Below are 119,102 nucleotides of genomic sequence, written 5' to 3'. Positions count from 1 at the left end.
CAATGGTTTCGGGGACGAAACCTCTTAGGTGGGGATGGTATCATATGAATAATGGGCCCAAGGCCAATGGACAACACTTATGATAGTGTAAAAGGGACAGTCATGTATATATGCCATATTGGGGTACCTTTTGATAACCATCATAATACAAGTCAATTACTCTTTTTTCTCACAAAAACTAGGCTAATCTAGAAAACCCCATATTGGGGAATATGGGAATTTCCCACAAGTTTGGGACACGTGGTCAAAAGTTTGGATTAACCATAACTTGAACACCACTAATCCAAAATGAGCGCTTTATAGCTCTTTAGATTCCATTTTTGAAGCGCTTTCCACTGATAGGTCATATGATAGGGTTTTGAGAAACTTACAAACATGTTATCCATGTCCCCTTTTTTAAGTATTCAAAAATGGGAATTGGAAAATTCCCAAATTCACTAATATGGTGTTAGAAGAGTGTTTCGCACTAGCTTAATAATATTTCTATTTTATTAATTTGGTATCTTTAATCAAATAGAGATTAATTAGCTTTCTCTACATAAACTTATGATTAGAGCATAGATCTACATTATGTGTTGTAGCTAGGAGAAAAATACCTATTTTTGCTTATATCTCACAAACCGCCTTGCTTGGATTTAAATAAAAAATTTCTGAGAATCGATGGCTTCATATCACCAATTTCTAATGTGTTTCTAGTGAATTTTGTATCTTACAAACAAGCAAATTCTCGATGCTTTAATTTCTTTTTCTACACCTTTGCCTTGATTTTTGGGTGGTAGCGAGTGGATTAGAGTGGGCGAAGAAAATTTAAAGTTTCTGAAGAAGTTTGCCATACATAGGTTAAGGGTCCTAATTATACTCCTAATCTCTATAATGAAAAGATTTAATTATATTCTAGTTGTTTCTATCAATCATTTGCCAATTCATACATCAAATGGAGCTCTTAATATCTCTGCGTTGCTTCTTGCTTATATCTCTTGAGCCAAGAGGGCTTTTCTGAAATTGGAGCACATAAACAAGTTCCTCTCGAGAATGCTAAGCTACTGTGTGCAACACATTGGAACTCACAACAGTTGAGATTCATGCAAAATTGCATATTGGCTAAAAATTTAGCTAAGTATAAGTTCTCCTACCCTTGTGTGAGAAGTTTTTGGATGGTTGAGTCTCGTGAAGGAAACCAAGGGTAAGTATTGGTAAGCATCTTGACCTTAAAGCTCTTGGTGTTGGAAGGCTTGGAGATTCTTTGGTCTCTCCAAGAATTTCACCTCCAACACTTGGGTGTGTGAGCTCCAACTGGGGTATGTGAGTTGTTTGTTTGTGAACCTAGCCTTTGAGCTAGTTTTTTCCAACCGGTGTCAAATGTTATAATTGACAACCTTTTTTAGCAGCTCATTGGTAAGTATTGGTAAGTTTCTTCTACCTTTAAACTTATTTTTTAATTTTTCGAGTTGGGGTCATTTTGAGACTTGAACAAAGAAACACTTTTGTCATTAGCTTTGTCGTCCCCAGCCACAGAGATGGTTTCGCTACTTAAGGCATTTCCTCAAAAGGCCCCTTAAACTCATTGTGTTGGGGAATCTTTTGTCTCTTTGAGCCCCCTGATTGCAAAATCCCAAACTCTCGTGTACGTGTGTGAGAGGTTACTTGTAACAATTGAGTTTACAAGTGTTCTCTTTGGGAAATTAAGGCCTACTACATTGAAACTCTAAAACTTGACACTAGTCTAAGCACTTACATCATTTAGCAGCATACTCTTTGGGGTCCATGTTGCAAATCATTAAGTTTTGTTTTACAAGCCCGAGTTTACATGACACAAAATATTTTTGTCACTAGTTTCATCTTTTTGCTCTTTTTTTGTCACTAGTTTTATCTCTCTACTCATTGAGTGAGTTGTGCACCCATGGAGTCGAGAGAAGTCAACTTTATTATCATTTGCATACTCTTAGCTTTTCCTTGATCTTGTAGCATTCTAATTGCATCATACCCACAGGCGGAGAGGATTTGAAGCAACAACAAGGAGGCAGACTAAAAGGTTGAACCCACTTTTGGAGGAGAGATATGAATCCCGAATGGACAACAAACTTTCTAAGAAGTTTAGTCCCTCTAAAGTGTATACTTGAGATTGCCAAAGGGGTCAAAATAGGCTAGGAGAGAATCCATTTTCTATACCTAGGATTATCTCCCTTTTAGATTTGAGATACCCAAAATTTAGCATATATACTTGCATACATTGCTTTGAGGTATACTCCTGCTAGGTTTGAATCCGGTAACTTTGGTCCCGGACATGTTGTGTAAGATTCCTCCCCAGCCCCTCAAGATGTCCAATTTCTCCCCCTGTAATCAATCCCCTTTTCAGAATAATAATAAATCTTGTTTCTATCTGTTTTGGCCTAGAGAGAGAAAATATTCATAGAGAGGTAATTTAGTTTTTAGATATCTTGGATGGAAGTATATCCCTTCTTATTATAGATAGAGAGAGAAAATGTTCATAGAGAGGTAATTTAGTTTTTAGATATCTTGGATGGAAGTATATCCCTTCTTATTATTAAAATAATTTTTCCTGAAAGTGAAATTCAAAAAGAACTTTCCAATGTGCAATTGGAATTAATTGAAAATAGGTAAAAAGGACCTTAGCCTAAGGGTCCAGATTTTCTGAAAATAAGTAAAAAGGACCTTAGCCTCAGGGTCCAGATTTTTTAAAAATTTTGGATTAAGGTTCCGATGGACCAATCACATTAATCCAAATGTAGGGAGGAGGAGACAAATTGAAGAATAAAAGGAAAACCCCCTAAAAATGAATAAATGCTCACATAAGGTGTGAAGAGTGGAGTGAGGGGACCAAAGAAATGAATTAAAAAACTGAGTTTTGACACAGTGTGGGGATCTCCCCTCATGAAGTAGGCACCTTTTTCTCATCATTATCCCCTAATTTTAAATCAATAAAATGAGATATTTCATCTCTCCTCTCTCCTATTTCAAACTAGATCCAAAAAGTAAGCTGAACTGACCCAAAAATAGTCAAAAATTGACCAAACTGATCTGGAAAATTCTAGACCAGTTTGCTTGGTTAGAGGCTCACTTTTTCCTATAAATAGAAGCCTCTCCCTTTTGTAAAAGCTTAATGGTGTTTATGCATTGTTACCCTGCTTCTGTCCTGAGCCATCTACATTATCACCCTGCTTCTGTCCTGAGCCATCTACATTGAATTTTTTAATAATTAAATTATTTTTGGCCTAATCCTCTCCCTTTTGTAAAAGCTTAATGGTGTTTATGCATTGTTACCCTGCTTCTGTCCTGAGCCATCTACGTTGAATTTTTTAATAATTAAATTATTTTTAGCCTAATCCTCTCCAAAGTGAATTGGTGGCCAGTCTTGCTTCAAACAAGAGTAGAACCCTCAACCCTCAAGCCAAAGGAGAGCTTACAAGCTTCATGTAAGCTCATTTTTCTTAATTGTTTAATGAAGAATCTATGGTTTTCTTAATTTTTATGTTTTGAAGTTAATTGAATTAAATTCAAATGCTATGCCTTGATGAAAAGGCCACCCCCTTCTCTTCTTTACATTCTTGCCTTTCTTAATCCTAGAAAGATTAATCAAAAGACTAATTAAACTCTTTTTATTGTTTACTCTCTTGATTTCAAAAAATGGTGTAGATTAGAGTTCTTGGAATCTAATTTGGGTTAATTTAAGTTAAAAATAGAATATTAAAAATGAGAAATGGTCAGCCATTCAAAGGAGGTTATGGCAAAATTTTTTAAAATTTTATGGAAAAGAAAGTTTATTTTTATGTTATTCCAAAAGAGTAATTTCCACCATTTTTGCATCTAAAAGAAATATTCTAATTACTCCATGTACATATTCACCGATGAATATGCATGGATATCACTGATATTAATTATTAAATTTAATTTTATGCATAAAGAAATTATTTTTATTTCAAAAGTGTTTCTCATTAAATTTGATTTTATGCATAGAAAGATGCATAAAGGAATTATTTTTATTCAAAAGTGTTATTCTCATTAAATTTGATATTATGCATAAAGAAATTATTTTTATTTCAAAAGTGTTATTCTCATTAAATTTGATTTCATGCATAGAAAGATGCATAAAGGAATTATTTTTATTTCAAAAGTGTTATTCTCATTAAATTTGATTTTATGCATAAAGGATTTATTTTTATTTCAAAAGTGTTATTCTCATTAAATTTGATTTTATGCGCATAGAAAGATACATAAAGAAATTATTTTTATTTCAAAAGTGTTATTCTCATTAAATTTGATTTTATGCATAGAAAGATGCATAAAGGAATTATTTTTTCAAAAGTGTTATTCTGATTAAATTTGATTTTATACTAGAAAGATGCATAAAGGAGTTATTTTTATTTCAAAAGTGTTATTCTCGTTAAATTTGATTTTATGCATAGAAAGATACATAAAGGATTTATTTTTATTTCAAAAGTGTTATTCTCATTAAATTTGATTTTACGCATAAAAATATGCATAAAGGAATTATTTTTATTTCAAAAGTGTTATTCTCATTAAATTTGATTTTATGCATAGAAAGATGCATAAAGGAATTATTTTTATTTCAAAAGTGTTATTCTCATGAAATTTGATTTTATGCATAGAAAAGATACATAAAGGAATTACTATATTAAAATTAGAATTCTCTTAAATTCTATGAGTATATGATAAATGAATAATTAAATATGCTAAGAGAGAAATTTCTATCGTTTTATATTCACCCGGATTGTAAAAAGAAAATTCAGATCTATCGAGATCAAAATATTCAGATAAATGATTAATTTATTCCTCATTAAAATTCATAATTAATTTAGAAATCAGTTAAGTGAATATTCAAAGAAAGAAATTCAGTAAAATAGTAACTAAATTATCAAACCTTTTTGAGAAAGATAGTTAAGGAAAAATCTTATCCGACTCGAACCTTGAATCAAACTATGACCAAGACCAAACTCTTTTGTCAGTTTCGAGGAAACGAATGGATGTGGATGTGGATGTGTATGTGTATGTGAAGAATGGATGTGGTTGTGTATGTGAAAGAATGGATGTGGATGTGTATGTGAAGAATGGATGTGGATGTGTCTGTGAAGGATGGATGTAGATGTGTGTGTGAAAGAATATATGTGGATGTGAATGTGATGGATATGAATGAATGTGATGTGATGGATGTGAATGGATGAAGGTGATGTGGTGAATTGGGATAGATGTAAGTGAATGAGATGTGATGTAATGTGATGTGAATCGGGATGTGAATGAATGAGATGTGATGTCACGAGAATCGAGATGTGAATGAATGATATGTGATGTGAAATGGATGTGATCAGATATGATGTGAAATAGGATAGATGTGAATGAATGAGATGTGATGTGAATGGATGAGATGTGATGGGAGATTGCAAAAAGGGAGTATTAAAGCTTATCTTTAGTTATGGCCTAAATTTAAATTAAGTTCCTTTTAGTTCCATTGTGTGTATTTGATACAAATGTGCAAGAAATTACTCGAAGGTGCTGAGTTATTTCTAGCATAAATTTATATTTCTAATATGATTTCCTAAAAAATTAAGTGTTTTTAGTTCCATTGTGTGTATTTGATGCAAATGTGCAAGAAAATACTTGGAAGGTGCTTTTTTGTGTACACCATTTTATTTCTTTCTGTAGCACCCCTTTAGCACTAGTAGGCAAGACTAGATAACCTTTCTTGATCCAAGGTGGTAGAATGGGGACCATAAATTCCTTTACCTTCAATAATGACATGTTTCCAAGTGACACCTGTACATATGGAAAGTCTAGAAAGATTCGCACTAAGCTAAGCTAAACAAACTTTTAGCTATTTTAACTCAACACTTAGTTAGAACTAAAATAGCAGTAGTGCTCTTAACTAAATAAGAAATGAGCTTAATTAGCTAGCTAATGAGACCAAGCATCGAGTAGCTTATTTTAAGCACATAATTTTTCTTATCTTAATGAGATGCTAAACCTTAATAATAGCAAAGAACTAATGAATTCTAAGCACTCAAAAGATACACACAACAAGAGCGCATATTCCGCAATCCCATAAAGGATCAATCAAAAATATATCTCATAAAGGAGTAGAAGGCTCAAGATACAAAATTTGTTGCCCTTAAATAGCTAGATGGAGACTAAGGCAGTACCTAGAGCCACTTACGAGGGCCACTTTCCATGTGCTACCTTTGCACTCTTCACTCACCCAAAAGGTGCCCGAGTCTCCCTACATGAACTATGGTTAGATAGAGCATAGTCCACAGCATAAACACAACAAAATTACCACCACCATGTGACCTCTACAACTCATATATGTAGATCACATTATTCAACACCCTCTCTTAAATCTAATATATACCAACATGGTGGGTAGATCAAACAACTCACACAAAAATGAAAAACATAAAGTTTGCACATTGGCTATCACAAAGATTATAATGTAGCCACGAAGGCTTTATTAGCAACAAAAAGTTACTATAACAACTTCTCTAAGAAATCGGCTTCATGCCTTGAAGAGCCCTCCTTAGGCCTCTCCTTATCTTTGCTCGCCCCTCTTCTTCTTTTAACAATCCTTGATAAAGTAGAGAAACAAGACCTTTGAAATTCTTCTTCTTCTTCTCGTCCATGGGAAGTGAAAGAAGTTAGGATGTTGGCACCATTAGAGATGAGGGTTTCATTACCTCCATCCTCGTCTCCTCTAGAATGATGGATGAGGCTATAGATACAAGTGGTTAAATTCGGCTAGTTTGCAATTACACACACACGTTTCTTAAAAAATGGAGAAATGCCTACAAGTCATGTTGGGTATTTCGAAGCTTCACATGTATGTCCATCATGTGCATGTATACATGTGTTTGTGTACTATGTGTGTGTGTGTGTGTAGTACAGCCTCTAAAATGCCTACAAGTAATGTTGGGTATGTCCATCGTGTGCATGTATACATGTGTTTGTGTGTCTGTGTGTACAGCCTCTAAAAGGGCTAAGTATATGTGTGTCCACCATATGTGTGTGTGTGTGTGTGTGTGTGTGTGTGACCTTATTCATATGTATGAGTGTGTGAACACCTGCTTGGTGTAAACACCCTCTTATGTCTAGATAAGATAAGTGTGTGCCATGTGTCAGTTTTATATATGTTTGTGTGATGTGATTGAGTCAAAAGATAAGGTTTAAAACCTATAAAAGCATGTACTTGATGTAGCTTTAAACAACAGTAATCAAGATTTATTGAGTCATTGAATTATATCTCTCTAGAGCCTTGATTTTATCTCTCTAACTCTCTCTCTCTCTCTCTCTCTCTCTCTCTCTCTCTCTCTCATCTTGTATGCACACACCATGGAAGAGTTCCATCCACCATAGCTGCTGCTGTCAAACCTTAACCCTAGCTAGATATTTTCTACAATTGGTATCAGAGTTGGTTGTCCATGCTTCCCACTTGCTTCCTCTACTCACATTCTCATGCCCATAGTCATCGTTTTTTTCTCATGCCCACAATCGTTTTTTTTCTCTTGATAGCTACTCTTTGCCATTTTTTTGCCTTCACTTTCTCTACTTACTACATTTTTTAAGGCTAATAGTAAGCCTTCTAAGGCTTAATTAATCCTTAGTAAAGGCTACAAGGCCTCTACACTATGCTGCTCTCCCGCCTACTTCACGACCACCATCTCCATGTATGTGCGGCCCTATTCTCTAACCACATCCTCTTGCACTCCTCCCGACTGGAGCCCCATGGCATCAACATCTTGTCATCAACGTGACCTGTACCAGTAAAGCCAAACATAACAAAATTAGGTCTTTCTAGAAAATAGGTAATAATTGGCTATTTGATGCTCCTGCATAAACTAGAAAAAAAGGAATATTGGGTAGAATTGATGAAATTGACCCTCTGCAACATTAAAGATATGGGTCTTTCTATGAAATTGGTGAGAAATCGCTAAAATTAAAGCTCTTACACCTATAGAAATTTGGAGCTTTTGTAAAACTAGTCAAAATCAACCAAAATGAAGCCTATAACTACCCGAAAAATTGGAGGTTTTGCCAAAATCGACCTCTGCATCAACAATTGAACGCCCTAGCATGTTTACTTTTTGGGGCTTTCCTAAAAATTGGCATCCCATGGTGACATTAATGCCTCCCGCATCAACAAAAGTCGCCTCCATGGGGTTTAGAGGTGGCAACACACTCAGTGTCACCTTCCGCCCCATTTAGCTTCACCAACGCAATATCTACATCGTCTTCATACTCCATTGACTATCTACATGCTAACGCTTTAGGTAACAGTGTCGTGGTGGAAACGATGTCGCAAAAAGCGTAACATCACTTGCACATCGAGGAGGGAATCTACCTCGAAATTTTATGTGTTTAATTACTATGTGTAAGTGTTAAGGGTCCTCTACCCCAGGATGTCCCCCAAAAAAAGATTTGTAATAAATTTTCATGTGTGTCAATGTTTTCCCATCTATGTTTGTACCGCCTTGTGCTATAAAAGGCTTCGTAATTTACTCGATTACCATGTTTTGAGTCAGGGGGTAATCTAGAAGGTTGAGGAATTTTATGTGTGGTCAAGATCTGTTTGCATGCTTGACTATGACCTATTGTATCACGTCAAGTATGGCCACTGTGCTTGTTTACATCATGTGGTGCCAGTAATCCCAAATCACCATAAGTATGAAGGCCACTTTGTAAGATATGGGCTTCACTCAGAAGGGGAGTTTGCTATGTATTTCGGAGCTTCACGTGTATGTCTCTAGTGTGCATGTATATCTGTGTTTCTATACCGTGTGTCTGCGTGTATAGCCTCTAAAAGGGCTTAGTATATGTGTGTGTGTGTGACCTTATTCATATGTATGAGTGTGTGAACACTTGCTTAGGTCTAAACACCCTCTTATGTTTGGATAAAATAAGTGTGTGCCATGTGTCAATTTTCTATATGTTTGTGTGATGTGATTGAGTCAAAAGATAAGGTTCAAAACCTATAAAAGCATGTACTTATTGTAGCTTTAAACAACATTAATCAAGATTTATTGAGTCAGGCAATCATATCTCTCTAGAGCCTTGAGTTTCTCTCTCTGACTCTTTCTCTCTCTCATCTTATGTGCACACACCATGGAAGAGTTCCATCCACCATAGTTGCTACTGTCAAACCCTAACCCTAACTAGCTATTTTCTACAAGGAAGACAAACACTAATTCCTCTTTTTATAACAATATCAACCCATGAGAGCTGATCAATTAAGCACCATATGTCGTTCACATGAGAAGCCATACTGGTCTTCTCATCTTTTTCCATGTTGTAAAACTTCTTCGTTAAAAAGAGCCTAGTTGTAGTCTACCCAAATATAGCTTTAAGCTTGAGCCAAGCCTTATTGGAGCGAAAAGCTGAACAAACTTGGTGTATCTCATTGTCACACAACCCATCGATGATATAAGAGAGAGCCTTAGCATCACGGCTTTCCCACTTCCCAGCCAACTCTAAACTCTTAGGAGATGGATTTCTCTCTATGCACTATACCCCAAAGTTTCCTATCCACTAATGCCATTTGCATTTTGATGGCCTAACTGTGGTACTTGGCAGCACCCCAACCTATCATTTTTATCACAATACCCATCCATACGCCTAGGTTTTCTTGCAACTACCCTCTTTGGACAAGGAAACCCTTTATAATGTGAGGGTTGTATAAAATAGCTTGAAATAACTACCCATTTTTATCACAATACCCATCCATACACCTAGGTTTTCTTGCAACTACCCTCTTTGGACAAGGAAACCCTTTGTAATGTGAGGGTTGTATAAAATAGCTTGAAATCACACATAGTGATTACCTCTCACCAAATCAAGTGTACCCACCCATACACCTAGGTTTTCTTACAACTACCCTCTCTTGATAAGGAAACCCTTTATAATGCGAGGGTTGTACAAAAGAGCTTGAAATCACATAGTGATTACCTCTCACCAAATCAAGTGTCAAAAATTACCCTCCATATAAAAATGTCAAAATTTACTTAGAAAATCTAAAAACCCCAAGCTTTTGACTGTGAGATAATAATAAGGTTGTTGGAATTAGGGTTGCAGGAAAGCACACAAAGCTTGGAGAAGAAGAAGCAAGAATGCACACAACACACAATGTATTAGATTGTGTCAATGTACAAAAGATAAGTTAGCCCTAAAAGGATGGACGTATATACAAGCCGGGGGAAAAAACCTCCTAAAGAGGGAAAAAGTGCCCCGTCGGTCCTAAGTGTGTTCACACACATCACTGCCTATATATATATGGCAACAAATCCCCCCTAGGAGTGATGGTGTGAACGAGAGCTGGCACTCATGTATAGGGGAGTGCCATGCCCGAAGTAGATCAGTCCACAAAGGGGAGCAAGCCCAAAGCTTTACGGAAAGCTTCGAACTTCTCACGAGGAAGCGCCTTTGTGAAAAGATCGGCGAGGTTGTCCTGTGTTGGCACATAGGCCAAGCTGATCTCTCCTGCTGAGAGTCTCTCCCTGATAATGCACCTCAATGTGCTTTGTGCGAGCATGAAAAACCGGGTTTCTCGCAACTGCCAATGCACTGTGAATGTCAGTGAAGATAGAGGTGGCAGACTCCTGTCCAACACCCAAGTCAGCCATAAGCCGTCTGAGCCACACACACTCAACCGTAGCTGTGAAAGCTGCCCTGTACTCAGCTTCACAACTAGAAGTGGCCACAGTAGGTTGCTTCTTGCTCAACCAAGATATGCATGAGCTACCGAGCATGAAACAAAAACCACTTGTGGACTCTCTTGTGTCATAGCAACCAGCCCAATCTGAGTCCGAAAAAGCATGTAAATCTGGCGGCAACGATCCCCCCTTGGGATAAAACAACCCAAGATGTATGATGCCACTCAAGTAGCGAAAGATGCGTTTAACTGCCTTCCAATGCTGAGACCCTGGGCTATGCATAAACCTGCTCACCTGTTGTGAGACTACAAACTGAATGTCCGGCCTCGTAATGCATACATAGATGAGGCAACCAACAGCTGTCTAATAGAGTGTGACATCAAAGTGATCTCCAGCATCATGAAGACTCAACTTCAAACCTATCTCCATTGGAGTAGCAATAGGCTTGCACTCTTCAAGGCCAAATCTCCGCAACAATGTCTCAATATACTTTGTCTGACACAAAGCAATACCTCCATCACACTGCTTAAATTGTATCCCCAAATAATGATGCAAATGCCCCAAATCTGACATCTCAAAAGAGGCATTCAAATCAGCCTTAAAATCAGCAATATGACTTTCATTTGGTCCTGTGAGCAGCATGTCATCGACATAGAGAGCAATGATTAGATGTACATCATCCACACATTTAACATATAAAGTGCTTTCTGTTGGACTATTCTGAAAACCATGTGCAGTCAAATATGCATGTATCTTTTCATACCAAGCTCGTGGAGCTTGCTTTAAACCATATAAAGCCTTTTTCAACCTGCACACTTTGTTTTCCTGCCCTTTTTGAACAAAACCATGAGGCTGCGATACATACACCTCCTCATGCAAATCTCCATTCAAGAACGCAGTCTTTATGTCCAACTGATGTACATTCCAACCATTATGAGCTGCCAATGCACAAATGCTACGAATGGTAGTCATACGACAAGTGGGAGCAAAGGTCTGATGTCGTTTGAAATCTGCATAAGCTGAATATTTGCCTCATTAGGACTTACATTTGAATTTCCACCTGTAAACAGAGGCAACAATGTATCAAACACATCCCTTGAGCTCACACCTGTCTCTTTGGTACATGATAACAAAGGCTGCACAGCATCTTCCACAAAAACAACATCTCGACTAATCAAGATACGCTTTGACTGCGGATGATACAATCTGTAATCCTTGCTCTCAGCACTGTAACCAACAAAAATGCATTTGACAGCCTTATCATCCAATTTTCTACGTTGTTGCACAAGCACTAAAGCATAGGCCAAGCAACCAAAGACACGCAAGTGACCAATAGAAGGCTTCCTGCCATGCCAAGCTTCGTATGGAGTAACAGACTGCAAGGCCTTAGTGGGACACCTATTGAGTACATATGCAGCACACATGACAGCCTCAAGCCAAAACGCATGTGGCAAAGCTTGGCTCTTGACCATACATCGTGCCATCTCCATAAGTGACCTGTTTTTCCTCTCAGCAACACCATTTTGCTGAGGGGTATACGGCACTGTACATTGGTGTTTTATCCCACGACCAGCCAGAAATGCATCAAACTCTTTAGACAAGTACTCCCTCCCTCGATCAGAACGGAGGGTGCCCACAATACAATTGGATACATTTTCAACCATAAGAAAAAACTGTTTGAAGCACAAAAACACTTCGGACTTTGCCTTCAGTGGATATACCCATGCATGCCTTGAGTAATCATCAATGAAAGTCATGAAGTACAAGTGTTTACCAAATGACGGAGTTTGCATAGGCCCACATACATCACTATGTACAAGTTGCAATTTGCGAGTGGCCCGCACAGAACCATCCTTTGGAAACGCAGAACGCTGCATTTTGCCCAAAATACAGCCTTCACAAACATGTTTCAATGGTGCCTCAAGAGGGGGCAATGAAGCAACCATATCAAATTTCTGCAAACGCAGCAAACTAGCAAAGTTCAGATGACCAAAACGAGCGTGCCATAGTTTTGCATCTGAAACTGCCTTTTCATCAGAAACTGCATTTGCTGAATCTTCCACACACTTGTCATAAGAATTGAGCCTATACAGCCCATGAAACAAGGTGCCAAATGCAATAATCGTATCACCAGAAGTCAAATCATGAACAGTACATCTGTCATCCACAAATTTGACTACAAATCCAAGTCTAGCAAGCGCAGAGACAGACAATAGATTCTTCTTTATCCCTGGCACATACAAAGCATCTGAAAGTGTGAAAGCACTGCCATTTGCAGCAGTAAGCATAATTTTACCAATTCCCTTCATTGGGTAAGAAGCATTATTGGCACATGTGCCAGTATTCCCATTAGAGACAGCCTCAAGACAAGTGAACATATCACGATGTGAGGTAATGTGCTTTATAGCACCACTGTCAAAATACCATACATTAAAGTCAACAGAAACTGCCAAACATGCATCATGTACAGATGGGTCATACTGGCAATACACGCTAAACGCCCATTCTGTATCCTGCACAACATTTGCAGAATCTGCATTTGTAGAAGCATCCGCTATTGTGGCTGCATTTGACTCTTTCTTCTTTGCCTCTTTAGCCTTTAGTTTAGGGTAATTCTTAATGACATGATCATTTGCCTTATAATAGTTGCACCTGGTCTTTTTCTTGCCTTTATCAAGAGCCTTTTCAGACTTATTATTGCTACCTGTGGAAGGAGAAGAAGTTGCAGACCTACTAATAGGAGAAGAAACAGTGGAAGGGACTGCCTTACCACTTCTTCTCTGCTACTGGGCAGCAATAAATGCTTGATCAACTGCACGCTGTGCCTGGCCCTGTTTTGCCTGGACTGCGCTTCTTGCAAGAGCTTGTTGACTAAAGTATCATACTTGACAGCATCAGGTCTGTCCTCAGTAAGAAGTCTCCACGTGGAAGCAAAAGTCTGATATGTCTCAGGTAAAGCATCAAGAACAGTCTGCACAAGAGAATGATCAGGAATAATCTCACTTGCAGAAATCATCTGTTCTTTGAGATCTTTAATCTCAGCAAGAAAAACATTCATGTCATCATCTTCCTGCATAATCTTCAATTCTAGCTCTTTACGCAGGTAAGAGATTTTTGCCTCGTTACGACCTGCATACAAACCAGCTAGAATATCCCACGCCTGTTTTGCTGTTTTAGCTGAACGAATATGTGGGGTGATGTTACGTTTGACAGAAAGTGCAATCAAGGCATGAGCCTGCGCATCTTTACCATCCCAACGAGCTTGTTCAGTAGTGGGTAAAACAGCAGCAACAGTAGAGCTGCTAGAACCTGCAACATCCTCAACAGATCCTACATCCACAGAACCTGGACGTACATCCATACCCTGCACAATGTTCCACACTCCTTTTGCAACCAAAACATGCTGCATCATGTATGCCCAAAGTGGGTAGTTGCTGTCTCCATCCAGTTTGTCTTCAGCAGACAACATGCGAAATACATCATTGCTGTTATCAACCATGGCCACTGACTGAAACTGATGCAAAAGCTGCCTGTAATGAAGCAAAGACTGAACAAAAAACAACTCGTGCTATGTAGCACGGTCCACAATAGAATACGTATGCCTGTTTTGCAAAAAACTGCACTGTCAAAATTTCTGCAAAAAATGACGAACACTTGTGCAGAACTTGCAATGCAAAAACGGAGCCCGAAACGACCTCAGATGCGATTTCTGAGAACGCATAGCCCTACGGGTTGATTTGCAAATTATAGGGACCTGCAAGCGATCGTGAAAGCTCACCTCAATTGGAGAACGTGAGTCGGAGGGTGCTGGCGGCGTAGCCCTGGGAGCCGATGCCTGCTCTGATACCAATTGTTGGAATTAGGGTTGCAGCAAAGCACACAAAGCTTGGAGAAGAAGAAGCAAGAATGCACACAACACACAATGTATTAGATTGTGTCAATGTACAAAAGATAAGTTAGCCCTAGAAGGATGGGCGTATATACAAGCCGGGGGAATAAAACCTCCTAAAGAGGGAAAAAGTGCCCCGACAGTCCTAAGTGTGTTCACACACATCACTGCCTATATATATATGGCAACAAAGGTAGCTTAGATTTCTTAACATTAGTTTTTTATTTGGATTTTAGTATGCCTAGGCCTCTTAGTACTTGACTCACAAGTTGATGTTGACGTAGCCATTCATATTTATTATTACCACTGCTTCACACTAAGTGAGTTGCTTCATACACCAAGTGAACTATTTCCACTTCTGCTTCAACTATATTAAAAGATAACCCTCTATTTTGGTAATTGCTAAGTGTTAATAGCATCGCTAACTCAATCCTTGACCATTTGAGGCAACCTAGGGATCATTAGAAAGCTCACTCATCACGGGCACATCCATCTATAGCAAAAAACAAAGCGAGAAATGGAATTGTCCACCAAGTTTGATTTGATTACAGAGCTATAACAGTTTCTGTACATTATCACTTAGTATGATTAAGTCTTAATTAAGAAAAATAATTAGAATTAGGAATATTCATGGGACAATCAAGTGGCACAATAGATTTCTAGTAGATATAGCATATGTACTATACATTCTCACACCAACGAGGATGCATTATTTGTATGGTCTACAACATGTGAGATAGCTTTTTATAACTTTAAAAAGATGCTAACCTCAACACCAATTTTAATTTCACCTGATTGGAATGAGATTTTCCATGTGTTTGTGGATGTAACATCCAATGTGGCCATGGGAAGTGTGCTAATGGAGGAAGAAAAAGGGGGATGGTTCCAACCTATCTACTATGCTAGCAAAAGGTCATCCAAAGTAGAAAGAAACTATTCAACAATAGAAAGAGAAGCATTTAGAATGGAACATAACGCTAGAGTTGTATTGCATTGGAAGAAAATTAGATGAATCTTAGCAAGATTTTATCACATGCATACAGTACCTCAACTATAAGTGCAAGGAGAGGACAAACTTGAGCATTTAAGCAAATGAAAAATTACTTCCTCTCAAGTCTAAAGAATATTCCTTTACATGACTTAGGTCAGCATTGTAAATCCTAAGTCCTTTGATTAATGTTTTAACTTGGCCATTTGTTTAGATGGTAAGATGATGGAAAAGAACCTTGATCCAATTATACAAACATTCTGGTGGAGGTCTTACAACCCTTTATGCATAAACAATTGAATGTCAAGAAAAAGGTGTGCCACCAATGGATGAAGAAGGAAGGGTTGAATATGTACTCAAGATAATAATGAGAATGAGTGCTTCGCCACCGTACTTCAGTTGAGTATTTAATCAAATGGCATGGATTACCACTTGAAGAAGCTTCATGATAGCCCGCTTCTATGTTGGAAGGATTTTAAGGGCTTTTAAGTGAATATCATGAGTGATATTGATGCCAAATGGAAGCTATTTGCTTGCTAGAAATTACTATCATGACAGTTTTGGAGGCCCCATAAGTGGAAGATTTTAGTTTTCATGTAAGAAATATTTTGTGGGACTTCCATATGGATATAGGGAATCATTTGGGATTTGACTTCAGAGCATATTATGCAGTTTTTGGTGTGTGGAAGACATTATGCCCTCATGGATAGATTTGGAGACATACACATTGAAGCCACTACATGATATATATGGCTTACATGGTTATTAGAGTTGCATTCCATCTCGTGAGTTGAATATTCATGATGAAACCAATGGGCAGAGATAGTTTGTAATGTGGTTACTCTTAATTTGTATATGCTTATATGGGCCAAAGGCCATGGGACATGCATAATGGGTGTGGACATAGGGCTAAGGGCCAAGGCCACAAGGGTGGACATTAATAATGTAGCGTGTAATGGGGCTCAAACTATAAAAGACAACTATAAGCTTAATGATGTAACTAATCACTTTACTAATCAAAGATTAACCATCTTCTCGCTTCATGCAAGCTTCTTCTTTGATATGAGATTGTACATGCGATACTCCATGTAGTGAGTGCATCCCCTGTCTCTTACAGGAGTGCACAAACTTAGAAAGGATAGTCCAAGCTTGGCAACTAGGTGTAATTCAAGGCACACCATCTTCATTAACAACCATCTTTTCATGTAATCCCAACTTGACATTGAATTTAGTATATTTGGTAACACTAAGTTATAATGGTTGAATATCCATAAAGTCAATAGTCTTAGGTGAAATTAGAGTCATTTGATAAATATGTGTGACTGTAGGTAGATAAAATATAGGAGATTTAAGGGAGTTGAGAAATTCAAGGGATTAAATCTAGGAGAAGAAATATGATATAGCTAACTCTTCCCTATAAATTGTAAGTTTTCTTACAAAAAAACAAGCAAGGGATTAAATCTATGAGAAGATATAGATAACATTATCCTATAAACTGTAAGTTTTCTTATGAAAGAAGCATGCAAGCATATTTGAGTCACTTTAAGCTTCTAGCCTATTTTAAACTCTACCAATTTGCAAATTTATGAGATGACTCATAATCCTTGCTCACACCTTCATCCACCATGATATTTTACAAGTTGCATGCTTGTTTGAATGGTTCGCAAGCTTCTTACCCCCTTGTGTAACCCCTTTGGCAATGGTTGATTCGTTGGTTAGCTATAATAGCAGTGCTTGGACAAACCAAGTGTTTCAAGACCTTGCTAGGCTGAACATGGGGCGGATGCCTAGGAATGTTAGGTTAAATTAGGAATCGACCTTAGCTTAGTGGATTGGGACCCAACCACCTTGCACTAGGATAACACCACATTCCTTTCATTGGCATCATTTTGGCCTACCTTAGGTAAGACAAATCATGTGGCTCATTTTCTTTAATTAAGGACACTTTGCCTCCCACACCTGTGAGTGAATGGGAAGTCTTTTATTTAAGGAGCTATAATCTTGTGGAGAATTGTAGGACCTGTAAGAATGGAAAGTCTTTTACTTAAGGAGCTATAATCTTGTGGAGATCATAAAAGCCGAAAAAGTCTTTCACTTAAGGAGCGGCAAGAATGCGAAGTCTTTTTACTTAAGGAGCTATAATCTTGTGTTGATCATAAAAGCTGGAAAAGTCTTACAAAGCATGAGCTTAAGCACCCGTCTGACACATGGTGCCACGAATTCACAAGTTCATTTGTTTAAACTTCTATTTTTAAATTCATAAGTAGGATTATTGTTTATTTTGTTATATATACATTTGCAATAAGCAAAATGTATATTTTTAAATTCATAAGTAAGATTATTGTTTATTTTGTTATATATACATTTGCAGTAAGCAAAATGAATATTTTTAAATTCATAAGTAAGATTATTGTTTATTTTGTTATGTAAACATTTGCAAAATTGTATATTTTTAAATTCATAAGTAAGATTATTGTTTATTTTGTTATGTAAACATTTGCAAAATTGTATATAAGAAAAATGTATATTTTTAAATTCATAAGTAAGATTATGGTTTATTTTATTATATATATACATTTACAACAAGCAAAAACACTTGTTGAAAATTGGTCCGGTTGCTTGTGAAACCAGCCAGCCTATGCTAGAAATAAATAAATTGTGATTTAGTTTCATTCTGCTGTAGTACCTCTCTCTCTCTCTCTCCCCCCCTGCTCTTCTCCTCCTCCGCGCATTTTGCAGCAAAACAGGCCTTTCCATCATCATCATCATCGCCATAGTCACACACAGGCAGAAACAGCAGATGAATGGAAGATTCCGAGGAAGCCCATTTTCATAGCCAAACCCTAGAAAAACCAGAAGACATAGCTCATTGTTGCGCACAGGCAGACAGCGAAACAAAAACGAGGCCTCCTACTTCATCGGCATCACCACAGCCATAGCCTCACACGCCACAGCCATAGCCTCCACCACAACGAAGACGAGACAGGCCTGCTCATCTTCATCCTGGCGCCATCTCCCAACCGTGTCGATTGCCACCAGCGCCCCTCCATGACGATAATTGCCCCCCCTCTTAATGTAAGTGCAGAAAAAATCGGCATCAGACCATTCACTTTTCTTCATTCCTTTGCCCGATCTCACTCGCAGGTGTCTTCTCCAGGACGACGATGACATGCTGGTGCCCCCAGCGGACATAAATGACGCGGAGCCCATGGAAGGTAATCCATTGGTTTCAGTTCGAGGTTAAATTCTTCCATTTTTCTACGGAACACCACTCTTCATTATCGGCGGATAGGTCAAATTCTGCCAGTTTAGGCTACTTTTTGGCGGATTAGATGATCTTCTGCAGATTAATTCTGGTTCCGGATTGGTGTACTGCTGGACTAGGCTTACTCCTGCACGATTAGGTTAAGTTGCAGTGGAGTAGGTTAACTTCTATGGAGTTTTATTCCTATTATCATCAAAATCGATGTTTTCTTCAGTTGTAGGGCAGGTCGATGGTGTGCCGACTGTGGAGAATCAACCAGCCGATGATCCACTCTTTGGCAAGTACACTTGGAGTGTCGAGAATTTCTCCAAAATTAACCTGAGGAAGCACTACTCTGACGCATTCACAGTTGGCGGTTACAAATGGTAACTTTCTCGATGTCTTCTAAATGGTGACATTCTTTCTAGCCCATGATTTATGCACACACACATCGAATATGAGGGCTGTCATGTTGCTCATTGGCCTCACCGTTACCACCCTAGCAGTTTTATTGAAAGGTATAGCATAAAGAGCTTCCTAAAATGCATTGCGTGAAGACCTTATCTGCTGGTTTGCCTTGTGCCCTTCAATGCCAATTAACTACTTCCGCATTTCCTGTAAGATTCCTCCTTAGCCTGAATAACAATTAAGCCTTTACTTCCATCCCTTGTTTCCAAGCTTCCATACGGGGGGTGATCACCCACAGTGGGTAGGTTCTCATGAAAAGTGCATTTTTAGCATAGGCTTTGATTTGTGCTTTACAGTGACATGCCACTTTTTTTGTTTGCAATGGCAATAGTTTGCATTTCTTTGCCTATCTACCTTGATGTATAAGGTAATCTTTGACACTCTGATGCAATGACGCAGGCGAGTACTCTTGTTCCCCAAGGGCAATAATGTGGACTATTTGTCAATTTACCTTGATGTAGCAGATGCACCTACCCTTCCGTATGGCTGGACAAGATATGCCCATTTCAGTTTGGCCATTGTCAATCAGTACGATCCAAAGTTGACTGTGCGAAAAGGTGCCTATTACACATTCGTCTTAAATATTCACTCTCACCATGTGACAATTATTATTTTATAAAATAATAATTCTCACTGTGAGAATTATTATTTTATAAAAATAATAATTTCTTTTTGGAGGTTCTGTATACTTTGATTCTGGCATTGGTTTTCAAGTGGTAGTGTTTTGAGTCATGTGTTTCAACCTATGCAGATACACAGCATCAATTCAATGCTAGAGAAAATGATTGGGGTTTTACCTCATTCATGCCCCTTCAAGATGTCTATGATTCTAGTAAGGGTTACTTAGTAAATGACACGCTGGTTTTGGAGGCGGATGTGAATGTGCGAAAGTTGGTAGATTATTGGGCGTATGATTCGAAGAAAGAGACTGGGTTTGTTGGTCTAAAGAACCAAGGTGCCACGTGCTATATGAATTCACTCCTTCAGACACTGTATCACATTCCATATTTTCGAAAGGTACTTAATTTTTTGCTTGATCAGGTGTGAGTTTCTACACCTAGAAGGTGGAGGGCCATAACATTTGTCTTTGTGCGGTGCAGGCTGTATATCACATGCCTACTACAGTGAATGATGTTCCTTCTAACAGCATTCCCCTCGCCCTTCAGAGCCTTTTCTACAAAATCCAATACAGTGATACCAGTGCCTCCACCAAAGATTTAACCAAGTCTTTTGGTTGGGACACTTATGATTCATTCATGCAGCACGATGTGCAAGAGCTGAACCGTGTACTGTGTGAGAAGCTCGAAGATAAGATGAAAGTGAGCATTGTATTGTTCCCTTTGCCTTCTGCTGTGCATGCATGCACTATGTCCTTTAAGCTCTTCTGGGTTTATGCCTGCTGATCATGATTCTTTCTGATGTGCAGGGCACAGCTGTGGAGGGAACAATTCAGCAGCTTTTTGAAGGACACCACATGAACTACATCGAATGTATCAATGTAGATTACAAGTCCACCCGAAAAGAATCATTTTATGGTAACCTGTTTGTCAAATGGCTTTGAGGTTTATGCTTCCGTTATACAGATGTAGAGTAGCTGGAACCCCTTGTTTTTTGTATAAGAGTAAAAAACAAAAAACCTATGTATTGTGCTGCAAAATTGGGCAGATTTGCAGCTTGATGTCAAAGGTTGCAAGGATGTCTATGAGTCGTTCAACAAATATGTGGAGGTTGAGAAATTAGAGGGTGATAACAAGTATCACGCTGAGCAATACGGCTTGCAGGTTATTATTACCAGCCATCTTTCTATATTATGACTTAGTTTTGAGCCAAGTACATGGGCTGCTTTCTTTCTTTTGTTGAGGATTGATTTGCGGTGTTTACTTGTAATGGGGAGTGTAGATTTCAGAGCACTTAATAATTAACAAGATTAAATCACACAATTAACCATCATTGAAGCCGGCGCCTGGGCCCCGGCCAAAAGGTATTTTATTACCAAAAGTAGTAATGAAATTGTACAAAATTGGGGTTAAATACGTCTTGTATTGAACGCAAGATGTCACCATTTGGCCGCCCAAGTGGTCTTCACCTATTTAGTGCCAAGGTATGGGAGGCTAGGGAGCTTCGTGTTGCCGGTATTAAGGCCAAGGCTCATGTCACCTACGGGAGGCCACGTCTTATGTCACCCATAGCGCGGCAGGACATGGAACCCATTGTTAGTGATCCCAATTTGGGCTTTCCATTGAGCCAGTTTCGTGCTCTGGAAGACCTACTATTTACAGGTTCCAAGAATGGGAGATATATCCATTGCGTAATGCATGTGCACGCATCTTTGCTTACTTGAAATTGATTTTGCATGAATTGTTTTCGTGACTGCCGACTATGACGTCTAGTTCACGAGCAGGGGACGTCCACCGTGAACCGTGCGAATGCCCTATATTTTGACATGTTTTGTGGCATGTGAACATGCGGTAAGTATTAATCTAAACCTTTGTTTATTATTATAAAGGTTCTATAACCTCAGCTTTTCCCACTCATTAAAATTGGGCACCGGCCAATTTTAATGCGTGCCGGGGGCCAAGGGACCCATGTATGGGTAGCCCACCCTTCGGGCACCCTTTTGACCATGTAAACACAAGTTGGGCACCGAGGCCAATGCCTGGGGCCCAAGGGACCCACCAACCTTTGGGCACCCTTTTGACCATGTAAACACATATTAGTGTGTGGGCATTAAAAGGAGGTGCCCACCATTAAAGTTGGTGGGCTATGCCACACGGCACAAGGTGAATGGACCCCCTTTCCACCTCTTCCTCCAACCTCTCCCATGATTGCTACTCTCTCTCACATCATCTGTCTCAAAAATTTGCAAGTCAACCATCACCCACGAGCTCCCATTGTTGTTGTCGTACAACTATGCTGTATTGTCGTACCCGATAGCACCTTCTGTACCGGTTGTTGTACTTGCTGTAGTATTATTGTACTCAATTGTTGAACAGTATTGTACTTGCAGTACTTACTGAAACCCTACCACACTTGCGAGTACACCAATGGGAAGTCCTATTATACTCATTGTACTTACAGTAGTGCCTGCTGCACCAGATGTACGTGTTGTGAACCGTCACCAAGTGATCTATTCGTGGACTTGTAGTTGTTTGTGTACTTGTACCAATGGGGACTTGAGGCAAGGTCTTTGCGAGAGTGTGAGCCAGGTTGTAGTACAGTGTGCTTGTTTTTGTGTGGTCTCGGAATGACCGTTTTGCGTTCACTTCCCTCCAGGTGTGTATGAGATTGGTGGCCAGGCTACTTTGACTCATTCGATGAGTTTGGCATTGACAATCTACTACAACACATTTTTGATTTGGTAACTAGTCTTCATATTTGCATTGCATTGGAATATTTGGCTAGAATTTGCTAGAGATGAGCCCCCTCATGGGTTGAAAGTTGTGCAGAATGTTGCGACAACCAAAGTTGAATCTGTTTTGCTATTTTGTTTTTTTTGGTTTTTTGGTTTTGGTTTTTTTGTTTGTTTGTTTTTTTTTGTTTTTTTTTGGTTAATGTCTTAATTAAATGTCTTCGTTTGATATTATCTTTTGATTTCCTCTCCTTAGTAGCTAGGTTTGTTAGTTTATTTATTTTTGATCTTTCAAATGCTTTGTTTTTGTCTTTGTTCTTCTTCACTATTATTTCTTTCTCAAATCTCTCAATTCGTAAGTTCAGATTTTTCTGACCTTATGAAGGTATATATATATATATCACCTGCCACTCATGCCAACGAGTATACCCATGGTGAATGAGTCTCATGCAAGGATCCTTATGTGAATACAAGTATTGGGAGGCCGCCTTTGCATAGGTCACCGTTGCATAGGGCACATGCCTACTTGCCGCATGTTTCTCGCCAGGGTCATGTGTATGCACCTACTACTGCCCCATTGGACAAGGGAAAGAGAAAGCTGGAAGATGAGGGTCACCATGCCAAGAGGCTTAAAGAATTCAAAGTAGGTGATAAATTTGTAAAATTTGAAGCTCATCATGGTGAATACGATGCAAGGAAGCAATGGCTTTCATAGCCAAGTTTGATATTGCCTTCAGTGACGGGTTCTCTGAGAAATCAAAGATTTGCCATAGGTTTTATGCACAGTTCTTGCCTCCCAATGCTGTGGAGAAGATTATGAGCAAGTGGGATAAGATAGAGTAGAAGGACAATGAGTCTGTGTGCAGACATATGTAAACAAGTTTTGGAAGGTCTACTTGGAGGTCTCACCATTCTTGTTTGTGGGTGAACCCGAGAAGAAAAGTCTGGACTTCAATCGGTCTATAGGTCCGGTTGTGACACTCATCACAATGCTACCTTGCAGGACTACATAGGAGTTACTCCTGCCACTGAGCAATTGGAGCATAAATTATAGCGTTCTGGCAAGGGAGACCATGCCTTCAAGGGCAAAGAGAGGGCTGGTCATAATATGCACAAGGGTGGACAACATTCTAAACCCTTTGTGAAAGACGTAAAGGGTGGCGGGAATGCTGAAAGTACGCAGCCCAAGGATGCCTCTTAGAGAAAGCACAAATTCAGCCTGATGCCTGAGCAAAGGGAGCAATATGCTAAACAAGGGAAATGCTTCTCATGTGGCAGCCAAGATCACATATTTCGTGAGCGTCCTAAATGCAAAAACAAGGACAATGAGAAGTAGCAAAAAGCAAATGTGCATGCCATTTCCGATGTACAAGGGAATACAGGAAATAATGAGAGAGGATGGTTTGCAAAGCTTGGGGACAACTCAAGGATGAACCCGCACTCTTTATGTTTGATGATTGTGCCATAGATAATTTCATTTTTGTGGAGATGGCATCCTCATTGAACGTAGATATAACGGACATGGGGCCCCGGAGGTGGAGGTCGCTTTTGTGGGAAAGCAAGTGCAAGGGATCTCTATCATTGGGAAGTTGCACATACATATCCAAGGGTACCTTGATCATGAGAATTTCTTAGTTGCACTACTATTGCAGGGATGTGATGTATTGTTGGGAAAGCTGTGGCATCACCGCATTGAGCCATGCAAGGAGTCCAGTACAAATAGGATTGCTTTTATGCATAAGGGTCGCATGCATGTTATTGAAAGAGGGAACTCCATCCCAGTTGTATCTCATGTCCAGATTAATAAAGCAATGAAAAAGAGTGTTTTTGCGTACTTGATTTTTGTACATGATATTGTTAAATGTGGTGATGTAAATGTAGAAACTCTTATGAGGGATAGTCGGACATTTTTAGATGCATACAAGGATTGTTTTGGAGATGCATTGCCAGGAGAGTTACCTCCTAAGAGAACGGAGGATCACCGCATTGATTTGGTGTTGGGTAGTTTCCCGCCAACAATAGACCCGCATATAGGGTAAGCAAAGCACAGCAAAAGAGATCATGAAACACGTAACTAAATTATTGGACGGAGGTTTGGTTCAGTCAAGCTCCTCGCCATAGTGTTCACCTGAATTGCTAGTCCAGAAGAAGGATGGTTTCTTCCGGATGTATGTGGATTACCGGGCTTTAAACAAGCTTACTATCAAGAACCGGCTTCCAATCCCATGCATAAATGACATCCTCGATAAACTTGATGGGTTTTCATGTTTCAGCCGCATTGATTTGAATCTTGGTCACATGGAGTATAGGTGCTTCAAAAAGTTAGCCAACGATCAAGCACAAATACATACAAATTTGGCAAAAGGAGGTGAAAATGAAGACGAAGTAGAAAAATCTATGGCAACGTAAGACAAAGCGCTCATAATGATGACAAATGTATCTCTTATAGAGGAAGATTAAGAGTGGGTATCACCAAGTATGTGTAGCACCACAAGATGTACACAAAACGACATTTGGGACATCGTTTGGTTTGTATGATTTTTTGGTTATGCTGTTTGGACTCACGAATGCTTTGCCCACGTTTAATAGAATGATGGATCACATTTGTCGTGAGCATCAAAAATTCATTGGTGTGTTTTTCGATGATGACATCTTGGTATTCTCCAAGAACTAAGCTATCTTGGCATTATCCAAGAACTAAGCTATCTTCTGTACATGAAGTACGAAGCTTTCTGGGTTTATACTCCTATTATAGGCATTTTATTAGCACTTTGCATGGATTGCTTTGTAGCCATATTTGGTATTGATGGGTGTGAACACACTAGGACTAGTGTTACCATTTGGTCCCTACACCAGTTTTTATCAGTGTTTTGGGGCAAGCCCACACATTGAACGGAGCCAAGGTGAGAACGGGGATTTCCACAGAAGAAAGCTGAAGCATTCACTAGCAAAGTTTGGCTTGAAAGATGGCTACAGAGCATGAGCAACATGGGATTTTATTCATTAAAGTGACTTATAATGTTTATAAGTCAGTGTGTTCACACATCATTAATGATGGACTGGACATTATTTTTGGACATGAATAGGTGGACAGAAGGAGGCACCTAGAGAAAACTTGGGCTACAAGCTGGAAAAAGCATAAAAGTTGATATTTTGGGCCAACTCAGTTACTTTTGGTAGAAAGGAATAGCACAAGCCAAAAAGGGCAGCTGGTTGACTTTATAAAAAGCTGGAAAGGGCTTTTCTTTTGGATCATTAGAGCAGGCGCTCACATTGTCACTATTTGGTTCCTTCACCAGTCTTGACCAGTGTTTCACACATTGAGCAGAGCCGAGGTGTGAACGGGGATTTTCCACAAAAGAAAGCTGAAGCATTCACTGGCATGGATTGGCCTGAAAGATGGCCACACAACATGAGCACCATGGGACTTTATTCATAAAAGTGACTTATAATGTTCATAAGTTGGTGTGTTCACACATCATTAATGACGGGCTGGACGTATTATTATTTTGGGCATGGACAAGTGGATACTGGACAGAAGGAGGCGCCTAGAGAAAGCTTGGGCTACAAGCTGGGAAAAAGCACAAAAGTTGATATTTTGGGCAAGTTCAGCCACTTTTAGCAAAAAGGGGAAAAGCGCATGAAATATAGAGTTGGTCGACTTTATAAAAGCAGGGAGGGGCCTGTGTTCTGATGATCTGGCGCTCACACCTTTTGGCCGGTAGCAGCTCTCTTCCTCTCCTTTTAGCGCTGGCCGTACGGCAGTACCTCTCCCTTTCTATTGTGCGCTAGTCGTACAAGGGGGGGCTGCAGGCTGCTGGCTGTACATTGGCCTGTTGATCTCTCTCCTCGGAGTTCTCTGTACAAGAGTTTTCCTCTCCCTCTTGCTGCTGTCCACCTGCAAAGAGATTGCCTGCTGCTGGCTGTTCAGCATCTGCTCAGTAGCCGTACAGCTGTACAATACTCACACGTGTGGATTCAGCCGGGGAATCTTCTCTCTCATAGTACTGGCCATGTAATGAGCAGTGTGTTTGGGGCTGTTTTGAGATTGTTTTGGATAGGTTCAGTTTTGAGATCACAAGGGCAAGTTTGTTGAGCTAAGCAAGATAGAAATGATTCAATTGGTGGTACCCATTCTTGGCTACATTTCATGTTTGAATGGGGAAGGAATTCTTCAGCTCATGTTGAAAGATTGGTATATCAAGATTGATAAAAGAGGTTACCCGCTCACTCAATCTTTTGGTCATTGCATAGAGTATGACTATTCAGGTCTTTATGCACACATTGTGGGTGTTGAAGTGGATGAGACGCTTGCTGTAATTTCTGGACAACAAGTACACGAGGAGATCTCGATGCCGATTCTCTCTCGACAAGACCTCACCATTTGTTCGTGGCCAATAGGAATACACAAGTTGAAAATGGGATTGTTGGATTACTTCCATAAGTACTTTGATGGATACATTTTCAGCTTATGATTTGATGCTACAAGATCATAAAGACTTGATCATTGAGGATATTTTGGATAATGCAATTGGGTTTGACACAAGGGATGATGATTCATGTGATATTGCACATGCCTATTAGTACCCTCTACATTAAGAGAACTAAAGATGAATTTTTGGTCATCATGCTATATGTTGATGACACGTTGCCCACATGCTTTGATGATGATCATATTTTAGCTTTTACAATTGAGTTCTTTTGAAATGTTAGATCTTGGTCTGTTGCACTATTATTTGGGCATTGGGTTTCGACATCATAATGATGGCATTGTTATGCTGCAAACACAATACATAGAGACATTACTGAAGAGGTTCAATCTGAGATTGCAAGCCTGTTGCTATACCTATGGAACCTAGTTTGCGATTTAGTCTTGAAGATGTAAGTGCCCTTTTGATGCTCGCTTGTATCAAGAAGCTATTGGATTCCTTATCTCCTATGTAACATTAGGCTTGACATTCAGTATGGAATCTCAGTATTGAGTAGATTTATGCATAGCCTAGGCGCAAAGCATTGGTAGTCTGTCGAACGGGTGTTTTGTTATCTAAAGGGCATCAAGCACTCGGGTTGTTTTATCCCAAGGGCGTAAATCACAGCTGCATGTATTTACAGACTTAGACTGGACTGGATGATATGACACACGAGTGTTTACGAGTGATTTTTGCTTTCGCCTTGGTGATTCATGTATATCATGGCTTAGCAAGAAGCAACCCATTGTGGCCACTTCTAGTTGTGAAGCTGAGTACAAGGCAATGTTTACAGCTACAGTTGAGTGTGCTTGGCTCAGACGCCTTACTGTTGATTTGGATATTGGCGAGTGTTTACGAGTGGTTTTGGCTTTTGCCTTGGTGATTCATGTATATCATGGCTTAGCAAGAAGCAACCCATTGTGGCCACTTCTAGTTGTGAAGCTGAGTACAAGGCAATGTTTACAGTTACAATTAAGTGTGCTTGGCTCAGACGCCTTATTGTTGTTTTGGATATTGGTGAGTCCTTAGTCATTACCATCTTTACTGACAGTCAGAGCGCTATGGTAGTTGTGAGGAATCTAGTTTTTCATGCTCGCACAAAGCACATTGAAGTGCATTATCATTATGTCAGGGAGAGATGCGTCGCAGGAAAAATCATCTTGGCTTATGTGCCAACATAGGACAACATGGCATATTTATTCACAAAGGCTCTCTCACGAGAGAAGTTTGAAGCTTTTCGCAAAGCTTTGAACTTACTTCCCTTTGGAGATTAGTTTGGGCTCCCTCTCATATTCCAAAGAACCTGGCACATCGCCATACTTTTAGTGCCAGCTCACCCCTTGTTCACATCATCACTCCCAAGGTAGATTTGTAGCCATATTTGGTAGTGATGTATGTGAACACACTAGGATCAGCTTTAGGAGGTTTTTTCCCTGTGCTAGTATACACCCATCTTGGAGTATACTCATCATCTTTGTACAACACACATTCATTATCTATACTTATCATCTCATTGTGTATACATTCATCTTGGGGTATACTTATCATCTCATTGTGTATACATTCATCTTGGGGTATACTTATCATCTCATTGTATGCTCTCTTGAGCTTCTCCACTGTGTGTGTGCACGTGTATTCCTGCAACCCTATGCTTCGCCATTGCATAATCTCACTAAGAAGAACGCAGTCTTTAAACGGACAGTTGATGAGAAAGAAGCTTTCTTTTGTCTCAAGGATGCCATTTTGTGTGTGCATGTGTAAGTCATCCTAAACTTGCAGAAACCTTTTTGTGTGGAGTGTGATGCATTTGGAAGTTGCATTGGGGTTGCCTTAAATCAAGGAGAACATGTCGTAGCTTTTGAAAGCCGTCGTTTGCATGATGCCGAGCTGTCTCTGGGCATCTATGAGGAGTTGTTGTTGGCTATAATTCATGCATGCCACCAGAGGTTGATGAGCTAGAGGAAGTTCTTTAACCTGAGCAGATTGTGTTTCACAAGGAGAGAGCTACCTGCTGGTAAGTATTCGAGGCGATACCTTGTGAAGTTCAAGAACTATTTGCCTATCGACGCAAAATGGGTTGATAAAGACTACTTCAAAGATTACCCACACTTCAGGCATATTTGGAGGCTTTTCAGTTGAGGTCAACTGTATAGAAGCTAGGGGGGGGGGACATCATCGTTTGGCCACCCAAGTGGTCTTCCCCTATTCCGTGCCAAGGGTGGGAGGCTAGGGAGCTTCGTGTTGCCCGTATTGGGGCCGGGCCTCGTGTAACTGGTCATTGTTAGGTATCCCAGTTTAGGCTTCCCATTGAGCCAGTTCCATTCTCGAGAAGACTTGCTATTTACCCGTTCTTGGAACGGGAGATATATCAATTGCATAAAGCATGTGCACGCATCTTTGCTCGCTTTTGAAACTGATTTTACGTGACTTGTTTTCGTGTGACTGCCTGCCATGATGTTTCTAGTTCATGGGCAGGGGGCACCCACTTGTGAATTATGCGATTGCCCTGTATTCTGACATGGTTTGTGCCATGTGAATAGGTGGTGAGTATTAATCCAAACCTTGTTTATTATTATAAAGTTTTTATAACCTAAGTGGACTGTTGTTTGGCCAAACTCCTATCTTACAATTTTGTACACCAAATGTCATGGATTCAGGCATTGGTGTAAACCTCTTATGTGCCTCTCCACAGGTAAACCACTCCGTGAGAATCCAATCAAGTCCTCACAATGTTTGCACCATGGAATTTGTGTCCAATGATACCCATGGGTCCGAATTATAATATCCATGGGTGATGGGTTTGGAACACAATCCATAAGCTTTTTATGAACAAATCACTGCCATGGCTAGGGGATTGATGTCCAACTGCCCATTGTTAGATTTTCAGACAAAAAAGTGATGGTGGAGATATGTGTTAATGCCCTTAAAAGTTATTTTTATTTGTGCACCAATTAGTGATTATGTATTGCCACACATGCAGGATGCACAAGAGGCCCATTGTCAGATTCTTTGACAAAAAAGTGATGGGCCGGAGATACGTGTTAGCTCTTGAAAGTTATTTATTTTGAAGGTTTTATTTGTGCACCAATTAGTGATTTTGTAGTGGCACACATGCAGGATGCACGAAAGGGTGTTCTGTTTATCGATTTTCCACCAGTACTCCAGCTTCAACTGAAGCGCTTTGAGTACGACTTTACACGGGATATTATGGTGAAGGTGGGTCCTGGTAGAATGTACTCAGAAACTGCTTTATTTTTGCAGGTTTTTGACAGTCCTAGAAATTCAGTTTCAAACAAGTTGGATGTTTGTCTGTCATCAGATCAATGACAGGTATGAATTTCCTCTTCAACTTGATCTGGACAGAGAAAATGGGCGATATCTTTCACCTGATGCTGATAAAAGTGTACGGAATCTGTATACTCTTCATAGGTGAGAAATGAGTGGATGTAGCCCTTTTGTCTGGTTTTGTGCATACATTTTATCAAGCAAGTGGGTTGGATCTGACTGTTTTCGTAACGTTGTTTCAGTGTGTTGGTTCATAGCGGGGGAGTACATGGTGGCCATTACTATGCTTTTATCAGGCCAACACTTTCAGATCAATGGTATCACCCTCTTCCATATGCACAATGAAGTGAAGTTGGAGAGATTACTACTCTAGTTCTTGCTTAATTTTTAGCTACATCCGAACTAAAAAGCCAAGATCCGAGGGATTGGAAGCCTTCATTTAAAAGTCAATCTGCAGTCTTTTATCTCTTTTTGGCAAAAGGCAATGTTTAGCTTTACTGGTTAACTAACTTAATTTTCATGTTGTGAAGTTTTGCCAAGGTTTTCTCGTTCACGTGTTATTGTTTTTAGAAGAGCATTTTGCCCCAAGTAAGTGGGGGTTCTTTACCTTTCCCACATTCCCCATTCCTTGTCTGAACGGGGACTTGGTTCCGCAGTGAAGAAATGTCCAAGGTGGGCTCCGTTGAGAGGTGGTTCTCTTGCTTGCACTTGGTGTGCTTGTGGAAAGGTTTGGGTATTGTCCCGTGGGTTGCCTGTCCTTGATGGTACTGCAAAAGAGACATTAGCCGATTTTTGCAAGGAAGGTAATGGGGCTGCATGGCCGAGGCCAGCTGAGGGCATTCCTAACTCAAGGTTGACGCCAATAATTTGGAAAAGTGTGGCATTTGACATGGTTTGAGTACACTTCCAGTTCGGGAGAACCTTGATGGTTGTGGTTCTGGTCCTGCTCCCTCACTGGAGTGCGCCCAAGGATAGGACGGTTGAATGTCCTTTTCATGAAGTTCATGGTGCTACTCACTGAGCATGTCGGAGAATTTGGGGCTTGGAGGGGCTGTCCGGTTCTTTCTCCTGAGTCTGCATTCATTTGGCTCATTTCTTCACAAAGCTCCTCGCTTGACTTAAATCCAATCATCAGGAAAGCACTATGTTGAGTGCTGATCGTTTGATGGGTTTGAAGGCTGGGTGGGTTTGAGGAAGTATAGTTTGATGCACTACATTCGACCGGATTGTCAGCTCACTCAATTTTGGATGAAATAGGCTCATGTGGGTTTGGTGAGCTCATGTCACGTTTGGCTGGGCTCACGTGGTTCTGATGAGCTTGGTTCATGAGGGTCTGGTTTCCAAGAGGCAAGTGGGGTCTCGTGCCTATGAGAGGGTTGGTGAGCAATAATTGGGTCTTAATGCTTAATGCTTATAATTGGAAAGGACAAGAATTGGTGCTTGTACAGATTTTCTGACAGAAAAACCTTTTTAGAACATGGGTAGGTGGGTCCTTACAAGTCTTTAAGGTGGGTTTAACTGCCCGGGACAATATTAGGTGCAACTATCACTAGGCCCACTTCACGTGCTAGACCAGTCCAGCTAGACTCACGTTATCTCTAGCTAGGCGCACGTCACGTCCCTGTAGGCTTATGTCATGTTTGATATTTGTCGGACTGTGGTGCTCACGTGATCGTTTCGAGAGCTGGTCGGGCGTGGTTTTTTCTGGTTTTCTTGGTCTCTTGGCCTTGTTTGGGGGTGTTTAATGTTTCTAACCCTAATGAAAGGGTTTATGCTTGTAATGGAATGTTGAATGGTTGTTTTTTTTGTTAATTTTGTGTGTTCTTTGCTACCAAATGTATGCAATATATGAACAAGAACAACACTCTAATCCACAAGATTGGAGCTTCTAGCTAATGTTTTCGGAGCAATGGAGTGACTAATCTCACTCCTAATCATGAAGGCTAAGCAATGGAGTGACTAATCTCACTCCTAATCATGAAGCCTAAGCAACTTCTTGGCTTAATGCAACACAATCCAAGCCTTTCGGGCTTACCCTATGTCACGTGCATCCCGCACTTGGATGCCACGTAGACATTTCTGTACAGAAGGTGCAGGACCTGGGATGGTGAACTGGTCCCATGTGAGCCCAGTCCGGGACGAGTCAGCCAGGGATCCATCTTAGTCGTCCGAGGTTAGGTGTGCATCGTCCTGCACATGAGTCCAAGGTCAGGTGTGCATTGTCCTGCACATGAAGCAGTGCCAGTCCGCGCTGTGAGTCTCCCTCTGGAATGATGTCAGATGTTCTGAGTATCTGGTTTGCAACTGGATGCCAGGCCTCTGTAGGCATGTAGGTTTGCATGTAGAGATGGGGCCAGCCCATAGGGCTACACCAAGTGAGAAGATCTTGCATTTGCACTCTTAGTGTGGGCATGGGGGAGGTATAGAACCACCCCCAAGGGGCCAGGAGGGCCCACATTGTGCCCACCAGCCATGGCTTGGGCTGGAGGGGCTGTCGGCCAGCTGTACTACTGCTGGACAGGTAGCCGACCAGGTCTAGTACCCTACCCACCTAGTCGGCCAGGTGTAGGGAGCTGTCCCACACCTCTGCGCAGCATGCCCAGCAGCCAGGGTGCTGCCCAGAAGCATGCGCAGGCTGGACAGCATAGTATAGAGTGTGAAAACACTTTATTGAATATATCTCAGTCGTGGAGCTCCCTGAAGCCAGCCGACTGGAGACAAGAGGTGGTATAAATACCCCAGCCCATAATCCATGAATCCATCTCATAATTCACCAAGTGCTCCAAGCAACCAAGGGCCAGGACAGCCAAGAACATTGCTAAAGCAAAGGGGTGAAGGACTGAAGGTCAAGGGCAGGTTTTCCAGCCAAGAAAAGGTCAAGTACTTTGTATTTGTTTTCAGATTTACATCATTCTAATAAAGCAAATACACCATCCGTGGTGGGGGCCCTACAGAGGGTAATTGGGACCCAATACTGTGTCCTTCTCCATCTCCCCCTTCTCTCTCTATTTTCTGCACATCGTCTTTCAGTTTGTGCGTTAATTCCGTCGCGAAAAGAGTGCTGATTTCTGAGTTTTGAAGTACCGATCCTTCTCCGAAGCTTCCGCATATTACAGTGGTATCAGAGCTCACTTCAAGGACAAAGATTCAGCAAAGAAAACCAGAAAATTTTTTCGCTCGTGTGGTTGGTTTTTGGACGCCGGTGGACTACCCCTTTCGGAGTGACTCCTGTCCCTCGAAGGACGGTTGGTTTTTAGCCTCCGGAAGCCTCCGGAAGTCTCCCACACAGATAGTGGATGGTCAGATTGCGTTCTGGAAAGGAATTGCATATTCCCGCTATGGCGAACTTTGGCGACGAGAGAGAACCAGAACCATGGGACCAGAGTGCACCAGGCAGCCCAGCGAGAGCACCCGGCTTGAGTGTACAAGACATGTTCCAGCAGATGATGCGAGCAATCGCAGACCAGACAACCAAGTTGGATGAGCAGAAGGCGCGGATTTTGGCTCTGGAGGAGCGTTCTCGCTCTCTAGCGTCGCGTTTTCCATCTCCTCCTCCCTCTCCTTCCGTACCCCAGATACCAGATCCTCGTCACAGGGACCCTCTCGAGGGGTCATAGCCGCAGCCAAGCTCCTTGCTTGAGATGCAGATGCGTGCATTGGAGATTCGACAACGAGAAGACGAAGCCATGTGACGAGTGGAACACGAGCGTTACCTCCGAGCTTTGGACGCCAGATTGACACCGGCGGCGCCCTCGAATCATTTTCCCGAGAAAATGAACTTCAGTAAGTATAATGGTAAACTCGATCCCACTACTCTGTATTCATGGTTACATCAATTTGAAGCTTACTTTGCCGCAGTTAGGAAAACAGATATTGACAAAGTGATCTTAGCTAGTTGGTACTTGGAAGGTGAGGCCATTCCTTGGTGGACTCAGTGGGCTCATGCCCACACCAGAGCAGGTATGGCAGCTTATGTGTGGGACGAGTTCGTCCGTGACCTTAAGCAGCGGTTTCTACCGCCCCACTACCTTGAGCGACTCGAAGACGAGTTCAGGGGAGCGCGTCAGAACGCGCAACCAGTCCTTCAGTTTGCCAATAGAATTTCGACCTTGTGTCTGCAATTAGGCTTATCTGATACGGACAAGAAAGGGCAGTTTTTGTATGGCCTGGACACGCAAATCCAATGGGAGGTGCGTATGTTTAAGCCAGCCACCTTTGAGGACGCACTCTCGCTTGCGCAGAGTGCAGAAATGAAACACAATGGTGGCAAGCCCAAGACTTCCCAGCTGGCTTCTCCCAAGGCTAACGCCTCGGGGGGCAAAAGCCAGAACCAGACGGGGTCTTCCCCAGGACAGAGCCTGGGAGCCTCTGGCTCCAAGAACTCGAACAATGCGTCTAAGCTTACTCCAGACCAGAAAGCAGAGGCAGGCAAGACAGGTGGCAAGTTGAGTGCTGAGGAGCTTGCTCAGTACAGGAAGGAGGGTAGATGTTACTTTTGTCACACAAAAGGACATACTTCTCGGGATTGTCCTAAGAAGCCTCCAAAGGCCGCCGCCGCCTCCACAGCTTCCGTGGTGAGCACAGCTCCCACACAGACCCCAGCGGCTACCCCTAGTTCATCAACCCCCGGTGCTTCAGTTGGAGCAATTATTAGCCGGGAGCTCGAAGATAAGCAGAAGGGCGCCCATGACCAGGAGTATGAGCGCAACGAATTGCTCAAGTCCTTTGGCTACATAGGTGGCCAGAGAGTCGTTGTCTTGTTTGACAGCGGCAGCACGGAGGATGTGATCACGGAAGAGGCCGCTAGGCGTGCCCGTTTCGAGCTGACTCCGGTGGACAAACAAGTTGAGGGTTTTAGCACAGGTATGACAACGAGCGTCAAGTATGAAGCTCTAGGTGCTAAGTTAGTCATTCAGGGCATAGAGTTTGTGCGTGACTTTATGGTTGCCCCTCTTGTAGGAGCAGACATAATTTTGGGTATCCAGTGGTTTCACAAGTTTCTTCCTGATGTCAAGTGGGACAAGCACACGTTCCAGATTGATCGGAATGTGTCCAACACCCCGGTGACCATTAAGTGTGAGCCAGGTATTCCAAACTTTCCGCTCATAAGCCACTTGCAGGCTAAGCGAGCAGTCAGGAAAGGCGCACAGTGTGCGATGATTTACATCCAGACAGCCCAGACGGTGGCCAGTGCTTCCGAGAAGTACTCGGTCCTCCATGAAAAGTTCCAGAAGATTTTTCTTCGGGACAGTCTCCCTCCCCAGCTTCCCCCGTCCAGAACGGAGGATCACAAGATTGACCTCCTCCCAGGCTCGGAACCCCCGAGCAAGTTTCCGTATCGCCTTTCTAAGGCAATGGAATCGGAGTTGGACCGCCAACTCCAAGAATTGTTGCAAGCTGGCTTCATCCGCCCCAGCGTGTCGCCATTTGCAGCACCGATCTTGTTTGTCAAGAAGAAAGATGGGTCTTCTCGGTTGTGTGTCGATTATCGTGTACTCAACAAGCTGACTATCAAGACCAGATTCCCGATGCCTCGAATTGACTATATCCTCGAGAGGCTGAATGGAGCTAAGGTGTTCTCTAAATTGGATTTAAAGAGTGGGTACCACCAGGTTCGGATTGTTGAGGGGGACATCCCCAAGACAGCTTTCCGTACAGAACGGGCCCACTATGAATTTGTGGTCATGCCATTTGGTTTGACGAACGCCCCAGCTACATTTAACCGCATGATGATGCGTATTTTCGGGAGTTGATTGGAGTGTGTGTGTTCATATTTCTGGACGACATACTCATATTTTCAGCTACAGTTGAGCAGCATGACATTGATGTGGAGAAAGTCCTTAAGTTGCTGGAAAGCAACGAGCTCTATGTCAATGAAAAGAAGTCAGAATTTTATCTGTTCCAGGTACATTACTTGGGATATATAATCAGTGCCGAAGGCATTCGACTTGATCCGGCTAAAGTAGCCGAGATTGTTAATTGGGAAGTACCTCAGATTGCTTATGACATTAGATCATTTGTGGGTATATGCCAGGCATATTCCACCCACATTGACAAGTTTTCTGATCTCTCGGCAGACCTCACCGATCTGCTAAAGGGAGTGAAAACAAGGAGGCAAAAGATTCGAATGACTCCACGAGCGTTGGAGGCATTCCAGAACCTCAAGGTGGCTTTATCAGAAGCGCCTTGTTTAGCCCTTGCCTCGTGGGATGAACCATTTCAGGTGATCACCGATGCGAGTAACATCGCAATTGGAGGTGTATTGCAACAGAATGGTCATCCAGTAGCTTACATGTCTCGTAAGTTACTGCCCGTCGAAAAGAACTACTCAGTCTATGATCGTGAACTCCTAGCAGTTATCCAGGCCTTGAAACATTGGAAACATTTCTTGTATGGCCGTGACTTCGAGGTTCGCACTGACCATCAGGCATTGCGCTGGATTCAGACGATGCCAAGTGCACAGTGGAGTGATCTACAACACCGCTGGAGTCAGATATTCCAGCAGTTCGGTGGAATGATTGAGTACCTTCCAGGAAAGGCCAATCCGGTGGCCGATGCTCTGAGCAGGAAGGGACAAGTATCTGCGATTCAGACCACTAGACTTGACCTTGTTGGTACAGGACTAGAAGACATGAAGCACATGTACGCGGATTCGGAGGAATTCGGTACACAGTGGGAACAGGCATTGGATGCCACAGGACCATGCCATTTTCTGATACGCGATGGTTGGCTTTACTACAAAGGCCGACTGTGTGTCATGAAATCATTCCGGGCAGCTCTTCTCCATGATGCCCATGACGCCATTACAGGTGGTCATAGGGGCATGAATTCGACGCTGGAGAAATTAGAACGGCAATACTATTGGCCAAAGATGAGGCGTGATGTGTTTACATATGTACAACGTTGTGACATTTGTCAAAAGGTGAAAGCTCCTCGTGGAAAGAAGATAGGGTTGTTACAGCCTTTGCCAATTCCTGAGGGTCCTTTCCAGGACATTTTGATGGACTTTGTCACAAATCTGCCTCCCAGTCCGAGTAAGCGTAATACACAGTGTTTGACTATTGTTGACAGGTTCAGCAAATTTGTGATGCTTATTCCTTGCAGGGCCAATGTGACCGCCGAGGATGTTGCCCAGCTATTCATTCGGCATTGGTACCCGATTGGTGGGATTCCTAGGACCATAGTGTCAGACCATAGTTGCCAGGCGTTTCAGAAACGGCAGGTATGAAACGGGTTTCATACGTTTTGAAACGTTTCATAAAAGGTAAGAAACGGGTACAAAAAGGTTTCATACAAAATAGAAAAAACATGTATATTTTTAACTTGAAATATAGAAAAGAAAAAACTGTTGACATAACTTATAAGAGACCACATTGAATTCATTTCAATAAAAACAAAATACATGTAAGATATGATGATATCACAAATCACGTGGGTGATCACTGATGACTAAGCAGAAATCAAAAGGATCACCACGTGGGTGATGAGTCATGACTCAAAATCCAAGATCAAAATAAATAGCATGTCCAAAGTTCAAACTAAATAACATGTCCAAATAAAATGATACTGGCAGCAGCTGCTAGCTACTATCTGCATCCTCATCTGCATCCTCATCTGCATCTTTTGCCTTTGTAGCCTCACTCTCAAGGTCACTGCCGGTAGCCGAGTCCTCAAATGCCTCATCCTCTAGAGGTGCAGGTGCACCACTAGTACTAGCCTCTCGAGAAGATCGTGTAGTGCGAGCCGGAGCCATGATCTCCTCATAGAGCATAGAATAGATGTCTCTCTCCTCCTGAGGAATGTCGGGAATCTCCTTGCACTTCATGATATCAATCTTATCTGGATTCACTTGGCGAGGCTCAATGGGATGACCCTTTTGTTCTAGCAATCAGAGATTGCAATGACAAAAGACAAGCCTCTCCAATCGTGCTGAGGAGAGTCTATTTCTCTTTTTCGTGTGAAAAAGAGCCCATGTACTCCAGTTTCTCTCACAAGGCCCTGAACTGCAATCCTGGGAGAGAACTCTCAATGCAATCCGTCTCTACATTGTACACAAAAAAAAAATAAAAAAAATAAAAAAAAAATAAAAAAAAAATAAAAAATTAGATGATGAAAAAAACGCGTTTCATACAGGGCGAAACGTTTCGAAACGTTTCGTACGTTTCGAACCTGTATGAAACGCGTTTCTATGCAACTGTGTGTCAGACCGAGATGCCAAGTTTACCAGTCATTTTTGGAGGGCATTGTTTGATAATTTTGGTACTAAGTTGAATTTTTCCAGTGCATTCCATCCACAGACAGATGGCCAGACAGAGATATACAACCAGTTGGCCTTTGATGTGCTGAAGTGTTATGTCCACGATCAGCAAGGTAAGTGGGAATCGTTTTTGCCTTTAGTTCAAGCTGTTTTGAATGACTCTTTTTCTTCAGCTATTGGCAGGACTCCATATGAGGCAGCGTTTGTTGGAAGGCCTTTCCAGTCGTTGTTAACCAGGACTTCGTCTTCCGTACCGGAGGCGAACAGAGTGACGGAGTCTTACCAGGAGATCCTAGAGTCCGTTCAAGACAGATTGGCTAAAGCGCAAGAGGCCTACACTCGACAAGCCAATAAAGACCGAAGGGACATGAAGTTTTCGGAAGGGGATTGGGTGTATCTTCGGATTATGAAGCAAAGATTGAAGCAGGTGGGCAAGCGATGGCCAGAGTTGTCTTTCAGGAGCTTCGAACCATTTCCCATCCGGAAAAAGATTAATGAGGTGTCTATGCAGTTAAAGCTACCTCCGAGTTGGACTATGCACGATGTATTTCATGTCAGTTGGTTGAAGCCATATGCAGGTCCATCCCCTTCAGAGGTCAAAGACGAAGCGGAACCAGACATCATTGATGAAGCAGAAGTAATGGTTCCAGAACAGATCCTTCTGCACCGTTTCAAGCATGGCTCAGGCCGAAGACTACGACAGTTTCTCACGAAGTTTCAGGACTGAGGAACTCATGAAACGGTATGGCTCGACAAAGAATTTTTCGAAGACTATCCGGCTTTATTGACGGATTATTTGGAGGCTATGCAGCTTCCGTCAAGTTAAGCAGAAGGGGATGTCACGTGCATCCCGCACTTGGATGCCACGTAGACATTTCTGTACAGAAGGTGCAGGACCTGGGATGGTGAACTGGTCCCATGTGAGCCCAGTCCGGGGGGATCCATCTCAGTTGTCCAAGGTCAGGTGTGCATCGTCCTGCACATGAGTCCAAGGTCAGGTGTGCATTGTCCTGCACATGAAGCAGTGCCAGTCCGCGCTGTGAGCCTCCCTCTGGAATGATGTCAGATGTTCTGAGTATCTGGTTTGCAACTGGATGCCAGGCCTCTGTAGGCATGTAGGTTTGCATGTAGAGATGGGGCCAGCCCATAGGGCTACCCCAAGTGAGAAGATCTTGCATTTGCACTCTTAGTGTGGGCATGGGGGAGGTATAGAACCACCCCCAAGGGGCCAGGAGGGCCCACATTGTGCCCACCAGCCATGGCTTGGGCTGGAGGGGCTGTCGGCCAGCTGTACTACTGCTGGACAGGTAGCCGACCAGGTCTAGTACCCTACCCACCTAGTCGGCCAGGTGTAGGGAGCTGTCCCACACCTCTGCGCAGCATGCCCAGCAGCCAGGGTGCTGCCCAGAAGCATGCGCTGGCTGGACAGCATAGTATAGAGTGTGAAAACACTTTATTGAATATATCTCAGTCGTGGAGCTCCCTGAAGCCAGCCGACTGGAGACAAGAGGTGGTATAAATACCCCAGCCCATAATCCATGAATCCATCTCATAATTCACCAAGTGCTCCAAGCAACCAAGGGCCAGGACAGCCAAGAACATTGCTAAAGCAAAGGGGTGAAGGACTGAAGGTCAAGGGCAGGTTTTCCAGCCAAGAAAAGGTCAAGTACTTTGTATTTGTTTTCAGATTTACATCATTCTAATAAAGCAAATACACCATCCGTGGTGGGGGCCCTACAGAGGGTAATTGGGACCCAATACTGTGTCCTTCTCCATCTCCCCCGTCTCTCTCTATTTTTTGCACATCGTCTTTCAGTTTGTGCGTTAATTCCGTCGCGAAAAGAGTGCTGATTTCTGAGTTTTGAAGTACCGATCCTTCTCCGAAGCTTCCGCATATTACACCCTAATGCTAACAAGATTCAAAACATCAAAACCAACATGTCTGAGACATCCTAATCAACACCGGCTACTGTTGGGTGATCCCAAGAGCTTGGAATGGATCGGAATTGGAGCTAAACTCTTAGGCTACTCATTGGGGGCGCACAAATATGTTCAAGTCAAGAGCTTACCTTGCCGCAAAGTGCAACTCCCTAGTTGTGGGTATGCTAGTCTGTTTTGGACATCCTCACTCCGTTCACACCGGAGAGCTTCCATAGCCATGGGGTGCGGAGGAAGAGCTTCAACGGCCTTGATGGAGGCAAGAAGAGGGTTTTCTTCATGTTTATTCTCTCTCACAAGAGGTGGATAGGAGAGGGAAAGCTCATGGGAGAGAGAAACCTACAATCAAACCTATCCAAGTAAGCATCCATCTAGCAAGCATGAATCCAATAAAACGCAAGCAAGCAAGAGAGTAGGGAGAAAGGGGAGAGCTCATAAGTTCTATTGCAAGGGAAATGATTGTGTATTGCTTAATGCCGAAATTACCCTAGGGCCTATATACAAACGGCTAGTGTTTACATTTGGCCAGCCATAACTTAAAAATGGTCTATGGCCACTGTTTCTAGCCTTGAGCAACTATATACACGAAGTCTATGACATACCTATTTTAAGCACAACATTAAGGGTGCTTCATATCTTCCAGCTCCGTCTTACAAAAGCACCTATGGAGGGCGAGCGGGCAAAACCATGTTAATCAGAGTGGTTAACATGATTGTAATCATGCATTAAACGTTGTACTTGGAACGTGGATAAATTTGGCCCTTCTCTATTCTAGGAGAAGAGATGAGGCCAGCATCATTGATATCTTTCATGTCCAGTTTTGTGGGTTTTTAATTGGTTATAGCTGTGTTTAGTATTATTACACAATGATGGTGTATAAAGAGTGTGTCAAAGGCCCTAGTCCCCCGGGTACCCACAGTTACTGAAAAGCTCATTTTGGTATTCAAGAGGAAGATCGAAAAGGTATAACATATGCACCAACACTTGTGGGTCCTCATAGGCTTCTCACGGAGATCTTTCAACCAAGTGAATGCTTGTTATGCAACATGATTTGGATCTGACTGATACACTACTCCGTGTATTTATATAGATCGAAGAAACCATTCAACTTTCCAAGCCAGCTATCAATGTAAAGCTCCTCACACTCTTTCTCCCCCCCCATAAAAAGGACTTGGATGGAAAAATACTTGGATGGAGAGTTTGCTAGCTGCAACAATGGACCTTGGGATTGCATGTCTGTTGGGAATATTCATTTGTATGGGTAGTAGAAATGTACATTAAATAAACCAATGCTAGGTGGTTGTGTAAAGCTAGCATTGTGTGTGTAATTAGGTTTAAATAAGAGTGGTTTTAGTGTGTGTGAACCACCCCTATGTAAGAGTTCTTTTGTGTGTGGGAACCACCTCTGAGGATTATTGAGTAAGGAGTGAGGGGTGGCAAAGTGACACCTATAGGGGCACTTGGCATCCTGATGGACATGTGGCATATGTGGTGGCAACATATGCACAAGCTATGTGAAAGGGATCTCATCTGTAAACGAGACATTTCAATAATGATTAATTCATGCTTTGCTTCACGACTCATGTCCCATCAATCTTGTGTGCTTCTTTTATCTCCCTCGTGCCATCTTGCTTGCACACATTTGGTATCAGAGCTTCTGTTCTCCGTTCTTACACCCTGTTGTGCTTGTTACCCTTTGGAGTCTTCACGCTTGTGTCTAGTGCCGCCCAGCCTTCTATTCGCGCCGCCATTCTAGAGCTCAATGCCGTGAGTTTTCGTCGTTCCAGAGCCGGTGGCCACCTCTGTGGTGCGTTCTTGCCACCATCTGAGAGCCCGATGCCACCTGTTCGGGCCACCGTTGGCGGCGGTGCTAGTGGACCAAGTACCACTGTCGCCTAGCTCTGCGTGGTTGCTCCTCGTGTTTTTACGGTGGCAATATCGGGGAGGGAACCACCTCGGCCTGCCCGGCTCAGCCCCGCCATCCTTTTCCTCCTCGTAAGCAGGCTAGTGAGAGGTTGCCAACGGAGGGCGGCCTGCAGAGGATGGCCACGATTCGGTGTAGCAGACTGCGCTTACTTGGTGTGTTCCTCTGTGAACCAGTCTCTTGTGGCGCTCTTGCACGCACCGAAGGTGCTCATGCGTGCTCGTGCATACTGCTCATTGGCTAACTGCTCCCTTCATGTTGGTTCGAGGTCCTGCACATAGAATGCTTGAACTGCTGGCAGAGAGTTGATAAAAACAGAAGCACACAACAAAGGTACAAATTCGTCTGAGATTTTTTTTTTTGAGGAAGTTCTTCTTTTCGAGTTTTGGGTTCCTATTAAGTGTAAGTGAAAGCATCCATAGGCATCCCTGCCTATGCACAACATTATGTCCCGGAACATCCTGTGTTCATTTCTTGGAGTTTAGCTCATTCAAATACACACTAAGTTTTTGGTGTATTTCGGCAACTGCATCTAACTTCAGTCTATATCCCAGTGTTTTTACACATTCCCGTTCTCCTTTTCGTACTCTCTTACCATCATTTTGGGGCGCTTGAGTTCCATATTTAGGGGGGCTCTTTGATTTTGCATCAGTCCCAGCTATAAGGAATCCAGGTGTGAGGTGGATGGCACAAAGGGGGGAAGATGTGCTGGGTTTTCTTACCACAGAAGATCGGCTAGACGGGACTAACTGTTCTTTGTGGAGCTTTATGCTTAAAAGCATTTGGTAGCCAAAGGGTTATGGGAGATCATCTCGGTGATGAGGCTCGTTCTCCTTCGGCAGAACCATCCACAAATACAAGAACAACCGCTATATTATCACATTATCACTATAGGGGGGATTTTTCATTTGTATGGGTAGTGGAAATGTATATTAAATAAACCAATGCTAGGTGGTTGTGTAAGCTAGCATTGTGTGTGTAATTCGGTTTAAATAAGAGTGGTTCTAGTGTGTGTGAACCACCCAGATGTAAGAGTTCTCTTGTGTGTGGGAACAACCTCTTAGGATTATTGAGTAAGCATTGATGTGTGGCAAAGTGACACCTATAGGGGCACTTGGCATCCTGATGGACATGTGGCATATGTGGTGGCAACATATGCACAAGCTATGTAAAAGGGATCTCACCTATAAAAGAGACATTTCAATAACGATTAATTCATACTTTGCGTCACAACTCATTCCCCATCAATCTTGTGTGCTTCTTTTATCTCCCCGCCTGTGGCCAACAATATCTTGTAATAGCTTTTGTAAATCAATCACGGTGGAATACAGCTTATGATCGAGAGATGGAGGAGTTTCAGGAGGATTTGGGATTGGTGATGGCTGTCCGGAAGCTATTACAATATCTTGTAATAGCTTTTGTAAATCAAGCACGGTGGAATACTGCTTATGATTGAGAGATGGCGGAGTTTCAGGAGGATTTGGGATTGGTGATGGCTGTCTGGAAGGTTTAGGTGTGGCACCGTGGCTGTCCAAAACCAATATATTACTGATATGATTGTGTAAACTGTTAAAAAAACAGAGTTAAATTTATTACCTGGCATCAACATTTGAGTTGTCTGCCCCATGGGTTGATTCAAAACCTGAGTTTGTAATAGAGGTTGAACTTGCAATTGAATTACAAGACACCAGTTCGGAATTGATTTAGATATCACTTGATTGTGGCTGGTAAGCCATTGGTTGAGGTAGTTGGGATTCACCTGACTCCTCTTGCTGAAGGGGCTGCACATGCTGACTTCCTTGAGGATCCGTGACAAATATTACCCGGCATCAACATACGAGTGGGCTGCCCCACGGGTTGATTCAAAACGTGAGGTTGAACTTGTGGTTGAATTTGAGATTGGACGCCAGTTTGGAATCGATTTAGATGATCACTTGCTTTTGGCTGGTAAGCCATCAGTTGAGGTAATTGGGATTCACCGAACTCCTGTTGCTGAAGGGGCTGCACATGCTCACTTCCTTGAGGATCCATGAGAAATATTACCCAGCATTGACATATGAGTTGGCTGTCCCATGGGCTGATTCAAAACCTGAGGTGGAACTTGTGGTTGAATTTGAGACGAGACACCAGTTTGGAATCGATTTAGATAATTACTTGCTTTTGGCTGGTAAGCCATGTTGGGATTCACCCAACTCCTGTTGCTGAAGGGGTTGCTGAAGGGGCTGCACATGCTGACTTCCTTGAGGATCCATGACCAAGTAGAACTACTCGAAATCAGTCTAAAACAGTGCCAACAGCTCCAACAGCTTCCAACTTGATGCAAGGCCCGAGGTAGTATCAAGGGTGCAGGAAGGAGAAGTCGAGAGATAGAAGCTGAGATATAGGCATGAATTCAAACCCATGAGTTTCCCATACTAGTTTGTTTTAAAAAAGCACCTATTAATGGTCGAGCAGTAGCCCCTCTTATCCCCAAGAATAGAGGGTTCCCTTCTTGTTCAAAACGTGAAAGTGCAAATAATAGGAAAAGCTTGCATCAACATTTACTCTATGAGTAGCCTTTGCACTTTCTGCCCATGTTAAGATAGTAAAGTAATACAGATACTCAATGTATTTGGCAGGATATAATTACATGAAAGAACAATCCTTCTTGGGAGAAGCTTGCACGGTTACTCTATGAGTAGCCTTAGTACTTTCTGCTCATATAAGTTAGTAATATAGGTACTCAATGTATCTGGCAGGATATAATAACATGAAGAGATGATTAAAAGCTATTATTTCACAACATGCAGGTACAAATTTGATGATGAAAGAGTAACAAAAGAGAAGTCAAAGACTGCTTTGGAAGAACAATATGGAGGAGAGGAGGAGGTATGGAGACTGTATTGATATACTTTTGTTTATCCATATATGTTCTCTGTAATATTTTGCAATATTATTCCATTAAGGTCAAGTTAGGCTTGAACAGCATCTGGCATCTCTTGCAGTTGCCGCAGACAAATCCAGGCTTCAACAATACACCATTCAAGTTCACAAAGTACTCCAATGCATACATGCTTGTTTACATCAGAGAGAGTGATAAGGACAAGATTGTTTGTAATGTGGATGAGAAAGACATTGCAGAGCACCTGCAGGTAGTCTTTTGTCTTTGGCATGAAGATGAGTTTTGAAAGCTCTTGTTTGAGGGATTTCTTTTTTAATGCCCATTTGTCATTATGTTTGTTTTGTTTCTTTACTTTAAAAGATGAGGCTAAAAAAGGAGCAGGAAGAAAAGGAGCGTAAAAGGAAGGAGAAAGCCGAAGCCCATCTTTACACAATCATTAAGGTCGGTGACTGAGAAGACAGAATACACTCTCAGCTGGTCTTTTAATGTCTGGATGTGCATGCTCATAGGCAGACCTGCCTGCCTTGCTAATCTGGTTCCACTTTGGGATACTTGGGATGGACTTTGTGGGCCTGGACAGGTAGCTCGAGATCACGATCTTGAAAGCCAAATCGGGAAAGAGATATTTTTTGACCTTGTTGATCATGATAAAGTAAATAGCTTTCGGATACAGAAGCAAACACCTTTTAGTCAGTTTAAGGTAAGTTGAAATTTTCCATTTTAGCTAGCCCACCCTGGATGCTTGCTATTTTGCAATTTAATTATTTGATTAATGTCCGATCGCAGGAGGAGGTTGCCAAGGAGCTGGGAATACCTGTCCGATTTCAAAGGTTTTGGTTGTGGGCCAAACGTCAGAACCAAACTTACCGTCCAAATAGGCCCTTGACAGAACAAGAAGAACATCAAACGGTATACTGCCTTATGCTTTCTGGCAGTATTGGGATACATGCTTAATCTATATAGCTAAAATTTCAGCATTTTTTTCGTGATTCTCTCTGTTGCAGGTGGGCCTCTTGAAAGAAGTAGCAAACAAAGCCCATAATGCAGAGCTGAAACTTTTTCTGGAAGTCCTTCCTGATCTAGTATGTCCTTTCCATTGGCTTGGGTATTCTAAGTTCTATTTCGATCTGTTTTGCTGTTATTTGGGTGGAGGATTTAGTGCTCTACTTTCTACCTGCTGCAGCAGCTATAATTTAAGTGGGATTTGAGAACTTTCTGTTTCCTTTACAATGTAGGATCTGCGAACGCACTCCTCTCTCTATGACAAGACAAAGGACGACATATTACTTTTCTTCAAGCTTTACAATCCAGAGAAAGAAGAGCTACGGTAAACTTTACACTTTCTTTGAGGGTTATAAATGCACATGCATGCACACACATATACTCACTCACACAGGCATATATATATATATTCTTTTTCTATATGTGTGTGCGTGTGTGGGTGGTTGTGTGTATATATATTTGAGAGAGAGAGAGAGAAAGAGAGAGAGTGAGTTATATTAATGTCTTCAAAAGACCCAAAGGGTCTATGAGAACAAAATGATGTGTACATAGTGTTCATGAAATCTCATCATGGATGAGGAGAGAGAGAGGTGGATATTTATATTAAACGTCAATGAAAGACCCAAAGGGTCACTGAGACCAAAATGAGTTACAATAGTTTTATGAGGTAATTGGATCATGTATAAAGAAAAAGAACAGCTGCATACAAATAGTGATCATGTGAAGAGACAAGATAACTATATGATTTCGAAAAGTAGCCATTGGCTCATGCTATGAATTTAAGGTACACCTATGGTATGATCACTATATGGGGCCATCATCTAAGCACCTCATATAGGCTCTCTATGTCCACCTCCTGTGGTGGGTCCTTGTGTCTCCAAAGGATATCATGGAGATCTATGTTTACAAAAGATCGAAAGGGTCTCTGAGACCTGAATTTTTTCATGTAACCCATGAGAGACTTTGGAAAGAAAAAGCTTTTAACTAAATAAGACACTCTCAAGCAGACCAGCACACTACATCGGATTTAGCCAGGCTTAGGGGCTGATAGGACTTGCCCAAGAGGCTATGGCTAACAAGGATGAGGTGTGGATTGGCCTTGGGTCATTTTCAATTCAGAGTAGCGGCTAAAAAAGGAAAAAAAGCCGCGAAGTATATGGGTGAGCACTAATCATAGGGAGGGTTGGTCTATATAAGAGTATCTAGGTCTCAGTTATGATTTTTATTGAGGAATCCATGAGCAGAGACGTTTTCTTGGTGCATGGGACCGCAGGGCCACGAATAGCTCTAGGTGGGCGTACATGGGATCCCAAGGCTCACTACCGACTTCCAAGGCAGGGCTGGCTTACAAAGTCTGGACCTCAGGCTGGAGGGTCGTTCTAGACGGGGGAATCTATGGCTAGGAGGTGAGTGTCTAGCCAGAATCTACTGTGCTCATTGATGTGAGATTGGATACAGGTTATCTTTAACCTAGGAGGGTTCTGGGTATGTGATCTTTACATTTTTATCAGAGCCTGACCTGTTTGGTTGAGTGCTTGCAACACATGACTGCTATGGTAAGAAGTGTTTTCGTTGGTGGAAGGGAGGAGATTATGGCGTGGGGAAAAGGGGGCCTTTTCATGCTTTTTCACACGAAATCTAGTGCTCCCGGGCTGGCTGCATGCTGAACATGGTTGTACAGCCTCTGTTCATACAGGTCGTACAATTGTATGGACATCCATGCAATGTTCACATGAAACAATGTAGGTACATGCGTAGGTGCTAGTTTTAGAGTTGATATGGGCATTAGGGCATGAATGGAGCATGAGGGGCTGTTAAAGTGGTTGGCATGGGTGCCCTATTTTGCAAGTGAAAGCTGCCTTTTTTGGCAATTTATGCACACTCGTACATTGTTATCAGAGCCTGATATGTGCAGTTGAGTGCTTGCAATGCGCAACTGCTATGTTGGGAAGTGTTTTTCTTATGCGCCTTCTACCTGACATTGGAGGATCACCAGTAGCTGAATGTACATGTGGGTAGATTCAGGTGGAAGGGAGGAGATTATGATGCGGGGAAAAACAGCCCTTTTCATGTGGGTAGATTCAGGTGGAAGGGAGGAGATTATGATGCAGGGAAAAACAGCCCTTTTCATGCTTTTTACATGAAATATAGTGCTGTCGGTCTGGCCATATGCTGAACAAGGTTGTGCCACCTCTGTCCATACAGGTCGTACAATTGTATGGATCCGTATAATGTTTCACATGAAACAATGTACAGGTGGAGGTACATGCGTAGGTGGTATTTTTAGGGCTGAGATGTGTATTGGGGCCTGAATGGAGCATGGGGGGCTGTTTTTTGCTGAAGAAAAAGTGATTGGAGAAGGGCTGGTCATGGGCACCCAATTTTGCAACTGAGCTGCCTTTTTTGGTAATTTATGCACAAACGAGTGTGCATGCTTTTCTTTGCTCGAATAAAGTCCGTGCGCTCTTTTTGGCTAAGTGTACAGTCTTTTCTTCTTGAAACATGGGGCATGAGTTGACCGGCTGTGTGTACACGTGTAGCCAAGCAAAAAAGCAAGAGGCAACTTGCTTAACTTGCAAACTCCAGGATTGCATACACTCCATCAACTGTGGGCTTATTCTTGAATTGATCCTAGGGCTGTTCGCCATGAACCTGAGGAAAAGGCTAAAGCAGCAATTTCAGCCACAGGAACAGGAGATTCGTCATTACTCTCAATAACCGCAGGCCATGGCTTGTCAGATGCAAGAGTGTGAGCTGATAAATTAACGTCAAGTTCTTCTCTAGGTAATTGGACATCTAACATGTGCATCAGTTAATCCCATGGACATATTTATCCTTGCTAGCAGGTATATGGGCAGATTTGGACGTAATTTTGCAGCTCTTGAGGTGCCCATGAGTGCTTGGAACATGTGCCCATGGATGGACACCTTTGGGGCATGCTTTGGACACGAAATATGGTTTTTTGGACATTTTTTGTGGGCTCCCGGCTGAAAAGGGAAAACCGACTTGAACACAAATTTCCCACTTCAAGCCTATTAAAGGAGGCATTAGGCTTCAATAATCATCATTAAACAAAGGTCAAGGAGGATCCATATGCCATAGCCTGCAAGGCAGCAAGGGCAACATTGGTGGATCAGCGAGAGCTTCTCTTGTGCATTAACAAGGAGGGGATGACATGGATCTTTGGTATGCATCATAGGATGACATGCATGATCAGGATTTAGGCTAAGATCTAGGATACTCAGTGTATATAGTCATGTTTTGCAATATATAGTAGATGAGGTCTCTATATCCTGTTTTCTGTGTGTTTGCATGATGAATCTTTTGTGCTTAATGTTAATCACGTGTTTAAGCTTCCGCGTGTGACAACATCACACATATGCACATGTGATAGTGGTGAGGCTAGTATGTTCATCACCTATGTGCTGGAGCCAATTGCGACACGAAAAAACAGTTGGTATGAAAAAAGCAAGTTGATTTTTTGTTGTTTGTGTGGTGCATGGTGGTTGTTACATGTCTCATATTGATCGGATTTTCCTAGGAACGGATGCATAAATAGGGAGTATAGAGGGCTAAACCAGCAATTGAGGTGACCAATATGAAAAGAAAAGGCCTTGGGGCAAGGTAGGATCAAAACGTACGCACGGATCCAATCCGTACCGTACATCCGTACGTACGGATCGTTCCGTACGTTTTTTTGGGGCGGTGTGCCTGCGTCTTGCGTCTGGACTCTGGAGGCCGTACAACCTCAATCTTCCGGTAAGGGCCAACCGCCATGCTCTCTCTCCTCTACAGTCGCACTCTCTCTCTCTCTCTCCGCTACTGTCGCCGCCGCCTTCTCCCTGGGCCGCCCCCTGCTCACCGCCACCTCAGTTTGCCTCTGCCCTCACCGCCCCTGTTTGCTTCGCGCCTCTGTGCGTAGCCGCCCTCTCTGTTCGCCACTGGCGCCCCAGTACGCTTGGCAATATAACTCACCCACCCTTGCTCAGGCCCCCAAGGCAGCAACATAACTCTCTCTCTCTCTCTCTCTCTCTCTCTCTCTCTCTCTCAGAGCCTTACTCACTTGTGACAATGTGACTTGTTAAGTATGATTGACGACTAGTGATTCTAATTTCTCACTTTTGAATTAGTAGGTTTGTGACCTTGTTGTGTCTCTATTTTGAAAGTTTTATATGTCAATGTGGACATGGACTGAAATTTTATGTAGGTGGCTGAAATTTCTGAGATTTTATGTATTTTTACCAATGGTACGTATTTTTACGTACCTTAAATTTTTTTCCCCGTACCAAACAACGTACAGTACGTACGGATCCGTACAGTACATAACGTTTGGTACCACCTTGCCTAGGGGACGCCCAAAGGCATTAATCAAAGTGTTAAGGTGAAAGTTCCAAAAGGGATTTACTTTAGAGGATTTATTGGCCACATGGCAAGTGCCACGGACTTTGGAGAATGCTCTAGCACGTTTAGACGCGAAAAATTATGGAAATATCTATTTTGGGGGTTTTGAAGAAAGAGTCGTGTGGAGGAGATCATTTTATGGTTGGGTGGTGAATTGGAGAGAAAATCCTTGTGCTAATTTTAGACTTACTGTTGATTAAGATAGTCTCTACTAATTAGGTGGTGCACAGCTGATTTAAGGTCTAATTGGTTGCATATGTGTGCTGAGATGATGCTCAATTTTCCAGCTTGTTGTACAAGTTGACGGCTGTACTGATTAACGCAGCACAGAGCCAACGCTCGTGGCTAGCAGGTACAGGTTGAACAATCTGTATAGCGCGGGAATAGATGCCTAGGTGATTGAATGGTTGATGGTTGAACGACGAGGTTAGGCTTGATTTGGGGTCGCTAAATTTGACAGAGGTGCCTATTATTATTATGTGATTTGCTTTTTTAGTGACGTGGGTAGATATAGGGTGCTCATGCTTTATAGGATTGAGTTCACAATGTTTGGGCTTTGCTATGGTGGAGCAGCTAGTTAAAAGCAAAGGGAGTCCCTCTTATGCTTGTAGATTTTGGGGCAGTTTATGCTTTTTATCCACCATCACCCTAACTGCTTTTTTTAACAAATTTTTCAATGCCTTCCAAGAGTTTGACTTCCACTTGCTAGGGGGCAGAGAACAGTCACTAGACACGCAATAGTCTGGGTGTTAATTTGATTACTTTTCACCAAGGTCTGAGTGATATCTCAACTAAATTGGTAGTTAACTAAATTCATGAACTTCTTGGACTTATGATCCATCTGAAAAAATCCTGTGTGGATGGGAATGTTTTATGTGGTTCCAAAATCAGATTCAGAGTTATAATTAGTTGTTATGTCCTTTAGGAAGCTATGGTGAGAATTGGTTGATAGGATCTCTTTAATTTGAATTGCTTGTGTTTTAGGAAGCTGTTTTGTTTAGGGGAAATCTCAATGTGTTTTTGAGATATGAAAAACAAGGTGACATACAAAGAGCAAAATTTCACTTCAGTTATATAGTGTTCTTCTCTATCTCTATTATTGTGCAGTATTTTTTTTTTTTCCGAGAAAAGATCCTTTCATTAGTTATGTAAAAAACGCCCGTAGGGCTACAAAAGAGATCTCTCCTGCTCCTAACAAAGAGAAGAGCAGTGAATACATCATGGCAGCCCGGGAGACTCTCCCTAGGTGCTGCAAAATACAAGCATCAGTCTAAAGGACTGAGCGGCTAAATCATACAATGGGGGGGGGGGGAAGAGCCAAACAGGTGGCCTGTAGTGCCAACGGGGGGATCCCGTGTGTAGGGTGTAGAACGGGCCGCAGCGCCAAGTGGTATGAAAGGCCTGGCGCCGTAAAATCGCCTCATCCGAGTCTCCCCGGATGCGGTCGTACTGTCCTCGCAGGGTGTGGATCAACTCCTGCCAAATCCCCCGAACAGTCTCTGCTGGTGGCTCTAATCTCCCCTCAAAGGCCGTGAAGCACCGGGCCCTCCAGGTGAACCAGATGGTGAGGCTGCTGAGGAGCTCCCATCGTAAATCCCTCTCCTGTGTCCAGCTGGCGGACGAGAAATCCGGTGCCGGAACCAGGCGAGGCTGGCCCCTAATAAATCTGATGGCCTGACTGCCCTGCTCCATCTCATAGCCCATAGCAGGCCCTGACGAAGTCGACCAAGCAGCGGCACCCCACGTAAACATACCCTCTGGAGAGAGGGGGGCTAGAATACGCAGCATCCGCAGCCAAATCTGCTGTGCCTGAGGGCAGTCCCAAAGGCAATGTCTCTGTGTCTCCATAGGGTGGCCGCATCGGACGCAGGCCGCCGGAAGACCGCTATAAACAAGCCAAGTGCCAACTGCTGAGCCCCTGTGGGCGACCAGCCACTGAAAAGCCGAGATCCTGCGGGCCTGTCGACTAGCCCAGAGTCGAGCCCAGAAATCCTCCAGGAACTCCTGTGATAGTCCCTGCAATCGCCAATGCCCCGCTGCCGCTGGAGAAACCGTCCTCCTCGCCGTCAAAATATGCCGTCCCAGCCGAACCGTATACTGGAAAAATGTGATCTCTGTGGCCTCAAGGGATGCATAAGGATCATGCCACTCGTACTCTCCGGGGTCCCACTGTAGCCGGGCCAAGGGGCGCGCTGCATATGCCCATATACGCCAATCCGGGAGCACGTCAGCAGGGTCGGGGTCAATATGCCACTTCCGAGAAGCGGCAGCCACTACCCGAATCCTCTGAAAGGTGCACTCTGCAACCAAAGGCGACTCCACCTCCACTCTCTGGAGTCGGCCCTCATCCTGAATCTCATAATAGAGGCATCTGCCATCCTCAGTGCTAGCTCTGACAGCAATCAGGATCTCCAACTGTGTGAAGGCACCCATCCACCGTGGGGCCACTGGCTCGAGAGGTGTGAACCACTCCTCTGTAAGTGCCTCCTGAATATCATCCCTCATAATCAACCCCCCTCTGAAGTGGCTCAGCCTCTCCACCTGGGTCTCCTCTGGTAGACTGCAGAAAGCCTGCCAGTCTCCAAAACTACGAGCTGGGCCTGCCGCTAAAGGTCCCCAGGCTAGACGAGGCCGAGAACCCAGCATATGACCCTGCTCTGTACGAACCGCTGGGCTCCAGATGAGCGGCTGCCTGGCCCGCTCCTCAACACAAGACGGAGGCCGCTGAGAGAGCCCCGGTCTCAGCAGCTCCCAAGCTCTCAGGATACTCAAAGCAAATCTGTCCTCCCATCCTCTACTGAGGCCTGTCCTCCTCATCTCTATGAATATCCAGCGAATCTCTGGTGCCCAAGTACCCCCTGCAGGAGGCGCCCGGGCCTGCAATCGCTGCAAGAGGAGCTCTTTCCAAGGCTCAGCGCCTGGAAGCAACCCCCGAACAATAAGCTTCCCCAATAAGGCTCTACTCTGATCGCCTGGATCTATAATGCCCAAACCGCCCTGAGCCAGCGGAAGTGTAATAACTGCCCATGCAACCTTTGCCCGAGCTGGCTGACCGTCCCGCCCAGACCACAAAAAGTTCCTGATCAGCCTCTGTACCTGGCTGATGCAAGAGCTCGAGAAAATCCAGCAAGACGTAATGTACCACATAGTCGCTAACAGCACCTGATTTGCCACCACCACCCTCCCAGCCAAGGATAGTCGAGCTGTACTCCAATACAATAGCTTCTTCCGAATGCTCAGAAGAAGCGGGGCAATCTGCTGCTCAGGTGACAAATCGAGGCCAATCTGGCATCCCAAATACCGCACTGCTGTGCCGGGAGGAATCCATCTAAAACCGGGGTCCGGACTCCATGCCGGAGTGGGAGCACTACTGATCCAAAAGGCCACTGTCTTGCGCCAATTGATCAATGCTCCCGAAGCTGCACTAAAAACCTGGAGCGACTGCTCTGCCCGAATAAGATTGGCCTCTTGGCCATGCAAAAATAAGCCCGTGTCGTCTGCAAACTCAGCATCAAGCAAATCCTCCCCTCGGACTGGGAGCTGAAGTCCTCTCAAACCAACCTCCTCTGCCGTCAAATACATACTCATAGCCTCCGCAAAGAAGAGAAAAAGGAAAGGGGCGAGAGGACACCCCTGACGGACTGATCTGGTCAGCTCAAAACTCGGCCCCCGACCTCCTGCAATCAGCACCTGGCTGCGAGCTGTGGAATACAAAGCTGCCACCCCTCTGATCCATCCTGGCTCAAAGCCCAGGCGTAGCATAGTGCCCTCTAAGAATCCCCAATCAACTCTATCGTATGCCTTCTCAAAATCGAGAAGCATCACGACCAAGTCCTCGCCAAGAAACCTAGCTCGGGCCGTCGCCTCCCAGAAAGTAAAGATGTTGTCAAGGATATTGCGCTCCTTGACAAATCCTGTCTGAGTAGCATGAATCAACTCCCCCAGGAAGGGCTGGATCCTCAAACTCAAGGCCTTTGCCAAGACCTTGTATACAGTATTGAGGATCGTAATAGGCCTCCAATGCCGAATGTCATCCGATACTCCCTCCCCCTTGGGGATAAGATAGATCAAGCCCTCTGAAAAGCTCTGCGGCATCACCCCAGTGTCCAAAACATGTTGAAAGCCCCTGCGGAGGCCTGGCCCCAAAAGGTCCCAATAACGCATAAAAAAGGCCGGCGTCAGTCCGTCCTCCCCTGGGCAACTATGTCGCGGCAGGACCCTCAAGGCCTCGGCAAGCTCAATCTCTGACAGAGGCGCACCTAGAACTGTGCGCATATGGTCTGTGACCCTCCTCTGCACATGGGCCCACACAGTCTGTCTGCATACATCTCGATCCTCAGTGGCTGGCTCCGCTGAAAGCAAGTCACGATAAAAAGCAGTGGCAATGGCTCTGATCTCCCCGAGCTCAGTAGCTATCGATCCATCCGGTCTAGCAAGCTGGCGAACCCCTGCTCGCGCATGACGGGGTCCAGTGATCTCAAAAAACTCCCCAGTCACTCTATCACCAAGCTGCGTCCACTGAGAGGCCTGACGACGATAGTAAAACTCATGTCTCTGCTCCTCTGCCTCTCTAACCTCCTGGCGTGCCTGGCTCAGCTGGGACGCCACCCACTCACATGCAGGCTGCTGCTCCTGAAGGCGCTGTAGCGAAGCAAGGCTGCGTCTCAGCCGTTGCTCCCGCTCGCGAATCTCTCCCAGTCGTGTCAAAGCTGCAGCGTGTAGAAAAGAGCTAAGATCAATGAGTCCCTGGGCACACTGGCCCGCTGAATCCTGGTCAGAGCACTGACTATCATGCCAGATCCTCTCAATGTCCTCAGCGAGACTGGGGTCTGCAAGTACCCTCTCTGGGATCCTCAACTGCAAGCTGGGCTCCCGTGTCCCCTCCTCCAAAGTCAGTATAACTGGCGCATGATCTGAAAATGAGGTGCCAGCAAGAATGCCGACGGAGCCCCCTCGCTCCCCCAACCAATCGCCCACATAAAAGCGATCAATCCGAGATAGATTAGTCCCTCCCTGCCGGCGATCCGACCGAGAGAAACTAAGACTGTCCTGAGACCGGGAGAAAGCCCCATGCTGCCATGCGTCAGTGATCCTCAGTGTCATACAAAACCGGTCCCAAGCTGCAAGCTCCGTGCCGTGCACTGTAACATGACTGCCTCCCACCCTATCTGCCGGGTCCTCAAGCATGTTGAAGTCTCCCCCAACACACCAATGTGCGGCCTCTGGCAATGCATCTGTAACCTGAGTCCAGAACTCTGCTCTGGCACTAGCATGATTGGGCGCATAGATGTTGAGCACACCCAATAGCTCATCATGCATCCTCAGAATGACATACTGTGCTCTACCAGGCACAATGATCCCTCGGTCCACAATGGCCTGCCGCCATGCATCTGCAATAACCATGCATACTCCTCCCTGTCCACCCAACGGACCAAACCCTGCAGACCAGAAAGTGTCCCATCTACCAGGCATCACCGAACCATATCTCCGGATCCTGCTCTCACCCAAGTGGTGCTCCTGCATCATCAGAATGTCAATGCTGCCACCAACCAGACATCTCTGTAGCTCCTGCCTCAAGCAGCCTCGATAGCGTATAAAGTGTGCTCCGCCAAGGCCCTGTACATTCCATGAGATGATCCTCATGGATGTCCTACTGAGGTGGATGCTGTCTCAGCCGTACGGCGGGCCTTCGCAAGCGGCTTGGATGGAGAGTAGTCCCCATCCGAACGGCTGCGAGTCTGCCCACCCGGTGTACTGCAAGAATCCCGGATCAGGCGCCAGTGGCTGTGACCCATGGCGACTGCCTCCTGCTCTGACATAGTAACCTCGTGAATGCTCACATATCCTGGGTCGCGCGCCAAATCTGCAACTATGCGCACGACCAAATGCCGAATCCCGGATGTATCCACACCCCCGGGATCCAAGACAAAATGAGCCAACTCCCAAAGTCGGCCTAGCACATCTGTAACCTCCAAATCGCTCATGTGATGAGAAAACTCAACTGCCTGAGTTTTCAACGTGCTGAGAGCGAGCTCTAGAGTCCACTCCCGGTCACAAGGTCCACATAGAGGGAACGAGAAGGCCACTGCTGAGTCTAGTGCCTCCTCCCCGCGGGCCGGAGGTATCACTACATGCACTCGGATGGGTGCTGGCTCATGGGGGCCCTCTGCTCCAAAAAGTTGTGTGAAGGTATAATCAAACGCCGCCGAGCGCTGTCGAATGCCGAGGCGACTCAGCCGACTACGAATAGATGAAATCCGTGAGGCCCTAATCGGCATAGGTCTCCTCTGTGATGCTCGAGCGAGGTCAGTGCTCAGCGCCCTCCGGACTGCAGGTGAGCGCCAGGGAGCTGCCAGGACCTCCCGGGAAGGCGAGGCGGGCGGAGGGGGAGGAGGGGGAGGCGAGGGAGGAGGAGAGGGAGCCGTTGCCGAGACCGGAGCGGGGGCGGGAGGAGGCGATGGTGGAAGCGAGGCGGTGGGAGGGGATGGGTGTGGGGGAGGTGAAGGAGGGGGAGCTGGCATCTCCTGGTCCTCGGTCGTTGCAGGGGTCTCCTCCTGAAGGGGAGCAAATCTGTTCCTCACGGGAACCCAGTGAGGCTGAGACTGTGGCTGCTGCTGCAGCGGTACCTGGGCGTGCTGCTGTGGCTGTCTCCCTCGACGGCGCCCCTGTCCAGGCTGCCACTCCGAGGTCTCTGTGGCCTGAGCAGGTGTCCCTGAGGCAGCCTGCCGAGCCGAATCTGTGGGCGGGCCATCCGTGGCCTGCTGCTGTGGTGAGGGCCGAGGTCTCCTGCGAGGGCAGGCCTTGGCCAAATGACCGACCTGCCTGCAAATGAAGCACTGGTTCGGGAGCCCCGAGAACTCCACTCTCTGATCTATCCACCCCCCCCCTATCCTAGGTAGCTGAATGACCTTAGGAAGGGAGGAGATGTCAGATACCAACACTCTGACCGAAGGTAGCCCAGCTGCTCTGGCCACCACTGAAGCTGCTGAGGGGCCCGTCTCAAGAACCGAGCCCACCAGTGCTCCGAGCCTGGAGAGGAGCGGAAGATACTCCCGGCGGAGACCAGGGAAACAAACTGTAATATGGAAGAGGCGCTCTCCCTGCTCCGCCGCCGCTGGGTCAAATCCATGCTGCCAAGGCCTGAAGAAAGCCCGAGCACCCCTGATATCCAGAGGACTCATGGCAAGGACCTTGGCAACGCTCTGGGCGGCCTCGAACTCGATCTGATAATGTCCCCGGCCCAAGAGCTGTACATCAAGGATCTTGCCCACATCTGCAAGAAGGCGAGCCTGAAGTAGATCCCTGATCTCCCCTCTGCTGGGGCGAGTGCCGACTATACGGCAGATGGTGGAGTGAGCCTGAAGGCGTTCCACCTCTGCGGTGAGGCTCACTTCCTCTTCCGGCGAAAGAGAAAGCCTGATGGGGATGACCTCGGTGGCGGGCGAGGGGGCTGCGGAAGAGTCCCTCTGAGACGAGGCGGGAGGAGTCTCCATCAGAGTCTGAAGCTCAAGCGAAGGCGAGGCGAAAGCGGAAAACCTGCAAGAAGCGGGCTGCACACCAAGAGGCGGAAGGACGGAAGACGAAGAGGGGAAAAAAAACAAAAACCCCCAAGGGGTGAAAAGCAGCACGACAGAGGAGGGAAGGGGGGGGCGGCGAAAAAAAGGGGAGGAGAGGCCCAGAGGGGGGGGGGCGGCGACAACGCGAGGAGGAGGGAGGCGGGGCGCTGCTGAGTGGAGGCGGCGAGAGGAGGCGAAGAGGCGGGGGGGCGACCAGGCGGCAGCAGGGGGGGGATGACGAAAAGGCGGCAGCGGGGGGGAAGGCGAACAGGCGGCAGCGGGGGGGAACAGGCGGCAGCGGGGGGGGGATGGCGAACAGGCGGCAGCGGGGGGGGTGGCGAAATGGCGAAGAGGGGGGCGCAGCGGCGAGGAAGGAAGGGGGGGCGGCGCAGCAGCGAGGAAGGAGAGGGGGGGCGCAGCGGCGAGCAGAGGGAAGCAAGCGGGGGGCGGAAGGAAAACAGGCGCGAGGAGGAGGGGGGGGGAGCGAGGGTGCGCAGAGCAGGGTGGAGGCGGGAGCTTCAGCGAGCGGGTTCTCGTCCTGGATTCTATTATTGTGCAGTATTAGTTTTGAAGTTTTGTGTTTGCTAATTCTTGTGAGTGTTCTCTTGTATACACCGCACGTTGCATTCTCTTAACATATTCTTTCAATAGTAATTGTGAGGATTGCCATCTCTGAATAAGCAATGTTTAGTCCACATGGTTTAATCTGCATGTTGGGTGAAGTACATGTATTGTTTGATGATGAGAGTACTCACAATTTTATTGATGCTTCTCTTGTCTAGAGATTGCATATCCTAGTGGCGTCGAGTGACCATCGATATGCGGCCAACCTTGCTCAAGGCATTACCTAATGTTGGCAAAGTCACTTAGAAAGGAGATTTCAAGTCTCCTAGAAAGAGCTTTCTTTTCTAGATATGTGGCTTGATAGCATAGATGTTAGGGTAGAGAAAGGCAAGTACAATAAGTACAAGCTTATGGAATGGAGTGAGGAGCTGAACAAATGTTTCAATGAGTTGAAACATAAGGCTATGACAGCTCCTATGCTCCAAATTGTGGATCGTAGGCTAGTTGCTTTTGAGAGTAAAAACCTGACTGATCCACATATTAAGTGGCCAACATGTGAAAAGAGCTTTATGCTGTGATTTATGCTTTTAAAAAGTGGAGACATTGCATGGCTCTACTTTTGTTGTCTATGTGGATAACTCATCACTGAAATACTTTTAAAGGGACTCATATGGACGAGCTCTTCGCCATGGTACTCGCCGATTCTTGTGGTTTGGAAATGAAACTCGCTGAGGTTGCGTAACAAGCTTATCACTGCTAAATCACATTAATCCACTTTTAACCATGGCTGAAAATTGAAGTAAAACTCGTGGACTTTAAGCCAACAATACTTGAGCTAAATAGATGAAAGAATAAATGAGAGAGAGAGAGACGACACAGCATAGACCCGGAACGGTCGGGCCCCTTCACATGAATATGAGTTATTCCTCCAGAATCTTACAAGTGTATGGGTTGATTTAAATCAGCATGGTACCGCCATCAAACAAGATAGAAAACAAAGCCTTTGGAATCTCCTAGTTTGTATGTGGTGGCCTACCACACACACACACACACACACGTGTTGGAGAAACTCACCCGTCTGTGTGCCACCCCAATGGCCTACCAATGGGTCACACAACCGGTTGTCTTCTCTTGTGGCAAGGATGCCCACAAGAGTGAAGTCCTTTGATGAAGAAAATCAGCAAGCTCTTCTTCAACTCTTCAAAGCCTCTTCTTGAGTAGCATCTCCGTCTTCACATGATAGCCTTCTCTCTTGAAAAAAAGAAAAATGGTTCTCTACACTTGGTAGAGAAGAAGCTAGTCTTCAAAAATGCACAAGTTTACATGAACTCTCCTCTTCCAAAATGAAGGGAATCACCTCCTTTTATAGGTGAATTTCTTTCTAAAAAGCTTTCTTAGTTCAAAATAGAAAAAGATTACACATGTTAGGTTGCATGGGAAACTTTTACACATGTTTTAGTTTGCATGGGAAACTTTTACACATGTTTAGTTTTGCATGGTAAACTTTCCTTTGTCAACAAATAGAAAGAGTTAGTTCTCTTTCCCTCTTTGGAAAATAGAAAGAGATGCTTATAACTCAAGTTTTAAAACGAATTTGCATGTGCAATTGAAGAGACAGTTGTTGAGATGGCCTGGGCGCCACCTCAAAAAAAAAGTTATTTTTTAAAAAAATTATTTTTTAATAAAAAAAATCAAATAAAAATTACCCGGGAGAGTTTTCGATTGCTCCGATTCCGATTCCGATTCCGATTCCAGCCTCTGTTTTTCCAAAAGATGATGGGAAAGGTCTCAAAATCGACCTCCAACTTAAAAGGTACATATCTTGTAAAACTATCAAAATTGAAAGTAGCTTAAGTAAGAAACATGCTTAACCTCCTGCAAAATACAAGTCACTAGATCAGCAACTAGTATTATGCACAAGTTTGATGTTTGAAGATGAATGCCTAAATGTTCAAGTATTCTCAAAATAAGCATCCAATGCAAGATCTTCAAACAGCTTATTGTGCATGTGCCTAAGGTGAGTACCATCCTTTCCATACACTTGTATCCATCTATACGCTCTCCCATAATGGTAAGAGTGCATAGTCCATCATGCTTATGAAGCATGTCCAATCATACTTTCCTACGTCGGGATGGAAGCACTTCCATTCACGCATGCAATATTATGCTCTCCTATTTCAGAATAGTAGCATGTCCAATCATGGTTCCTTGGAAAAGAACACATGTACAATCATGAAGTCTGCCATGCTAGGTCAGACAACATGTCCAAGTTTTATTAACTTCAAAATTCTTGATACAAAATTCCCTGTAAGCTGATTAGGGTTTTGGATTGGGGATTTCTCACAAATACAGGCGGGTGACATACCTGCTCCCTATATTGCAGTTGTCCTCAATTGAAAGGCATCGTGATAAGGATTTAATACATCTGGATAATCTTCAAGGTCTTCTTGATCCATCCACTGAGCATCAAGGGGTGGATAGTTCTTGAACTTTACCAGGAATTTCTTGATAATCTTTCCTTTAGGTGCTTTAATGTCTTTATGATATACAACCTGTTCAGGCTGTAATACCTATATAGTCTCTTCATGTACTGTAGGTGAATCTTCCATCAGTGGAGTAGAAGGTACCTCTCCATGATATGGCTTTAACAAGCTTACATGAAAAGTGTCACCAGGAGGTGAAACTTTTTGCAGTTGTTTTCCTTATTTACATTTTTTTAATAAATATATATATTTTTCTTTTCTTTCTCTTTGGTTGCTGTTGCTTTCCCCCGGTATCTCTTGGAAGGGCTTGGGCCATTGCAATGTCAGAATGGGTCAGCCAGTGGGACTTTGGACCAGTGGTTGGCTAAGCCTGAGAACTGCACTGAAAGATGACAGTGCCCAGGACATGGGCACTGAAAGATGAAGGACAGTGTCCAGGACATGGCCACTGAATGAGGGTATAGGCCAGTTTACATTAGTAAGTGGCCGCCACCGAAATGTGAATGTATCTTAAATTCTAAGCAAATTCTGAAGTGACCATAGTGGTCAAAGATGGTTAGGAGACCAAAAGGAATGCAGATGACATCATCCCTAAAATTTAGGGAACTGCTATTTTTGGCAGTGTCGGAATTGAAAAGTGTTCGCGTCAGTTTGTGCGGAATGTCAAGGGGACCAAAAGCTGACTAAGGACTGTTGTGAGAATGTGAACCAGTCAGGAGATTTTTAGCCTGGAAGATTGCATGTGGAAAAGGCTTAAAAATGTGCCAAGTGTCAAATTTTGGTGCATTTTCCTCATAGAGAAGAGGGAAGCGTGGGAATTTGGGAAGAGGAGGCTCATTTGCAACCATCGTGTGGTTTTGTTGCAAGAAAAACAGCTATGGTGGTGCACTCCCTTGCCCTACAACTCATGAATTGAGGGTTGAGCTTGCTCCCCACAGCCTCTCTCTCTCTTTCTCTCTCTTGCAGACTATGGAAATGCTTTCATAAGATAAAATCAGGTACAATTGTGTGAATTTCATGCTTATATGCAAAGGCCAGTTGCCTCTTTGAACAGGAACCGGTGTAGTTGGTTCCTACACCAAAGCAGGGACGGAAGAGGGTAGTAACCTCTTCAATACAATGCTGTTTCAGCACTGTTTAGGTGTTGTTTTTGGGCTGTTATGTTGCCCGGTTGATGCCAAAATGCAGTAGGACTTTGCTAAAGTCCTCCAGGACAATACAAGGGTTATTTTGGGTTGAAAACAGAGCTGAAAACAGGTTTGTGCAGAAAATTACAGCAAGCTGGGACTCCATTGGATAGTCTAATGCCTATGGAAGTGAGCCTGTCAGTTGGGACTCATTCTGAGATGTTATGGAACAGTTTTAGTGCAGTTATGCTGGCAAATTTCTCTCAGAATTTGTAAAACTCAGCTGATGCAAGTAGAGTGCTATGTTGCACTTGTGCTTTGTAATTTCCAACCTTTTAACAATAAAGAAATACCGCAAGGGGCGCCGGACTTCGGGGCCAATGTGCTGTTGAGCGAGGGAGCGAGGATTCTGTGATTGTGTGTCTGAGTTAGTCCAGGTTATTTGTGAATGAATTACCGCTTTATGTGTCCATAGACCGGTTTTATGGTTCCGTTGCCGGGATAGGGTCCTCTTTTCTGTAAGAGCCCGGACACGGATTGGATTGGGTGAACAGGAGACACACATAGTGAGGTACAACTGATTACAGGTGAGAAAGAGTACGGTCTCTTTCTTTGGATACAGGTTCCCTTAAACTTTCAGTTGACAGTATGACAGACAAAGGAAAAGGAAAGCTCCCTGCCGAAGAGAGTTCCTCTTCTACTCGCAGACAGCATATAGAGGTGACAGGTGCCCAGGCGTCAGCCTCTGCTCGGATGGAGCCAATAGTACAGCCAGCCTTGTTAGAGGAAGAACAGGAACAAGAGGATTTATTTCATGGTTGGTACCTTTGAACAGTTGGTGAAGAATCCCAAGATGAAGAGGTATTTGCAGTCAAGGACAGGGGATTCCCAGGCTAAATCATCTCAGCATGCAGTTGACAGGGCACAGGAACAAATGCCAAGGATGCCACAGCATGTAGAGCAGACACCAGCAGTGGCAGCTGATCCAGTGCAGCATGTTACACAGGCACAGGTACATGCATTTAATGGCCAGGAAAGTAATGTGCAAAGGGTCATGCCGACCATTCCTCCATTCCTTGCTTCCCAGCCTGGCTATTTTGGTGGTGGATCTGTTTTCCAGGCCATGGCTAGACGACCGCCCACAGTTTTGCCAGGATTGATGTCAAGAGGGTAACCAGGAATGATGTCTATGGAAGCTGTGAACCCTCTTTATGCCAATATAGGTGTGTAGCCCGGATTTCAAACTTATTTTAGTCCAGCTTTGGGGCCCGTAGCACCTGTCAGTGTGGCTGAATTTTCTCAACCTAGTGGACAAAAAGCAGTAAGGACTGATGCAGAAAAGGTGCAAAAGGATTACAAAGAAGGAGGTCAAGCAGTAAAGTTTGAGACTTTCAGTGGGATGCAAGACAAATTGAAAGCTCTGACTTTCATTCAGCAGTTTGATGCAGCATACACTGGGGGTAACTTTACAGAGTCTTCTAAGGTGCGGAAGGCTGCTACTTTCTTGAAAGGCAATGCATTGCAGTGGTGGACTTCATTGTTGATGCAAGGACAAGCACCTGCTACATGGATTCAGTTTAAACAGCAGTTCTCTTTTGCCTGGCTTACAAATACTTTTGAAGTGGATGTTATGACAACATGGCACAAACTTGATGCAGCCAACTGTGTAAATTTGGAAGAGTATAATAAGAAGTTTTGGGATGCACTCTTGCCAGTAACTTCCTACAGGACAGTGCCATTGTCAGAGCAAATAGAGAAGTATTGCTGTGGTTTGCCCAAAGAAATTAGGGATTATTGCATTAAGACCAACGTTTCTAACATGACTCAGCTCATTGAGAATGCAAACATGGCTAATGCATTGCTACAGGGAGGTTCATGTGGCTTTAAGAGCACAGCGAATAAGGAACCTCAGGGCAAACAGGAACCACTTGTGAAGAGGGATTTCCCACCTAGACCATTCTATAGAAAGAAGCCATTTGAGAAGAAGACTTACCTCAGAAAAGTGTTGGTCAAGGCAAAGGACAGAAGAGGCCACTATATGGCAAGTCATTTGAAGAGAGAAAGGCATTGATGCAAGCTGGGAAATGTTTCATCTGTGAACAGAAAGGGCATATGGCTGCAAAATGCCCACAACAGCCAACAAAAGATGCCGAGGATAAAGAAGGGCCACCCAAGGAGAAGACAATGCCGAGTGCAGGATTGGTACCTGACATGGTTGGTGACCAGCCATGTGATAATGCTACAGAATTGTGCAAAGCATGGGGTAAAATCAGAGATGCTACAGTGCTGATTTTCTTTGACCCTGGTGCTCGAGCCAACTTTATTTCACCGGCATTGGCAGCCAAGTTGGGAATTCGTGCTGAAGAGATGGGACCAGTTGGACAGGCTGATTTGGCATGTCCTGGGCATTCAGTTCCTGTCACTCCTATACTTGGCAAACTTCGTATGCATATACAGAGTTATGTGGACACAGAGGAGTTTCTTATCATGCCCTTGGAAGGATGTGATGTCTTGTTGGGAATTCCATGGTGTCATAGGAAACATGCAGTGTTGGATGCTTTCAACAGGAAAATCACAATTGTACATAGGGACAAGACTCATGTTTTGGATGTGAAGCTGAAAGGAGAGTCTGTCCCAGTTATTTCTGCTTCTGCTATAACTTCAGTAATGAAAAATCATCTTTCTGCGTACTTGGTTTTTGCAAAGCAAGTGAATGAAGTTGAACTGATTTGTCTACACTAGACGAAGGTAGTTTTCTTGGCTTATGCTCTTACTACCGCAGATTTGTAAGGCATTTTGCAGAGATTGCTTCACCGTTACATGCGCTTGAAAAGAAGGCCATTAAATGGCAATGGACAGATAAAGAGAAATCAGCATTTAGATGCCTGAAACAGAAAATGACTACAGATCCTGTGTTGACATTGCCAGATTTGTCTAAGTCATTTGTTGTGCAGTGTGATGCATGTGGGAACAGCATTGGTGCTGTCTTGATGCAGAATGGACGAGTCGTGGCATATGAGAGTAGAATACTCTCTGACACTGAGAAGAACTATCAGATTTATGAGAAAGAGCTGCTAGCTGTGATCCATGCACTTACTAGTTGGAAACACTATTTGCTTGGTGCTGATTTTGTTGTGCAAACGGATCATTAGACGCTCAGAAACTTTCTCACACAGGCAAAGTTATTAGAGAAACACATGCGTTGGGCAAATTTTCTGTCAATGTTCCATTTTCAGATAGTGCATGTGGAAGGCAAGAAGAATGTGGTTGCAGATGCATTGTCTCGCAAACCACAAGTGTCAGCTGTTTCTGTTTCTTATCACCAGGAATTGGATGATATGAAAGAACAGTATGCCAATGATGAAGATTTTTCCAGAATCTATGAGCAGCTAATGAATAATCAACATCATGATCACTATCTTCTGAAAGATGGCTTTCTCATGATGCATGGAAAGCTATGTGTGACTAAGCAGTTAAGGCCGAAAGTAATGCTAGAAAGTCATGCTCCACCGTATGCTGGACATCGAGGCATTGATGCTACAGTGAAAGCGGTAGAGACTTTCTTTTATTGGCCAGCCTTGAGACGTGATCTTGATGCTTATGTCAGATCTTGCCTAGTATGCCAGAAAGTCAAGTTTGATAGACAGAAGGCACCTGGTTATTGCAACCACTGCCTATTCCAGAGAGACCATGGGAAAGTATTGCCATGGACTTTATTTTTGATCTTCCAAGGACAACGACAGGCAATGATGGAATCTGGACTATAATATGTAGATTCAGCAAGCAAGCACACTTCATTCCTGTTAGAAAGAAGATAAAGCCCGAGCACATGGTTAAGATTTTCATGCAGAATATCTTTAAATACCATGGTATGCCACAGTCTATAGTCAGTGATAGAGACCCAAGGATGACTAGCTTGTTTTGGAAAGCATTGTTTGAGAATATGGGCACGACCTTGAAATTCTCATCTTCTTTTCATCCTCAAACTGATGGGCAGTCTGAAGAGGCTAACTCTACTGTCTTGGATCTGCTGAAATGTTATGTGTCAGAACATAAGGCAGCTTGGGAGCATTATTTGCCATTAGTAGAGTATGCCTACAACAATACAGTGCATTCCTCTACTGGCAAGGCGCCTTTTGAAATTGTTGAAGGTGGCAAGAAAGTACCTCCCATTCTGCAGACAAAGGATAAGATATTTGAAGCAGATCGGTATATTGAGGGATGGCAAGAAGCGTATAAGAAGGTCAAATATGCCTTGGAAAAGTCACAAGCTAAGCAGAAAAGAGCTGCTGACATGCATCGTCGAGAGCTCTTGTTTAAAGAGAATGACTGGGTCTTATTGCGCTTTGAAAAGGCACGACTGAGAAAAAGAAAGGACAAGGAACGTCTGTTTCCTAAGCTGAGTATGCGATATTATGGTCCTTTCCAAGTTTTAGAGAAGATAAGTGATGTAGCATACAGGCTGAAATTGCCAGAAACCTGGAAGATACATAATGCATTTCATGTGAGCCTTTTGAGGCCTTTTATTGGCAATGTGCCAGAAGATATGGTGCCAGAGGAACAGCCTGAAGTGGAGGAATTGGATGAAATTCTGGTTCCTGAGCAGATTCTGGCCCATAAAGACAGAAAAGTGAAAGGACAAGTTGCAAGAAGGTACTTGGTGAAATTCAGAAATTATTCACCAATGGATGCTAAATGGATGGATGAGGTTGAACTGGCTGATTCACCTCAGTTGATGCAACTTTACAAGGAAGCCTTCCTGTTAGAACCTGCAATGATTTAATATGCTTTTTGAAGCTGAATTCTGAATGACCTGTACATTTGTATTATATGTTTGGCAATGTACAGTTTTGACATTTGTTGTCAATGACTTAATCAATGAATGAACTTTCAGTGCTTTGAAGTTGTATCTGTTACGCTTCAAATGAATGATTTACATGTTGTGACACTAATAGTACAAGATATGCTATCGCCCTGTGTTGCATTTGGAAACATGTATTTGAAAGGCTTGAACCTGCGATGGCACAAATGGTAGTGGGGAATTCCTATCATCGCCCCGTGTCATCCGTTGGCAGGAGATACATGCGATGACACTAATCACATGGGGAATCTTGTGATCGTCCTGTGTCATCCGTTTGCATGTGGACTTGCAATCGAGGTCGCTTGCTTCTTTCAAGAGGGGGGTATGTCACCAGGAGGTGAAACTTTTTGCAGTTGTTTTCCTTATTTACATTTTTTTAATAAATATATATATTTTTCTTTTCTTTCTCTTTGGTTGCTGTTGCTTTCCCCCGGTATCTCTTGGAAGGGCTTGGGCCATTGCAATGTCAGAATGGGTCAGCCAGTGGGACTTTGGACCAGTGGTTGGCTAAGCCTGAGAACTGCACTGAAAGATGACAGTGCCCAGGACATGGGCACTGAAAGATGAAGGACAGTGTCCAGGACATGGCCACTGAATGAGGGTATAGGCCAGTTTACATTAGTAAGTGGCTGCCACCGAAATGTGAATGTATCTTAAATTCTAAGCAAATTCTGAAGTGACCATAGTGGTCAAAGATGGTTAGGAGACCAAAAGGAATGCAGATGACATCATCCCTAAAATTTAGGGAACTGCTATTTTTGGCAGTGTCGGAATTGAAAAGTGTTCGCGTCAGTTTGTGCGGAATGTCAAGGGGACCAAAAGCTGACTAAGGACTGTTGTGAGAATGTGAACCAGTTAGGAGATTTTTAGCCTGGAAGATTGCATGTGGAAAAGGCTTAAAAATGTGCGAAGTGTCAAATTTTGGTGCATTTTCCTCATAGAGAAGAGGGAAGCGTGGGAATTTGGGAAGAGGAGGCTCATTTGCAGCCATCGTGTGGTTTTGTTGCAAGAAAAACAGCTATGGTGGTGCACTCCCTTGCCCTACAACTCATGAATTGAGGGTTGAGCTTGCTCCCCACAACCTCTCTCTCTCTTTCTCTCTCTTGCAGACTATGGAAATGCTTTCATAAGATAAAATCAGGTACAATTGTGTGAATTTCATGCTTATATGCAAAGGCCAGTTGCCTCTTTGAACAGGAACCGGTGTAGTTGGTTCCTACACCAAAGCAGGGACGGAAGAGGGTAGTAACCTCTTCAATACAATGCTGTTTCAGCACTGTTTAGGTGTTGTTTTTGGGCTGTTATGTTGCCCGGTTGATGCCAAAATGCAGTAGGACTTTGCTAAAGTCCTCCAGGACAATACAAGGGTTATTTTGGGTTGAAAACAGAGCTGAAAACAGGTTTGTGCAGAAAATTACAGCAAGCTGGGACTCCATTGGATAGTCTAATGCCTATGGAAGTGAGCCTGTCAGTTGGGACTCATTCTGAGATGTTATGGAACAGTTTTAGTGCAGTTATGCTGGCAAATTTCTCTCAGAATTTGTAAAACTCAGCTGATGCAAGTAGAGTGCTATGTTGCACTTGTGCTTTGTAATTTCCAACCTTTTAACAATAAAGAAATACCGCAAGGGGCGCCGGACTTCGGGGCCAATGTGCTTTTGAGCGAGGGAGCGAGGATTCTGTGATTGTGTGTCTGAGTTAGTCCAGGTTATTTGTGAATGAATTACCGCTTTATGTGTCCATAGACCGGTTTTAAAAAGCGTTATGAATTTGCCAATGAGAAGGCAACTCAAGACGAACAGCCACATCATTAATCATTTGTTTGATCTTGAATGGTCCATAATACCTGTTAGAGAGTTTGATGAATTGACTCTCCTTTCCCTTCTTCTTCTTCAAGCGTGCCTTCTCAAACTTGAGAAGCATCTACTGACCCTCCTTATAGTCAGTCTTCCTTCTATGCTTGTCAGCAGCTTTCTTCTGCTTGACTTGAGTGAGCATCTGGTCAAAGTTTTGTACAAATCCATCAGCTGCAAATATCTTCTCTTTGGTTTGCATTATGGGCAACAAGTGCAGCCTTCCATAAACTACTTCAAAGAGCGCTTTTCGTGTAGAAGAATGAACAGTGTTGTTGTATGCAAACTCCAGAAGAGGCAAATACTTCTCCCAAGTTGCTTTCTTTTCAGCACAAAAGCACTTTAGAAGATCTAAAATCTGTAAGTTGACATTTTCACTTTGTCCATCTGTTTGGGGGTGATAAGAAGAAGAAAAATCAAGCTTAGTTCCCACATTCTCAAAGAGGGCTCTCCAGAATAAACTGGTAGTCCTCGGATCTCTGTCTCCCACTATGGACTTTGGAAGCCCATGATATTTGAAGATTTGAGCCAAATAAGTAATGGCCATCTGTTCGGCTCCAATTGCTTTCTTTACTAGAATGAAGTGAGCCATTTTATTGAACCTATCCACAATTGTCCATATGGCATCATTCCCTTTGGGAGTTTTTGGCAATCCTGTAATGAAGTCCATGGCAATGCTTTTCCATGGTTTGCTTGGAATAGGCAAGGGTTGTAGTAGGCCTTGCGACTTACCTTGATCAAACTTCACCTTTTGGCACGTGATACATTTATGAACAAATGTCTCAATGTCCTTCCTCATAGAAGGCCAATAGAAATATCTTTCTATCATTTGTGTGGTAGGGAGAATTCCCCTATGACCAACAAATGGAGGGGCTTGGCATTCCTCCATAACTCTTTTCCTTAAATCTTTCACTATGCATAGCTTATCCTTCATCATTAAGAAACCTTCCCTTAGGAAGAAAGGCATCCTAATGTTTCCTTCTTGTAAGCAGTGCCATATCTGAGAAAAATCTGCATCTGTAGCATATAAATCACGCATTACTGTGAAGTCGGTGTGGTAGCCAATAGTGATGGCACCAACTTCAGGTCTCCTGGATAAAGCATCAACAACCAAGTTGTTTTTACCCTTCATGCTCTCCACTGTAAAGTGAAACATGGACAAGAAATTTGCCCATCTCATCTGCATAGGTGACATCTTCTTCTGGGTAAGAAAGTACTTTAGACTTTGGTGATCAGTCTTGACCACAAAAGTAGTACCCAAGAGATAATGCTTCCAGATGGTCAAAGCATGAACCACCGCAAGCAATTCCCTTTGATAGGTGTAGTTCTTTTCAGCTTCTTGCAACTTCCGGCTTTCATAGGCAATCGGTCTTCCTTCCTGCATGAAGACAACACCAATGCCTACATCGGAAGCATCACAATGTATTACAAAATCTTTATTTAAATTTGGCAGATGCAAAACAATATTTTTGCTCGCCTCTTCTTTCAATCTTTTGAAGGCAGCTTCCTCACTTTGAGTCCACTTGAAAATAGCCCTCTTTTTGCACAAGTCATGCAATGGTGTAGCAATGTGTTCAAAGTAGTGCACATACTGCCGGTAGTAGGAGCAAAGTCCAAGAAAGCTTCTCACTTCATGGACATCCTTCGAAGTTGGCCACTCCACAATGGCCTTGACTTTGGTTGGATCCATCATTCGCACACCTGCTTGGAGAATGTGCCCTAAGAACTTGATTTCTTGCGAAAAGAACTCACTCTTCTTTGGATTTATATACAACTTATGTGTTCTGAGTTCTTGAAATACTATAGCTAAATGCTTCTTGTGTTCCTTGTCATTTCGTAAAAAGACAATAATGTCATCAAAGAAACTTTCACAAAATTTTCTGTGTTTACTGAAAATCCGACCCATCATTCGGTTGAAGGTCGCTGGAGCATTAGTCAGATCAAAAGGCATGACCAAGAACTCATAGAGACCAAAGGTGGTGCAGAATGCAGTCTTTGAGATGTCCTTCGGTGCAATCCGAACTTGATGATACCCACTTTTCAGATCAATGCGGTTGAAGATTGAAGCTCCACTGAGTGTGTCCAAGATATCATCGATTCTTGGAATAGGGTATCTATTCTTCACAGTGTCCTTGTTTAGGGCTTGGTAATCCACACACATGCGGAAAGAGCCATCCTTTTTTTGTACCAGCAAGATTGGCGAGCAGTAGGGAAAGTGGCTAGGTCGGATCAAGCCCTTCTCCAGTAGTTCATTTACTTGTCTCATGATCTCCTCCCGTTGTGAAGCACTCACCCGATAAGAAGCTTGATTCGGAGTCGAGCTTCCTGGAATGAGATCTATCTTGTGGTCTTCAGGTCTTTCAGGTGGGAGTTCACCTGGAAGAGACTCACTGAAACAATCTTTGAATTGTTGCACAAAATTCATATGCTCAACATTTACATCATTTTCAGATTTACTTTCTTGTGCAAAAACCAAATAACTGCAAATGGAACTTTTCATTGCTTTCTTAATGTGTGCATGACCAACAAGAGGAATGGAGTTTCCCCGAACTCCTACTTCTAATGCAATATTCTTTCCTTTATGAGTAATCTTGATTTTATCTTCATCTGGGCCGTTGTCACCAATTGGCCGACCATTTGGTCCATCTCCAGTTTTTGTGTCTCGTTCACTTGAGGCCAGGCCGGTGTCTCATGTGAAGAGGCCAGTATTTTGCTGACGTGGATGGGAGCCAGACTGGTGCCACCCGTGTGTTAGCAGGAAGGTGTCGTATGGACGGGAGCCAGACTGGTGCCACCCGTGTATGACCTGGACTATGTTCTATTCATGGGATTGTCACTCTTGCCTATGGGACTGTCACTCCATAGGGAGGCTCGTGCCTGGAACTGTGTCTTACCTATGGGACTGTCACTCCATAGGAAGACCAAGATTTATGTTTTACGTCGTGCCATTTTTGTGCCGACAGATATTTTGTACTTGTTCCATGAACGGGAGATATGTCCATGATACTATTTGCACATACACTCATGTTCTGCATGTTTGAAACTGTTTTCGCATGACTTGTATTTTTGTGTTTGCTTGCTTGACGTGTTACTTACTGAGCGGGGACGCCTGCCAGTGAGTCGTGAAGTTTGCTCTGTCTTCTGACGAGTTTTGTTGCGTGTGAACAGGTGGTAAGTGTATTGCACATGTTGGTTTAATATTTTATATTCTAACCTTTTGTTTTATAAGGTTATATGTTCACACTCACTTAAAAGTGGGCACCCACTTAGGGGCCAAGGTGGGGAGCCACACTTGACTTGTGTGTGTGTGGGGGTGGGTGCATGGTCACCTACCCACACCACCATGGAACTGGCCACCCACATGCAAACGTGGGGGAGCCAGCCAACACTATGGTTTTACTCCTTCTCCAACCTGTACAAAAAGAGAGCCACCACCTCCATTGTACCAACCTTGGCGATCATCTCCTTGGTTTTGTTTTCAAACGACGCCATCTCCACCATCTCAGCGGCCGGCGATTCAGTTCCTCCACGCCTCTTCAGGCTGCAGCCAGGCGTCTCCTCCCTTGCAAGCGGGTGCTCCTCCTCTCACAGCAGGCGGCTGTGACCTTTGTACGGGGTTGTGTTTTGCATACTGGCGCCTCCCCCACTTCAGTACTGCTGCGCCTCCTCCTCTCATCAGGCTGCGCTTCTGTACCCTTTACTGGTGGCTGCGCTGGTTATCCAGTGGGCTGCTCACTACACAAGACAGCTGCGCAGGCTGCAGGCGACTTTACTGGCTCAGGGCGGCTGCGCTAGTCCTCTTACAGTCGGCTATTCTCTCTGCACTACAGGCAGCGCAGGCTGCAGCCAGACGCTTCCTGTCCATACAAGCTGCGCTTCATCACCTCAGCAATCGGTGATTTTCCCCTGTCCAGCAGATTGTGCTGATTCTCCAGCAGCACGCCTCCTCACCTGTAGGCGACCTTGTAGGTGGCTGTGTGCTGCATCTACAGCAAACAGCTGCGCCTACTCCACTTCCTCACCTGCAGGCAACTGTGCCATCTCACAGGCTCCTGCAGCCGGGTGTTACATCTTTCAACAAGGCAGCTGCTCCATCTCCTTTTGGTAAGAGGTTGTTACACCTCCTATCCATAGACGGCTACCGGTGGTTTTGCACCTTCTTCAGGTGGTTACGCCTCTCACAGCAAGCTGCCTTCCTCAACCTCCTCGACAGGCTGCTGTGCCTCGGTGTCTCTCTCAAGTAACTGCACACAGACACCATGAGTATTGGTCTTCCATTTGCCATCCACAAGTAAGTGAATTTTCAGATTTAAGTAAAGTACTTTGTTATAAATTTGATAAGGGATTCTCTCCACGGAAACACTCGTTCGGTGCCGGGTAGTCCAAGCTCTTGGAGAACCACGGTCCAAAGGTGCTGAGATCGGGAGAGCCAGGCGTTAGTATGAGAGCGCCTGTTTGTGCGTGGTCTTGGAACACCAGTGGGGCACTCTCCGCGGAGTCCAGGGAAAGCACAGGACCGTAGAGACTGGACCTCTCAAGTGGTCGCTCTACTTCGAACGTCGACTTCGAGCCTTTTGTTTGGTACTGTATTCATTCGTACATGGACATCATCTGGTTCTTGGAACCCATGGAGCATTGTATTTGTTAAATACTCCCTATAAATATATCATATATTGAGGGGGGGGCCGGCCCGTTCCGACCCCAGTGCTGGTGTCCATCTATCTCATTTCATTTCATTTCAATTTCAAGTTGTTATTAAGTTGTCCATTTCAAATTGTGGTATTAAGTTGTGCTATTATGCGTGTGGGTGTCCAACGGAGTCTATTCCCACTTGACGGGATCGGTTTCAGCCGTACACAGGTATAGCTTTGACCTTGTGCATCCAAGGCATTCCCAGCATTGCATCACACCCTTGAGTAGGGCCTATGAGAAAATCCACATGATCCAAGCAGTTTCCTATGTGAATCCTCAAAGGATCCTTCATAGGGACAACTTGTTCTTGTCGACCAAAAAGTGTGTCAGCAATAGTGGGTATACCTTTGTCTTCCTCCATTAGGCCAATGGATCTGGCCACCTCTTCAGAGATGAAGTTATGAGTAGACCCAGAGTCAATCATAACTACCAGAGACTGATTTCTTAACTTACCAAATGTCTTCCATGGTTGTCTTTCTTTGGCGTTGTGGCTGGCTTCTGGAACTTGCACATCAGCTATGGTACCAACCTTAGGTTTTGATGTTTCTTCTTCGGTCCTCTTCTCAGCATCCTTCTTTTTGCATTCCCAAGCCATGTGCCCTTTTTGTCCACACTGGAAGCATCTTCCTTCTTTGATGTGTTGCTCTAGCTCCTCCTTTGACAGCTTCTTGAAGATTGGTTTAGGCTTTTTGGTTTGATCTTTGGAATTGGATGATTTGGAGGTTACATAAGGCTTCTTCTCTTGGTTCTTTGCCTTCTCTTTAAGTGTGGCTCCTCCGAAGAAGACCCCTTCCTCTTTATCATCCACTTCATGTCACGAGATTCTGCATTCAATGCAGACTCCATGCAATCCTTCAGAGGCATGAGAGGATGTAAGAGAGGATTCAAACCTCCCTTAAACTTGCAGATCACTTCACTATCATTGATGGCGATGTATTGAGGAGCTTTGAGGTAGACCTCCCAAAACCGATTAATATACGTTTGCACATTATCTCCTTTGAACTCCTCCCAAGTTTTTGGATTGAGATTCCTGGTAACAAGTGTTAGATACCAATTACTAGCAACTTCTCTAAGATGTATAGCTACCTGATGGAGTTTAGATTCTTCCGAGAAGTTCCGGTTCTTGAAAGCCAAATCAAACTCCCAGATGAAGGCTAAGATCTTTGAGATGTCACGGTCCTTCCCATCAAAGTAAGGCAGTTTCACACTTCGATCTCCGAGCTTGTAGGTCTCTTTCTTCTCTTTCTCCTTGGTATCTTGAACAGCTGTCTTTTTCACCATCATGGGTGACTTTGTTGGTGATATATTAGAGGAAGCTATGATGTAGGGCTCTAAGAAAACAGCTTGCCCAGATGGATCGGGACCAATGATTCCCTTCTCATAGAGGTATTCCTTTGCAAGCAGCATAGGATCACCTAAATCTGATCTCTTCACATAATCTTCAAAATGAGATACCTTGGAATGGTTGATGGCCTTCTTTGACACTACCGCTTGCACAACTGGATCGGTCAGCAGGTCCTCCATTTCTTTGATTCGGCGAAGGAGCGCCTCCTCACCATAGGCATGAGAATTACGTCATATTTCTTCATTTTGGCCAAAGGATCCTGAAGTTCGTGGAGAATCACACAAGTGTTGGAGAAACTCACCTGTCTGTGTGCCACCCCAATGGCCTACCGATGGGTCACACAACCGGTTATCTTCTCTTGTGGCAAGGATGCTCACAAGAGTGAAGTCCTTTGATGAAGAAAATCAGCAAGCTCTTCTTCAACTCTTCAAAGCCTCTTCTTGAGTAGCACCTCCGTCTTCACATGATAGCCTTCTCTCTTGAAAAAAAAAAAAGAGGTTCTCTATACTTGGTAGAGAATAAGCTAGTCTTAAAAAATGCACAAGTTTACATGAACTCTCCTCTTCCAAAATGAAGGGAATCACCTCCTTTCATAGGTGAATTCCTTTCTAAAAAGCTTTCTTAGTTTAAAATAGAAAAAGATTACACATGTTAGGTTGCATGGGAAACTTTTACACATGTTTTAGTTTGCATAGGAAACTTTCCTTTGTCAACAAATAGAAAGAGTTAGTTCTCTTTCCCTCTTTGGAAAATAGAAAGAGATGCTTATAACTCAAAAACGAATTTTCATGTGCAACTGAAGAGACAGTTGCTGAGATGGCCTGCGCGAGTCGCCACATCACCTCAAAAAAAAAGTAGTAAAAAAAAAAAAGAAATTGCCTGGGGGGGGATTTTGACCGCTCTGATTCTGTTGTTTTGTTTCTGTGTACAGTTATGTTGGAAGAACTTTTGTTAAGGCAAGTGGTAAGCCGCTTGACATCTTGGACAAGTTGAATGATATGGCTGGGTTTGAATCACATGAAGAGATCCAACTGTTTGAGGTATGCTGCTAATAGCAATTTTGGTTTAATAATCTCCTAAGAAAGATGGTCCAGTTTAGAGGAATCGGCATACTGCTTTTGATACACAGGAAATCAAGTTTGAGCCTAATGTCATGTGTGAACCTATCGAGAAGAGAGCAACATTTAGGGCAAGCCAGGTACGGTTTCTGAAGTGACTTCTTCTTCCTTTGTTTACTTCTTTGAGGAATCCCTGTAAATTATGCTGCACACGCGTGCCTGCGCCCATGCTACTACACATGCAAAGTGCTCTACTTGCAATCAAAGTTTCTACTAACTAATCCTCATTTCTCTAATACTGTTGAGTTTTTTTTGGTGCACCCCAGCTGGAGGACGGGGATATCATTTGCTTTCAAAAAACTCTGACCCGGGAGAATTTGCTGCAGTACCGGTACCCTGATGTTCCTTCTTATTTGGAGTATGTAAATAACCGGCAAGTAAGTCCACCTATTGAAATTGATCGATATATGCAATAAGTATGGATTTTTGAGTTCAAATGGAGGTTTTGTTTGTGCAATTTACTTTGAAGATTCTAGGTTGTTAACCATGTTTATGCATATCTATTTAGCATTTCTCCATTTTTGCTATGCCTATAAGCTTAAGGTCAGTAGCTTTCTGCATCCTGCTTGATGATAAGTTGAGTGCCGTTTTGGCTGGCATGTCTAAGGGATAACTGCCTGTTTATGTAGCAATGTATATCAAGAATCATGCAGAGTTTTGTGTTGACAAATTCAAAACTTCTCCCATGGAAGAATATTAATGAAAATTCTACTTCGTTTTTGAAGGTGGTACACTTCCGGCGGCTTGACAAGCCCAAAGAGGACGATTTTTGTCTAGAACTGTAAGTTCTGCAACCACTCTTGGAATTACTCTCAAAATTACCTACTTGCTCTCTGTGAGAGCAGAGTGAGCATGTGATACATTAAGGAATATGTTGGGTGATACCTCCTGTCTTTGTCTTGAATTATGCCTCCTCTAATAATTTTACTTCAACAGGTCAAAGCAACATTTTTATGATGATGTTACTGAGAGAGTGGCTCGGCAAGTTGGCTTAGATGATCCTTCTAAGATAAGGTTGACATCTCACAACTGCTATGCCCAGCAGCCAAAGCCACAGCCTATTAAGTATCGTGGTGTAGAGCGGCTTGGTGATATGCTTATCCATTACAACCAGGTGTCCAATCAAGTAATGACTAGGGTTTCAATTTGAATGGTATCATCAGTGTGGTTTTGTAGGTTTTTTATTGGGGGGTGGTGTAACTTTTCACTGACTTGAAAACTAAGTGCTCATAGTAGGATTTGTCGTCCTCAGATGTCAGATATCCTATATTTTGAAGTTCTGGATATACCGTTACCAGAGTTGCAAGGGTTGAAGACTCTAAAAGTGGCTTTTCACAACTCAAAAACAGAGGAGGTTAGAACCATGCCTTCTACCATTAAGTGTGGTACTGAGTGACAAGTTTTCTGCGAGCTTGGTTCATTCTCCGCCATGCTTAACTGCTGTCAAGTGTGTCGTACCGCATGAGCGCCAAGTTTTCTTAGCAACCTTAGTATCTTCTCCACTTCTACTGATTGGTCTATTTGCTTGGAAAATGTATAGGTTTCAGTACACAACGTTAGGCTTCCGAAGCAAAGTACTGTTGGAGACGTGATATGTGAGCTGAAGAAGAAGGTGAGTATAGGCCAGCTGTTTAAATGATTTTGGAGATCTAGGATGACAAACTGTCTGGTCATTCTAGATCGGCAGATTTAAGTTCTGGTGCTTTTTGTGTCGTCTTTCTTATCTTTGACACATCAAAGGTGGAGCTTTCCAATCCAAAAGCAGAGCTCCGGATTTTGGAGGTTTTCTACCACAAAATATACAAGGTCATTATATCAATACTGTGGAATTTGAACAGCTTTCTACATCTGTTTCTGTCAAGGTTGCTGAGCATTGCCTTCTTCTTCTGCAGATATTTCCATTAAACGAAAAGATTGAGAACATAAATGATCAGTACTGGACTCTACGGGCTGAAGAGGTAGCATTTTTAGGCCAGAGATTATGGGCAATGACAGCATGCCTGTTGATTATGAAATGGATTAACTCTGATTATCAAGCCTACGATGCTATTGTTTCGGTTATCATTCTTATGATTCTCATTTATTTTCAAAGCAAGTACTGCATGACTTTCACCTTGTAGGGTGCATACTTAACCGTACCTTTATCTTGGCCTGGAGCTTGCAAGCTTACATAGAACATGTTGAGAGAATAGACACCATTTAATGGTATCTATGACTTCTTATTCATCTTTCATTTCATCACACCCATCCATGACAGGGTAGGTTTGTAATCAAATGGTGTCAACCTGCTCATCTGGGTGTGCAATGAAGTATTCCCCGGCATGTGTAGGAAGGACTGTGTATTGGCCTCTGATCATGTAGTAGACTGGGCATCTGGGAAGGAAACGCTTCTATCATGTATTAGTCTATCATTTCCATTAGAGCTGATTTATTTTTCTATGGTGGAGACTCCAGCACAGGCGACTTTGTGATGGGATCCCATCATCAATTTCAAATGTTCTAGATCGTCTCTCTCACACACACACACTCTTCTTCACAAGTGGAGCTTCTATGGAGTCCCAAAGGAGCCTACTGTACACCACATTACTTCTCACACAGTTAAGGGGGTTACGGTACTCACCTCCATGACACCATCCACTGTCAATTTACACGAGAGGACAGAGTCCAGTAACCAAGTCTAGGAAGCAGCCCTGCATCCCTTTTCTTATGAATCGAAGTCCAAACACAGATCAATCGCATGCCGTACTTTTCAAAATAAGTAGTATGATGATAAATCCAGAGCTAACTGTGAGACTAATGTCTGTGCGGGTGTCTTTTTTTGTGGTGGTCCTTACATTCCTGATGTTCAAAATAAGTAGTATAATGATAAATCCAGAGCTAACTGTGAGACTTATGTCTGTGCGCGCGTCTTTTTTTTTGGTGGTCCTTAGATCCCTGATGAAGAGAAGGGGCTGGGACCACAAGATCGTTTGATACATGTCTACCACTTCACGCGAGATGCGACTCAAAATCAAATGGTGTGGGCTGCTGGCAGTAGGCATCACGAAAGATTTTGTGCAACCATTCATTCTCTTTCAAGTTCGTTTTTTTCTACCATATGCTATAGGTCAAAAGGATGGACTTTTTCTTTTTATGATGATCAGGTGCAAAACTTTGGGGAGCCTTTCTTTGTAGTCATTCGTGAGAATGAGACGTTGCTCGCCGTGAAATCCCGAATCCAAAAGAAGCTTGAAGTCTCCGATGATGAGTTCTCAAAGGTGAGAACCAGCAGTGTCACTGGATTGCTTTGCCTATTGGACCCCTGGCTTCAACAATGTTCATTCTTATAGGAAATTTTGATATACATACTTCAATATGCAGTGGAAGTTTGCCTTTGTATCTTTGGGGCGGCCAGAATATTTTGTAGACTCCGACATCATCGGTAGCAGATTCCAGGTATTGGTGTCATGCAACCCCCCCCTCCTGTTAACCTGATGGCAGCCCACCGCCCCCTCCCACAAATTATGATTTCCACATGCGCCCCCATCCCGCCTCCCTCTTCTTTTCCCCTTATTCCCTGTTGCGCATCGACCACCATGACGTGAGGAAGAGGAATTCACATGCACCATTTCAAAAAATGGGGAGCCACAGCAAAAGTCACTGTGACTGCTGCTGCGGCTGCCCGTTTTCAAAACATGTAGTGTTTCCTTTCTCTTTATGTTGATTGTACACACGACTCTTCTAATCTGCAAGTTCTATTGGAATTGAGAGGGTTGTAACAGAATCTTTCTTGTGTTCTTAATATTCCTGTATAGAAAAAGGAGACATATGGTGCTTGGGAGTATTATCTTGGCTTGGAGCATGCTGACTCTTCACCAAAGAGATCACACCAGGCCAATCAGGTGGTGTTTCTGTTTACAGGCACATGCATATACTGTTTTTTCTGTGATGGATATTGGCAAAGGTGACCTGCTGAAGTTCAATTTTCAAGCCCAACCGTGCTCTTGGTATTTATTAATTCTCTCTTCTGGCTGCAGAATCGGCATAGCTTTGAGAAGGCTGTAAAAATATATAATTAAAGAAGGCTTGATTATATGGTTGCTTCCACCTTAGTGGGGGTGATTGTGTTTTCTCAATGGCTTTCCACAAGAGCCTCTCGTCTGCTACTTCTGAGTAGCACTCTGGTATGCCCCAGTGCACAAAGCTGGGTTGTAAAAAATAAAAAATAATCTGTAAAGTGTGTATAACTAGAGAGAACTCTAGACATGAGAGTTTTCACCCATGTTAGGGATAGTGAGTTACGCTCTCTGGTCATGGTAACTTCTTGATGCAGTGATTGCAGCTCCTATAGCTGGCCTATCTGTGTGATATTATCCTCACATATTTAGAGTGGCTTTTGGCATATGTGGCATGCTGGGGAAAATCATGCCATTGGTTGTCCCAGGTTGCTTGGGTGTAAAGAGGGAGTTATTGATGTTCCTTGGGGATTCTCCCTTGTTCTGTAACCTTGGAGGCACTTTGTCTGGGTCAGTTGCTTTTGGAATTCCATTCTTTTCCGAGTGGGGAATAAAGTAATGAACAATTTTGGCAACCCTTAAGACTTAACTTCTGGCACTTAATCGTGAACTTAGCACAGCGACGTCTATTTGATTTTGTAGGTTCTTTTTGTTTTCTTGCTTGACAGTGGTGGCCTGAAGAGCTGTACGTTAAATAAGGAAGCACTACACACGCACACACACATATATATATGTTAAGTATGTACATGTATAAATAGATATATGTATATATGTATTTATGTATATGCATGTATAAACGCCCGCGCCCGCGCCCGCGGCGGACACATATATCACTAATGCAAACTTCACCTCCTCTTGAGATAAGTCTGATGATGATAGGGTCTTGTTGCGAACTTAGACTTCCTAGTTATACGCTATGAAATTAATACAATAAATGTACATGCAATTCTCCATAATTATGACTCAGTAGCGTTTCCTTAAGCCGACACATCCGGCTGGTCGCTTTGAGATTGGTTATAATTATTTTTCATTCACTTGAAAAAAGATCAAATTTGTACAAATTCACTAAGGTTTACACCAAGGCCAAGAATTGATATGCATTATAACACAAAAGGCTTGGTTGCATACACTTTGTGCTGCTAAAAGGATGGGAGTCTTTGAAATGACAACCCTTTTACCCCAGTTATGGTCCCAATGTCCTTAAATTTAGAAAAGTAGTATTGAGAATCTTATTACAAAGTATTGAAGATACCTCGATGTCTTTGTTTTCCCCGACTCATAGGAACAATAGTCTTTTCAACCAAAGGAGAAGTCGCAGTGAAGTGGGTTATGCTCACAATGCATCAGCAATCACATTACTTTAACCTATTTCAAGATAAAAGTATTGCATCAACTCAACTCTCTTCAAATATGTTTTTGCTCTCGAAATGCGTACTAATTGCTGAAAATTGTCCCATACAGATAATAGTCTACACTGCTTTAATGCAAAGACCATAGCAAAAATAAGCTTCTTTGCATGCATGCAATACTTGGGTGATGATCATACCAACTGCTTTTTGGGGTCAAAATATGAGAATTGTTATGAGTCACAAATGTGTGTAGGATTAGAACTTAGTATTAGTGCATAATTTGTATGGAGGTCACTAAACAATTCTCTCTACAATCTCTCTCTTTCCTTTTCTTACATTTCTTTTTTAGTTCAGCTGTAGGCTCTTTGATTTCCTATTGCTTGATAGGTTGTGAGCATCCGTTAAAAAAATGCAAATATAAGAAATTAACTCAATGTTAGCTTAGGTATAGATAATAAAAGAAGCTATTGTTGGGGGGGGTGTTGATAACAGTGTAGGTAAAAGCAAAAATGACATGATAAGCAAGAGTGTTGGTAAATAAACAATGAGAAATAAGTCATTAAAGGATTTATATATCTTAATAATTTCTTATTTTGTGCTTTCTTTTCTTTTCAAGTAATGGAAATTATATGTTGTGTCTAAATTTTCTAGGCTTATGATAGAGGGAGAAAAAAGTGATAGAGAATGCGCATATAAATTTGATGCATAGAACGACGTAAATTTTAACAAGAAAGTTTAGAAATCATTTTGTAACAAATTTACAATTTGTGCAAACATTGTTTTTTGCCAACCATGAGGTAGTAAGAGAGGAGAAAGTAAAAAATGGGATGCATATTATTAGAAATCACAAGACCATACAAATAGAAAAACTATCAAAATGGAAAAATAAGTACAATTATTACCATATTTTGGGGGGAGGCATGCCTTGGTCTCTCTACTTCCACTACAAAAGTGAAGTTGACTTGTGATGCTTAACCTTGTTGGACTCGTTTATTCCATATTGTAGGAAAATGAACACCTTGGAGCCAAGGCCACTTAGAAACCATGCAAGAACACACAAAGCAACAACTAGTTTACAAGGGGAATCCACAATTCACTATAACTATTCAAAACAATACATTTGTTCCCAACTATTGGTTACATTGAAAGGAGAAGGAATCATCCTTTAGAATGATTAACTAGAAAGAAAAAGTGTCATGAATTTAGGGTGTGTGCACCCCGAATTGTCAAGGTTTGGAACTTAAACCACATGATTTGATTTTGATAAAGAGGAAGATTAAACCATGACAAGAAATTAACCCAAACCTTTGACTGTAACTAAATTCACTCTTGGCATGGGGATGAAAAAGTTTCTTGCCAGCAGTTAAACAATGAGATGGCTTGTTACATGATTATATGTGGGCTCTTGTAGGCTAGAGTTCTAGTATACGGCATTTTTAATATTCTTAGTTTGCATTGCTATTAATTGTTGGTATGTTGACTTGCTACTAGTTGTTTGCAAGTCAACATACCAACAAGTCAATTAGAGCTTGGCATATGCTGCATTGCTATTGATTTTTGGTATGTTGACTTGCTAAATCAGAGCTTGGCATATATGCTAAAAGTAAAATTTATGAAAAGGTTCTAAAGGATTTTAGGGACCAGTCAATTACCAACTTCAAACTATGGAGTAAAAAACTAATAAAGTCCAAGGCTAAGCACCAAGGTTGGTAGTATCATTAGTAGCGCAAACGATGAAAACACAAGGACGGGGCATCAAAGTGGTACTTGATAGCATAATTGTAATCCAAATCGAAATACAAAGGTTAGAAGATATGCATGAAGTCATATGTGGTGACAGAATGCAAGGCTAGTGCATGATTGGGACACTGATTTTTTGTTTTTCGAGCCGGGGTTAGAAGTGAGCAAGCTCGTTCTAAGACTCGAATAGAGAAATGCTTTTGTCATTAGCTTCATCGTCTCTGTTCTCAAAGGTGATTTCGCTACTTCCTTAGGGCATGACCCATTTGGGACACTAATCATACATCAAAAGGTGACCCGACCTTAAAAGTCAATCTCAAGATAAGGAAGACTCACCCAATGGTTTAGGGAGTTCTTGCAAAAGAATACGAGATAATTGCTCAGGCCACTTTGGTCACATATGTTGTTCTTGTAACAAGTTGCTAGGCAGTAAAGATGAGGAGACCAAATATGCACCTCTTCTAGAATGTGGCGACTTTGATGATTGGATTTATGTTTTGGCCACTATGGGCACTCTCCTAGAGAAACTTGCAATTAGATTCACTTGGTTAGATGGAATGGAGATGACTACTTTGTACATCTTGAGCTCAATAGCTCTCCTCAAGCCAATGAGGGATGACATGTTGAGCTTAGTAGCTCTCCTCGAGTTGATGAGTCATCGATGATATGTCAAGAGAAGAGAGCATCTCAACTTGCCAAGATATCCCCACCATTAATCCCATTTAATGAAAATGTGTTGTGTGCCATAAACAATTAACCTTCATTGGTTGCAATATGTTAAGAGGACGGGGATTCACATACCAAATAGTGGAAGGTTATCCTAAATTAGCCTTCACTCTAACTAAGCAAGTGGCCTATAGAACAAAACACCAAGTCTCTCATATTACTAAACATGTAAGCATGGCAAGGAAGAACCATAATGAAGCCAAAGCTAACAACAATGAGAGAGAGGCTAAACTAAAAGAGCTCATGAAAGCCAAAGATGATAAAATCTTAGGCAAGTGCTTGAAAACTTCAAGTCCTACTTCAAAAAATCTATCAAAAGAGCATAGGTGGAGAGTCTCATACCTTAAACAATGGCCTACTAGGCTTATGATCCGCTTGTGGACTAGTGAACCTATTGGTTGTTGGGCTTATTCATTGACTTGAGGGATTGTTGGGATTGCAAAGGTGCTGGTTAGAGACTTGCAAAATTATGAGCTTACTAGCTTGCAAAATTACAGACTTACCAGCTTGTAAGCTTACAGGCTTGCGAGCTTGGGCTTGCGAGCAAGCTTATTGGCTCGTGGGTGATGTATGGGGGTGGATGCATGTAGAATAGTTAAGGACATGAGAAAATGGGTGCATGCATGAAGTCTAAGGTTGAGTTGCGTAAGATATGGTGGGCTACCAACTTGAGTGAACTAATGGTGTATGTAGAGAGTGTATCGGCCATTTATAAATATAGGAAGGCCCTTCTTCATGAGAAATCCATGAATTCTTTCTTAAAAGAAGGAGAGTACTTTATGGTTGGTTTTTAACAGTGGTGCACATATCCATTGGCCATATGTTAGCTTTACCAATCATTTGAGTGGAAGAGATTGATTACTTGGAGTTGTACAAGGCCTAGGGATACACATAAAAACTTGAGGGATATTGAAGAGGAGAAGAGTTCAAATCTACTAGGTACGACAAAGCTACTACTAATTTTTCCAAGGTACAATTACCCCTTTTTCTTATAATTTACATTTTCCTATTCTTTTGTAAATAAGTTGGCTATTCTATGATGATTTTAATTTAAATAAAATTCTAAAAATAATTTCTTATTCTTTACACATTTCTAAAAGCTCAGATCTTAAAGCTCTAATTTTTATCCATTAACCTATAATTTAATGCTTAAACTTTGTAGAACCTTATCAAATTGAGGAAATCCTTTTGTTCCCTTGAGAATTAGAGATTGGGATAGACTACTCTAGTCTAGATGCTCTAAATTGAGGGGAACCTAAGTCTAGATGAGATTTTGGATTAAATTATAGATGATGGATCTTAATTAGGAGAATTAGACTTAAATTCCAAATTTAGAGTTACCCCCATGCCTAGAGAGAGAAACCAAGGATAAAAATGTAGAGAGATAATATAATAGCAAGATGAGATTACAAAGATAATAGCAAGATGGGAGAATTACCCTAGTTCAGTGAAAGGAAGTTAGGGATTGTTGAGATTTCAAATTAGAATTTCTTTTTGGGCGAGAATTCTAGAGAGAGAAATAAAAAGAAAGATAAATAGATGAGATAGAGTTAAGATTATCCCTATGCCCTAGATTTAATCTTTAAAAAACCAAATTGTGTAAATATGGATAAATTGGATCAATCTCTTCAAAGACAACTTATCTCTATAGAGAGAAAATCCTCATTAGTTCTTAGATCATGGATGCCTCATTATCCCTAATCTAGTACAAAGACATATTTTAGAAGGAAAGTATTGAGTGCATTAAAGAGACTAAATTAAATGATTCTTGGTGATGAATAAGAACTAGGATCAAGGTTAAGCGATAGGAAAAGCAAGGACTGGATGTGATCAATTCAAAGGCCAAGTCCTTAAGTTTGTGAAGGATTTGACAATGATATCAAAGGGAAATGAATCCAAGAAATCAAGGTTGGGATATTTTAAGGAACCTTCAACGAAGGAAAGACATTAAGATTGTCCAAAGACCCTTGGAGATTTTCATCATAAAGATAGAACCCAACTAAGAGACGTAGATAAATGACCTTAGAAAGATCTTCTCTGTATGAAAATAAATTTAGTTGAAGTTGAATAGAATGGCTTATGGAATCAAGGCTTGAAAGTGATCCTAAGGAAGGGAAAATATTGAGAAGACCTCGCAGGATATGTTGTGGCTAGAGGAGTTCAACTTGCTTAGAGTTTCCTAGAGAGCTGTGATGTCTTGTTGAGCTTGCGATGGTTTACACTACTTTAGATATGAATATGGTGTATATTGCTTGAAATCTTGCTTTATTGCTTAGAGACTATATTAATATGATTCATATGTGTTTGTTTGTGGAAGCGTGTGAGGTACTACTACACAAGTGTATGGATTATCCATGGGTGTATCACATGAAGGTAGTCATCTGAGACCTTGACCCTCTCGGCTGAACATGACTGTGCTTATGCACACGATTGGTGAGATGGAAATGAAGTGGCTCCAGAGTGAAATGGGAAAGGTAGTGCCTGGTGGCTAAGTATGTGTGTTGATGCTAGACATACGTGGCTCCTCACGTTGATACCTAGAATATTTGTGCTTGTGGGATAGTGACGACCTAGAATATTTGTGCTTATGGGATAGTGACTACCTAGAATATTTGTGCTTATGGGATAGTGAAGGTAGTCATCTGAGACCTTGACCCTCTCGGCTGAACATGAGTGTGCTTATGCACACGATTGGTGAGATGGAAATGAAGTGGCTCCAGAGTGAAATGGGAAAGGTAGTGCCTGGTGGCTAAGTATGTGTGTTGATGCTAGACATACGTGGCTCTCACGTCGATACCTAGAATATTTGTGCTTATGGGGGGATAGTGACAACCAATAGAAGTGTCTCTTAGGATTATTTGGTAGATCTCTAATACTAGTTGTTGTGAGAACCCTACCCCTCTATCTAAGGTAATGAAATCACACTAAGGATAGAGTGACTCACTCGAGGCCTCGTATCACAATATCCCAATGCTTGGCTATTCTACGAGTCTTCTCACTCTAACTAGAATAATCCTTATGCAAGAAAAGTGAATGATTCCTCCATGTGTTTTTCCTTCATAATTCGCACAAGTAGATCACATCGAGTGGTTCCCTAAGGCTCAATAAGATGTCATGCCTCCTCAATTATAAAGGTAGTCCTTCTATCCCTAGATTCTATGATTACCAGACTAAACTACTCATCCCAAGCTTTTCTCGTTCTAAAAACACAAGTTTATTTTGTTTTGGAAAAGTACCCACAACTCAAGTCCACCCACTTTCCAGTGTTTAATCCTTTTCCTACTTAAACCAGATCCATAGGCTCAATCTATCCCCATCTAATCCCATGGGTCTTCCACCCTCCATTGGCCTATGGAGCCAGTGTGAACTTGCCCACCTATAGTTGAAAATAGCCACTTTACTCACTCACACCACTTAAGATAAGTTCACACACACACTCCTTTGAAAAACGGCCCTTTCATAAAACAAAAACATACAAATCATTCCATACATGCATATATCATATGTCCATATTACATATCATAAAGTAACACATCAGTGTCACATCATCATCATAAATCTCCTCGCACCACGACCGTGAGAGCAGTACACAGCAATGAGCCTAAACACTCCTAAACCACTATGATGACCGGAGAGATCGACTTAGATGGAAACACATGAAGGTTTACATCCATCAAAGATTTTGTTTCCTTGGATTCCAAGAGGTAAATATTTATAAATTCTTAGAACTATATTAGCAGGAAAATCCATTGAGGCATACCAATAGTCTTATGTCTGATATGCATCTATGATAGATGATGAGACTCTTCTCCATTCTCCATCGATACGTCAAAAGGTTAGATCTTCCCTTGGATAGATTGGTAAAGAATGCAAATCCTTCGTTTATAGCCGAAGCAGTAAGAATGGCTGAGGATTTTACACAAGATTTTCATAAGGAGAAATCCCAGGAGAAGCCCTTTTTGCCTCCTCTCCCAAAGAGAGATCCACCTTATTCTGGGTTACCAAAGCTAAAGAGAAATTGGGGATAGGACTGGAGTCAAGTCTCAGAGGCCATTGGACCTAGAGGTTAGGATTCTTACCCTAGGATGCCTTTAGAATTGGAGAGTGTAAGTGTCCAATGCCAATAGCTAGGACACTTGATGAATGATTATCCCAATTACACCTGTTTTGCTACCTTTTCGATTCTTTGGTAAAAGACTAAATCACTTATGAATTATTTATGATTTATTTCTAATTATATGATCAACATAATTATTTGTCCCAAATGTGAAGCATGCCAATTTGGAAAGCAAACAAAGCATGTATTTCCACGTAACAGAAATGTGAGCAAAAATACACTAGATGTTGTGCATTCAGATGTATGGGGTCCAACTATGAAGACCATGTCTATGGGAGGCTGCAGGTATTATGTGACATTTATTGATGACTAGACAAGGAAAGTGTGGCTATACTTCATGAAGGAGAAGAGTGAGGTGTTCACTCATTTTTAGAATTTCAGAGTTATGGTGGTTGAAAAGCAAACAGGGAAATATGTAAAGTGCCTAAGGTCAGATGGAGGGGGAGAGTACTTCTCCAATGAGTTCTCTGAATTTTTGAAGAAAAATGGTATTCGGAGACAGTTTACATGCAGGTACACTCCGTAGCAAAACGGAGTTGCTGAGCGAAAAAATAGGCACATTGCTGAGATTGCATGAGCATTGATGGAAGAGAAGAATATGCCGCATAGCTATTGGGCTGAGGCTATTTCTACAGCAGTTTACATCATGAACAGGACTCCAACTGTAGCTATACATGATGTAACTCTAGAGGAGAGGTTTACTAGCAGAAAACCTGATTTGTCTCATCTGAAAGTCTTTGGATGCATTGCATATGTGCATGTGCCAGATGAGCTGAGAACTAAGCTGGATCCAAAAGCAAAAAAATGTGTGTTTATTGGATACTCCCTTGAGCAAAAGGGTAAGCAGGGATGTTGTCTTTGATGAGATGAGCAGCTGCTGGTATGTTGCTGATAAAGAAGCTGTTGGGACTGATGTGAGTGGAAATGTGGTTGCATAGAATGCAAGTCAGTAATCACAGTCTTTGAGTGGACTTGGAGAGTCCTCATCTAGTGGTTCAGTTGATAGACCATGGAGTGGCAGGCTGCGTCATAATACCAGTCCTGCAAATGTGATTAGTACATCACATAAAGGCAAAGACAAAGTGGTTGAGCCCCTTAGTATGCCTAACATTTTTGCAGGGCATTCTCATGTTGATGGAGAGTCTAGTGGCTCAGAGATAGTGGCTCAAAGATGAGCCTTGATGATGAGGAGCTTGGGATACCAGCTATGAGAAGACCTGGTGTAAAGAAGGCTATGGAAGATATGAATGCAAAGTTGCAAAGATCTGGGAGAGTGAAGAATATTGTGCAAAGGTTTATCTATGATGGTTATGTGGCACATCACTATGCATACATGGCAAAGGTTGTGTAGGTTGTAGAGCCCACATGCATTAATGAGGCTATTGGAAATGTATGTTGGGAGAAAGCTATGGATGAGGAGATGGATGCAGTATATGGAAATGAGACATGGGATTTAGTGCAATTGCCTGAAGGCAAGAAAGCCATTGGATGCAAGTGGGTGCACAAAGTAAAACATAACAGTTTTCAGCCTAGTTGCCAAGATGGCAACAGTGAGAGTTGTGATAGCAGTGGCTACGTTAAAGAAATGGTCTTTACATCATCAGATGGATGTAAAAAATGCATTATTTACATCAGATGTAAAGAATGCATTCTTGCATGGGGATTCGCAAGAAGAGGTGTATATGTTGCAGCCACCTGGTTATGAGGATGTGAGTCACCCTGAGCATGTTTGCAGGTTGAAGAAAGCCTTGTATGGCTTAAAACAAGCACCAAGAGCATGGTCTGACAAGATTTCTGAATATCTTGTCACTATTGGCTTTCATGTAGCCCAATGCAGATTTCTCGCTGTATGTGAGACACGGTGATAGAGGGGTTGTGCTTGTTGTCATCTATGTAGATGACTTGATCATTACGGGGGGACCATGATGTAGAGATCTTTGATGTAAAGATCTTGCTTAGACAAAAGTTTGAGATAAAGGATCTGGGGGAGCTCAGATATTTCTTGGGCATTGAGGTGATTAGGTCACCACATGGTATTGGATTACTGCAGAGACGTATGGCTTGGACATGTTGTCCAAATATGGTATGACAGGCTGTAAGCCTATCTCAGTGCCATTGGATTAGAATGGCAAGTTGAGTGCAGATTCAGGAGAGATTTTAGAGGATCCTACTATGTATAGACGCATAGTAGGGAGCTTGATCTACATGACGATCACCAGGCCGGCTTTGAGCTATGCTGCTGGGTTGGTGAGCCAGTTTATGCAGGTTCCTCGGAAGCCACATTTGGATGCATCGAGATGCATACTAAGGTATGTGAGGTCTACTTTGTATTGTGGACTATTTTATGAAACTGGGACAGCGATATGTGTACATGGGTACATAGATGCTGATTGGGCTGGCAGTATCTCAGATAGAAGATCTACTAGTGGCTTCATGTTTTCTTTGGGGAGTGCTGCTATGACTTGGAGCAGCAAGAAGCAGCCTATCGTTGCTCTACAGAGGTCGAGTACTACAGAGGTGCTGCTATGGTAGCATGTGAGGTAGCTTGGTTGAGAAAGCTACTTGCAGATTTGGGTCTATCAGTGGATAGACAAGTTATCATTTTCTGTGACAACATTAGCAGTATACAGTTGGCAAGGAACCTAGTTTTTCATGCTCGTACGAAGCATATAGAGGTCCACTACCATTTTGTTAGAGAGGTCTTGGCAGGAGGAGACGTTGACCTCCCAACTAACCACTCACCTATAGCACCCCCATAACCTCTTCCAGTGCCCATCTTTCCATTTCCAATCGTTATATATCCAAGAAAACCCCATTGCTCATAGAAAGATTCAAACCAGGTCAATTGCTAAACCCCTCAAGCCCATGTGTTCTGCCACCGCCGCTGAGGCACCCATCACCCATCATCTCCCTTTGCCAGTGCCTCATATGGACCCTAAACCAATTGTGCACACTATAGGTGCACCTGCAAAAGGAAACCACCTCTTCAGTGTTTCCTTTGCTAGTAGGGACCCCATAGAGTGGCTGAATTTCCTCAAAAGAAAATCTTGCCCATGACACCATAATGTCATGGTTGTGGAATAGACCATTACTTCAAGGATTACCCTTTGCAATCAGTTTCTCACTCCACAGTCAAAGTCATGCCATCCCTCAACATGTTGAGCATTCAATATGAAAGATATCGGCTATCCCATTGAATGTTGTCACACAGTTGTAGAAGAAGGCCACATCCAAAAAGAAACAATGCTCTAAGCACATTGGCCACGGTGACGACCGAGTTAGCATCTACACTGGCTCAACTAAGACCACATCCTCCTCCTCTAGGAACAATGATCGTGCTGACATGCCACTCCCCCATGGATCCCCCCAAAAACTCACTAAACCGCAAAAATGGTTGGCCGCATTATCCTAATGCCATCCTCGAGAAGCAATGTCTTCAGGAGGCCCAAGCATTGGTAGAGCACTACCATACTCTACTTGAGCCACCGACAGTTTTTGTGACCGCTGACCTAGTACCTTAGTGTGCGTTTCCCCCCATACCTACTCCATGTCGTCCGAGTCAAGACCCCAAACTTCCACACACCAAGTCGAGCAGGAACCCCCGTTTATGCTCAAGGCTGAGGAAGATCCGTTCGCCAACACAACATTCACAAACGAAGATCTTACCCACCTGCACCTCTTAATATTCCAAAAGAGACCAAGCTCAAACTTGTTAAATTTGCAGCAATGTGATGAGCTATGGTGGATCAAATGCTAGAATCAACATCATTAACAAAGAGATTAGATGATAATTAAGACGTGATTAGTGAGCAATTAACTAATAGCTTAATGTAGGCATGGATAATCAAAAACCAACAAATTATCATTAGGCCAATGCCTCTTGGCTCTTTCCTGCCCTTTCAGTACCTCTTTCTATTCTTTGTTAGGCCTAGACGACATGATTAACCATCTACTTTTATAGGGTTTACATCCAAGCATCTAATCCCACTGATTTCTCCTTGATTCACTCCACCTCTTTTGCTTGATTCTCTCCACCTCTTTCCAAAATATCTCCACATCTCCTAAATCTCCTCATGCTACCCTTTATTCTCTCCCAGTAGATACTTCTCCTTGATTCACTCCACCTCTTTTGCTTGATTCTCTCCACCTCTTTCCAAAATATCTCCACATCTAAATCTCCTCATGCTACCCTTTATTCTCTCCCAGTAGATACTTCTCACCTTTTCACAGCTTCTCTCACATTTACAGATTCTCTTTTACAGCCTCTTGCCAAGGGCTTGTTCCCACACACACCCTATTCACTTGTATATTTCAACACCTCCTCTCAAGTGAATACTCCTAGCACACCTGGACCCTATACCAAGTTTTCCTCTTACTTAATAGTCCATGACCAGTGCCTATAGCACACCTCCCCTCAAGTGAATAATCCTAGCACACCTGGACCCTATAACAAGTTTCCTTCTTACTTGATAGTCCGCGAGACCAGTGCCTCAAGTCCCTAAACTCATAGTCCTTGACACTCTCTCTCTCTATGTGTCCAAGGCTACTACAAGTGCCCGTGACCTTGACTAAAGTGCTCACACATATATCTACCACATGGCCTACATCATCAGTGGCTCAGAGGTGGTATTACTCTGTTGGGGCAGATTACATTGGGTTGTGGGGTTTCTCTCTCTCTCTCTCTCTCTCTCTCTCTCTCTCTCTCTCTCTCTCTCTCTCTCTCTCTCTCAGATTTTCACATGGCTCCTCACTTCTTGGAGCCTCACATCTTCTCTTGTCTTTAGTCTTCTTATCGTGGCAGCTTCTCTTCACGCGTCCATGTCTTCCTCTTCTTTCAGTCTTCTTGTTGTGGCAGCTTCTCTTCATGCGTCCATGTCTTCCTTCAATGCTTCCTCTAGCTCTTCTTCTCGGTGTTGATCTTCCTCTTGGAAAAGAGATGTTCTTCTTCTTTAATGGCTAGGGCCATGAGCTTGACCTCCGTCAATACTTACTTCATGTGAACATCTCTTGGAAAAGAGATGTTCTTCTTCTTTAATGGCTAGGGCCATGAGCTTGACCTCCGTCAATACTTGCTTCATGTGAGCAACATGTTTTAATGTATTGTTGATAGTTCTTTTGGGCTTTTGATGTTTATCTTGTGTCTTTATGCAATGCAAACCCAAATATATGCGGGAGGTCTTGCCTCTTGCCTTATTCTAGACAAAATTGGTCGTGTGTTTAGGGCAAAATCTATCGTTTTGGCCTCCAACCAGTAGCCTCAAAATTCAACCCAAAAATTGAGACAAAAATGGGCTTAAAAGCACTTAAAATCGCCCAAAATGGCCTGAAAAAGACAATGTACTATATTCGGGTTACTTTTTGAGTGTCTAAACGACAAAATCATGAAAAAGTCAGTTGTAGTACTCTAAAAATACTACAACTATCTCAAACAACTTTTTTCCAAATTCCTTTTGGAACACATTCAAAAACGGGCTGCGAAAAAAGAAATCTTTCTACAAAAGATTTCATCTTGAGACAGTGATGGAAAATAGATTTTGAGACCTCCTCTTTCATCTGGGATGCAATTGGCATGCACTTTTTCAGAAAAGTTCATCCTAAGGGTGTTCACATGCACTTTTGAGACGTCTTCCGTCTCAGACACCAGTAGCATGCACTTTTTTTTGGAAAAATATCTCTAGGCTCACGTGCGTCTAGCACCTAAGCAAATTAAGGCAAACGAATCCTTGTTTGACCTAGAGAAGGGTGCGCTAGGTCTCCTAAGGCTGAACGGGCTATAAGAAAACCTTTAAAAAAAAAACCCACATGTGTGCTTACTCACATTAAGGAGAAATTGGCAATACCAAGATATGGCAACGATAGAGAGATTACGTGGGCCCATACCCAAACTGAACCCAATGGTTGAAATCTTGGAGCCATTGAAATCCATGCCCTAAATGCACCACCCAATACCATTTACCAAGCTGACAATAAGCGTGTCATTGGGTTTTACATCCCTTGTCACATCAATCTCTCTAGGATTTGGTCCCTTGCCTAACACTAGCACAAGTCCTAAACCTGTAGAAGTGCTAGGTACCAACCCTTTGCAACCCCTAAATGCCCAAACCTTGGACATATTGACTAATCTGGGAAGGGGGGTTGCCCGAAGACTAAATGAGGTCCTAACCACAAGAGCACCCACACACGGCCTCAGTGACTCATCCAAGAATGTGCCTATAGAGATTTCCAAAATCATGGGTAAGTACGATGGAATTATTTGATCCTATTCATTTCATGCAAATGTTTAAACAGAGATGTGAAGCCTTTGGAAATCCAAGCTGCCCCACCAAGGTACATGCATTTTGAACCTTTGCAGTAGTGGGAAAGGCTAGTCGATGGTTCATCACATTGATGCTTGCGGTGACTAAGGTGAATTTTAGGATCTTGAAAACAGCCTTTATCCATGGATTTTCAATACAAGCCTATCGATGGAGTGCAAAAAGAGAACTCTACTCGAGAGCGACAACAAAACGAAGCCATTAGAGATTTTATCCTTTGGATAAAAATATTGGACTCATGATGTGAGCCATGGGAGAAATTGAACGATGCTCAATTGAAGAGATGCTTCATGATGGGAATAAAGAAAAATAGCTTACACAACTTGATCATTGTATCCCATCCAAAAGCATTCGATCAATGTTGTAAAGAAGCAATATGTTTAGATGACAACATGATGGAGGATGATCACACTATGAGACGTTCCTCATCTAAACCAAGTGAAGTAAAGATTAAAGAAAAATTGATCTCGGAATTGTCATTCCTTGAATTCTACACAGTCTTACTTAAAAGCTTTGAAACAAAACATCTAAGAGAGAATGAGCTCCCTCACACAACAAAACATCCTTGATGCCTCCCAAAGTGGTGGACCAAATGCCTTGTGTTCTTTGCCACCACTACCACACTAATCCCCAATGTGCGTACCCTAAGCTTATCTTTCAATTTTGCAAACATTGTAAAGCTTTGGGCCACGACACATCTAGATGTCCTAATTCACATATAGTTACATCAATACTACAATCTTCCTTGCCTCAAATAGAAATATTCCAAAGGGTAGAAACATCTTAGGAAGTAGTTAAGCAAACACTTCAATGTTTATATTGTCGTGGACCGCACAAAGTGGCAGACTGCACAGCTTGGAATACTTCCATGCCCACAGTCACTGACACTTTGTAACCCATATGGCATCGATCACATATTCCAAGATTGTCCAAGGCGAGTTACTTCAATAGAACCTGTCTCGCTGAATACAACTTTTAACATCTTGAGTGTGCAAAAAACGAGCAATTGTCTAGGATACCCTTGAATGTGCTTACACGCTTGAAAGCCAAGGCATGAGAAACAGTAAAAAAGAATGCAAATGAGCACACTTTGAAATGGGTAGAAGAGCACTTTTTCAAACAAAAACCAAAAGAAAATGCAAAACCTTATAAACCCAAGAAAAACAAGGGCCAACAAACTGTTAAAACCAAGGTTAAAATAAAGGATAAGAGAAAGGAGCTTGTGAAGACAACCCCAAAAGAGCCAAAAGCTACACATGACGCGAGTGCATCCATCTCAAAGGCTACCCCTGTAACCACAAAATCCATGTGTGGCACATGATACAAAAGCCTGAAAGAAAGTTTGTTCTTGTCGCATGAAAACCTGACGATCCAAGGACAGTCAAAATATGGAACAAGTTCTAGAACGTCACTTAGTGAGGACGAAAGAAGTTATGACTCATCACTTAGTGCACCTCACAGTCCAATCAAGAAGCTAGAACCCGCCCAACAACCCCACATTGCAAACCATGATTACATGACATTTGAGGAACGCAAAAAGCAAGCTCAAGAGAGCATGCTTAGCATTGTTGAGTGCCAAACATGATCACCAGTTATAATTGAACCTTATAATATCAAACCTAAAAAAAAGAAACCAAAATACAAAAATTGGAGGAGTATCACTTCCCCTTTCAAGAGGAAGACGTACTCTCTACAGAAATGAACTCATCAAGCCACGAAAGGAAGATTGCACAAATGATGCAGTTGAAAAAGCACATGAGGAATTCAATGAATCCCTTACAAAATTTAAGTAATCTCTCAAATCCTCATCTTGAGGAGTGCTCTTCTCTTATGGTGAAGCTAGCATAACTTCAGCCCTTGCACCTTTAAAGGCTAACCATGAGTTATACCAAGATCGCAAGCGCTACATAGAATAGGAATGTTAGGATTCACAAGTTTCCAAACAGAACTTAGTTAAAGTGGTCCAGTAGACCCGCGGTACCATTGTACACTTGGGCACTATTGAAAAAACTAAGAGCCAAGAAGAGGATGAAAGTGAGTGGGAATATGAAACCGAAATAGAAATTGAAGTTGAAACAAAAATTGAAACTTCCATGGTTCCACTTGAGGATTCTATCATGGCATGGTTAGATTTCCCTGTGGGAAATAAGGTTAAGCATAAACGTGCTATGATCGTCTCACAAGGTTATGGTTTGCTAAAGGGCATTCACTCCTCATGCTCATCATGATGGGTGCATGTGAATGTGCTTCAAGAACAAGGATATTATGATGGAAATCCCATTATATGGTTGCCAAGATTGAACAAATGGAAGAAAGCCTCACCACCACTGACTTCAATTCTAGAACTTCACCTAAATTTTGACAGGAATGGAGGCTCAACAAACACCTAGAAAGCCACTCAACCCCTCTCATGCATACAACACATACACAAGAGCTTGTGTGTTCACAGTCAACACCAATGGTAACCAACTAGAAGCTGTACATATCCCCTCAACAACACTTGAGCCACAAATTCAAGAATCAATCCTCACGTCTGTAATGGAGACTTAAAAGCACATCAAGGACAAAGTCACAATGCTCTTTTTCACCCGTTTGGATGAGAAGCATGAGTGCAGAAGCTATGCTGCAGACCTAAGAACATTTTCTTTCAAAAAGGAGAGTAGCCAGAAGAACTTGTTGCTCGCAAGGTGGTAACCCAAAAAAAAAAACTAAAAACAAGACAAAACACAAGGGAGTCACACAAATAGCCTACCTAAAAATGGTAGAATATTAGAATAAATTCTCAACGATCTTCAATAGCCAATATATTTTTTTGAGCTTATAGCTTACTATTCTTTTGGCTAAGTTAATGTAGTAGCTGTTGCTCCATGAGTGCATATCCATACTTATGCACTAGAGGACATTGACACCACCAAAGCCTCATCATCGGCAACTTTCTAGGTACAACCCATTGCTTGGAATTTTCCTTCAAATTGTAAACATCTCCAAATGAAAACTTAAGTCTTCACAACACATTGATCTCTAATCCTTAGTGAAGATGTCTATATTAGCCTTATAAGTCGACGCAATTCTTTCATGCCTTGCAAACAGGTAGCTACTTTAACAAGAAGTTGCTCAATAAGAGTCTATTTGACTCATTTCATGTACTTCATGTATATCTACTTCATAGAATACTTAAATATATATAAAAGCATAAAAAGCACATGGGAAGAAGCATGTAGGAATAGGTCCTACTAAACAAAATTTGACAAGAATCCTGCCACAAAAAGGGACATTATTGAAGGCCGAATTCTTCAAGTGATGAATGTCGCTTCAATGAATCAGATGAGGAATTGAGAACCACAATCTCGTTCTGATGATTTTGTCTACGTTCCTCTAGATCCTTCCTTATCTTCTCCCCCCATTATTAACATCTCGTAGTTTCTCAACTAAAACAAATAACATGTAACTCTACTTATGATTGCCAAAAAAAAAGTGAGCAAAAATATATCCACAAAAAATGCTCACAAAAATATAAAAATGCAATCACTAAATAAAAATCCACACCCTAGTTAGGAATGCCCGCTAATCACTAACCTTGGCATTTAATAACTAGCCTTTCTCATTCCTTCTGGAGGAACAAGGACCATTGAATGTCACTCAACATATCAAAAGCCATCAACAAAGCTTGTCAATTTTTCCCACACACAGGTCTTTAACGCAATCACGAGGACGCCATCGACATTAGGAAGGGGAAAATGTTAACCCATTCCTAGGGTTAACAAGAGCTACTGCCATTATCTTACATTAAGGAGTCAAGGTAGACACACCAAAAGGTCATACATTCAAGATATGAAGCAACAATGTCTAAATCTACAACTTGGACGGGTGCCCGTAATGGTCCGATGGAATACTTAAGGTGATTTTCGCTTCAAGAGCATGTGGTAGCAAGTTAGGATGAAGTCCCAAGTGATGTAATTCATGGATATCTTATGAGAGTAGTCATTGTAAAGCATTAGGCCTCTTATGAGCCTAAAGTGCCTGGCCGGCCACAATTTAAGTGAGTGTGAACACTTATGGCCATGTATATAATTGAAAATCTCTCATAATACAAAGGACTCTCCCATTGTGGAATTGAGTGTGGATCTTGCTAATCCTCTTGCTAATCTCTCTCTAATGTATGCTAGTGAGTGTGTGTGAGTGAAGTGAGGTGAGAGAGGAGGGGCAACGCAGTGGTGTGACAATGCATGTGGGAGGCTACATCGGAATCGCTACTTAAGGAGTGGTGGAGCTTGGAGACGTCAATGGTTACAAGCTCGGCCATTTATTAGAACATTTTGGAGGTCATTTGGAGGGCCTTTTAGAAGAGAGAGAAAATAGCTACCAAACCAATGAGCAAGCAGGCAACGTAACATTGAAAATTAGTTATATTCATTTAAAAAATCTTAAAAAGTTTTTATGTATATTCTAAAAACAATTGTATTCATCCTAAATAAATAACTTTTTGGAGAATCTGACAAAAATTGCATTGAAGACGCCTGCCCAAGTATAGATGGAGAATTTTTCATCCTCGATATCTTGTCTTTTCTTGTCTCGCGAGGAGGGAAATTTTAAAGTGAACTACCTTTGTATGTATTCTTCTTCTCGTTTTTCTCTCTTCATTCCCCTAGCTACGCACTACTTTCCTTCATCCTTCTACTCTAATCTTCCAGTTCTATTATATATTTTAAATAATGGCTACAAACCATCGGTTCATATCATGTCGATTATACCCTGCATCATCGGAGGACATTGACGAAACACTTCAAAGGCCAAAGAGAACTAGATCATCAATGTTTTCTGTACTTATCTCCCAAAATAGTCAATGAACAGAACCAATGGACACAAGTTCGAATAACCAAGGGAACCTGGTGCAACCAAGAAGGCGAAAACATACAAGCAGCAGCAAGAACATTTTCATAACGTCATGGAAGGATTGAATCAAGGACTTCAAGATAGAGAGTGGAAGGACAACTATAAAGGAGGTGCTTGTGCAACATGTCTACATGCACAACTATAAAGGAGGTGCTTGTGCAACATGTCTACATGCACAACGAGCTTGTACTTAGCAGAGAGGATCAATCATCCTTGTAACCACATAAAATAAATTGTAATCCTCTGAACCTCAAAGCAATTCATTCTTGTTATCAGTATTAATACCATTAATCATTGAATTATTGTTCTCATTCTCGTGTTCAATTGTTTCTGTATGCAGATGTGTATCCCTCATCATATGAAGAGTGGCAACCAATTGAGTGCATCATTGGGATCATGATTGTGGAACATGCACACATTGGGCAGCTGTAGTATGAGAGGAGGAGTAAAAGAAGCCTTGCAAATGCAGACATTTTTTTTAATGACCACTTTTACTATTTGCTGGACAAAGACGATACCCATGGACATTTGGAAAAGCTGGCTCTCCAAGTAGATTGGAACCATATAGATTGCCTAATTCCTGATTCATGCATTATAGAATCTGTTAAGTGTAAGCTTTACAAAGACATGCAGTGATCACTACGAGGGAGTATCCCCACACGGATAGTGAAAATTGTGCTCTACCTACCAATATAACTGTTTTTGTGGAGCTTTTCAATGTCTGTTAGGTTAAAATTGTAAAGACTATGCTCATTTGTAAAAATCTAGATTCTACATTCTTGGCAACTTTACTTGACAGGAGATGGGATAGGAAAGTGCATGAAGAGATCCATTGCCAGATCGCATTTAGAGACAGTGAATGTTAAGTACATGATAGCAACACAAATATTCATCATGTCATATTGCTACAAACGGTCTCGTTACATCAAAGGGGAGCTAGTTCCAATGGATCAAGGAGTAGCCAGTTTAGAGGGTAACAACGTGGTAGATATTGAAGTATATGATGTAGACTCAACCTTGCTCACAGTCATTTTAGTGCGGGAGCTATGCAGTCTACAGCATTTGAGGAAAGATATCATAGACGAATGCATACATGAGATGCCATTAGAGTTTTCTTTCTTTCACAATGGAAGAAAGGTGTTGCAGATAAGGGAAAAGATAATTATTTACAAAGATTTGCAGAACAAACTAATTATCATTCCTATGTAACTTCAGTTATCCATGTACTTTTGATCCACGACAATGTACTTTTTTATATTATCAACACTTTTGATTGCAAGACAATGTTCATCTTTTTTATATTATCAGTACTTCTTTTTTATATTAGCAATGAAAGAAAGCTTGCAATGTATACGAGTCATCACTTTGATTTTTAAGAAATTACTTCAATTAAATGAATTGTTTTTTATATATTCTGAAACTGTGCCAGAAAAATCGTACAAGCCTTCTAAATAAGGAGTTCGTATCTGTTCCAAAAACCTATCATCTACATATCCCTCAAAAGATAGGGGTGATATACAAGTGTGCTCTGGAATAAATATCCCCTTCTCAGGGGTATCATCTATCAACAAAGTATTATGTATGTAAATAGGTAGATGGATAATGGCAAAGGGCTTAGTGTACAGTGGCACTCTCTCTTTGCCTGGATGAAACATACTGGGATGCACTTCACAAGCCCTTTGATCGTAGATAAAATAAAAGTCGCTTGGCTCAAAACCTATTTTCGTGCAAAGCACTCTGATCATAGATTCCAAGTTCTATGGAGCCATTGAGGACCAAATGGCAACCCGGAAAAAATAGAGCACAAACTTGACAAAATATGCCACTCCTGGCCTCAGTATCATGTGCATATACCCTATACAAAATGTTCTCACCCCGCTAATATTGAAAGGAACAGACTACCTTTTGAGAAGCAGACCATTTACATCTAGAATGATCAGTCTTTGAATTCAAAAAACATTTCAATTAGTTTGATAAGAAATGTTACAAACCTTCACTACTTATAAATGTAGTGTGGGCATGTCTTTAAAGATTGTTACAAATAAATTGTCTGCTAGCTCACATCAATCTTTTGAGGCGTATGTTCCACATCTCCATCTGTGTCCTTGAGCTCAACTCCCTCCTCCTCTTCTAGCTCCTTGTTCTGGTCTTCCGCAACATTCTCATCCTTCTTCTCCTCCTCACACTTCTCTTCCGTTCCCTCCTCACCCTTCTCATCTATTTCTTCTCATCCTCATCCATCCTCTCCTCCTCAACCTTCTCTTCCCTACCGTCCTCAACCTTATGTCCTTTCCCTCGTGCCTCCTCATCCATCTTCTCCTCTGCACCCTTCCCTTCTTCGCCCTCCTCATCCTTCCCCACTTTTCCTTCATCATCCTTCTTCTCCTCCTCATCCATCTTCTCCTTCTCACCCTTCTCTTCCTTGCCCTCCTCAACCTTCTGTCCTTTTCCCTCCTCCTCCTCCTTCTCACCCTCCTCTTCTCTCCCCTCCTCCTCCTTCTCTCCTTTTCCCTCGTCAAACCATTCTTCTCTTGCTCAACACTCTTCTCCACCTTCTCGTGGTTGGTGGCCTCTGGCTGTTCAAGTCGATCGTGACGAGAACCTCAACCTCATCTGGGAAAGTAGGTGCGTTTTGTGGAGTCTTCTCCTCGGTACATCTTAAGATCATCCGTATCATCGTCACTCTATAGCGCTCCACAAAGAGGTGGTCGTATCTTTCAATAGTTGACTGTAGTGAAAGGGAAAAAAATCATCAAGTTTAGTAGAGCATAAATTTATGATTGCTGAGGTAGAAATGATCAACAAGTTTTATTACCTTGGTCCATGTAGGGTTAAGTTGAAACAGGCTGTCTAGTAGGTACTCTGCATGTATAATAGTTCTCTAGCCACACGAATAGCCATCTATTTGATATGGCACAGATATTTCCTTGATTGCAGAGTCAAAAATGCCTTCAACAAGGCAAATAGGGCCAATGGCTACAAGCATTCTCTTAATACAACTGTCAAGGCATACAATTTAATAAGACACCAAAAATTGCAGAAGGATTTGGTAATTTAGAGTAATAAAAATGAGCAAGACTCAGAGTCACAATTGAGGGTGTGTGCTTGGTATGGAATTCATAGTTGAGACTATCTTCTTGTCTAGCTCCAAGCAGACAAGGCTCCAAAACCAGAGTTAAAAACAAGACACATTTAATCAATCAAAATTTTAAATAAAATAAAAAAATATGTATACTTACCTTGATTCATATGGAAAAATAATCGTGTTGACTTCCCTGAAGTTGCAGTAAGTAAACCATCTTCTTATGTTATCCGGTGTGGTACTTTTGACCCTTAGCAGAGGAGCCAGTTGAGAATTAAGAATAAAAACTTCTGTCTTGAGACTTTGCAGGGATCTTACTGTTGGAATTAGGGTTGCAGGAATGCACACACAACTTCAAGAAGATGAGGAAGCTTGAGCACAACACAGTAGTGTATTATGAGTGCCAAAAATGAAAGATAACAAGCCCTAGAAGATAATGGGCGTATATACAATGCACGGGGGAAAAAACCTCCTAGTGAGGGAAAAAGTGCCCCGGCGGTCCTAAGTGTGTTCACACACATCACTACTATAATATGGTAACAAATCCCCCCTGGAGTGATGCGGTGAACAAGAGCTAGCACTCATGTATAGGGAAGTGTCTAGCTATGTGGACGAATCCACAAAAGGGAGTAAGCCCAAAGCTTTGCGAAAAGCTTCGAACTTCTCACGAGGCAGAGCCTTTGTGAAAAGGTCTGCAAGGTTATCCTGTGTTGGCACATAAGCCAAACTGATCTCTCCTGCAGAGAGTCTCTCCCTGACATAATGGTAGTGCACCTCAATGTGCTTCGTACGAGCATGGAACACTGGGTTCCGCGCAACTGCCAATGCGCTCTGACTGTCAGTGAAGATGGTGGTGGCAGATGGCTGCCCAACACCGAAATCAGCCATAAGGCGTCTGAGCCACACACACTCAACCGTAGCTGTGAAAGCTGCCCTGTACTCAGCTTCACAACTAGAAGTGGCCACAGTAGGCTGCTTCTTGCTCAACCATGATATGCATGAGCTTCCAAGCATGAAGCAAAAACCACTCGTGGACACGCGTGTGTCATAACAACCAGCCCAGTCAGAATCTGAAAAAGCATGTAAATCTGGCGGCAATGATCCCCCCTTGGGATAAAGCAACCCAAGATGCCGAGTACCACTCAAATAGCGAAAGATACGCTTCACTGCCTGCCAATGCTTAATGCCTGGGCTATGCATAAATCTGCTCACCTGTGAGACTGCAAACTGAATGTCTGGCCTCGTAATGCATACATAAATGAGGCAACCAACAGCTGTCTGATAGAGTGTGACATCAAAGTGATCTCCAGCATCATGAAGACTCAACTTCAAACCTGTCTCCATTGGAGTAGCAATAGGCTTGCAGTCTTCAAGGCCAAATCTCCGCAACAATGTTTCAATATACTTTGTCTGACACAAAGCAATACCTCCATCACACTGCTTAAATTGTATCCCCAAATAATGATGCAAATGCCCCAAATCTGACATCTCAAAAGAGGCATTCAAATCAGCCTTAAAATCAGCAATATGACTCTTATTTGGTCCTGTGAGCAGCATGTCATCGACATAGAGAGCAATGATTAGATGTACACCATCCACACGTTTAACATACAAAGTGCTTTCTGTTGGACTATTCTGAAACCCATGTGCAGTCAAATATGCATGTATTTTTTCATACCAAGCTCGTGGAGCTTGCTTTAAACCATATAAAGCCTTTTTTAACCTGCACACTTTGTTTTCCTGCCCTCTTTGAACAAAACCACGAGGCTGCGATACATACACCTCCTCATGCAAATCTCCATTTAAGAACGCAGTCTTTATGTCCAGCTGATGTACATTCCAACCATTATGAGCTGCTAATGCACAGATGCTACGAACAGTGGTCATACGACATGTGGGAGCAAAAGTCTCATCAAAATCAATGCCCTTCTCTTGAGCATAACCTTTTGCAACAAGCCTAGCCTTATGGCGATCCACTGTGCCATCAGGCTTACGCTTCAATTTGTATACCCACTTAGTGCCAATGGCCTTCTTGCCAGGGGGCAAGTCACATAAAGACCATGTACCATTCTTCATAATAGCATCGTATTCTGCTTGCATAGCAGCCATCCAATTTTCTGAACTTTGTGCCTCATCAAATGAAACAGGCTCACTTTCATCGCACATACTAGAAACAGCCAATGCATAACAATCTGACGCATAAGAGGCACCATGAGAGCCAGAACGAGTGCGACTAGACAAAGGGGCATCCAACTTGCTGTCACGCAAAGTCTGCACCAGCCATCTAGGCATATTCCTAGAGCCCTCAATCTCTTGTCTCTCATCCTCAAGTGCATCATGCACATCTGCATCAGATATAGGCTGATCTGTGCCATCATTTAAAACCTGCATAGGCTGAAAAACTGCCTCATGAGGTATTGCACTTGACTGTGCACCACTGAAAAGAGGCAACAATGTATCATAGACATCACGTGAGCTGATATCTGTCTCCTTAGTACATGAAACCAAGGGCTGAACTGCATCTTCCACAAATACAACATCACGGCTAACCAAAATGCGCTTTGTCTGTGGATGATACAAACGATAGCCTTTGCTCTCAGCACTATATCCAACAAAAATACATTTGACAGCTTTGTCATCCAATTTTCTGCGATGTTGCACAGGCACTAATGCATATGCCAGGCAACCAAAAACACGTAAATGGCCAACAGATGGCTTGCGGCCATGCCAAGCCTCATATGGAGTGACAACCTGTAATGCTTTGGTGGGACACCTGTTTAGTACATAAGTGGCACACATGACAGCCTCAAGCCAAAAACCATGTGGTAGACTTTGACTCTTAACCATACATCTTGCCATTTCCATGAGAGACCTGTTTTTCCTCTCAGCCACACCATTTTGCTGTGGTGTATACGGCACTGTACATTGGTGTTTTATCCCACGCTCAGCCAGAAATGCATTAAATTCTGAAGACATATACTCCCCCCCTCGATCTGAACGGAGGGTGCCCATCTTACTTTCTGACACATTTTCAGCCATAACCAAAAACTGTTTGAAGCACAAAAACACTTCGGACTTTGCCTTCAAAGGATATACCCATGCATGCCTGGTAAAATCATCAATGAAAGTCACGAAGTAAAGGTAGTTTCCAAATGATGGAGTTTGCATGGGACCACAAACATCACTGTGAACAAGCTGCAATCTGCGTTCAGCTCTCACTGATCCATCTTTGGGAAAGGAAGCACGCTGCATTTTACCCAATATGCAGCCCTCACAAACATGCTTGACAGGTGCCTCAAGCTTAGGCAAAGAAGACACCATTTCAGATTTCTGCAGGCGCAGCAAACTTGCAAAATTCAGATGACCAAAACGTGCATGCCACAGTTTTGCATTTGAAATAGCCTGCGTATCCATAATAGCACATGCTGAATCCTCTACACATTTGCCATCCATATTGAGCTTATACAGCCCTCGACATAGTGAACCAGATGCTACAATGATGTCACCACAAGAGAGATCATGAACAGTACATCTGTCATCCACAAATTTTACAACCAAACCTGTTTTGGCAAATGCGGAGACTGACAGCAGATTCTTTTTGATCCCTGGCACATACAATGCATCAAAAAGTGTAAAGGTGTTGCCATTTGCAACATTCAGCACAATCTGTCCAACTCCTTTAACGGGATAAGAGGAGTTATTGGCACAAGTGACAGTATTCCCTGTGGGAGCAGACTCAAGGAAAGTGAATAAACTGCGCTGCGAGGTGATATGCTTAGTGGCACCACTGTCAAAGTACCATACATCTGAATCTACTGCAGACATACATGTGTCATGCAAGGATGGGTCATAACTGCACTGCGCATTGAATGCCCATTCTGTATCTAGCACAACATTAGCAGATTCATTGTTAGAAGGAGAGGCATCTGCAACAGCCATACCAGCCTCTTTCTTCTTAGCCTCTTTCGCAGCCAGCTTAGGACACGCTTTGATGACATGATCATTTCCCTTACAGTACTTGCAAAATGTCTTCTGTTTGTCACCCTTCTTCTCATCTTTGTCTTCCTTCTTTGGTTGCGCAGCATTTGCAGATTTCTGCTTACTAGAAGAAAAGCCAGCTTTACCTTTCCCGCTTCTCTGACTAGCAACGAAAGCTTGATCTGCGACACGCATATTATTCCTGTTTTGCCTTGACTGGTCTTCTTGCAGCAAAACAGAAACTAACTCCTCAAATGATAAGGCATTGGGATTGCCTTTCATCATCAAGCGAAGAGTGGAAGCAAAACCCTGATAAGAATCTGGTAGACCATTCAAAACAGTCTGCACAAGTGAACTGTCTGACAGGATTTCATCTGCAGAAATGAGCTGCTCTTTGAAATCCTTGATCTTTGTCAAAAAGCTATCCATAGAATCACCTTCGTTCATATTCTCATTCTCCAACTGTTTTCGGAGGTAAGCAACACGAGCCTCATTTCTTGCCTGATACAATGTGGCAAGTACATCCCAAGCATCCTTAGAAGTCCTGCAGGAGCGAATATGTGGGATAATGGTACGTTTGACAGACAGCGCAATCAAGGCATGAGCCTGCGCATCTCTACCATCCCAACGAATCTGCTCTGCTGAAAGTGGTGGTTCCCGAACAGCTGCTACAGCACTTGTGCCTGCACCATCATCAACAGTACCTGTTTCTGATGTGTTTGCAGCATTCCCAGCCACAATAGGACGTGCATCAATACCCTGCACAATATTCCATAACCCCTTTGCTACCAATACATGTCGCATCATATATGCCCACAATGGATAGTTGGTGCCATCCAACTTATCCTCAGCAGCCAACATGCGGAATACATCATTGTTGTCAGCCATGGCCAATGACTGTACTACTAGATGTAAATGCTGTCTGTAAGAGGAAAACCTGTATAAAATCGACCTGTGCTATATAGCACAGCCCAAAACAGACGAATGGGCACCTGTCCTGCAGATTTTAATCTTGACAGAAAATCTGCATAGTAGGACGATTTTGCCTGCGCAGTACTTGGAATGCAAAAACGGAGGGCGAAATGACTTCAGATCAAAATTCTGAAACAAACGAGCCCTATGGGCTCACCCACGGCATATACTAACCTGCTGACGCTCGTGAAACCTCGTCGCAATCGGAGGAGATGAAGCGGCAGGTGCCGGTGATGCTGCCCGGGAGGAGGAAGCCTGCTCTGATACCAATTGTTGGAATTAGGGTTGCAGGAATGCACACACAACTTCAAGAAGATGAGGAAGCTTGAGCACAACACAGTAGTGTATTATGAGTGCCAAAAATGAAAGATAACAAGCCCTAGAAGATAATGGGCGTATATACAATGCACGGGGGAAAAAACCTCCTAGTGAGGGAAAAAGTGCCCCGGCGGTCCTAAGTGTGTTCACACACATCACTACTATAATATGGTAACACTTACACTTTACTAAACTAAACACCAGAAATTGTCAAACTTGAAGCAAACATATACAGTAGACTCAAATGAAGAAGAACTTACTTTAGACAAACATACACAATAGAGTCAGATATCTGATCTCTCTTGTGCTTCAGTATATTTAGGTCCACCAAGTCTAGACTAAGTTGTCTCTCCCCATCGTCCAGGGCCACGAAGACATATATACCGTTCTTAAATTTTAACAATTCCTATAAATTAACATCTAATTCTACAGTTTCCTTTTTGTACAACTTGTCCCTTGAAAGATCATCCTCAGTAGGCTTCTCCATGGCCTCTGCATTCTTTTGCTTCAGTGCTTCCTATTGTAACCTGGCCTCCTGTTCAGCCCTAGCTCTTGTATTAACTTCATGTGTCACATCCGTGATCTTTATGTCATCACTCTGCTTCCTAATAGGGGGTATCAAAAGAATATCTCTTATTTTACTCTCAATTATTTTGGAAGGAAACAGAAGCTTCTCAAATCTCCACCTAACTCTCTTCATAGTCTCAGGATCATTAATCATGATGGTGATTCTATGTGCGTGTGCAACAACTATACACATATCATTGAAATATTCTAGAATAAAATCTTCAGCTGCCTCCTGAAGACAAAGCAAGGCTGTTCTCTTCCACCTCATCTAAAGAGACCATTACTCAAACGTCAATAACCTCTGTGGAAAGGAGCCTTAGGAATACAAAGCTCAATACATTTTTGAGCTTTCCTAATCTCTCTTAAAATCGTTACCCTTTGAGAGAATCTTCTACGCCTGGCCTATTTCAAAATGTGTATAGGCTTTCCCTTTCTTCTCTGTTTAGCAGAGCAGCCTTCGTACCGACCTCGGGACCCTTACCATGCATACGGGCAATTTTCTTAGTCCTCTCGCCATACAAAAAACTCCACATTTCAAAACATATCCATAAGCATCTCTCTCTCTCACTATATATATATATATATATATATTCATGAATATATATGTATATATATATATGTGTATATTTATATATGTATATATATATATATAAATACACACACACACACACACACACACACACACACACACACACACACACACACACACACACACACACATATACACACACACACACACACACACACACACACACACACACACACACACACACATCGACATATATGCTTTACATTTCTATATAAACGCAGGTACAAGCATATAAGCATTTGGTCATGATAGTAGCCGAAAGACGCGATATCCCGTTTACAAACCTCCTAGATTTTCATATTCGCGTCAAATGGTGTCAAATGGCTACGAAGCTGCAAGCATGAAAATATTCACTTCTTGTAGCCGAATGATGTGAATATATATATGTATATGTATATGTATATATATATGTGTGTATATATATATGTACATGTATATGTATATATATATGCATATGTATATGTATATGTATATGTATACACACACACACACACACACACACACACACAGGGGGCCTTCATGCATTGGAGGTGTGTGTTAGAGAGCTGGAGAGACAGAGAGAGGTAATGTGCTTGTGCTATCACCACTATCAAAACGGATATGTCACTAACATGCATACATCATAGATAGAAGGGTCATAACTATAGTGCACAATAAATGTCCAATTATCATGTGTACTGTTCAACTGACTCCTCTTTTAGCACTTGGTGTGTTGATGCATATCAGCCACCACCATGTTAGAATTTATGTGATCTATCATCCATCCTTAGTGCAAGCCTTAGTGGAAAATACTTTGTGGTACCTTAGGACAATTAGTCTAAGGTTATAAGTCTCCATTCATTAGAGTTACTAGGAGTAATGTCTAGGTGGAATCTCCTTTATCCAAGGCACTCACCCTAATTTATGGGAGGTGGAGAAGAGTGTGATTTTTCAGGGAGCTTGGTGGAGAGAGATTTTCTTGGCTTTTCTCTCTCTCTTCTTGAACTCTCTCTCTCTAACTATTGCCACCACCATCTCCGCCCACCATCGCCCAGCCCAGCCCAGCCCAGCCCAGCCCTCTCTCTCTCTCTCTCCCCTCTCCACCCTCTTTCCTCTCTCTTTCTCTCTCTCTCTCTCTCTCTCCCCTTGTCCCACCACCACCCATCCTGTCCTACCCTCTCTCTCCTTCTCCCCCCCTCTTCCCTTCCCCTCTCTCTTCCCTCCCTTTCACTCTCTCACCCTCCCTCTCTCTCCTTCTCCCACCCTCCCTCCTCTCTTTCTCCCATCCTCTTCCCTCTCTCTCTCTCTCTCTCTCTCTCTCTCTCTCTCCTTGTCCCACCACCGCCTAGCCCACACTACCCTCTCTCTACTTCTCCCACCCTCTTCCCTCCCCCTCTCTCTTCCCTCCCTTTCACTCTCACACCCACCCACCCACGCTCCCTCTCCTCTCCTCTCCCTCCCTTCCTTTCACTCTCCCACCCTACCTCTCTCTCCTCTCTCTCCCTCCCTTTCGCTCTCCTGCCCTCCCTTTCACTCTCCCACCCTCCCTCCCTCCCCCCCCCCTCTCTCTCTCTCTCTCTCTCTCTCTCTCTCTCTCTCTCTCTCTCTCCTTGTCCCACCCTCCCTATACAATCTCTTCATCCAGATGTTATTACATGTGGATGTTATTATATGTGCATGTGATTGCATGGTACTCAAAGTCCTTTGCACGTGATTTCATATCATTCAAAGCCTTTGCATGTGGTGGCATATCAGTGCATGTGAGTACAATTAACAAGGTGAATAATTTCAAGATTTATACATACAAGCTATCTACTATACCTTGCATAATGTAAGATTCCTCCTCAGCCTGAATATCAAATAAGCCTCTACTTCAATCCCTTGTAATCATTCCTATGACCTATTCTCAATCCAAATGAAGCTTCTCATGAAGCATTTCTCTAATCCAAAAGTAATTTCTATGCTTGTCTAATTGGAGGCCAAAATAATAGCTTTTTAATGGTTTTATGATATTTATTTCATAGAGAAATTATGAATCAATCCATAATTGGATAATGATCCAATTAGTGGTCATTCTAATCATATCAATAATATTAAACTTCATTCTTTCAATTATATTGAGAATTATCAGTAATAGCAGCGGAGCTATGGTAAAATTTTTGTAAATAGACACATAAAAAAATTTCATTCATAATATGAAAAGAGGACTTTCTACCATATTCTAAGAATTATCATCCTAGATTAATTGAATGATTCTTAGTGTAATCATGGAGAAATTGATTTTTATGTTTATGCATAATTAGTAAATTAGAAAAAAGAGAAATTTCTAGTAAATTATTTTTATGTTAAAAGAGTAATCCCCCCATGACATTGGAAATCCATGTATTCCAATGATTTAGAGAAAAAAAATTAGAATGCTAAAATAATGTATATTTTATGAAAGATTTTAGTTAAATTTATCTTTTTGTATAGATAAATTTTTATGATGAAAGAGGAGTTCCCACCATATTGAAATTCAAATATTTAAATAAGGAAAGTATAATTCCTAGTGCAAAGGAATTAATGAAGATTTTTATTTAAGTTTTAAGAGAAAATATAGTTAAATTTATCTTTTTGTATAGATAAATTTTTATGATGAAAGAGGAATTTCCACCATATTGGAATCCAATTAATTAAATGAAGAAAGTGTAATTCCTAGTGCAAAGGAATTAATGGAGATTTTTATTCAAATTTTAAGAGAAAAATTTAGTTAAATTTATCTTTTTGCATACTAGATAAGTTTAAATGATAAAAGAGGAATTCCCACTATATTGGAATTCAAATGTTTAGATGAGAAAAGTGAAATTTTTAGCTTAAAGGAATTAATGGTTATTTTTATGTAATTTTAAGAAGAATTTTAATAGATTTAATTTATGGAAAAGAGGAATTCCCATGATAGTTGGATTGCACTCATTGAAATGAGAAAAAGAAGGATTTTAGTTAAAAAATAGGTATTGATATTTTAGTTAAAAGATGAATTTTCTTGATATTTGAGAAAAGATGGATTTGAATTAAATTCTAATGTCAAAAGATGAATTTTCATCATAATTCTACCTAATGAAGTAAGGTTGAGAATTTATGTGGGAAAAAGAATATCTTGGATATTTGAATTGGTAAAATCACTAAATGGATATTTACCCAAAAACTAGATATTTAAGTGAAAGGAATCCTGTGGTAGAACTAAACTGAATAAATTTAGTTAGACTACGTAAGGTCGGACAGTAAACCTAATTGTCCTTCTCTCTCGAACTGAATCATACAAAAACTTCGTGACCAATTCCAGTTTACTAAATCCAAAAATGGACTACAGGAACTAATCTAGATTTTTCCTGACCAATCTCACCAAGAATCTAGTTGGATAAATGGATAAAATGACGGGTAGATTACCCTCATGAGAGATCAAGGATCCTCATTATGAAATTGGGAATTATTGGAAAAAGGGTCTTTGGAACCGATCTCAAATTGGAATCTCACTTGCATTGGAAACCTCTGTTTTTCATTCAAAGGACTATTTTATGCCAGAATGCTCGAGGAAGCATTTAGCTTATGTTTTTCTAAGAGGAGGTTCGCTGGAATAACTGGGTGGCGAGGAGTCATCAAGGGACGTCGTCGCCGCGGCAAAGCTTGTCGAGGTCTTGACCAGCCTCGGTACGGTTAAAATGGTGCGCTTCTAGTACGATGGGCGAGGACAGAAGAAGCGGTCCCTGAGTGAAGTGCTAGGACACCTAAGGAGGATCCTAGAGGGTTCTGAGACCAGGCAATGCACAGGCTCGCGGTTGCTAGGACACCCAGGCGTACATCGAGAAAGATATCTAATGGATAAAAAGGAAAGGTTTTTGGGAACAAAAATTTGTTACTGGATCTCGTTGGTTGGCCAGCTGGTCTTCAACGGAGAGTTCAGAGGAGGATGCATTTTTGTAATACAATGGACTTGGAATTTCAAAAAATGATGATTGGAAATATTATGATTTTATTCAAGGATTGTCTTAAAGCCAGTCGAATCTGTTATAAATGGCAATTTCATTGGGTGTGTATGTGGTATGCCTATTTGATTTTTGCATGAATCCTCGGCTAGGGGGCCTGGGAACTCTTTTCCTCGGTATACCCGAGCAAAAACCCAATCAAATCTTTATAAAGGAATCCCACCAATTCAGTGGTCGAGTGGTTGGCTAACCCATGGGCCAGATGGGGTTAGGCTGGATCAGAGGATTCCTGAGAAACAACTAGATATGATTAGTTACGTTAATCAGTTTAAATCCTGAGAAGACCTTGTTCTATGGGAGGGGATCATCGACTGTGCCTCGAAAATGAGGAAAAATGTGGTGATTCCATGGACCAAGTGCAAGTCTCTTCTTAATCTAACCATGTGACTTCAGGTTCGGTCAGATCAGTTTAATTTAGTCAAGACTTGACTCGTTAGAGTAATCTCCTAGTTAAAAGATTTTTCCCCTTCTTGGCGAAATCGCCCGTGCCTTCCGGGGGGGGGGGGGGGGGGGGGGGGCGAGGGGAGTCTTCCGGGACCGGTCTCGGAGGGACCGCCCCCCGGGCTAGCCTCTCGTCCCGGACATCCACGGGCAAGGGTGCAAGACCCCCGCCCCGCGCGCGGGAGGTCGACGCCGCTTTCGCCGCCGCCAGGATCCCCGGAGCGGGTGGGCGGGGACCTCACCAGCTGGTATATCAGAGCATTGTTGAAAGCTAATAAAAATAAATAAATTCTTATCAAAAATCGATAATAAAAACTCAAAAAAAATATTTTTCATAATGTATTTTCATTCTGTAAGCTTCTTTAATGAAGAATTTTTAATCAAAGAAATTGTTTTTATAGATGGAAGTTCCCTACTTATCTGGTATTCCTGACCTCACCCAGTGTCAAGATATGACTGCGTTTGCCTTTGAGCATCTCATCTCTTCCGCTTCAACTCGAACGAGCCGAGCAAGACTCGCACGCCATTTCGAGGATTTATATTTTCCTGACCCAACGAGACGGAGAGACAGCAGCATAAGTGGTTTGCAGGGTAGTATGTCCACGCCTCTTGCGACCGGCGTGCAATGTTGAGGCAGAACCTCTCATTGGCAATGATTCTATTAAAGCTGAAAATGATACATGGTGTCATTCTATATCATTCAACACCTCGGAATTTTAGACTTTCATGCCATGTCTACAGACTCCTTCATTGCTTTATTCCTAATAAGGAGAAGATAATAGCTCCCTTGTCAGTAAGTGAACGTTTGTATCAGGGCATGGCTATGGCCCAGTACTGTCATCTTATGCGTCTCCCGAGGAGATTTTGAATTCTAGAGCCGAGCTGCTCTATGTATATATTACAACTTTTATATAAATAAAGAAAAATCTGTTATCGATCATATGTCATAGATCTCCAATAAGATTATTGTCTTGTTTAAGAAATTGTTTTCAAAACCTCTTAAGTCTTAGGATCTCGTGGATGATATCAAAATAAAAATTTAATAATATATAATTTTTGGTAGAATCATGAGATGAGGAAACCGTGGCCATCAGCCAAACCCTCTCTCTGAAGATGATGAGCTTGACCCTGATGTTCGCAACAAGGCTCTTCATAGGACTCAGCCAGGACCCTTCAAAGGAGAAGGGGAGAACTTGGGCGAGGATGTGGAGAAATGGGTGGAAGCCATGGAAGAATATTTTGACGTCACAGGCTACAATGAGCGGAGCAAAATGGCTAGTGGAAACAGCCAGGGTGGCATGGAGGAACCACTGTGACACCAACCGTTTGCACAGAAATACTCAGTCCTGGAACGACCTTAAAACCTATTTGAGAAAGAGATTTTGTCCCCCTGAATTTTTGGAAATCAAAATGAACGAATTCTTAGAGCTAAAGCAGGGGAGAAAAACCATGAAGGAATATCACCAGGCCTTTGCTCTTCTACTCAAATATTCACCACCTCTAGATGAAGAGCAACTCATGGGACCAGGTTCATTCGGGGAATGAACGAACCCTTGGACACACTGGTCAAGAATGCCAAGCCAGTGTCCATGGCAGAAGCTGTTAGAATGGCGAAGGACTTTGCCAAAGCTTTCATCATAGAAGTCTCACCAAAGCCCGCTCCCTCATCCTTCAAGAGATTTCAGACACCGGGAAGGTTTTCCAACTTTCCATCTCCATAGAGCTCCAAAGAGACACCAAGGTCCTAACCAGAATGTGGAGACGGAGGAAGACCTTTCCCCCGAAGTACATTCTTTGGAACTCTGGCTCTCTCCAGAATGCAAAGGGAAGACCTTTGAAGCGAGAACAGATGCTTCGGATGTCAAGGATTTGGGCACCAGCTCAAGGATTGCCCATCTCCTTCTGTGGGCCAAGGAAGCCAGGGTCCCAGAGTTCCGAGATAGACTCCTTCTTATCAGTCCAATCACCCCCGCGTCAGAATCAGGGTAACCCAAGAAGAGTGCCAGCTTAGCCTGCAGTCTCCATGCAAAGCAGTCTCCAAACTCCCTCCCAGAATTGGAATAACCAAAGAGAGAGAGTTCCACCTCAGACTGCAGCAGCCACAGCAGTCACCACACATAGCTGAGGAAGTGGAGGAAGAGAAAGGACAGATTTATGCAACAATTGAGCATCACGGGAATAATCATCAATTCTTAGTCCTCCAGACTCCAACAGAGTACCAGGGTAAGAAATTCAAGCTTTTGATTGATTCAGGTAGTACTCATTCTTTTATTTTCCCAGGATGTTTGCGTAAATTAGTCCTAATTAAAAAATCAGGGAAACCTATGCAAGTGGAAGATTCTTTTCACTCACCTAGAGACTGACCTTATTTAGTTTAGCCTAGATGGGAATGTAACAGAGTGCCAATTCAGAGTCCTACCCTTGGGAATATATGATGGAATCCTTGGAATGGATTGGCTCCAAAAGAACCAGGCTAACATTCATTGTCTCACAAAGGAACCATCTCTTTCCTAGACCTTCACGGGAATAAAGTTCAAGGAATTGGAATTTTTGGATCCCCAGTGCTGCAATTAGTCAAGGCTTCCAAATTATTAAAAGGGCTCAGAAAGAGGCAAGCTGTGTTGTATGTCGTTAAAATGAATATAGTAGACATAAAATGCAAGACTAAAGAACCAGAGTGGTTAAGTGAGTATGCAGATGTATTTCTTGAAGAGCTGTCTGAGATGCCTTCGTCTCGTGAAGTAGATCATGAGATCGAATTAACCCCCAGTGTGCATACAAAATGCCAGTCCCTGAAGCCATAGAACTTAAGGAACAGTTAAGACAATTGTTAGAGTAGGGATTCGTGAGACCCAGTGTCTCACCTTGGGGTTCTCTTTCAAAAGAAAAAAGATGGAACGTTAAGACTTTGTATTGACTACAGAGGACTGAATCAATTAACAATTAAGAATAAGTATCCTATTCCTAGGATTGATGAACTTTTGGATCAATTAAGTGGTACCCAAATGTTTACAAAGATAGATCTCAAATTCGAGTACTACCAGATTAGAATCTAGGAGTAGGACATCCCAAAGACAACATTCAATACTCGCTATGGGCATATGAGTTCACAGTCATGCCGTTTGGATTGACTAATGCCCCGGCAACATTCAATCGTCTTATGCAAGATATTCTCAGAGAATACTTGGATGATTTTGTTCTTGTCTTCTTTGATGATATCTTAGTATACTCAAAGAATGCTGCAGATCATGAAGATCATGTGCGCAAGGTCCTGACAATCCTAAGGAAATACCAACTCTTTGCAAAGAAGAGCAAGTGTTCCTTCTCTGTTGACTAGGTGGAATACTTGGGATTCATAGTGTCAAAGGATGGGATTTCTCGTGACCCCGCAAAGATCCAAGCAGTAGTTGAATGGCCAGAACCCAAGTCAGTAAAGGAAGTCAGAGGATTCCTAGGGTTAACCGGATGGTATAGAATCTTTATACCTAGGTATGCTCAGATAGCATCCCCTTTAACTAACCTTCTCAAAGAAAAGTACACTTTTTCAGTGGACTGCAATGTGTCAGAGTGTCTTTGACAAGCTGAAGATAGCCTTAGTAACCAACCTTGTCCTTAAATTGCCAGATTTTACCAAACCCTTTGAGGTAGTTACAGATGCCAGTGGACTTGCCTTAGGTGGTGCTCTAATGCAGGAAGGTCATGCAGTGGCCTATGAATCCAAAAAACTCAGAACACATAAGAGGAATTATGCCATTCCCATGACTTGGAGTTACTCTCAGTAATGTATGCTCTGAAGTTGTGGAGACATTATCTTTTGGGACAAAGATTCACCTTGATGACAGATCATCAAAGTCCGAAGTGGATCTTCACCCAAAGGGATCTCAACATGCTTCAAAGGAGATGGATGCAGACCCTGCAAGAATTTGATTTTGAAATAAAGTATTAGCCGGGGAAAGAAAATGTGGTTGCAGATGTGCTCAGCAGAAAAGCCTCCTTGCTTACAATTACAGTGGTGTCAAATCCATTGATCAATGAAGCATGGAGAAAATCATGCAGGACAAATTCTTTGCCCCTACTGCTACCCTTCTGATGCAGGAAAGCAAGACTCCTTAGGAGATGAGTCAAGTTCTTGGGTACAAATTGGATGAAAGATGCTTGTATTTTAATAATTGACTATGTATCCCCAATGATGAGGGAATAAAGGGAAGAATTTTGAGAGAAGCCCATGATAGCGTGATAGGTGGACATCCAGGGATTATAAAAACCTATATGTCTGTGAAGAAAAGCTTCTTCTAGCCAGGACTCAAAAAGGATGTACTTGATCATGTAAGAAAATGCTTGATGTGCCAAAGAGTCAAGGCAGAGAGAGTCAAGATGCCAGGGAAACTGCAGCCTCTAGACATTCCACAGATGAAGTGGGAATGCATCAGTATGGACTTTGTCACTGGATTACCTTCAGTGCAATCAGGTTACAACTCTATTTTTGTGGTAGTTGACAGGTTAACCAAAGTTGCCCATCTAATTCCAGTGAAAGAAACATACTCTGCAGCAGTGGATGTTGCCAGAGTTTTCCTTAAGGAGATCTTCAGATTGCATGGTTTACCCAGGAGGATAGCAAGTGACCGAGATCCCAAATTCACATCGAAATTTTGGACTGCGTTCTTTGAAGCAGTAGGAACTTTCTTGGATCTCAACACAGCCTATCACCCCAAAACAGATGGCCAGACGGAAAGGGTGAATCAAGTAATTGAAGATATCCTTCGGTCATGCTGCAGCAAGAAGTGGTTAAGTCATTTGCATCTGGTCGAATTTGCTTACAATGCTTCTTATCATCGAAAGTATAATTGTTTGCGAGCTTTTAGAACTTTCCCAAATAGTATTCCAAGTAAACCTTCGATCTTTAGACACTTGCAATATATGATAAACATTTGCATATCATCCACTAATATTGTAATTCGTGAATAATAGGACGAGTACCTCGTAGCGATAGCCCACCCGAGATATTGACCCCCTAGTAGATAGTTTGCCTACACAAGAGTTTGAAGAGAAATAGAGAACAACATTTTATAAAGATGAAAGAAAGTGGAGGCATGCTACAAGGCGGCTGGTGGTAATTGTAAACCCTCCACAAGGGGAAATTTGCTTTAAGTAAGAAATCCTACACTATTTCCTTTGCCTATTTTGTAGGCAACAACATTTTATGGTTTTAATGTTGCGGTTTAATTATGGTGGTGTTGCAGACGAATAGTGCAAGTTAATTGGGACGAGAAATCAGATTTTTTGACAAAGGATAGGCTATACAGCTTGGTAGCTAGCTCATTGCCAAATGACTACAAAGCCCAAATTTTGGATATTTTGATTGATGGCGATTTGCAAAGGCTGAAGGATTCATAAATCCCTAAAAGTATGTAATAATTACTTTTTCTATCTTCTTGATATTTATAAAGTACTCTATTTTGTTTAAATAACAATTTCAATGGCAATGCAACAAAGATAAGTTTATTCAAGGATTGGCTTCAAAGAGAAGTCATATGGCATGAGATTGGAGTGCAAGGTGTAGCCGTCCTTGCAAAAATCTCAAAAAAGTACAAGGTAATTTTTATACATACATTCTTGGATGCCATCGCCGATCTTAAGAGAATGTATTTTGGGAAGC

General features: G+C 42.6%; 1 protein-coding gene and 1 pseudogene across 2 annotated transcripts; both read left to right on the top strand.

Annotated features, from left to right (window-relative positions):
- The first annotated feature begins 18,145 nt into the window (after window positions 1–18,145).
- Window positions 18,146–80,934, top strand: LOC147616352 (ubiquitin C-terminal hydrolase 12-like). 2 transcript variants are annotated; one of them, XM_086777406.1, is made up of 32 exons: window positions 18,146–18,622; window positions 18,705–18,762; window positions 19,027–19,177; window positions 19,659–19,816; window positions 20,011–20,276; window positions 20,360–20,578; window positions 20,686–20,794; window positions 20,925–21,040; window positions 30,195–30,293; window positions 30,397–30,506; window positions 30,605–30,679; window positions 45,271–45,349; window positions 45,466–45,612; window positions 45,723–45,803; window positions 45,943–46,062; window positions 46,149–46,271; window positions 46,367–46,444; window positions 46,598–46,689; window positions 76,178–76,286; window positions 76,376–76,444; window positions 76,631–76,741; window positions 77,090–77,145; window positions 77,301–77,478; window positions 77,617–77,718; window positions 77,905–77,976; window positions 78,105–78,170; window positions 78,257–78,322; window positions 79,295–79,381; window positions 79,508–79,621; window positions 79,725–79,799; window positions 80,159–80,245; window positions 80,381–80,934. In XM_086777406.1, exons 1-32 carry the CDS (start codon window positions 18,596–18,598, stop codon window positions 80,420–80,422), a joined length of 3,342 nt encoding a protein of 1,113 aa, XP_086633532.1. In that variant the 5' UTR covers window positions 18,146–18,595; the 3' UTR covers window positions 80,423–80,934. The 2 variants fall into 2 exon arrangements, with proteins under 2 accessions (XP_086633532.1, XP_086633531.1); XM_086777405.1 differs by having other exon boundaries at window positions 77,301–77,490.
- LOC147616353 (uncharacterized) lies at window positions 63,144–65,647 on the top strand (annotated as a pseudogene).
- Window positions 80,935–119,102: the final 38,168 nt, after the last annotated feature.

Source organism: Cibotium barometz, chromosome 38 (genome assembly GCF_041138505.1).
Source record: "Cibotium barometz isolate CiBa-2024 chromosome 38, ASM4113850v1, whole genome shotgun sequence".
Taxonomy (NCBI): domain Eukaryota; kingdom Viridiplantae; phylum Streptophyta; class Polypodiopsida; order Cyatheales; family Cibotiaceae; genus Cibotium; species Cibotium barometz.
The sequence above is the reverse complement of the archived record's forward strand: the minus strand, read 5'-3'. Positions and strand labels throughout refer to the sequence as shown.

Coding starts and splice junctions, on each gene's coding strand:
- LOC147616352 (XM_086777405.1), top strand. CDS start 18,596: ATGACGATAATTGCCCCCCCTCTTAAT. Junction 20,579..20,685: donor AGCTCGAAGATAAGATGAAA/GTGAGCATTGTA, acceptor TCTGATGTGCAG/GGCACAGCTGTGGAGGGAAC. Junction 45,804..45,942: donor ATCTTTACACAATCATTAAG/GTCGGTGACTGA, acceptor GGGCCTGGACAG/GTAGCTCGAGATCACGATCT.